Here is a 132,773-nt window from a genome sequence, read left to right as displayed (position 1 = left end):
TATAATGTTAACAGCTGTTTAGAAGGTGAAGTAGCATCTTGAGTGAAAGAGAAAACCTAGATTTTTTGGAAGCTGAGGATGCAATGGTTGTGATGTGTTTATGCCAGGAGAGGCTTGATGTCAGGATAATTCCAAGAAAAAAAAATCTCATATTGTCTGGGAATTTGAGTGTTAGCAAAAAACAATGCTGGGGAAAATGGTTCTTTTTTATGAGAAATAAGACAGAACTGGGTTTTACTAGCGTTGAAGTTGATGAGGTTATCTGAGCCCCATTGGAGGATGGCTTGGAAGTCGGAATTTAGGGCAGTGGTGGTTGATGTTCTGTGGGCTGAAGTGAGTTGTGTAGAGTAGAGTTTGTCAAATGAAAGGGAGGAGTGTAATGTGCTGTCATCTGCAAACTGTGTATTGGGTTAGAGGTCGACTGAAGTAGATCATTGATATATAGACGGAAGAGGGTCGGTGAGAGAACTGAACTTTGTGGGACCTCAGCATTAGTTTGGATGGTGAGGGGATAGGGAGCCATCTACCATCACACACGGTGTGCATCCAGACAGGAAGCTGCCAGTCCACTGCAGAGGTCCTGAGACAGTCCAAATGATGGGAGTTTGTGCCAGATCCGGTCAAAGGCTTTAGAGATATCAAGTGCAACTACTTGGATTTGCCAAATTTCTTCATGGCATTTGTCCAGCAATGGGTGATGTAAGAGAGTAGATCTCCTGTCGATTGGCTTCGACAGAATTCATACTGGTGGTCGCTTAATAGCTGAGTAGCTTCAAGGTACATTAGGAGTTGAGAGTTTATGGTTTTCTTCATCACTTCAGATAGGACTGAAGTGAGTGAGATAGGGTAGTAGGATGGTGATTTGTCACCCTTTTTAAGAATGGGTTAAATATAGGCCAGTTTCTGGGCTTTGGGATATATACCAGTGGAGTAAGAGAGTGTGTACAAATGGCATAGGATATGAGTCAGTTTTAGTGCACAGACAGACCTTCAGGACAATTGGAGGAATGCCATCCGGGCCAGGAGACTTTTTTTGTGTCTAATTTAGACAAGTTTATAATATCTTTTTGGCAAAATGACACGGGGGGCATTGTATGTTGGGAAGTTGGAATGACTGGAGAGCATTTGCAGTTGTCAGTTATGTGTGCATTGGACGCAAAGGGTGAAGCCAGGAGGTTAGCTTTCTGTGTGGGTGATGTTGCAATTGAGCCATCTGGGTAGGATAGAGGTGGGAATAGTGTAGGGGCAAAAGTTATGACCAATTGCCTTGGCAAGAGACCAAAAGGCATGGCTGCCATTTGGACAGGCCGCAAGCTTCCTGCCCATTCAAATTCTGTTTTAGAAGCATTGATAATTTTCTTGCATCTGTTTCAGGCTTCATTATAGGCATTGAAGGAGGATGTGGTTCTTGATTTGAGCTAGTTGTGGTATACCTGATTTTTCATTTGCACATCTTTTGGAGAACCAGAGTTTAGATAGGGGACGGTAGGTCTGAGTAGTGTGGGGAATGTATGTTTTCATGCCAGTGAGGATTACTTTGGTGATAAGTTCAGTGCATATGTTTGGACTGGAAGGCCGGAAACAATAGTCCAACCATGGGAATGAAGCATAGTAGTCTCGGAGACTCTCCCACTTGGCACTGTTATAATGCCAAATTACTCATGTGTCTCGATGATTGTTTTACCTTTTCAAGATGATTAATATAAAAAAATGCCTTTAGCATCCCAAAACACCGATGCAATGACCTTTTCTGCTGATGGAACTGACCTGGCTGCTGTTTGGATTCTGGTGTGTAATGGTGAATACAAGTCTCATCCATAGTAATAAATCGATGCACAAAGTCTTAGTCTTGTTAAAATGCTCTCCAAGCACTGCTCAGAGATTTTCGTGCGAGTGCATTTTTGATCTGCTGTGAGCAAGCGTGGTGCCGGTCTTGCACAAAGCCTTTTTGTTTGCAATTCTTCATGCAAAATATATTCTACACGTTCTTTTGAAATGCCTATAGTATCAGCAATTTCAGGCACTTTGACTCGCTGGTCATCCAGTACTATATCGTGCACTTGATCAATGATTTCTAGTGCTATTACACTTTTTGGATGTCCTTCACGTGAATCAACTTCAAGGCTGGTACACCCACCTTTAAACTCGGCAGCCCATTTCTTAATTGCCAAAAACGAAGGAGAAGAGTGCCCATAAACTTTTATAAACTTCGAATGAATTTCTTTTAGCATTAAACCTTGTTTTACAAATAATTTTATAACTGTACATCAATTTTATCCATTTCAAGGGATACAGAAAACACTTTTGCTTCAGGCTACTGTATAAAACAAACTACTTGATAGAATGACTTGCAATTATTTCACATGGATGCTTATGACGAATGTACCAACTTAGAAAAAAAAAATCTTGCCGATAGTGTTGCCATCTATGGTTGAAGCCAAGAACTTTTCACACCATCCTTGTATACTAGTCTATTAACTTCAGATCACACAGATTCAAAACTTACACATGTTTTGAACTAGGATATTCATACCATTTTCAGCTTCCACTCTTTGTAGATACAATTCCTCTGTCATTCGTAGTACTGCCCCCCCCCTTCTCTTTTTACCTTTATCCGTCCAGAAAATTGTATATCCTTCCATTTCTATTCCTGATGTCCTCAGACAACGAAGTTTTATTTACAAAAATTATCTTTGGGCAGACTGACTCAATGTAGCAAACTCAGCTTCCTGATTTTGAATACTCCTTATATTAGTATACAAAGATAACAATCCTCCTTTCTTTGAGACCATTCTACCAACACCATCATGCTCTCTTTGGACTGACCACACCAGCTTCCCTGATCATCATTCATGTCTCTCTTTCTCATCTCTACCTTTACACATTCCATCACTTTGCTCTGCCATAATCGCACCTTCCTCCTGTCCTACAGAATGCTTCATTGTACTATACTACTACAGTCTCCCTTTCATGAGCTGCACCAACTTCTGGATTTTATGCCTTCTCAGCAAGCAGTAATTTCTCTAAATATCCAATCCCAGACCCTCACATGTAATCTATCAACCTCAAACCATTCCAACTCCCCTTTAAATTCACAAACACTCTTTGCTTTACTCAACTTGGCTATCTTGCCATTCATTATTTCTGTTCTCCTGATCAATTTTCTATTATCATATCTGAGCAACACGTACTAACCACTTTCCCAATAACAGTATCATCCTTTACTTTCTGGAACAATTCAAGTCCCTATACATATTCTTTTTTTTTCACCATCGAGTCATTCTTTTTTTCTTTTTTTTTTTTTTACTCTTTTTTTCTCTGCAAAGTATCAGTTATTTGTTGGCATTCCAAAAGCAGGAAAGTGTTAATAATTGGTCGATTTTTATATAGAGGATATTCATAGATATTATCATAATATTAATTCCACCTTAGAGATGATCTCTTTTCAACAATTATTTTTAATTTATTTTTGAGTGTACCTATATGTTATTATATGCACAAGGGTTCACTCCAATTGATGCAATGATCTTAACTCTTTCAGAATCCAAATAATCACTTACTCAAGACCAAAATACAAAATAAACACATTTAATAAAACAAAAACAATATATATATACACTTCAAACAACTATTACATAACTAACTACAAAATTAATTGGATCCAAGGCCTTTTAAAAATATACTTACACTTAAGACTAGGCTAAACACCTTTTTTGCGCAATCACAAAATGTTCATAGCCAGTTTCTTTCTCTGTCAAGGCCCTTTTCAGAAGATATGACTCTATTTTTCATTTTTACAGGATCCTTTCTCATCACTTATGTAGCACACATTAATTCTCCCTGACTTATTTCTGTCTCTTTTCTTCAGTAGAAATAATAGTCAGATCCGACATGCTTAATACAGATGAAACTTCCTAATCAGAGTTTTCTCGAACATTCCTTTAGAACGTAAATAGCAAATTCTTCTTTTATTCACTAAATGCTTATTGACAGTCTTAACTCTTCCAATTAAAAAAACTTAGTTCTACGATTCCCTTTTTCGGAATCTACTATAAATCTTTCAATTAGCGTTTCTTCCAATATTCCTTTAAAACGCCTGTAGCAATATTTCCCTTTTAATTATCAATACTTATTCCACTTTAAACTTAATAGTTCCACGATTCCTTTTTCGGAATATACTATTAATTTTCCTCCGAATGTCACACAAAAAACACAATTTACTCCCGAATCTAAATATCTGCTGGCTTGTGTTCTAAATTCCTTCTGAACGCTATCCTTGTTTACTCTCCTGATGCTTCGATACCAAACTTGTCAGCTGTCAATCACACAACAAACTTCTCAGCGAGCATGCACACTCCATGAAACTGGTAAGCAAGAAGTTAGGTATAAATAATGGCTGACACGTTGTCTCCGTTAGCAACAAGAGAGAATGTCTTCATAAAAACATAAAACTTAATATTTTAAATTACAATAAAATTTCCTGTAAGTAATACAAATGTCAAATCCAGTAAGTACATCAATTTTTAACTGCTTTACATTTTTGACAAAACAATTTCAATAACAGGCACATCGCAAGTACTGACAATGCGTGTTATGAAACTAAAACTGATAAATATTCTAACATAACCAATACGTAAAAATATTCAGAATTTTAAATTATGATTATTTTTACGAAAGCATGTGCTGTGTAGTTTGCTATTCATCACACCACTAATGATTGAATCCCCATACAATGTTATATGATTATCCTTTGACTATTTATTCATAATACTAACTTCCTCCTTCTCATCAGCAGTTTCTTGTTATGACAAAATAGAATAAACGACACATATCAATATTGTAATACAGTGTTGCTTTATACTTGCAGCTTATATATGCAGAGATTCTGTATTCCATGTTTTGTACAATTACTTTTGTAGTTTCATGAAACACGTTATTAAAGAAAAGAACACTTTGTTTTGAATGTTGTCCATCCACCAAAGGTTGTAAACCTATACTTATGGATAGGTCAAGGTTTTTTTTTTCCTATAAAATCCTGCTCCAGAGATCAAACATTTCCAAGCCATTTCTGGCCTCCAATGATAGAAATAGTGATCTCCGACCTAAACCACTTCTTCTTCTTGAGTATTCTGCAATTGAGCAAGTTCTTCTTTTAGTAGTCAAAACTTTTCTTCCACTCTCTTCTGTTCTGAGCCTTCTCTTTCAAGGTTGTGTACCTGTCTCCATTCAGCATGTCATCTAGCATTGTTTTCCTTACTCATCCTCTGGGTCTTTTTTCCGTCTAAACCACTTACAAGTAATCAAAAACATATGGTCAGCAGAGGATTTGAACCCACAACCTCTGTTGGAAAGCAAGTATGTTAACCACTCAGTCCAGAAACTTATCTTTATTTATCCAGCTCTGCTATGCTATATTAACATTACAGTTGTTATATCATAGAATCTAGCATTTCTGCACCTACTCTGAAACAATCATTATAGCTCTTAGAAAAAATGATACAAAATCATACCATTTTATGAAGAGGTGAAATTTAAATGACTTGTTTGAAGAAATTTTAACTTACATCTTGCATTTGAAAATCTGAAAAGCAGCACTGTTTGTTCATTTGATAAAGGATCATTTTAGAACTTTAAGTTAGTCAAAGATTAAAAAGTCAGCTCCTCAGAGCAAATTTATAATTTGGTGTTTTAACATTTTGGTGTAAAGGGATACATGGACAGCTTCACTGTTTTCAATTGTACTAATAGAACTAGCACATAAAAGCTCTTGCTTATTAATATGACACTTGTTCTGAGAAATGGGTCCCAATATATACAGAAACTGATGACAGCATTTATTTGATTAGTAAGTTCCATCCTTCATTTCAGCACTATCCTTAAGGATGTTTTAAGATGGTACTGTGCAATGGACTGAGGCTACCAGGATTGTTCATCTTGGACAATTGTTATGTTGGGTGGTAGATTTTTTTTTTTTTTTCTCCTTGCAATCTAGCATTATATGTCATGCATTCAGATTGTGGAAAGGAAGGATCTAAAACATGAAGTGCTTTTAGAGTAATGAATTACTTGATGAAAGAACAGAAATTTTACATAGTGTAATAAGATTTCATTACTACTGGTTTGCTCATGTTTTTGCTCAAGCAAGGAGACATCTAGGGATAATAAATAATTAAATAACATTTATTAAATTGGCAAAATTTTATTACTTTGTTCAACAAGGCAAAATTTTACTGCATTATATGTTTGTGTCTCTTGAGGCACAAGATGTGATTTTAATCACATGCATGTGGTTAAAATCACAGGAAGGCAAAATAGACTCAAAATGGCATAATAATAGTGTCTTAACTGGTATGTTTTATGGGTATGGTGAAGGGGGATATTTATTGTTCAGCTGAGTTTCATGTTGATGGTTCTGTAAGGCAGTCATATTGATTTCAATTAGGTGAGTGTCAATGTCTACCAAACTCAACTTTACTAAATATGTGGGGTACTTGTTGAAAGTAGTTTTTTCACTTGGTTAAACTAAAGATTAAAGATGCCAAATTTACATGCGAACTTTGCTTAAACTTCTAAACAAACTTTCTAAAAGTTAAAAAAAAAAAAAAAAAAGACTTTCTTTTTACTTTCTTAACAAACATTACTTGGATAAAGGATTAATTAAACCAAGAACAATTTTTGACATCTTTATGTTGGGTACTCTCACATTAGTTGAATAATCAAAATTCTCCTCAAGCCTATGAAGGGCACCAGGTAGGATGGTTGAATTATGGTATTTTGAATCCAATTTGCACTTGCCTTCCTGTGATTATGCCTGCCTATACATGATGATATCTTTGTCTTGAAAATGCCTTAGTGACCAAGACAAAGTATTATATTTCTTCCTTGAAGCAAAAATGTAAGTGATAATCAATACGTATACCAAGTTGCTTGTTATAAATAATTTTTATCTACAGTATTTGTTAGGGCTTTAAATATACAATCTGTGCACATCTTTTTTTTTTTTTTTTTTTTTCCTCATGTACCATTTTCACTGATGTTTTGCTAATCATTCAACACTCATTCTCAGACTGGCTGTTTATACATTCTCAAATATTAATGATGCCAAATTAATCAGATACTCTTCTAATTATATTTATGCAATGTAAAATTTTTGTCCTGGTATCAGTGTCATTCTCAGAATTTTATAAGTGGTTAAAATGATGGAACAGGAAGTAAAAAAAAAAAAAAAAATGTAAAAGAATGAACAATAGAATAAATTAAACATATATGTGAACCACAGTCTGTGCTGTTAGTGAAGTCAGACTAGATCAGATATCCAGATGTGCAGGACTTGACAAATGCAATCATTTGTGGCAAATAGCCGCAGGATGGACATAATAGAACATTTCTTTATTTAATAATAATAATAATAATAAAAACTTTCTAAACGAAATCTTTTTAACTTTAAGGAAACTTTTTTTGGCTTTAGAGAGAATGACAAGACCTTAATGATAACAATCTTTGATGGATATTGCATATCACTGTTGCCAGTGCAATGTGTTCTTTTTCAGTCATGATTCCTTATCTGCCATAATGTGGCTGACTCATAGCTTATAAAAAGAGATAACCTCCCTATCTTCACTTGTCAATGTAATCCTCTGTGCTATTATGCCACCTCTTGCAATATGTCCTCTGAATTTCAAATCTAAATTTATCCACTATCACCCTCAGATCCCTACCCTCATCAATTTCCTGTAAACTAGTACCATCATGATACAACGCGTGTAATCTTTTTAGCCCGAAGTGTGTTATCTTGCATTAATTTCCTGCTGATGGAACCGGCTTTGCTTCTTTGGTGCTGAACACAACCGACTTCTGTCCACTATTTTGACTGCTGTTTGGATTTTACTGTCTAATGGTGAATCCATAGTAATAAATCGATGCACAAAATTAATTTTATTCTTGTTAAAACTCTCCAAACACTGTTCAGATTTTCATGTGAGTGCGTTTTTGATCTGCTGTGAGCAAGTGTGGCACCCATCTTGCACAAAGCTTTTTTCATTTGCAATTCTTCATGCAAAATATATTCTACACGTTCTTTTGAAATGCCTATATTCTTAGCAATTTCAAGCACTTTGACTCGCCAGTCATCTAATGCCATATCGTGCACTTGATCAATGATTTCTGGTGTTGTTACACTTTTTGGACGTCCTTCATGTGGATCATCTTCAAGGCTGGTACGGCCACATTTAAACTCGGCAGCCCATTTCTTAATTGTTGAAAACAAAGGGGAAGAGAAAGGGGATTCCATAAACTTTTATGAACTTCGAATGAATTTCTTTTGGCGTTAAACATTTTACAAAGAATTTTATAAACCGCATGATGCTCAATTTTATCCATTTAAAGGGATACAGACAACACTGCTGCTTCAGACAGCTGTATAAAACAATTGATAGAATGACTTGCAATTTCACATGGATGCTTATGACAAATGTACCAGCTCAACTTAAAAAAAAAAAAAAAATGATGATAGTGTTGCCATCTATGGTCAAGGACGAGAACTTTTAAGCCCATCTTTGTATCTTGCTTCCTTTTCACTTCCTGGAACCTTGCCAGAACTAAGACTTAGATTAAACAACTTTGTCAAAGGTGCTGCTAGTTCACTTGCACATTCTCATAGCACACGAGCAGGCACATTTTCCAGGCCCACTGCTGTATTCACACTGATATTTTTCAATATACTAAATACCTCTTGTTCATCTACCTCAAAGCTCATATCAGTCTATATCACCTCAATAATGGCAAAGTAATCACTTAGGAACTGAAGTATTTCTTCTGCCACTTTCCTACCATCGGCATTATCTTACCATAATCATTTTCTCTTACTTGCTACGCAGCGAAAACAACTCTTTTGTATTTACTTTGGCCTGCTTAATTTTCTTTTTCTCTCAAAATCTGATTTTAGTCTTCCTTACCATACCAGTTACCCTTCTTACTTGTTCTTTATATTGCTCATGGGCCAGCTGATCACCCTTTATATTCCTTCCACAATGCTTTTTTTTTTTTTTGCAGCTCCTGCTTTATATTGCTAGTCATCTACTCAATCCCTACTTGATTTATCCTCCTGACCCTGGATATGCACTCTGATACCGCCTTACTGAAACAATCCTTAACCACTTTCCATGCACTGGTGATATTCATTCCATGTAGTTTCTTATGCCATGGCACTGCTCCAAGTTGCCTCTTAAGTTTGTCATAATTACCAGCTTTGTAGTTCTACATAAATGCTTTGTTGATTGAAATTTCCACATGTTGCCCCAGGACAAGACTGCACGGTTACTTTCCCTGATTGGAGGTAGAATTGCTACTGCAGTTACAAATACATCTTCTGATGTTATTACCAAAATCCATTGCTCTCAAACCCCTGGTCCCTTCCATCACATGCTGTTTCAGATAATTATTCCTCCGTAACTGTATAAATTTAGTTTCCATTTTGCCATGTACACTTTTTCCTTCAATCTATATCACCGTAGTTGTAGTATCCCACAATAATTGCTTGGCCTGCACTCATGCTAATCTGCTGATGCATATTGTTCACATTTTCTTCTGGATCCAAGTCTATATTATATTCAGAGAACTGCTGCTGGCAATATGCCAAGAATAGTCAATTCATGCTGAAGGGGAGAAAGAAATAAAGGATACGAATTGATCACCAACACGTGAAATCACATGCTTTATACGTAAATTTTCCAACTGTTTGTAAAGCAAAATAGTTACCACTTTAAGAACTAGAATTTTCATAAAAGAAAAGCTAATTTTCCAACATATAAAAATAAACACTCATCCCAGGAAACACATTGATTACCATAATATCAGAATGGATTCTCCTTCTTCTGACGTGTGTCGAAGGGTCTCACATCTGTGGCCATACAGTAGCAGCGACCAACAATATATTTTATCCTATTAGCCTTTATCTCACACCAGACAGTCTCAAATGAACCATTTCCATCAGATCTGTAATCTTCCTTAACTTCTATTTTTATTGGTTGAAGTTCTTCAGCTATCATTAATATTTCTTCTGTCTTCTCTGAAAATACAATATCCATTACGCTCTATCCCTGTAACTACATAATTCTCTGACAACCAGGACTCGTTGATGCCAATAATTTTTAGCCAAGTTGAGCAGACAATGCTAACAACTCCTCTCCTTTATTTCTGATGCTTTGGGCATTTGTATACATGGAGTTTTGCACTTCCAAACTCTCACTGAACAACACTTTGTCCAAGCACCTAACTCCAAAACTATTTAAGTGCAGTCCATCAGTCATATACAGGTCCTTACGTCCATCAAATTCACACCATTCTTTCTGCACGATCTTTTCAGTGATAATCACGGCACTTCAATTCTGCTCTATCATACCAAGACGGAAGATTCACCATCATTACTTTTTTACTCTTCATTTTTGTTTCTTCTAACAACTCTTTCATATCTTCTCTCATTGCATATTTCTCACCTTGCAAATAATTTGTGCCTGCCAAAACAATTTATTTGTTCACTTCTTCCTTCTGCAAATTTACAGCTTCATTAATATCCTTTACCTTTGCACCTGGAAAACATGCTTTTGTCACTTTTTCATTAAGTATACCCCTTATCATTGAATCCACATACAATACTATCTCTTTGCTGACACTTTTATGCTTTCCTCATTCATTCTCCATTGTCCTGTACTACATGCCAATCATTTCTCTGGTTGCTTGAGCTCATGTTTTGTCCTATGAACAAGTCTATGCTTGCTTGCAATTTCTTTTTGTGCCAGCATCTTATTGTCCATGTTATTAATTACAATCACTTCCTTCAAATGTTGTGCACTATCATTCACCGCTTCTGCTCCATTCTCCACAACACTTTGACAATGCCGGCTTGGTCGACTGAGTGGTTAGCATATCCACTCTCCAGCCAAGGGCATGGATGTCTGTGATTGTCCTACAGACCAATTACCTTATGCACTGCTGTGTCCTGGTGCAGCATAACCTTTGATTTCTTTGCATCATAAAAAAAAAAAAAAAAATCAAAACTTTGACAATCCTGCTTTATATCCATAATTATTATCAATCACTTCATTCTTTCGCTCCTGACACGACTCTCATTTCTTATACTCTCTTATGAAACATTTCTCCATTCTCGATCTCATGCCATAAACTGTTCAACTCTTGGCAACAAATACATTAAACGCATGCTACATCGCACTTAATTCTGATCTTGGTTGCCATATTTCTTGTATGTATCTGTGACATAACAAGAAACATTTCTAAAAGTATATTGCATAATAATAGTTGACTAAACAACACCACTTAACAATGATCAGGGTAGGTAAAGAAAGCATTGCCCCTTACTTCCTGTTCACAAATTAATATACAATACACAACATTTCTATGTAATTCCTTCTGTATTCTTCGGGGCTCTGTTATTTCACTCATTCTCTTCTCTATATTCTCTCACTGACCTACTCATATGAAAAACCATGCAGTGCTTTTATTGCTTCTAAAGCTTTGTCTTTATTTTTTCCCAATAAAGAAAGATTTTAGTTCTTCTTTCCTTACTTTTGATTATGCTTAACGACTGTTAAACCTTTCCTGTCAAAATCACACCACTTCTATAGCATCCTCAATCTTACTTTGTACAAATCCCATGTTTGCCCAACCTTGGAATACAACATTTGGAGTAGTGTGCCTAAAACTTCTCTAAAATATTCTTGATGCTATTCAGCCAGCGTCTTATGAGATAGTGAATTTCAGCATTGCATCTCTTCTAGATATTTCTATGGGTGGCAGAAATAATATTCTCTAGAAATGGCATCAACTATGCTCCCCCATTTCTGTTAAACTTTCAAGAAACAGCTGTCCAGCATCCTTTTGCAGTTGAATTGCTGACTCACTGAACCTACTACTCTCATGCATTTCCGTTTCATCTTATGCTTCTGTGGAACAGCTTACCTTAATGTATGCAGTTTTTAATAATCCAATATATCAAGAAATGTTCTCATTTCTTTATTGCTTTGGAAGAACAAAATATAAAAGCAGAGGGTACTGTAATGGGGTCTCCCTTCTCATCATCCTGCCAATTTTTACATGGGGAGTTTTTAAAGCATGCTCTTGACGAAGCCCCACTTATAAGAGCATTGTAGCTGGCTAAATATATTTATGTGCTCTCAACTTTGATCTCCTGGCTTAGACACATTCTTTTATCAACATCCATGAATCCATTAATTACTATGGAAAAAGAGTAACAACAGTATAGCCTTTCTAGACACCTGTCATAACACACCTACCTCAATAACACATCTTTCAAATGGTAACTCTTATAGAGAAAAGCTACTCACAAAGGCAGATATATTCACAGATCCCCCTCCCACACACAATATGATATTATTGAAACTCTAATACACCTGGAGTATCAAACTCAATTGGTACTGCAGGCCATTCGCTATAACAGTGTATCTCAAGTGGGCCGCTAAAAATGATATTATTGAAACTCTAATACAGGAGTATCAAACTCAATTGGTACTGCAGGCCATTCGCTATAAAAGTGTATCTCAAGTGGGCCGCTAAAAAGTTTAGACTAAAAAAACTTTTACTAACTAGAATCGAAGGGAAGTGAAAGAATGAGTATAAATAAATTGGAAAATTAATAACAAAAATTTTATTTATTCTAAGTTATTACAAGACATATAATGATTATGAGAACTAAAAAAAAATAAAGAATATTTTTATTACGGGAATAAAAGGCATTAGCGAATTTTTTTTTAATGAATATTTACAATAGATGGCATTTAAACCAAATTAAACTGAAATTAATTTTATTGTTGCTCTGCGTTTAAGTTGGTGGGCACACTCACACACATCTTACTGAAAACAATAGTTTTTAGTTAAATATTGTGTTTGCCGGTGCAACCATATGTTGCACCGGCAAAAGGCCCCTTGAGACTAAACAGCATGATTAATGTGGGAGGAGACATGTGATTCATCAGTTAGTGCCTTGTTTATCCCAGTTGTCTCTAACTGCACTAAAGAAATATATTACACAGACACCAAATGCCTCTGTACTTTATTCAATGGTACAATAAAACTACTTGTTTTCCTTACATCTGCAATATACTGGCAGTTGGGAGAGGGCATGTTGTTTACCGCAGGGAGCGAGTTATCGCCCCGACTTGAAAGTGGTTAAACTTTATTTTCGTATGCGATGTATATGCAAAACTTTTAAATTTATTTTTTCGTAAAGTAAAATCAGGGGTGCGTGTAATATGCAAGGGTGAGTTATATTCGAGTAAATACGGTATTTCTGTTTTATTATAAAAAGCAACATCCTTTTTTTCATCTTTCCTTGAGGCGTCGTGGGCCGCATGTGGCCCACGAGCTGCCAGTTTGACACCCCTGCTCTAATAGAACCATCAATTTCTATTCCAACGAAGCATCTCTCTCTGACAGCTAAAATTAAGCATATATGGCATACCTTATCTACATTTTAAATAGGAGTATATAAAGTGCCTTCAAACGACAGACTGGAAGATCTGTTAACATGTTCAAGGAATTTAAGAAATGCATGTCATCATCATTATGCCATGTGAGGACTATTAACATTCCTTATATGGAAGAAACATGCTACAGAGAAGCTTGTAAAGTCAGCAATGAAGCATTCTCTAAACTTGACAAGTATGGCTACATTAATTTCCAAAAGTTTGAGAGATTTTAAGACCACCTTTAGCCTAATTTAAATTTAGTCTTATAGGATAGGATGTACCATGCTAGGAAGTTAGTTTTGTCCTTTTGAAGACAAAATTGGTGTTCTCCAAACACCAAGTTTGTGCTCTACGTCAGCACTTCCTATAAACTGCAGGCCACGGCCCCCTTGGGAGCTGTTAGTTTTTGTTGAGGGGGGTCGTGCAATAATGAAAACAAACGTAAAATGTTTTAAGACTAAGTAGATGTTTTTATCTTAAAAGAAACATTTAATTTTTATTTTTTGTAAGATGCTAAAAATGTAATATTTGCATTTGATTTTTGCAATATTCACTGTGCATGTTTTGTATTGAATATAAATACAATAAATATTATGTCTGTATTAAGATTTTTTTTTTTTTTTTTTCCAATGGGGGCCATGAAATATTTTAATTTTTCCAAAGGGGCCTTTACATCTATAAGTTTGGGAAGCACTGCTCTGTGTTGTGACAGGTGTTTTTGTGCTCTGATGTTTGAAATTCAGCAAAATAGCAACAGCTTTTGGTTTGGTTGAGTCAGTACTCTTAAATATTTGGTTGAGTCAGTACTCTTAAATAATATTAATAAAGGCAATAATAATAATAAATATAAAGTCTTAATAATAAAAATAAAGTCAAAGATGAACAAAAATAGAACAATTCCAGTTCTTTTTTGGACTTAATTTGCAAAATTCTTTTTTTTTTCTGAGCAGCAACACTCATTTCACCATTATAAAATTCGTCCAACTTTGTCTGAAGTGCAGTCATGCTGTTTCTCTGTTACACAATAGATTACGATGCTGATGGCATTTTACAACAATACCTGCGAAAGAGAGAGATAATACCTTCACGTTTCATGGACAGCTGTGACAAATTGTAGAAACGTTCCAATCACTATTAACATTAACATTTCTAGAATTCTCCAGCATAATCCCTCTGTAAAGCAATCTTATTTAACAACACTACCAAAATATCAAGGCAAAAATTGTTAGTTCTTTCTGCAGTTACTGAAGCCACTAGTGTAAAGAATGTCTTCCATAAATAAATCTATATAGGAAAAACCAAAGGTTTTATTATTGTGATTATTTTGTTCTATCTTTATTTTTTATAAACTGGAGACTGAAGGATAGCAGAGCTTGGGTTATCAAGACTCTAATACCCGATATAATACTTCTAAAAGCACGATAATACAGATACCTACTGTTTAAAGTATGTTTATTAATACGAAAAATATTTCTGAATATCAACAGATCAGGGAAAAAAAAAATTCATGGCAAGGTAATAAATCTTAGTCCATATTTTCTCTCTCTTTGAATTCTTTCTTGATGCGTCTAAGTTTTTCAGCACGATTCCAGTTCTTTTTGGACTTAATTTGCAAAATTCTTTTTTTCTGAGCAGCAACACTCATTTCACCATTATAAAATTCGTCCAACCGTGTCTGCAAGAGCAGTCGTGCTGTTTCTCTGTTACGCAAGAGATTACGATGCTGATGGCATTTTACAACAATACCTATATTAAAATAAAGTATCAATATTTAAATAATAGAATACTGTTATCTCTTTCTCTCTAATATGTGTGTATATATAAATATATAACTTTTTTAATTAATTTTTTTTTTTTACTCAAAGTGCTAACTACTATTGGATCTGTTATCAGACAACAATCCTGTTCTTGTCTGTTATCAGACAAGAACAGGATTTCAGATTTATAGTTTAGCATGATATTTGTAGTATGGAAATAATCTCATCTCATCTTCCTTATACCCTCTTTTACCTTGCGGTGTCGAGAGTCCACTGATCATCGGACCTCACTCCGTTTACAGGATAAGGTGGTCAGCCTTATGCCCCGGTGTATCCTATGGCTATAGTGTTGAGTTCTCAAGGCCAGTTTGCCTGCTTTGTGGGATGAAAAACCCCAGAATAAACTGGGGAAAAAACCCTGCTGTCCACGCCCAAGACTGGCTAACTTGGCTATGGCTGAGGAAGATCCTTCACGGAAATTATATATATATATTTTTTTCCTTAGTAATTATCTCTGCACAGAGTAGTGTTTAATTATATCTCATTTGAAGTCTAGATTACAAGTAATGAAATTTCAGCAATGGAACAAATTGCACATACATTCTCTCTAATAATACTGCTTGCACACTAGAATGTCTGAAAGATATCAGTTTCTTCAAGGATGATGAACAAATCCATGTCCATAACAAAGGTGACCATATTGCCTCCAATTGGTGAAAGTGACCATGTAATCTTGACTTGGGAGATTATACATGAGGAATATTCTGTCAAGAATGGAAGAATATGTGGAACTACAAGGCAGCTAATTATGAAAACTGTAGGAAGAAGCTTAAATATATGCCATGGCATAAAATACTACAAGGTAAGTAGTACATTAGATATAGTTAAGGGTCATCTAGAGGAAGCAGTATTAAATTGTATACCTAGGGTAAGGAGGGTTAATTGGGTAGGAGTTAGAAGAAGAAAATGCTGTGGAAGGTATACAAAGAGAAAGGTGACAGCAAACTCATGAACACTACAAGAGGCAAGAAAGGTGACCAGCATGGCAAAATCAGATTATGAGAAGAATCTAGCCAAGCAGGTCAAAGGAAATCCCAAAGAGTTCTTTCATTATGTGACAAGTAAGAGGAAGAATGACTATAGAATATTAACCTTAATGAGTGATGATGGTCAGGAGGAGACAGAAGCAGGTGAAATAGTTGAGTTACTGAGTGACCACTATGTAAGGGTACATCATCCTAGCGAGGTTACTGCTTTAACCTTTGTGACAGTAACTAATGTAGGAACAGAGGTGGATGAATCTGGAGGTTCATAGGATGTAGAATCTCAACATCAGTACAGTTGTGGAATTAGATGGGATATCAGCTAGGGTTTTGCAAGAATGTGCAAGGGAACTGGCAATGCCTTTGACTATCATCATCATCAAATTCCTGATGTGTACAGGATATGATAGTACTACATGAAAAATTTACATAATTACTAAAGCTCTGGTAGAAATCCAAGGGAGTGGAAAGAGGCCAGGCAAAATAATTCTCTTGCATAACGGAGGTTATAAGACTGCAGTAACAAATTATAGACCAGTATCTCAGGTGTGGTGGTAAAGTAATAGAAAAATTGGTCAAAAAGAGAATTCAAGAATAGGTAGATAAAAGCGATACTGTATGAGGGTCAACATGACTTTGTGAAGGGTCAGTCATGCCTTAGTCATTTACTACCTTTTTTTTTTTTATAATAGAGTAACAGCTGAGTTGGATAAAGGAAAAGGCTATACAATGATTTTGCAAAGGCATTTGACAGAATACCACATGGTGCTCTGTTATACAAATTAGAATAAATGGGGATGGATATGACACTGACAAAGTGGATAAGAGGGTGTCTGCTGGATAGAATTCAAAAAAATGGTATCTGGAGGGGTAGAATTGAAGCGAAAACAGGTGACTAGTGGTGTGCCACAAGGTTCAGTCCTAGGACCATTGCTGTTTAATCTGTACATAAATGATATAAGAAATAACCTGAAAGAAAATAGTCAGTTGTTTGCTGATGATGCAAAATTAGGTAGAGTAGTAATTAAGGAGATGTAGAGAGTTTTCAGGATTATGTGGAATAAATAGATTACAAGCTGTGTATCACATTGATGGCAATGACTTTTTGCTAAGGTAGCCCATAAGATTACTTGGCTATTGAAGAATACATTAACAAGTAAAGATAAGGAATTTGTTATTCTTCTTTATAAGGCTTTGATATGCTCACATCTTCATTATTGTGCTCAAGTCTGGTTTCTTGGGGATGAGGAAGCGGTGGAGAGGATTGAGAGACGAGTGACCTGTGAAATGTTCCCTATGGGGATAGATTGAGGATGGATTGCAGAAGTTGGTTGATAGGAGAAAATCAAGGAATATGATAGAAACATTTAAGTTACATAAAGGGTTTTATAGGGTAGATGCAGGGGAAATGTTTCAGCACTTGACTAAAGGGAACCAGAACAAGGGATCATCCCTGGAAGTTGAATAAAGGTGTGGTTAGTAGTCAAGACTAGATTTTTATTCTGGGAGAGTTGTGAATGAGTGGAATGGGTTGCCAGAGTCAGTTGTGAGTACTTTGTCTGTTAATGGGTTCAAGGAGAGGTTGATAGATTGTGTTGTCCACAATGAGTTTTCAGCCTCCATGGAGGTGTCCACATAATAATAAATCTCAAAATGTTCTTGGATATTTCATGAACCAAATTTCAAATGTTACTAGAATTTGGACTTGCTCATGTGCCATAGATTGCTAAATGAGAAACTTGTTTCAGGAAAGGGAGGAAATTTCTGAATGACTTTAATGCAACAATGAAAACTTTTCGCATCTAAAAACGAAATAAATTCTCTTGGTGTATTTTTATTTCTCTCAAGGAAGTGGGCAAGCTCTCCAAGAGAAGGGCAGAAAACTGCAATCTTTATATGGCCCAGACACTCACATCAATGTCAGTAATAGTATGAGTTCTACTTGTTTTTTTTTTATGAGATGTGGAATTAAACACCTTAATTGTCAGAGATCAAGTAACTTGAGAAGTGATTGAAGAAAGCCTTCAAAAAAGTTGCTCTAGTTGTGGACTAGAATTTAATGTATAATAGCCTTTCTCTGGGCTACCTGGTGCAAAAACCATTTCCACATGGCTATACCTTTATAACTTGATATATTCTAGAAAGCATAAAGTAAACATTTTTTCATTCTGTTAAAACATAAAATATAAGGATGTCAAAATGGAAGAATAGGAAGTTTAGATTTATGTAACTTAACATTTTATAGGTATTTTAAAAATCAAAACAAAAATTCATTAAATGTATTTTTAAGTCCACGTTGAAAACTTGGCATTAATATTTCCTATTACAAATATTACATGGGGAGGGGGGGAATCCAGCAATGCATTTTTCTGCGATCATGGGATGAACATAATCTGCTTAATACCATTATCAAAATTATATGTTTAAAAATATTAAAAAAATATATATATATATATATTTTTATCCCAAAACAGTAGGGTTTTTTAAAGTGAATCCTGCCCATGAAAAGTCTGTTTAGCATCAAGTACACTGGTATTAGTTGTGTGGGTGTGCCAAAGCTAGACAATCCAGAAATCCTTCTCTGCCAGAGATCAAGTAACTTGAGAAGTGAATGAAGAAAGCCAAACATTGAACAGTTTTTTTCAGGACTCCAATGCTTTTTTTTTTTTTTTGCACTAAGCACTTAAAAAAAAATCTAGGAATGCCAAAATTAAAAATGGAAAAGCTTGGTCTCACACCAAATACTGAAATTCATCCACCACCACCGTAAGATTTGAGCCCACTGCCTGTTGAGTTGAGGGGCAAATACAAGGATGGTCTGAAAAGTTCTCAGCCTAACAAGGAAATAAACTAATTTATATTATTTTTATTTTTCAACATAATCCCCCCTTAAGACTAATACATTTATTCCAGCGATGCTCCAGCGCCATTATCCTATCCCTGTAGTGGTTCTCAATAAGATCTCAAACTACCCCCCACCCTCTACAGCTGCAATCACCTCTTGATTTGAAGAAAAATGCTGCCCAGCGAGGAAGAGTAAGAGGGAACCAAATCTGGCGAATAGGGTGGATGTTCCAACAATTCATAGTGCAGATCCCTTAATTTTCCCATTGCCAAAACACTTTTGTGGGCAGGTACATTGTCCTGATGAAAGATGATTTTTTTTTCTTCTGCAAACTGGGTCTTTTCTCATGAATTTTTTTGTCTAGTCTGGTTAAAAGATGGAATAATATTCCCCGGTTATTGTTTTACCCTTTTCAAGATAATTAATGAACAGAATGCCTTTAGCATCCCAAAACACTAAAGCCATGACCTTTCCTGCTGATGAAACTGGCTTCTGTCCACTGTTTTGACTGCTGTTTGGATTCTGGTGTGGAATAGTGAATCCAAATCTCATCCATAGTAATAAATCGACACACAAAATCAGTTTTATTCTTGTTAAAATGCTCCAAGCACTGTTCAGAGATTTTCATGCAAGTGCGTTTTTGATCTGCTGTGAGCAAGCGTGGCACCCGTCTTTCACAAAGCCTTTTTGTTTGCAATTCTTCATGCAAAATATATTCTACACGTTCTTTTGAAATGCCTATATAGTCTCAGCAATTTCATGCACTTTGACTCGTCGGTCATCCAATATCTTATCATGCACTTTCTGGCATTGTTACACTTTTTGGACATCACGTGGATCATCTTCAAGGCTGGTATGGCCTCGTTTAAACTTCGCAGCCCATTTCTTAATTGTCAGAAACGAAGGAGAAGAGTACCCATAAACTTCGAATGAATTTCTTTTGCGTTAAACCTTCTTTTAAAAAGAATTTTATAACTGCATGATACTCAATTTTATCCATTTCAAGGGATACAGAACACTTTTGCTTCAGACAACTGTATAAAACAAACTATTTGATAGAATGACTTGCAATTACACATGGATGCTTACGACAGATCTACCAACGAGAAAAAAAAAATCTTGCCAATAGTGTTGCTATCTATGGTCGAGGCCGAGAACTTTTCAGATCACTCATATAAACTGAACACTTGAGCCAACCAAGCAGCAATTAAGTTACTATTGTTGCTACATGTCAGTCCATGCATCTATCAAAACTCTAGACTTATTCTGCTTTCAGATATATTACTTCTTGATTTATGCCTCATAGCAAATCTTTACAAATTTTAGTCCTGTTAACTTAAAAGTCCTTGACTAACAGGACTAAAATTTGACCTCTGAACCTTATAACTGTTAAATATTCTTGCATGGGCTTCTCCAAGCTACCTAGCCATAATTTTAAGATGGAATTTAAAATTTGTGCTGATCGAAATTGAGAATAAATATTACTTCAAGTGACAAAAACTCATCTATAATTATATATAAATTAAAGATGCTAAGAAATTATATTCTTGGTTTCATGCTTTATTCAAGTATAAGCAAACAAAGTTTGCTCGTGAAGTCACTTCATGACTGGAATACTTTTATATAGAGCCTAATGTCTTCACATCAATTGCCTTAGTATCACATAATGCAACACACATATATAATGTTATGCATTATGAGAAGGGCCACTACCCAGACTGGTTTCGACCTTTATTAAAGTCTCATCAGTGGGAACCAGACCCATCTGCATTACTTCTACCTTGGTAGAAGTAATGCAGAAGTCATTCTATATACAAGTAGCCAAAAGGTGTCACATCTTATTACTGAAATACTCTGATTAGAGATAGATGTTGAAAGATCTGTTTCACTTGTTTATACTATAAATTAAAAGATGCCAAGAAATTATATTATTGGTTTCATCCTTTATCCATGTAAGCAAACAAAGTTTGTGCATGAAGTCACTTCAATAAGGCTAATAATGTGAAGTCATTAGATTCTATATAAAAGTATACCAGTCGTGAAGTGACTTCACGCCCAAACTTTGTTTGCTTACACTTGGATAAAGGATGAAACCAAGAATATAATTTCTTGGCATTTTAATTTCTAGTATAACCAAGTGAAAAAATCTTTCAACATAATTATATATGTAAGGACAGAGTAGCTGAATATCAAAACCTCCATTAGTTCATTTATGTGAAAACTTACCTCATCAGGAAAAATTAAAAGCTTAAGTTCTTGTAGAAAATTGAAATAATTAAGTACTCATAATTTCATTTTTATCTTTTGTATTTCTGTTAAAGAGTTAACAGAATAACTTCAATTTTAGCCAATGCCCTTTATTGTTGATGGCATTACGATCATGTCATACCTGCATGAGTCACTGAGAGACAAGCCACGATTATCTCACCACTGGCTTCATGTTTTCACTAGAAAAAAATCTTTATTCAGAATTAAGGTGGGACAAACTGATGCCTCAGATATAACAGAAACCAGATTACTGGAGCTCATTTTTGACAGCATCCATTTCTTGCATGTATTTGTCAATATAGAATAAATATAAGAGAGAGCAGTGAACCTTATCTTCCATATCCTATTGTCTACAACATGGATGTACATTGATATTCCTTTTTTCATCTATATATTTATTCACTTAAAGCTTCGTATGTCACAGGTATATGCTTCAGCAAGGGAAAACATCCTTCAATGGGCATATACCAACCATCATTGGAATAAAAATTACAACTAATTCATTTATATATTGCTATCTCAGTCTACATCAAACCAAATGAACCTACTCACTTGCTTCAGTCAACATTTCTAATTTAATTAGGTTCTATAATAAAATTCTTGCATAACTGCTATGTGAACCAGCATCTTTCCCCCATGTTTGGGAAATATGATGCAATACATATACAATTTGATACAATGTCAGACTGCCATTTGGTATGCATGTCAAAGACAATCTCTTCTACAAGCTCCTGAACATGTAATAACCTTGGCAAGTTTATATTTTTGTACTACACTATCTCTAGCTGTATATTATTTAGGCAGCTGCTTTTAAAGAGCTTCTAGAAGACTTATTCTCTAAGAAGTTCTTCAGCAAAGACATCCAGGGAAGAGTTCTCCAATTTCTATACAGATGATTTGAGATTAGAGTAATCTAAAAAATTATTAGACAAAAGTTTGCACATGATAAAATATCTTGGTGATGAGGCAAACTGCCTCTGTATACAAACATACTAATCATGAAAATATCATGTGCAGACTTTTGTTTGCTCACACTTAGAATACAATTTACTTGTTTTTTCCCAACAAAAACACTGGAAATGGAAATATAACTTCTGCCACTGAATTAACTCAGCATCTCAAGTCAAACTCTTAATGATGAGGTCAGAGACTGGGTTGCAATCCTTCCAATAATGTATGACATTACATTATACATACTTGAAAAAGAATATTACAGTAACTTGATGTGAGGCATACTTCTTTATATATACTCTTTTTATATATATACAGTGTAGCTGTGACGATGTTTCATGTGTAAACACACACGTGCTTAGGTATAATAAGAACTAAAGAGCACATAAATTTTTTTCCTTCTCAGCAAGAAAAAAAATTGTTACAGAATCATTTGTTGAATGTGCAGCCTTATCTGATGTTTCCAGTCAACTCCTTTTGGAACAATAACTGTGGTGACTATGGTATTCTGTAAGCATTCTGAATACATAAAAGATGTATCATTAAGACAGACACACTTTGAACTTTTCATAGACTGTATATTCTCTTCATCAGTTTTGTCAGTCTCCTATACTGACTGTAGACGGTCAGTATCAGGGAAAATAGGGCAATCATCATTAGGAAGAGATTACAAATGAGTTACATAAAAATCAGGTCTGAAATAAACACTGGCAATCTCATTTGCATTGGAACTAAACAGAGGGATTGTTCTTTCTCAGCTTTGCATAAGGTTTTTTACTGTACATCATATTCTGGAACAGAATTTATCATTTACCAGTCTTACTTTGTGCTGAGTCATATGTCCTACCAAAGTCACAAATACTTAAGCAAGATGGATGAACTTTTGTAAGTTATTTTTTATTGCTTTACAGAGAATTAAGTGTATAGATAGAAAAATAAATTTCTAACTAAACAAACACCAAACTCATGGACCCAATTTCACCTACTTCATTCCATCCACCTCTGTTCTTTGAAACAGCCTTTATCACGCTATTTTCCCCAGTGAATACAACCCCGGCTCTTCAAAAAAAAAAGATTTTTTTTCTCTAAAGTAATTCCGCATATATGGATTTAAACTATAAAATGATTGATTCAAGATAAATTAAAAGTATATGTTTAATGAAACAACTAAAATTACTTGTTTTAAGTTTATAGTTAAATGTTTTGGCTAATTTCTCTCTCATCATCATCAAATTCCTGCCATGTACCCTCAAGGGGTGTACAGGATATGACAGTACTACATGAATATATTATATCATTACTAACTTCCTATCTACAATTTTCTTCCAAATCAGTCTGTTACTTGTCAAGACTCCAACACTATCAGATCTTATATTTCTATCATCTAAGGAACTTTGTACCATATCAATCCACATATATCTTGGTCTTCCTCTGGGTCGTTTTCCTGCCACCCTGGCAGAGAACACTTGTTTTGCTAATCTTTCCACTCTTTAAGTGACCATACCACCTAAGATTAGCTCTGCTAACACATTCCTGGATGCTGACAATGTCAAGTTCTTTCCTAATATCCTCATTTTTAATATGATATTGCCATTGATGCCATCTGTTCACGCCTCTAATCTTTCTCAGAACTCTCATATCTGCGGTCTCTAGTCTTTGGTCAAGTGTTTTACTTCTGACCCAGCTCTCAGATCCATAAGTTAAAACTGGTTTGAACACTGTCTTGTATACAGCTAATTTAGTGTTCACTAATTTCTCTCTTATTCCATATGAATTTATTCTATTGACTTCGCACCATACCAGCTTTGCCAATTCTGTTGTCTATTTCTATATTTAATTTACCATCTTCAGTAAAAATCGTGCCTAAGTAGCTGAAATGTTTTACTTGTTCCACAGGTTCTCCATTCACAACACAGTTGACATTTTCAATGTCTTTGTCTTTTTATTGCTGACCTTCATACCATATCTATTACAACAGCTATTCAAATTAGTCGGAGAATCTTGCAGACTTGTAGCGGATTTATTTAGAAGTATAACATCATCCGCATAAAGCAAAGAGCTGACATTAACATCTCCAATTTTGATATCAGGTTTAATACCACTTTCCTTCATAATGTGATCCAAATAGATAATGAATAACAGAGGGGATAATGTACATCCTTGTCTCACACCAGATTTAACATTAAACCATCTTCCTGTACTTCCTTCAATTCTAACTGCTGACTTACAACTCAAATAAAGACTAAGTATTGCTTGATATAATGCCCCATTGACACCATATAACTGCAGCGTATTGAATAGCTTCTCTCTTGGCACCTTGTCATATGCCTTTTCCAAATCAACAAAACTTAAATACAGATCTTTGTTATATTCCCATGCTTTCTCGACTATTTGTCGTAAAGTGAAGATCTGATCCTGACAGCCTCTATTTGGCCTGAATCCAGCTTGTTCTTCACCAAGCTTTTCTTCCACAATTCTTCTCAACCTTTTCTAAAGTATACTTGCATAGATCTTGCCAGGAACACTCAGTAGGGAAATATCTCTGTAATTTTCACATTCAGTTTTATTTCCCTTTTTATATATGGGTACTATGAGAGCTCTACTCCAATCATCAGGAATTCGTCCCTTTGTCCAGGCTTTCTGAACTAAACAGTGTAGCCACTGTAAGACTCTTATACCACCATACTTCAGCATTTTTGGTCGAATATCATCTACTCCTGCTGCCTTTCCACATTTCAAGACTTTGATGGCTTTTTCTACTTCAAGTATGGATATGTATTCCTGACTGCATGGCTGGTCGGTGTTTTTTTTATCACTGCTTGTTTCATTTAGCAGTTTTTCAAAGTAATTACTCCATACTTCAAGGATATCTTTTTCTCCTGTTTTCATGTCACCTTTATCATCTCTAACTCCTTTTACAGCACTCTTTCCTCCATTCCTAAGCTTCTTCAACAACTTCCAGAATATTTTGCCACCTCCTTGATATTTATTTTCTATATTCTTACCAAAGTCCTCCCATGACTTTTGTTTAGCTAGTTTTACACACTGTTTAGCATTCTTACATTTGTCTCTGTATTCTGTAAGAGTAAAAGCTGACTTATTTGCCAGAAACTTTTGATATGCTTTCTTCTTTTCCTTCACTGCCTCTTTAACTTCCTGTGTCCACCAGGGAGTTCTGATTTTTTTATCCTTGCACACAACCTCACCACATGTCTCTTTGGCAGAATCAGTCAATGTTTTCTTCAGAGTCTGCCACTGAATCTCCAAGGTTTGATTCCTGTTCTCAATCTCTTTCATTTTCTTTTCAATAATCATTCTGTATTTTAATCTACAGTTCACATCTGAGAGCTGCTCAACTTTTATTCGCTTTAAAACTTTCTTACATGTCATTCTTTTCAATATGAAATTCAATTTTATCCTGCTCAAGACTAAATAGTGATCACTTCCAATTTCAAATCCTCTGTACACTCTGGTGTCCTGCACCAGGGAGAAAACATCGCTATCAACAATAACATAGTCAATGAGACTTTTCTTATTCCTAGCCTCTTCTCTCCATGTGAATTTGTGTGCATTTTTATGTTGGAACATGGTATTAGTAATAACCAGTCCATGTCCTGAGCAGAAATCCAACAGATATTTGCCATTATTATTAGCTTTGCTCTTTTCTCTAAATTTTCCCAAAATATTTCTGTATGTCTCACAATCATTTCCTACTCTGCTATTTAGATCCCCAACAAGGACCAACTTTTCCTTTTTCATTGTGTCAGTTGCTTTTTCTAAAGCGTCAAAAAATTCCTCCACTTCTACCTTAGTAGAACCTTCTATGGGACCATAGGCATAAATAAGTCTCATTGTCCAGTTCCCCATTCTCATATTTGCCCACATTACTCTGCTTGAGACTGACTGCCATTCAAGAAGATTAGCCTCGTATTTTGTGTTGAATACTATGGCTACTCCTTTTCCTTGATTATCATTGCCTGAAAATAACATTTTGTATTTATTGCTCAGAAAGATCTCACCAGTTTTGGTCTTTTTTGTTTCAGTCACCCCTATTATGTCGATCTGGTACTTATCTAATTCCTCAGTTAGCTCAATTTCCTTGCCATTCAGGCTTCTTACGTTGATAGTACCGATCTTTAACTCTGGTGATGTTGAAGTGGGGTTTGTTTTCAGATTTGTTCCAGTAGCTGACTTTTCACTGTTCACCCTGGTTCCCTGGCAAAAACAACGGGGGTCTTGTTTAACCGGGCGACGCCCCAGCCGGCATGAAATTTTGTCATGTTGTACCATCATTTTTTTATTTTGGTTTAACCAATAAGAATACAATTTGGTCGGCTAAATCCCAAATTGCCAGCCCATCCTCGTTCGTTCAGTATCAAAGTAGATACGCAACAGGGTGCACCACGAGAAGGTGAGGATTGGACATTAGGTCAAAAGTCCTGGTCGGTTCTCCGCATTCCTTTAAAGGCTATGTGGAGGTCTCCTCTCAGTTATACAGCTTTGACCCTTAAGCACCCCATTATAAATTTATTCAGTTCATTCCCCTGCCATACTACCTGCTTTGCTATTTACATATATTAATTTCCATCTTCAATAGAAATTGTGTATGTGGCTCCTACCCATGAAAGATTTTTGTAACCTATAGCATATGGAATCAGTCCTGCTAATGGGTGACTTCAATGCACATGCTGGAACAGATGACCAGACATGGAGGGGTGTGGTTGGGAGGAATGGTGCCCCTGACCTTAACGCGAATGGGCTGAAATTATTGGACTTCTGCTGTACTAATAGCTTGTCCATAATGAATACCTTCTTCCAGCACCGAGAAGTCCATAAGTATACCTGTTACAGGGATACACTAGAACAAAGGTCTCTGGTTGACTTCTTTATAGTCTCAGCAGACCTATTTTCCTCAGTGTTGGACGTTCGTGGGAGAAGATGGGCAGAATTGTCAACTGACCACCACCTTGTTGTGTGCACTCTACGGCTTCAGAAATCAGATGCTACCATCAATGCTGGTAGGCCTGAGCAGCTATACCGCGTGAAATGGGAGACATTGGAAAATGAGGCTGTGAGGAAGAATTTTGCAGACATTTCCTCCAGGTTCAAAGAGATTCCCAAGCATACTGCAGATGTTGAGGAGGAATGGAAGCTGTTCAGAACAGCTGTCACTGCCTCTGCACTCTCATGGTGTGGCAGAAAAGCGGCTCGGCGTGGCAATGGGCAGTGAGAAAAGAATACCTTGGTGGAACCAAGAAGTCCGAAAAACTGTCCAGGCAAAAAAGGAGTCCTACCTAACATAGCTTAGAGTCAGGTCACCTGAGATGCGTTTGCAGTATGCTGAGGTACGAAAAGCTGCTGCTATGGCAGTAAAAACAGCAAAGCAGAAGGCTTGGGAATCCTTTGGAGAAAGATTAGACTCATCCTATGCAAATGCAAACAAAGTATTCTGGCAGACCATCCGCCGCCTTCGAGGGAGGAAATCGTGCACAGCAAGGGCAATTAAGGCCTCTGATGGTGCACTTTTAACAACCGAGAAGAATATCCTCCACAGATGGAGGGAATACTTTGAGAGCCTTCTTAACCTGGGTGGCCCAGCAGTTGTGGATCCAACAGGTGCAGATCAGGGCAATAACTAGTCTCACAGCAGTAGGTCCATTTAGCAATAAAATCGGGCAAAGCTGCTGGCGATGATGAAATTTGGCCCGAAATGCTAAAAGCCTTAAATCGAGATGGTGTTCTCTGGCTGACTCGAGTGTGTCAGGCTGCTTGGATATCTGGGCGAGCACCAAAGCAATGGCAGACAGGCATAATAATACCAGTCTTTAAGAAGGGAGACTAGAAGGATTGCAGTAACTAACATGGCATCTCTCTCTCTCTGCTCAGCCTGCCTGGGAAAGGTATGCTAAGTGCTTGGAAAGACTGTGCAGGAGCATAGTTGAGTCAAAGTTCCAGGAAGAACAATGTGGCTTTCGTCCTGGTAGAAGCACAACTGACCAAATCTTCACTTTAAGGCAAGTCTTTGAGAAATCTTGGGAATATGCCAAGAATGTCTACACATGTTTTGTGGACAGGAGTATGGAGTGGATGGTCAACTATTAGCTGCCATCAAGTCCCTGTATGAATGCCCAGAGTTTTGTGTCAGGGTAAACAGCACAAAGTCTGAACCTTTCACAGTCTCCGTTGGCCTCCGCCAAGGGTGTGTTCTGTCATCCCTCCTTTTCATGCTATTTATGGACTGGATTGATAGGCACAGCCGAGGCAGTGAGTGTGTCAGAATTGGAAAATGTAGCATTGGACGTCTGCTTTTTGCAGATGACCTAGTTCTGCTTAGCTCTTCCACAGATGACCTCCAGCAGACCCTGGATAGGTTTGTAGCTGTTTGTGCAGACGCCAGAATGAAGATCAGTGTGGCCAAAACTAACAACATTTGTGGTCTCAAGACAACCATCCCAGTGCACTCTAAATGTAAGTGGAGTCCCAATGAGACAGGTGGAGAAGTTTAAATACCTTGGGTCCATATTCACGAATGATGGAAAATGGGACGTAGAGCTAGATACTCTAATTGGCTTAGCAAGCTCAATATTGCGGGAGCTTGGCCGTTCAGTAGTATTGAAGCAGGAGTTAAGCCAGAAGGCAAAGCTGGCTGTCTTCAATACAGTCTATGTCCCCATCCTCGCCTATGGTCATGAGAGTTGAGTAATGACGGGAAGAATGCGGACACGAATCCAAGCGGCTGAAATGAGGTTCCTTCGAGGGGTTGCGGGGCTGACAAAACTCGACAGAGTCAGAAGCTCTGCAATTCGGGAAACCCTCAATAATCAACCACTGCTTCTCTATGTTGAGAGATCACAGTTACGCTGGTACGGGCACCTGGTCAGAATACCACAAGAGAGGCTCCCTCAGCAGGCCCTCTTTGCCAAGCCAGAGGGTGGGAGGCCACATGGAAGGCCAAGGACTCGCTGGATAGATTATATCCAAAACCTTGGGTGGACACGTTTGGGAATCCCACCAGAACACCTGAGCTTGGTGGCAGAACATCGTGACCATTGGAAATTCCTCTTGCAGCTGTTGCCCCCACAACCCAATTAGGAAGAGTGGGCCTTGAAGATGTATGTATAGATTTTTGGATTATTTTACATAGTTCAAAAACCTCTCCAGAGACCAAACATGGAACTTTTTCAAGTTCCTTCAGGTCTCAAATAAGCACTTTAGTCGTCTCACAACTGGTCAATAAAATTCATCTCCCACCTAACGAAAATCACAAACCACAATGGGATTCGAACCGACAGCCTATTGAGTGGAGAGCAGGTATGTTAACTATTCAGCCAATCAGGCTAGTGATGATAACTGAAACATATTACTTGTTCTATAGGTTTTAAAAGAGGTAAATCGTGAGTAGACATATTGGTACACAATAAATAACGGAAAAAACTCACATAGAAAGATTATTTATTAGTATAATTTTCGCCTGTGTGTCACAGGCATCTTCAGTACATTAAGCTCAAAATCAAAATTAAACACTAACTGACAATTCCAAAAAGCGCCACCTAAGTAGCTGGTGTAAGATAACTAAAAAGGTCAATAACTTTCCTAAAAAAAAAAAAAAAAAAAAAAAAAAATTAATACAATAAAAAGTTAGGAAAGATTAGCTGATTTGTAAAGTACTATCTCCCATAAAGGGGATAGATGTAAGCCATCAGATCTGTTTAAGTTAGGAGAATGAAGTAGAGGTTCACATGTTTCTTTATAAAGGCGTTCCATGAGAAACTGACTTTTGTGAAGAACTCTCGTCTTTCTCCAATGAACTCTGTGTCTAGTGAAGATGGCATGTTCAGAAAGTCCAGACTTTTCAGGTTTAAAGTATTCGATATAAGATTGGTGTTCTTCTAGCCAAATAGAGGCGGATCTTCCTGTTTGTCCGAAATAAGATAATCCACAACAGCACGGAATCTGGTAGACACCTGGATGATTAAGATGTGGAAGCTTGTCCTTAGGAGAAGTGAGAAAGGTGGAGATTTTTCTAAACGGTAGAAAGGCAACAAAAATATTCAGTGGTTTTAAAACTTTTGCTATACGTTCACTGATGCCTTGTACATAAGGGATAGTAATGCGCGTTATTTCCTCTGTGTTTGAAGAGGAAGACATATTAAAACTACTCAAAGTTCTTTTAATGAAGCAATTCTTATAACCATTAGATAGAAAGGAACTACAATACATAACTTCTTTCTATCTAGACATTTAGTGAAGCTACTACCACTCTCACAAACAATTCTCCCTCCTTCGTCAAAAATTCAGCACACCTAAAAAGCATCTTACAACATCTTACCCTAAAAAGCTCAGACTTAATAGTAAGCTTTGACATCACTTCACTATTCACAAATGTACCACTAATAGAAACCCTCAATCTACTGAAGTCACACTTCCCCCTGATATATTTGAACTATTCAAATTCACAATACATGCAGGATATTTCACATGGAAAGGGAAAATATACAAACAAATAGATGGGACAGCCATGGGCTCCCCCCTTTCCCCCTCCAGCCAACTTTTACATAGAACACCTGGAAAAACAAGCAATCAATACAGCCACTCTCAAACCAACACTTTGGCTACGCTATGTTGACGATGTGCTTGCTATTTGGCCACATGGCCCAGAGACATTGAAAACATTCTTAGCACATTTAAATAGCCAACATCCAAAAATCCACTTTACTATGGAACTGGAAGCCAACAACTGTCTGCCCTTCCTGGATACACTCATCACACATCTCCCAGATGGTTCCTTATCATTTTCAGTTTTTAGAAAACCCACACATACAGGTAGATACTTACACAATCACACCATCATCCTTCTCAACAATATGGCATATTAAAAACGCTAACTCATAGAGCGAGAGCAATCTGTTCCAATGACAAGGCTCTTACTGCTGAACTGACTCACGCCACACCTTCTTGGCCAACGGCTACAATCCACATAAAATAAACAAAATACTAAATACTCCTAAGAAACCCCTCCCACCATCCACCACAGAGAATTACAACAAAACAGTCACCATCCCTTACATTAAAGGCACATCCGAAAAGATCTCAAGAATTCTCAATAAACATAAACTATGCACTACATTCAGACCATGTAGCAAATTAGCTACTCTCATCCGCTCACCCAAGGACAGCATTCCTCCTTTATCACATCCAGGAGTCTACCAAGTACCCTGCTCATGTAATCAATCCTACTACGGTCAAACAGGAAGAACTGTGAACATCCGCATCAGCGAACATAAAAGATACGTCCGGAATTATCATTATGGGAAGTCGGGCCTAGCAGACCATGCTCTGGATACCCCTGCACACAGGATCAACTGGAAAAACAAAAGTACTACGCAGAAACCCATATAAATCAGAGAGACTGTTCTTAGAGGTGACAGAAGCCCTAAAACACACTCCAAATCTCAACAAATATGGCTGTAGCCGAAGATCTGGGAGACAGTCATATTAAGAAAAAACTAGCACTTTTCTAGGACTCTAGTAATATATGATTTTTTTTTTTTTTTTTTCAGATAGAGGGCACCAAAATCAGGACTCTAGTCTTTGTGTTGCTGCTACAATTTTGTTTAAGTACACCATGTTGTTATAGTCTCGCGTATTGTGACAAACAGTGTTTTTGTGCTCTGAAGATGCTGGTTATAACACCAGCGAAATATCAGCATCAAGTTAATAAATTAATTATTTACTTAGTTTCTGTGTTCTATTATACCGTTAAAATAATAAACATGTTCGACGAACACATAAGTCTGTCCACACCATAGTTCTATCATTGCTCAGTTGTTTATTTTCCAAGTAATTATTCCAAACATCTAGAATATACCTTTATCAGTACTCTTTCCTTCATTTTAAAGCTTTTGAATACCTCCAGAACATTTTCCCACATCCTTCTAAAGGACTGCTAAATGTCAATGCTAGATAACCGGAAGGGGAACTTCACATTATTTTTAAGGAATGTGGAGAACTAAATGAAGTTTTTGATCGAAGGTCCAATCTTCACCTACATGCAACGCACTCTATTAGTATGTCTAAATAAACAAACACATGTAACCACAGTAATAAGTTTTAATAAGTAAATATTTCATCCTAAGCATCATAGAACATCGTCAGTACAGTTAATTCAAACAATACTAGGAATAACATAGAGTTAGGGTAGGGTGCATGATTACAAGGGATTCCACTGTAATCATACACCCTGACTGTATGTTATTCCTAGTATTGTTTGAATTAACTGTACCGATGATGTTCTATGATACTTAGGATGAAATATTTACTTATTAAAACTTATTACTGTGGTTACATGTGTTTGTTTAGTCATGAATTCTCCACAGGTTTCAATGTACAATTAACTATTAGTATGTATCTACCTCGAAACTGGAAGGAACAAGGATTACAATTCAGAATTTAGCCAACCAATTTTTATTCTTAATGGCTTAAAACGATACCATTTTATGCTCAAATGGGGCTTTGCAGAAGAACTTATTTGCTCCACTTTCTGTACATTTATTTTAACATCTAGCTTGGCTTAAGTTCTTCTCTAGCGATTACAGCAATTTTTATTTTCTTTATATATAATAATTATTTGACCAAAGAACTATTTTATGATAGTAAAGTAACATTATAGACTAACAAAAAAAAAAAAAAAATCCTATTTTGAGCAAATATACATACCAGTAGGAATATGTTTAAGTACTACACAATTTTCAGTTTTGTTCACATTTTGTCCTCCTGGACCAGAGCCCTTCACAAACTGCTCATCCAATTCTTCTTCAATTATCTCTGGCACATGAGAATGGTCTATCACATGTTTATATCTCACCAACATCAAAACATTCATCTGTAAGCCACAAAATTTCTTACTTGGATATAAGATGCCTGTCTTATATTTATGAATGTCAGCAATACAAACCACTGAATGTTTCAAGCATGTTTTGTATGCAAAATTTAGTAAGTTAATTAATAACATGTTTTATAATCCTCAGATCAGCCTTCTTTTCTCAAGAAATATCAATCCCTTCTGAAATAAAAAGTAAAAACAATATTATCCAGTGGTTAATACAAAAACAATACAAAGACACAAAATTAAAGTTACAGTCAGGTAAACTGATAAGAATAACAGAAAGAAATTATTCAAGGATAATAGGGGTGAATCTCGTGGAAAGGCTTAGACGTTGGTTATGCATTTTTTACTAAGTAATTTAAGGAAATTACGTCAACTAGGATATACATTAAAATAAATTTTAATATACTTCAATATTTCGGCAACATCACGTTGCCATTTTCAAGAAACTTAAGGAGAAGACACGTGCACGCAGGCACAACAAACAGTAAATGAGGAAGAAGCAGGAAGCTATTATTTCTCCTAAAGTCCTGATGGTGCCCCCTAGCGGGCAATGTGGTATTCTTGGGTGATTGGGCTGAAGGTCTTTGATGTAGGTTTCCCAAATTTGAGGCAGTCTCATGCAGCCAAATTCTTCAAATAACAAAAATATTAACCGAACTTATTTTAAAATGTGAAATATTGAGAATAATTATAGACTTAATAATCAAAATGAATTCACAATAAATCATGATGTAGGAAAATGAATTTTTTGGAATAGCATACATTTAGTTTCTTCATAAATATTTCTGACATCTGAATAAAACTTCTTCAAGGAATATGCTGGTAGCCAGTGCCGAAAGAAATATTATTATTGTTATTATTCGTGACACCTCCAAGGAGTCCATAGACTCATCGCGGGAGGACATTCACTGTACATCTCTCTATCTTCACCACTACAATCATACACTGTACTACATCAACGCCATCTACTGCCCACTACTACCGCAAATGATATTTTTTGTCTATAAATTGCGTGTGTTCTGAAGGGTCAATTTGTCTGTATGCAGGATGAAAAACCCGAGTTTCCGGGAGAAAAAACCCTGCCATGTCCGTTTGAGATCGGCTAACTCACCTTCGATTGAAAAAGTCCATATAAAGATTCTTCCCATCACGACGAGGATCGAACTTAGGCCTTTTCCAATCGAAGGGCACAATGTTCTGCTATTCTTCCAATTGTGCTATGGAGACGCTTATTATTCTAAATATTCTGAGAAATTGTAGGGAATAAGTTTACTCCTTAGCTGCTGAAACCCTTCTATATGAATAGTCGTGCAAGATAAGGGGAGGCTTTTCCCCAATTGGTTGCGTTTGTTTTGAACCATTTAATAGGAATTTTTCTGGTTTGGCTGGCCAAATACCGAATCTTTCTACTGATTCAGTTGCAACCAAATATCTGAAAAACGTACCGTTTTGGTTTGGTATTTGGTATGTAATATTTGCCCCATCCCTACCTTTAAAGCCACAGCATCTGCTCGATTCCTCATCATTTTTCCAGATTTGCATCATCTGCAAACAGCTGCATATATCATCTTTGATAAACAGTGGCCCTAAAACAGACTTCAGTAGCATACTATTCATTAGTGACTTTCCTCTTAAAAGAACCCTGCACACCCATACACAACTTTCCGATACTTATTGACATCTAGTCAGCTATTCAAACTCACTAGTCTTATCTAATCACAAGAGTGGGATTAGATAAGACTAGTGAGTTTGAATTAATTTTAACCATACTGCTGCAGAACTTTAACAGATGATCCCTGATTCTCTCTTTGTCATATATTGAAAAATTTCCTTTGCATCAATTTTATAAAACTACTTTATCTTCTAAGTTTCTATCATGTCAACTAAATTTTTTTGTAACCAAATACCTTCAACCTATCCTCATAGGAAGCATCCCACAGACCTATCACAGGCTTGGTCACTCACCTCTGAATCCTTTCTATTACCTTCTGATCCCCCAAGAAACCCAGGTGGCCAAATCTATGCACAGTAGTGAAGATGCAGTTCAAGAACCTTATCAAGAGGGATATTAACTTCCCTATCTTTCCTTGTTAGCATGTTTTTCAACATCCAAGTAATCCTTTGAGCAATATGCTGGACAGACAGTTGAAATCTCTGGATTTCAACTGTCTGTCCACCATTATCCTCAAGTCTCATCAATGTGATACACAGTATGTAACCTTTTCAACCTACAGCCATTTTGCGACATTATATTGATAATCATCATCCTTTGCCCATAATGCCAATTTATTTAAAACATTTTGCAGAATATCTGCACCACCTTTATCAACTATTGCCCTCCCTAATTTAACATCAGCAAACAACTGAATATCCCCCCCCCCTTTAAATCTTTCCCTATATCATTGATATACAAATCAAAGAGTAGTGGCCCTAGTACAGAACCTGAAGTAGTCCACCATCACCCTCATTCTCCCAGATTCCACTCCACAACATATTACTCTCTGGTGTTTGTCAATCACCTCCTTATCCATGCCACTAGCTTCATATCCATTCTCATTGCTCCAATTTTTGTAATAGTTTTCTATGTAGTATTCTGTCAAATGCCTTTGCAAAGTACAGCAGTATCATTGTGTAGTTATTTCCTTTATTATAAAATGTGAATAAATTACTAAGACAGGACCTAGATTTATAAAGCCATGCTGCCCACTATAAAGTATCGTATCCTTATCCACCTACTGTTCGATTTTGTCTTTAACCAACCTTTCTAATACTTTAACAACACTACTAAAAATTTATTGGTCTGTAGCTTGCTACTTGTGTCATGGAGCCAAGCTGAGACTAAGGTTGAACAACTTTATCACAAGCACTGCAAGTTCTCTTGTACCTTCAATGTAGGGCTGACATGCCATCCAGTCCCCATTCAGATCAATACTTTTCATATGCTTGACATGTATCTCTGTCACATCAGCAACTGCAAAATCTCCACCTGTGTAATAAACTTTAGCAAAATGATCACTCAGCAACTCAAACTATTTCTTTTGCCTCTGTCATCTTTCTACAATTAGCATTGATTCAATTATTCCTACCATAGTCATTTTTCCTCTTACTTGCTACATCACAAAAAAAAAAACTCTTTTAGGTTTACTTTGGACTGCCTAGCTAATTTTCTCTCGTGATCTGATTTGGCCTTTCTTACCAGCTTGTACGTTGTACTGCTCATGCTCTGCTCATCCATTTAATCCCCATGTAGTTTATCTTCCTGAATTTGTGTGTGCAGTCCCATACTGCTTCTCTCAAACGATCCATGACCACTTCCCATTCTGAAGCCATAATTACCAGCTTTATAGTTCAACATAAACCCTTTCTTGATAGAGAATTCCACATGTTTAGTAACTTACCAGCACAAGACTGCATGGTTACTCTACCCAGTTGGAGGCAGTGTGTCTATGTTGGTTATGGATATCTTCTGATGCTATTATTATCAGATAAAGCACTCTGAAACTCTGGTCTCCTCTATAACATGTTTCAGGTAATTACCCCTTAACTGTATAAATTCCACTTTCATCTTATCATGCTCCCTTTTATCCCTCCATTCTGTGGGCCCATAGTTGAAAATCTTCCATAATAATTGCTCATCCTGCAATCATTATGCTAATCTGCTGATATATGGTATTTTCCTTTGGATCCCCCTTCCCCAGTCTATAGCATCAACCAACAATATATTTTGTCCTATTGACCTCTCATACCAGAAGCCTCAAATGAATCATCTCTCTCGGTCCTAAAATCCTCTAACTTCTAGTTTTGTTGGTTGTGGTTCTTCAGCTATCATCGACAATATCCCACCTCCTGTCCTGTTACCTCTATTCTTCCTGAAAATGCAATACCCTTTACATTCTATCCTTGTAAGTATATGATTTTCTGTCAAACATGTCTCACTGATGCCTGTAATTTTTCACCACATTGTGCTGACCAATGCCCAAAACTCCTCTTCCTTATTTCTGATACTTCTGGCATTCATGTGCATGCATTTCAACATCTCCCTTGGACTCGCAATTACCCTTGTGTAATGGTCATCACCAACCCATTTGAATATGAAATCCATGAAATCACATTCAGCATTGAGTAATAATTTTTGTGACCACACAGACACGTGCTCTTTTTTTTTTTATGTTGGGCCCATATACGAGTACAGCAATAGCAGGGATGAAGGAGGAGGAAAAGAAACTTGTTCTGTGGGCTTCAAGGTATACTGTGAAGGGATGTTGGGAGGTGGCTGTACATGTTCCAATGGGTTTAGTACAGAGTGGGGGAATTATCGATGCTGTTTCAGATGCGCATTTTCCATGAAAATATTTGTAGAATATATAGATTGCAGAGACTAAACATCTATTGAAAGTGGGAGAGTGAATTGGTAAGAGATGAATCATTTATCAATAATTGCTCTCCTCTATATTGAGTCAAGCATTTTGAGGGAGCTTTTAGGAGCCCCACTCCAAATGTGAGAACAGTATTCGATAGCTAGGCAGATTTGCGATTTGTATAAGGTTAACAGCTGTTTTGAAGTGAAGTAATGTCTTGAGCGAAAGAGAAAGCCTAGATTTTTGGAAGCTGAGGATACAATGGTTGTGATGTGTTTATGCCAGGAGAGGCCTGATGTCATGGTAATTCCGAGAAGAGAAATTTCATCTTGTCTGGGGATTTGAGTGTTATTGAAAATAAGGGAGAAAATGGTTCTTTTTTTGTGGGAAATAAGACAAACTCATTTATCCCAGGGATGGCCAGACATGTGTTTGATTGCATTCCCCCTGATATTTCTCTCATTTTGCACTTCCAAACTCTCACTAAACAACAGTTTCTTAGCTGCACACATTTCTCCTGCACAAGTTTCTCATTGACTCATTAGCAATTATGGCCCCTTTTTTTTTTTTTTTTTTCAACACTGTCCTATCATACTGAAGCAGTAGACTCACAATCTTTACTTCCTTGCTGTTCATTTTCATTTCTTTCAACTAGTATCATTTCTCATTTCATATTTCTCTCCTGTCAAGTCACTTGTTCTTGCTAGAACAATCCACTTTCACTCCTCCTTTCTGCAGACTACGAAATTCACTAACATCCTCGATCTTTCCACTTGGAAAACATGCTTTCAGCACTTTCTCGTTAAGTATACCTCTTATCATGTAATCTCAATACAATACCTTCTTCTTATTTCATTTCTCACGCTTTCATACTTTCTTCATTCAATTTTTCTTTCATTCTCTTACCTGTTGTACCACATGACAACTGTTTTTCCAGTCAGTGTAGCTCCTGATTTGTCCTGTGAAAGATGCCGTGTAAGCATGCTATTTCGCTCCTTACCGTCACCTCATCATCCACATTACTTTATGTCCCTTCTTTCGTGCTCTCATGCATATTTCGTGCACTATTATTCACTACTTCCACATTCTCCAGGATACTTTTGTTACTTTCCTTACACAGTTAATAGTCACTTCAAACACAAAATCGCACTTTCCACATGACCCCCATTTCTTGCACTCGCACATGAAACATTTACGACTCTCTCTCTCTTTCTTCCCACCATGATCCAATTCACTCTTGGCGATGAATACATAAAACATATACTTTTGTACAAAATCCCTCGTGTTAAACTCAGTGAACAAGGAAGCCTTGGCTGCATTTTCCTTATGCGAATCAATGACATGAAAAAATGCTTTTTAAATGATTTCACAAACAAACACACACAATCAACTTTACATTCTCAAGTAAGTAGGATATAGTCAAAAATAATTACTAAAGTTACTAATATTCACTAAAATAAAAGACATACCTATAGGACATGTGCAATACCACTTGTAATAAGCATCCTCTTATTATTATTATTATTATTATTATTATTCAGAGAGACCTCCAGGGAGTCAGGGACTCATCAAGAGAGGCCACATACTACATGCACCAGCTGTCATGGACACGACCTCCAAATGCAATCCATTCCAATCATGCACCACTCTGGGAGAGAAAAATCTAGCTCTCACCCATTTCTTGATAGCATTTATTCTTAGCTTCTAAGGATAGACTCTCATCCTTTCCCCACATTCTGTAAAATGAAAAATTCCATCAACTGAAATCCTGTATGACCTTTTCAGAAGTTTGTCTCAATCACATTACCTCTTTCTCCTGCTTGCTAGTGTCTGAAATCTACAAATTCTCAATCTGTGTTCATAATCAGTATTCCACAATCTCTGCACTGTATCAAAATTATCAACACACACAGTAGTCCAACTGAGGTCTTATCAAGGCCTTGTAAGAGGCAAAATGACCTCCTTATCTTTACATGTGAAAGTTCGTTTCAGCATTGCAGTTATCCTCGGAGTTGTATCTGCAATCTTTGTTATAGGGCCCTTGAACTTTTACTTCCTATCTACTAAAATTTGCAAGATCCTTAGCCCAATCCCACCAATATAATATGACATTAGATATCTAATCTGACTGAAGTGCACAAATTTATTCACTAATATTGAACTGATAGCCATTTTGTCATGCCCACAATTCTAGTCTTTTCAAATCATTCCACAAGTACTGCATATCAGCTGCATTCCTGCTTTCCCTGCCTATCTTTGCATCATCAGCAAAAAGCTGTATGTCATTAATGTACAAATAACAGTGGATCAAGGACTGATCCTTATGGTACACCACTGGTTACCTTAAATCCTGGGAAATCACACCCCCCATATACCACTTTTTGATATATTTGTTGGAAGTTTTTGCACTTGATTATACCATAAATTAAAGATGCCAAGAAATTATATTCTTGGTTTAATCCTTTATCGAAGTGTAAGCAACAAAGTTTGTGCATCTTTAATTTATAGTATAACCAAGCAGAAAAACTTCCAACAAATATCTCTAATCCAGAGTATTTTAATAATAAAGACAATTGACTACTTATATATGAAAATATGACTTCTGCATTACTTCAACCTTGGTATCACTTCTGGGTCTGGCTCCCACTGATGAGACCTCAGTAAGGGTCGAAACCAATCTGGATAGTGACCCTTCCCATAATGCATAGCATTATACATGCCTGTAAAGATATGTGCTTTGCATTATGGGATAATAAGTCAAGTGATGTGAAGTCATTAGCTTCTGTATATGAGTTGCCCAGTCCTGAAATTACTTCAGCTGCAAACCTTGCTTGCTTACACTTGGATAAAGGATTAAACCAAGAATATACTTTCTTGATATCTTTAATTTATACTTTTTGATATATGTCAGTCAGACATCCTCTTATCCATGCTAATATTTTATAATCCAAACTCATATTCTCCAATTTATGCAAGTCTTCCATGCTGTATCTGTCAAAAATCTTAGCAAAATCCAAAAGTGCCAGTGTATCCGTTCCCCTTGTCTAACACAGTGCTAACATTATTATAGAATCTGAGCCAGATGATAAAACATGATCTTCCTTTAGTAAATAAACCCATGCTGTTCTTTGCAAATTATATTTTCTGTCAACATTTCTGAATGTGAACAATGACCAAATTTACAAAATCTTCACCACCACTCCAGAGATACTAATAAGTCGACAGTTGGATATTATCGACTTATTAGTTGGATTCTTGCACCACTCTTGTGCAACGGGATTACCATACCTACTTTTAGCCTTGATCACTGACTACTGTTCAGATATCCTGAGGAATCTTCCATGTTCTGAAACTCAAATTATATAGCCTGGTCAAAGGAATTGCCACTTCAAAGGATATCAGCATCTGTGCCGACATCTCTCTGATACTTTTGATCAGATAGTGTGTGTGTGTGTGCAATATAGACATTTGGAGAGTTTTGAATAAGGAAGAGCAAATTTATGAGAATACATTCCTTGGCAGCAGAATTGCCTTAGCTCGCACTACGAAAAACTTTCAAAGTTTCTTAAGAAATTCATGAAATACGGATTGATCTCTTTATTTTGCAATGCTGAAATGAATATATTTAGGCTCTCTTCTTTGATAATTACTCTTGACCACTGACTACTGTTCACTTATGAAAAATACAATGCTCTGAAACAGGATTGCTTTGGTATTGAATGTGGATTATTATTTTAAGGTTTTTGCCTGATCTCTGATTCACGCTAACAGTTTGAAACAGCTGTTAAGCTAGTGAAACCTTAATCCAAAGAACTAATAAAAGGTGAATAGATGGATGCCTCGGCAGTATGTATCTTTTTAGTAGTGCAAGCTAAGGCAACTCTGATGCTGAAGATTCTATTCTCATAAGCTCTCTGGTCAGTTTTCAAAACTTTAGAAGTTTCTATCTATGTATATATTTATTTTCATGCAGTTACACGATTAGGTGAAGTATTATTACACCTTTTTTTTTAATCTTTCTTCATTCTGCAATTTGGTTGGAGTGCTGAATATTTGGCTGAAGCATAATTAAATTATAAATAAGCAAAACATTTATAAAATTAAATTTTATAAATGTTTTGAACAAAAATATACACTCATGAAGAAATGTTATAAATTTTTAATGAGGTTTTTTTTTTTTAATGTTTGTTTATAAAATTTAATTCAGTATGTTTTGGACAATATTCAATCTTTTGGCCAAATTCCAAACAAAATATTCAGTGCATCCCCACTTACAGGAGGCCTTGAATAAATGGAGGGAACAGGTAAATCGAACTGTCATTTCAGTGTTGTAAATATAAGTTTCTGAAATTTGATAAGCATTTGACAGGATGCAAAGTATACACTTGATGGAAAAATTTTGAAGGAGGTAGAGGAGATGAGAGATCTGGGAGTGGTGGTGGTGGACAAGGATGCAAAGTTCAGGAGTCACAATGCAAAGTTGTGAACAGGAGGAGAGGGGGGATATGACTGAGTCATATAAGTTGCTTGGGGATTGTTACCAAGTTAATGTGAAAGAAAGTTTTCATAGAACACTGATGGAGAGTGTTTGATTAATTGGAATACATTATCTAAGACTGTGGTGAATGCAGACAGACTGAAAATGAGTTGAAAGATGTGTGTGACAGCATGTACTTCCAACTCCATAGAAGTTGGGCAATAATATGACAGGAAGGTAGAGAACAAGGGGTCACCTCTGAAAATTGCATTAAGAGTGTGGTTAGTGTGCTAGGATGAATTTTTTGCTTGGAAGGTGACAAATGGGTGAGAGTGCCAGAGGTGGTTGCAAGTGTTTTGTCAGTGAATGAATCCAAGCAGCAGTACGACAGATATTATGTGAATAATGGTCAGAGAATATCTCTGATGATGAGCCTTGGACTCCATGGAGATGCCCAAGAAATAATAATAGTAATAAATCTTGAAAATATTATTTTTTTTTATTTCTGAAACTTTTTTTTTTTAATTTCTAAAGAGAAACTTAATTTGTTTTTTTTTGTAGGATAGTCAGAAATTCTACTTCTTATATTATTTTAATTAAATTATATATCTTCTATTAATTAAAGAAATATGTATTTTTTTTGTATTTAAACTTGTCTTATTTTTGAGACTAAGATAAGTGAATACAGTGAATGAAATTTGATTAAAACTTAGAACTCATTTTTTAAAACGACATCCAGCAAAGAGAGGCAGACAAGTGCTGCCATCCTGCAGTCCCTAACACTATATTATTGTTTGAAATAGTGTGTTCTATGGTCAATTTTGAGTTTTTGGAAACAAAAAAAAAACTGCATTTGTGGTAAAAAAATAAATAAATAATAAAAATAAACTTGCCCATGCCAGAGATCAGTGAACTTAGGAACCGGTCAAAGAGAAGCTATTTTTCATTTGAAAATTGCAGGGGTTAAGATGTTTTTTTATGTGAAAGTTGTGCAGTAATATTAAGATAACTAAATAGTTTATCTTAATGAAAGTGATGCTATCATTTATAATTTTCATACAAGTAAATAGTAATTCTTATTTAATGTAGGGATGTTTTCCAGTTATATTCTTAAAGTAACTCGGAACAAAAAAATAGAGATATTACATTTGGTTCCTGTAATACACGTTTTCATTTAACTTCTGAAACATATCTAGTTATAAATATCTTATACATAGTTAATCTCTCCTATTTTCTTTCTAAAATAAGACAGAATACACACTGCTTATATTTATATTAGTCTAAACTCACTATAGCAAACACTGCTATAACTACTGAGAAGGCCTAACCAAAGCACTACAGGTAAATACTATACTAAATAAAATTGCTATAGCAAACAATCCATGTGATACTGTTTCTGTGGTTCCTATGAGATCACTATAGTGAGAATCTGTCATCTTACTTTTTAATGATCACTAGTTCCTTATTTTTATTTCTTTCTTCTCATTTAATTATGTGCCATTGCTTACTGGAATAGGAAAATTAACTTTGATTTGGAAGCTTAATCAGAGATAACAATGTCTATTTTGTACTCATATAAGTGTTAGAAGTAATGGGAAGACCATTGGGTAGCAGCTCAAGTAATATTAACATTATTTTTGTAATAATTGGAAATATTGTTTTGCATTTCAGTAAAATTTCAGAACTTTCAATACTATGTGGATTGTTGGCTATGTGTTTTGCATAAATCATAGTTTGTACCGAATAAAACCAAAATAATGATCAGAACAAAGTCATTATGTAACATGATGTGAAAATCAAATATAGTTCATGGCAGCTTTTGTGAAGGCGGTTTGTTGTAATGACTTTAGTATGTACAAGGGGAAAAGTGGAGGTCATGTCATGTTTGTGGAGGGTCTGAACAAGAGACGTGAGAAAGTATAGACCTGTAGAAAGTGCAATATTTTGATGGATTGCAAGGTATCAGTAAATGAAAGTAGGGAATGAGAAGTGTAATGTTATCAGCAGCATTAACCAAATGGGTGAGTAAGATAATCACTGATATCGAGAATGTGATTGTGAAAGAAACTAATGGAACCAAAGAAGGCATAACTGTGGGGATAGTAAAGAGACAGAGCAATTGCTGGAATACAAGATTTGAAAAATGAGTCCATCAGGAAATTTGCCATTTGGTAGATATAAATGAAAGGAATCAGAAAAAGGTAGAGACAAAGATGTGACAAATGACTCAAGGATGCAATGGAATGGAGAAGACATTATTAAAGGTATGACAAATGAGAGGTAGCACAGGGTCCGTTTTCCAGGAAGGAAGATTAAAAAAGGGTGATTGATGTTTTGATTATAAGAAGTAGATGAGCAAGAAAGTTAGTGGTGGTTGGGAACAAATGATTTGAACAGAAGGAGCATGGGAGAATGAATATTAAGGGACTATTGAGAGTCAAAGACAATAGCATGGTAGGAAAAGCTGTCAAGGTATAACAATGATGAAATGAGATGGCAAGCAAGAATCATGAATAGTATGTTGGCAGAGGTGTGTGAGGAGAAAAAGGTGAAGTTTATTAATGTATGGGATGCATTTGAAGTGATGGATTACATTTAAATGGATTTGGTATGAATCAGACTATTAGAGAAACTGTTGTATGCTTTTTGTTTACATATCAGGGCCACATCATGAACTGCTGCTTATCTTTTCTGTTGAATCCAAAGTTATGCAAAGGAAAAGGGATCTATTGGTTTCAAGATAATTAACCAACAATTAAGAGAATTTCTACATTTGGATAATATATTAAAGCTATAAGGATCATATAAACATCAGTTGCAAGTTTATAGCAGAGAAGTTATAAAGAGAGATTTGATAGAGAAAAATAAAGACACAATCTGCATTCACTCCATTTCATAGCATATGCTTCTGGAATTGTATTATTTGTAATACAGCATCAATACTTTTATAATGCTATATTAATATATATTAAAATGACAGCTTTCTACAAAAGTCCACAGAGATGGTTCAAACATAATTTCACTCTCATGATGCAAACACCTGCATTGAACTAGTAACCGAAATAATCCTCACTGGAATGAGAACATTCAAACACACTCCACCGCAAACCCCAACCTGTATCAAAGCCCTGGTTCTCAAAAACGTGCCTCTTCCACCCATGATAAAAATGCAGCTCATGTTCAGTGGCTTAAATTAAAAACTCCAGCTTCTTATTCAGCTTACACAATGGCCAGATATGTGTAAAAAAGTTATCAACGATCCCAAAAGACTTAAGAATGAAATGCAATAAACTTACCTCTTGCTCAACTGGCAGTAGCCTTCTGGTCCCTTGTTAAGGTGTTGGGCATAACTTCTGTCCCTTCCATGTTGCCACCTCTCTTGCAACCCAGTGGTAACCTCACCTAAGGAAAAGGTGGACCTCTTGTCATCAGCTTTTACCTTCAACTCCTGCCTGGATGACCAAAGCAAATCACCTTCCGTACCTCCATACACTGCTCACTTCATACCTCCTCTGAACTTTTGCCAGAAGGACATCAGAAAGCCCTTATTAACCAGAATTGACAGCATAGAAGAGCCCACATCCAACCTGTACCCAAAAAGGAAGACAAAAGTCAACCATTTAACTATTGTTCCATTGCTCTCACCTTGGTACTTTCGAAAGTGATGGAGAAGGTTATCAACAACCAGCTTCTTCATAACCTGGAGACTCATGAGTTAATTAGCAATCACCAATATAGATTCTGCCATTCTTGTTCTACAGCTGACCTACTAGCCAATCTCACCCACGTTTGGACTCAGGCCATGGAAAGATTTGGAGAAACTCATGTTATCATTCTCGATATTTCTAAGGCATTTGATTGTGTCTAGCACCAAGGCCTCCTGAACAATATGCCATCTTATGGCCTCCCTTCTACACTCTGTGATTGGATTGCCAACTTCCTCACTGGTCGTTCATTGTGTATCATGATGAATGGCTTCCTCTCGTCAGATTTCCCGATCAATGCTGGAGTGCCTCAGGGTTCTGTGTTCTCACCCACATTCCTCCTCCTTTACTCTATGCTGTACCAATGACAGTACTCTTCACCATTCGATAAGCCCTGCAGTACCTTAATGTAAGAAGCCCCAAGATCTTCCATAACCAGTGACTTGAACACTGACCTCAACATCCTGAAATGGAGTGAAGACAACCTTAAATTTCAATGCTAAAAAAAAAACTCAAGCTTGCCTTATTACCCACAAGAAAAATCCTACTGTAAAATCTTGCACAATAAGTGATTCTATAACTTATCATGCTTGGTTTTACAAGGGTCTTCAATCTTTTTATAAACTAATATCAATTTTATATTAAAATGTAATATAAAATTGATATTAGTTTATAATACAGAATATATGTAAGGTTTTGATATTGCTTATAAAGGATTGTGCTCAGAAGAAAGGAAAGAGAACTTTCTTTGTTAAATAATGAGTCAAAAAAGGGTTGTCTGGATTAAGAAAAAACAAAAGGAAGTTCCTGAAGGGAAAAGTTGCAGTGACTTGCAAAGGTCAGAGAGCACCAAGAACAAAAGACTTCTGAAAAGGCGAGCAAAAGTGATGTCGACAAACCTGAGGGTGAGCGCATAACATGTGAAAGACAAAGATATCGAAATATATTTAAACGACTCATGAGTAGGAAAAGGGATTCCCAGTGTGTACTTTTCCCTGCGACCACTGGCATCTGTAGCTGTGATCCAAAAGAGAGAGGCCTCGTAGATGTAGTCCCAGAACTCCTCTGGCATTATCCCAATTGATGACTTTTAGTCATTAACGACCGAGGAAAGAAAAGGAGAACATCACTCACAGTCCGCATCAAACCATCACAAAGAATGAAGCTCATTGCCGCAACATCCTGAAGAATAGGAGCAACGTTATAAACAAGACATCCTAACAGAACTTTCACTGAATATAAAGAACTATTTGTGAAGGAAGATCTGTAAGTCACTGTGATAAGTTAGTACTCTTGTGGCATGGAATAAATAGCTTTGTTAACATATATGTAATGAACTATTATTTTAGTAGTGTAGAATATGTTAGAAGTTTAGCCTCAAACTGTCCAAGAACATCCTTCAATTTACATTAGTGCAATGTTTAAGTCCAATAAAAGCCTAGAATCAAGATTTAAAGAAACTAGGAAAGTGTAGCTATATCTAATTGATGTTTAGACTGTATATGCATTTCTCGGTTATAATAAATGACTTGTAAACAAATGATGATCTGATATCTGTCAATGCACTATCTCCAAAAAAATTGCGAACCCCTGTACTAGTAGTAAGTTGTCACAATTGATATAATGATGCAACAAGATAAAGAGATAGCTCCGACTAAGGTTTCAAATCCCTGCATTGTCATTAATCTATACTCCAATCCCTCACTCTTGAAAGTGCAGGCTGGCTAGCGCAGTTGAAAAAAAAAATTTGCTAGACTAGAGTGCGAGAGATTGGATAAATCGTAAACATAGTTGGCGGCGATCAAAAATAAAGCCAACCATATGTGCCATAGAGATTAAAGCAAGGCAGGAGGTAGAAGAAAGGGAATGTTAATAGAACACAAGTGAGCAAAGAAATAAAGGTAAAAACTTTAGTTAATTTTACAAATACATAGTGCACACACATATATAATAGAAAAAAGTGAAACTTTACACTACCTCATCCCCTCTCATTTTGATAATGTTCCACTTTCCTTCTTGGATTTGCTTATCACATCCAGTTTAACCTGGAACAAACATATTATAGGATGATCGAAATTAAAGTATCCCTTTTTAAGGCCTTGTGGAGTGCAACCCAGTGAATGATGCAAAACTTTGCAAGAATACATTGTGGTGCAGAAGTGATATCTGAGAAAAAAAAAGGTAGTTTCAAAATTCACCACCAGGGGAAGTGCATGATGTACTGAATGTAAATGTAATTTTTCTGTGTGTGTAAGGAGAAAAGCAGCAAAAACATAACACATTTTTATTCACTTCTATTATGCATTCAGAGGCTGTACTGTTCGATGTGCTGCTCTTCCCAGTATGCCATAAAATGCAGCTACTGCACAGTGTGTTCAACGGCAATAAGCGGCTGATGTTGCACACATGCTGTGTTATGTTGTCTTTCAGAACCGACAAGTTACCAGAATGATCCCCAGAGCCAGAAGTCATATGGGGTCAGATCAGGTGAACAAGGTGGCCATGCAGTGAGAAATGCATGGCTGATCACTCTGGCTTCTGCAAAATGTTCTCAAACAACCAACCTCCTGTATGGATCAACCAACGAATGTAGGGATCCCATCCTGCATGAAAATGTTTGAATCTATGCAAAGGCGCTGCTATAGCTGTGGCATAACAAAATTGTTTATCATATCACGATACTTTTCGGCAGTAATTGAGTAGGTCGCAGGACCCGACTGACTAATGTCTTCTTTGAGGATAATGATAAACTTCTGTGGTCCAATGATAAACGAAGCTGTAAACCCAAACTAGACAGTAACTTTAGATGAATATAAAGGAATTTGTTGGATTGCGTGTGGATCTTGCATAGCCTATATACCCAGCAATTGTGAGTATTCACAGTTCCATTCAGGTGAAAGTGAGCCTTATCTCCCCACAAAATCATCCATGGCCATACAGCATCCAACTCCAATGGAGCAAGGAATATTTTAGATCTACTTTTAACATCCAGCAGGTGTAAATCCTGTGTCAGGGTTATGTTGAATGGGTAGAAATGCAGAATCTTTCGTAGAATTTTCCAGACAGTTGTGTAAGGCTGTATCAAGACATCCATGTGTCTTGATACAGCATGTGCACTTCAGGAACTAATGCTGTTATTCATGGACTGCTCCACAACAGCAATAGTAACTTTATTCACTTGTGAAGTGATTAGTTTGCAACTTCTGCCAGATCTAACTCTGAATGATCCCGTTTCTTAAAAATGACTAATCATTCATAGCTGTGCTATGATCGACTAATTAGTGGAGATAGTGGACCTCGTCGACATTTGTTCAGGTGATGAAATTCACGGAGTATAGCAAAAGCATAGCAGTTGTTTAGATAGTACAGCTTCATGAGCAAAGCATGTTGAGGCAAGGTTAGTGTCATCACTGTCAATGGTATTAACCAGAATGAAGGGAAAAATCCCTTGTCCTTGAGTTGCACGATATGCAAATTCCATGCATTTGGTGTATGCAATGCTCCTGGTGGTGAATTTTGGAACTTTTTTCTCAGATCTCTCTTCCACATGACGCAATGTATTCCTGCAAAGTTCTGCAGCATTTAGATCAGCGGATGGTGTTCCACGAGGCCGTAAACAGGGATACTTTAATTTTGATCATCTTGTACTTCAGGGGTGTTCAACCGTCGATCGCGGAGCGATTTTTGGTCGATCTCTTGTGTATTCCTCCTTACTTACAAATTTAATTAAAACTAAAAACATAATATTTTATTTATCATTATTTTGTATTATTTTTAATTCGCTTTAAGTGTATTGCTATTGTTTATTTATTTTTCACTAAAATTGTCGAATCAGTAATTTTCTTATAAGTCTGGGTAAATGAATTAATTTGGATCAGTGGAAGTCAAACAGCGAGCCGAACGAATACGATTATAAGCAAAGTGTAAAAACTCGATTGTAGCTTATTTTTTACTTAGGTTAAGTCACATGTGAATATTGATATTGTAAAAAAATAAACTTTGTTTGTCTCGGTATAGTTTGTATTAGATGTTTTTGTAAATAACTCTTTTGAAGCTAACTGTATATACAGCTTTAATAAGAATATGTTAGAGTGTTAAAATCAAAGGCAATGTTTTTTCACCGAAGCTGTACATGGCGGCATTAGAAAGATTGTTATTAAAACTTGTATGCATGAGAAAGGCTTGCAGGCTCTAAGTGTAAACATCTCCGAAGTCAGTCAGAAAGAGTTCAAACAACTTTCCCATGGCCGGCAACTTACAATCAAAAGAAAGCGGAGGAGAACAAAAGGTGTGCTGAACTTGAAACTTAAGATGAAAGACTCATACCGATTCTTTGGGGGTTGCCAAACTCCATGCAAGGTCTCAGAGAAGGCCTAATAAAAAGAGACTGAAGCAAGCAGAAGGGGTCCCGGTTCCAGAATTGCTGTCGAGAGGAAGCCGCCCGGTCCAGAGTCGCCGTCAGAGAGACTGCCCGGATCCACGTTGCTTGAGAGAGGAGTTTCCCACTTCCAGGAACTTCTTGGTTTGAGACGTCGCTAGAGAGAGCCTACTTCTAGGTCGCAGACAAGATTTCAAATTGCCGAAAGAAAGGAAGAGTTCCAATTGCTCGAGAAAAGTTTTCAGGCCAGGTTAGTGTGAGACATTCACCAGTGGGTTGCATTTTCATTACAATTTGATGTCCGCATGGTTAGCCTAGTGGCTGTGTGCTTTGCAACCATATGACTGGGGAAGGAGTGTCCCAGATTCGATTCCCGTCGAAGATGTGAGGAATTTGAGGATCTTCCTCAGCCATAGCCAAGTTAGCCGGTCTTGGGCGCAGGCAGTAAGGTTTTTTCCACCAGTTTATCTGGCATTTTTCATCCCGCAAGCAGGCAAACCGGCCCCATGAACACACACGGATCTACAGCCATAAATAGTTAATCCCCCCCAATAGGGGCAGGGGGGGCAAGAAATTCCATACGAATAAATAAATTACTATAAATTCTTAGTACCTCACAGAAATTTATACCATGGCTTTCAAAAAAGCTGATTACCTTCATGGGAAATAATCCCAAAAGTTCTGATATGCGCATGGTATTTCAAGATTATTCAAGTAAAGAAGAACTTGTGAAAATTATACCATTATTGGGAAGGACTAGAGGAGAAGACATTTTTTCAGCATTTGATGAATTTGTGAAACAACACAAACTTCTGCTTTTTAAACTTGTCTATTACTACTGATGGTGCTCCTGTAATGAGAGGTAATAAATCAGACTTCATTTCATTATGTAAAAACGATGACAAATATACAGATTTTTTAACGTACTACTGTATTATTCACCAACAAGTACTGTGTAGTAAAAGATTAAACACAGAAGATGTTTTGGATATTACATTTAAAATTGTAAATTCTGTACGAGGAAAAGACCTGCAACGGCGGTTATTTAAATTACAGGCAGATGATGATAGGGAACTTCTGTTGTACAATAATATTCGCAGGCTCAGCAGAAGTCAATTTTTAGAAAGATTTCTTGTGTTAATTAACGATATAAAAATTTTCTTGATGAAAAAGGAGATATTTATCCACAATTGAGTGATAAAAGATGGTTGTTACACTTATAATTTTTAGTAGATTTCTGTATGAAATTAAGCAATTTAAATTTAGAGTTACAAGGTAGAGATAAAAATTTAATTGACATGTTAAGTTAAATAAAAACTTTAAAACAATACTTACTTTTATTAAAGAAAAATATAAATGGCTGTGAATTTAGACATATCCCATATTTATTAAAATTTTTTGAACAAAATCAAGAAATGCTTCGCTATGTTTAAAAGAATTTATTCGTGAAATAGAATTAGTTCAAGAAGAAATAAATTCAAGATTTAAAGATTTTAATAAAACTGAAATGATTGTATATTTTATCGATAATCCATTTCAAGAAAACTTGAACACCACAGAAATTCAAATAAAATTAGTGGGCTGTTTGATATAAACCAAGCTGAAGTAGAACTTGAGATAATAAACATTCAGAATAGTTTACGTTTAAAATCAATAAATAATGAAGTCATTTGGAAGTATGCACATGAAAAATTCCCAATATTAACTGATATTGCGCAAAAAATTCTGTTGTGTTTCGTATCGAGATACTTGTCAGAATCTGCTTTGTCAAATATGACCACCATAAAAAATCAATTAAGAAACCAAATTACAAATGATCATTTCGATGATTGTCTGCAATTGGCCACTTCTTCATATCAATTTGATTATGAAAATATTGCGAGGTCCAAGCAATGCCAAATTTCACATTAACTTTTTTTTTTTTTTTTTAATCAACCAGCATTTCCTGTAACTTGTGAGTTTGTAATCAATCTGTTGTTTTTTCTAACTTTGGTTTTCCAAAATAGACAAATATTTTATTTCATTTTTTTTTTTTTTTTTGTTGTATTAAAATAATTAAAAGTGATAAATAAAGTTTTAAATACACAAACAGTTTTCAGTTGTGTATTTTTTTTAGTTGTTTATTTGTGCATAATCAGATATCAGGTTGGGGGAACGCGATTTATATAAGAGAGTAGATCGGCAAATAACTTTTTATAGAAAAGTAGCTCGCGTAGTAAAATAGGTTGAATACTACTGCTGTACTTACATAGCCTCGTTAGCTTCTAAAAAAGCTTGGCTCTGTTCTAAACATTACTTCTCTTCCTCCCAACTCCTAACACTTTATAAGTCTCAGATCCATCCAACTTTGGAGCATCCACGATCTTTCTAATACTTGATATTCAGAAGAGGGCAATCTGTTTAATAGATGACCCTTCCCTCACAGATTCTCTTAAGTCATTTTATCATGAGTACTCTGTTTCAATTTGGGTAATGTTCCTCTGAGTTGGCTGCTACTATTCCTCCACTTTATTCTGACCACAGAAGAACTAGAGCAGCCACTGGCCAATACCCATACACTGTCCAGCTTCAATTATATGCAGTGGAGGTCCACTGCGTACAATTGAACCTCTTCATTCTAAGAAACATATCAACAGGCTACATTTTTCTCCTTAATCATTTGCCCACACTCTCTAGTGTTATTGCACTCTAGTGTTATGGATATTGTGACCTTTCACATGTGTGGTCAACAGAAAAAAAAAAAAAAAAAAAAAAGAACTGACATGGTGTAAATGTTGATGGATTTCCAAACATCAGCTTGCCCAATACATAAAAAGGATATGACATGAAGTCATATGATATACAGTCTGGCATAAACATATAAAGAAATGTGGTGGAATAGATGCTTTACATGACTTTGGCCAGTTGTGAAGTGACTTCGCAACTGGCCAAAAGATGAAGGATGACACCAAGAATACAATTCCTTTCATCTTTAATTTATAGTATAACCAAGTGAAAAAACTTCCAACAATTAAACTAGCTATATACAAGACGGTATTCAAACCAATATTAACTTATGGATCTGAGTGCTGGGTTAGAAATAAAACACTGGATCAGAGACTGGAGATCACAGATAAGAGTTCAAAGAAAGATTAGGGGAGTGAACAGATGGCATCAATGGCAGTATTATATTAAAAGTTAGGATAGTTGAAAGAACTAACTTGACATTGTTAGCATTCAGGAAAGTGTTAGCAGAGTTAATCTCAGGTGGTATGATCACTTAAACAGAATGAGAAAGAAAGGTTAGCAAAATAAGTGTTCTTTGCCAGATGACAGGAAAAAGACCCAGAGGAAGAATAAGGTGTAAGTGGATTGATACAGTAAAAAATACCTTAGAAGACAGAAATATAGGATCTGATAATATTGAAATCTTGACAGATAACAGATTAATTTGAAGGAAAATTGTCAATTAGAATTTAATAAAGAAATAATTTTTTTCATGTAGTACTGTCATAATATCCTGTACATCCTGTAAGGGTACATGATGGGAATTTATGATGACTAAGCTTCAGATGAAGAGGGTCATAAAAGGAAGTCGGTTCCAAGACTGCTGTTGTAAATTACCGACCGATTAGCATAACGGGAATCGTTGTCAGGGTCTTGGAGAAATTAGTCAAGAGAAGAATACAGGACTGGATAGATGAAAATGGGATACTGTATGGGGGACAACATGGTTTCGTGAAGGGTAGATCATGCCTCAGTAACTTGCTTATGTTTTATAACACAGTGACAGCTGAACTGGATAAGGGTAATGGGTTTACAGTATTTCTACTGGACCTTGCCAAGGCCTTTGACAGGATACCACATATTACTCTAATCAGTAAACTGGAGCACATGGGGATGGATATAGGGTTAGTGAGATGGATAGGAGGGTGGTTGATTGAGAGATACCAGAGAGCGGTTTATTCAGGAGTGGAGTCCAAAAGTCCGTGTGTGACTAGTGGTGTACCACAGAGTTCTGTTCATGGACCATTACTTTTCAATTTGTTCATTAACGATATAGGAAAGGATCTGAGAGGAAGTGTTCACTTGTTTGCTGATGATGTAAAGTTGAGTAGAGCAATTGTGAGTGCACAGGATGTCAAAATTTTGCAGGGTGATTTGGATAGTTTGGAGAACTGGGCTAGGGAAAATGGATGTCAATTTAATGTGGCAAAGTGTAAGGTTATGCATTTTGGAGTGAAAAGATTAGCAGCAGTATATCACATTGGTGGAACCATACTCCAGGAGATTGATGACCAGGGTGTGTTGGTGGATAGGGAGTTGAAGTTTAGGGGGGCACATTGCAAAAGTGGCCAAAACAGCTAATCAAATCACTTAGTTGCTGAAAAATACTTTAACAAGCAGGGACAAACAAGTTATTGTTCCTCTATATCGAGCCTTGATAAGACCCCATCTAGACTACTGTGCCCAGATATGTGCACTAGGGTTTCTTCTTGATGGGGAGAAGGTGGAGAGGATCCAGAGACGAGTGACCAAGATGACAGCAGGTCTGTGGAATAAACCTTATGAGATCAGGTTGAAGATTTGTGGGTTGCAAAAATTGGTTGATAGGCAGAAAAGGGGTGATATGACTGAGACATTCAAATTACTGAAGGGTTTCTACAGGACTAATCCAGAAGATATTTTTGAGAATAGGATTGGTGGTGGGAGGACTAGGGGTCATACATGGAAGCAAGGCAAGAGTGTGGTTAGCAGGGGTGTTAGAACTAGGTTTTTTACTTGGAGAGTGGTGAATGAGTGGAATAAGCTGTCAGAGTCTGTTGTGGGTGCTATGACCGTGAATGAGATCAAGGTGAGGTATGATAGATACTGTGTGAATGTCGAATAGTTGCTCTTGACATGATGTTAGGGCCTCCCTCGATGAGTCTGTCGACTCCTTGGAGTTGCCCGAGACGATAATAATAATAATAATAAAAAACGAAATGTTCTTTGATTCTGTACTTGCAGTACAGATAGTGCACACCACATCAATAATGAAACCAGAGTGCTTGTAGCTGGCCAGAAATATCAACCTTGAATTTCTCATCTTCTTGTTGCTGGAAGTAAAATACCAAGTTTCTTTTCAAACATGTGGCTCAAAGTTGAACAAACTATTTCTGACATGCTTAGGATGTAATCCAAATTTTCCAACTTTTTCTTGAATAAATTTAGTTTAATCCTTTATCCAAGTGTGAGCAAATAAAGTTTGTGCCTGAAAGTATATTCAGGACTGGAGTGAGATAGTACAACACCGGGCAACTCGTTGCAAAGGTGGAGCAAGCTAACATCACCACTATCTCAGTATCTCCCATAATGCAAAACACATCTCCTTACGGATATGTATAATGTTATGCATTAAGGGGAGGGCCACTACCCAGACTAGTTTGATTGAGGTCTCTTTAGTGGGAGCCAGGCCGAGACGTGGAGATACCAGGCAGAAGCAATAGCAAGGTCATCTCTACCGATACGAGTTGCCAAAAGGTGTGCCACCTTTTTATTAAATTACTCTGGATTTAGAGAAAGATGTTGAAAGGTTATTTTTCACTTGGTTAGACTATAATAAACTTAGTTTAATCCTCTTATCCAAGTGTGAGCAAACAAAGTTTACACCTGAAAGTATCTTAAGGACTGGGGTAAGGTGGTACAACACTGGGCAACTCGTTGCAAAGGTGGAACAAGCTGACATCACTCCTATCTCAGTATCTCCCATAAAGCAAAACACATCTCCTTGTAGATATGTATAATGTTATGCCTGAAAGTTTTTCAGGTGCAAACTTTGTTTGCTCACACTTGGATAAAGGATTAAACTAAATTTATTATAGTCTAACCAAGTGAAAAATAAACTTTCACCATCTTTCTCTAAATCCAGAGTAATTTAATAAAAAGATGGCACACCTTTTGGCAACTCGTATAGGTAGAGATGACCTTGCAATTGCTTCTGCCTGGTATCTCCACGTCTCGGCCTGGCTCCCACTGAAGAGACCTCAATAAAGGTCGAAACTAGTCTGGGTAGTGGCCCTCCCCTTAAATGCATAACATTATACATATCTGCAAGGAGATGTGTTTTGCATTATGGGAGATACTGAGATAGGAGTGATGTCAGCTTGCTCTACCTTTGCAACGAGTTTCCCGGTGTTGTACTACCTTACCCCAGTCCTGAAGATACTTTCAGGCGCAAACTGTGTTTGCTCACACTTGGATAAAGGATTAAACTAAATTTATTATAGTCTAACCAAGTGAAAAATAAACTTTTAACATATTTCTTGAATGTGTTAACTCTATAGCAGCACTAGATTGTGATATCAGTTATTGTTTTTATTTTGTTTGCATAAGGGAATCATTCTAAATCGCTGATGTACCAAGAATTTCTTTCATCTGTTTAACACCTATCCAGTCCTCAAGTTGCCTGAGTACTAATTTCCACATACAATGAAATGTTTATTCCTGCTAGTAAGCTGTTACTAGCAGGAATAAACATGGAAGTAGTCAGCACTAATTAACTAATCCACTTGGAGTTCAGAAATTTTTAAATGATATTTGCTTGTGTGTGTATCTGTGCGCGCGCGCGCATAGCTGGGAAGTGTGAGGTCCAGATTCTTTCATAGCAAGCAGAGCATATGTAAAATAAGCTATATTAGATCCTGTGAGCATCTTTAATGAGTGTCAAGGAGAATTTAAAGAGAAAGCTGATGAACAAGTAAATGAGAGTAAAAAGCAGAGCTCAGAAATTGATCAATATGGTAAAAAAGTAAAATCAGATTACAAGAAGAAAATTACCTGTGCAAACTAAAGGATTCTGTTGGTAAGTCCATACTAAGAGAACCCTTTGGCTTACACAGGCAAGTTTGGTGTGGTAGTTTGTGATATACCAGAATTCTGTTGGTACATCACAAGTAAAGGAATTTTTACAAGAAGGAAGAATGATTACAGTAAAACAGTTTTGAATAAACGCTGATGGTAGAGAGGTGACTGTAGCAGATTAAGTAAATATCACTTGGATATAATGTACATTCCAGGAGGAGATATTGCAGTAAAAAGTGTGGCAGGGGCCGATGTGGAAAAAGAAGTGGATGAACTGAGCAGATTATTTAAGTCTCAGTTCTGAGTGGATTCAGAGAATAGAAAGAGAGGGAGATAACACACATATCAGAGACTGAATTGGAAACTTTTATTTAATACAGTGTTGGACTTCCTTTTACAGCACATATGTGGTTTGGCATAGATTGAACAAAGTGTTGAATTGCATCTACGTTTTACAACATACTAGGCATTCATCAGAGACAGTACTTTAACTGGTGCAGATGTGATGGAAGATGATTTTGCTCATGGATCTGTTTTTCTAAAATGTCCCATACATTCTCAATAGGTTCAAATTTGGGCTTTGTGGTTGCCAGGGAAGATGAAAGTCACACTCGCTGAAACACGACTGAAGAATTCTTATGTGATGGACAGTAGTATTGCTGTACATGAAACAACCATCACCTGCTGGATGAAAAGTCAACATTGCAGGCCTTGAATGGCAGCAATGTTCAAATATTCCTTGGAGGATATATGACTTTCCAGCAATATCAGGGGAACTGTTACATATAGTGGAACATGCCCCAGAGCATGATGCTTCCAGGAGAACCTTGAGTTGTGTTTACAAGAAAAGATGGGTTCACTGCTTCTTGGGGCTCTTGTCAAATGCTCTGCTTATGGTTGGTACAGAACAAGGTGTACCGTGACTCTTGGCCACATGACTTTTATCTCATCTTCCAGTCATGATGTTCCTGACACCACTGTAGATGAACTTCCCAGTTCTGCACAGAAATCAGTAGTTTCTGTATAGACACGTGACTGCCAATATTGATCCACTTCAATTTCATTAATAGTAGGATATTATTATTATTTGTCACCTCCAAGGAGTCCAAAGACTCATCAAGGGAGGGCACCCACTCTACAACTCTGCTTCCACCACTCACAATCCACCAACTGACCGCAACTACACCAACGCCATCTACCGCTGACCAACACCACCATGTATTTCCACAAACAATCACAAACATCTATGCCCACGGCAGGATTCGAACCCGCAGCCTCTTGACTGGTTAGTGGGAAAAAACAAAAGATATTTTGTAGTTCATTTAAGGGCTTATTGTGGGTGCTTGTCAGGCTGGAGCCACAATTTTGAATTAGCGTGTCATATGGGTTGGGAACAGCCTTCGTTAAATGCAGTAGGGAACTGCTGTAGAAAGGAAGTTCTGTTTGTCCATACAAGCCTTCTCAGATGATGGCAATCTCGTTCCTGACAGACTGTCTTAACACCATAATTATGCTTCTTAGACAAGCAAGTGGGTTATTTTCCACTTTAAGGGCTTATTGTGGGTGCTTGTCAGGCTGGAGCCACAATTTTGAATTAGCGTGTCATATGGGTTGGGAACAGCCTTCGTTAAATGCAGTAGGCAACTGCTGTAGAAAGGAAGTTCTGTTTCTCCATACAAGCCTTCTCAGATGATGGCAATCTCGTTCCTGACAGACTGTCTTAACACCATAATTATGCTTCTTAGACAAGCAAGTGGGTTATTTTCCACTGATTAAACACCTGAGATATTTCACCTTTTGAGAAACCAGTCAGCTCTGCTGTTTTCAAAATTGTGGCTCCAGCCTGACAAGCACCCACAATAAGCCCTTAAATGAACTACAAAATATCTTTTGTTTTTTCCCACTGTGATTGACACTATTGATGATTACTGACCAGCAGCATTCTTAAATAGCTACCTAGAAAACATGGTGATGCACACATGACCAAGTATCTTGCATATACTCTGCATAAGTGACATCTATGTCCATCTACATAAAGGTTTCTAATTCGGTGTAGTTCCATTGCATAAAGGAGTCTCCAAGACTAAGGAAGCAAATTATCAACCAATCAGCACCTGAGGAGTGGTCATCTAGTTACTGGAGAATGGTTAAGGGAAAAAATACAGGAATGGGTGGACAGAAATGGAATACTATATAGGAAGGCACCAAGATTCTTGTGAGATCATGCCTCTGTAACCTACTCAATGTGATAGCTGAGTTGGCTACATGGCGATGCTGTTGGACTTTGAAAAAGCATTTGACATGATTTCATCACATGGAATTCTGTTCCTTATATTGCAGCAAATGACAATGAAATTAGGGATGTGGATAATTGAGCATCTGATGGAGAGAGAGAGATATTAGACAGTAGGTTAATGTTTTTGGTGATATGTTTAGTGCCTCCCTCAATGAATCTGCAGACTCCATGGAGATGCATGTCACTGATGGATATATAATATAGTGTCATAATAATAACAAATTTACACTGCCAAAAGCATCAGGAACAAAGGGGAAGGCGAATCTATGATCCCAGCACCCCTTATATGTGCTCCCATTAACATTGCTGACTCCGTTTGCAGTGGTGCCAGGTGAGAGCGACATGGAACGCCACAGACTGGCGACATGTGGTCTTCAGCGATTAGTGCCGCTTTGTCTTGGGGACAGATGATCATTGTGTCCAGATGTGGAGGACCCCTGGTCAAGGACACAATCCCGACCTTGCTATCGAGCACCACACCTCCCGGCACTGCAGGCATTATGGTCTGGGGAGCCATAGCCTATGATAGCTGATCACCCCTCGTAGTGGTACATCGCACATTGATGGGGCAGCAGTGTGTGGACGACATCCTACGGCCCCACGTTCTCCCATTCCTGGCCGGGATACCAGGAGCACTATACCAGCAGGATAATGCCCGTCCGCACACAGCTCGGGTTGCCCAGGTGTGCCTACGTCATGTTACAGATAATACTTCCATGGCCTGCCTGCTCCCCGGACTTGTCCCCTATTGAGGATGTTTTGGAGCAGCTGAAATGGCAGCTCCCACTGTGCCGCAATATCCAGGATTTGGAGCACAGTGTCCAACACGTGTGGGCCAGTCTACCGCAGGACAACATCAGGCGTCTGTTCGCCACCATGCCGGACCGTATTGCACCATGTAACGCGTTATTGATGATGACTGGATTGCGTACTACAGATCCCTTTGTAATTGTCCTTCAGCTCTGTTTTTGCCATCATGTGCATCACTCACCTGCATCATGACACCAATAAAATTTCAGTTGAATCCTATGCTTCCTTCTTGGTGCGCTAATTTCTTTGTCCGTGTGTATATAAGAAAAGAGGATTTATATAATTACCACAGGATAACAACCTTGGTGTAAGAATTTGTCTATAAATGAGATGAATGTTCATGCAGTTTTGACAGGAGGTGATAATGCAAATGAGAGCTCTGACTAAGAAGGTACATATAACTAAGGCAGGTGATTATAATAAACTGAGAAAAAGCTTGAAACAATGCTTTGTCAAAAGAAACTGCAAGGTGCAATAAATAATGCATGTAGTTAATATGTGGTCAAAGGGTATCTGAAAAAAGCTTTATCTGATTATCCAGTGATTGCCTAAGAGAGGCAACCACTGGAAAATTTCACATGTGAAATTCTTATATATGAAGTGAACTATATGTTCTTAATCTTGCTTGTATCTGTACTGGAAGATCAGTTTTCTAGCATCATTTTGTAGCTTACGCAGGTAGGATGAGAACATGGGTTCATTCCAAGAAGTGGACTAAGCATGTGAGGTCCAGACTATTCTCATGGCGTGTGCATGAGTGGAATGGGCTGTTGTTAAATGTTATACACTTCAGTTAATATATTCAAAGAGAGATATGAATATTTAGGCATGAGCGACTAAAAATCTTCTCAATAATTTTCTCTGCTGAAACCTTGGACACTCTGGAGGTATTATGCCCTTCAATATTATTATTATTATTCAGGCCTCTATGGAATCAAGAGACTCATCATGGGAGGATGCTCCTAGGAAACACAAAGTCTATCATACCACTCCTTGAACTCATTGATCATTCTTGCTCTCACCGCTCTATCAGGCAATGCATTCCACGGTTCAACCACCCTCCATGCAAACAAACCACTCCTTGCCCTCTTGCTCACAGCTTCCTTTCATAACTTTCAGGGATGGCCCCCTTGTTATCACTCCTTCCTGCTGTTCTACCAAGTGAAGGAACTCCTCAGTGTCAACCCTGTAACTGCCTCTCACCAGTTTAAAAGTCTCGACCATATCACCTCTCCCCAAATTCTGCAGTTCCACATTCCCTCAGCCGATCCTAATAACTAATATTGTGCAGTCCTGAAACCATCTTCGTTATCTTCCTCTGTACCCTTTCCACAGTTAATTTATCCCATTCAAATCCTGGAGACCAAATTTGAGAACAATAGTCTAAGTGTGGTCTGATCAGAGTCTTATACAACGGAATGAAAACTATTTTATCTCTGCAGGTCAGCATCCTTCTCAGTATTGCAGCAATCCTCTGGATTACCTGCACCACCTTTGCAATATGCTCCCTGAATGTCAGTTTTCTCTCAATCATCACCTCCACATCTCGTCTCCCCTACTTCCTCCAGTACAGCTCCTCCAATCAAGTATGCAGCCTCCCATCGATGTATCCCAAACTTCAAGACATTATATTTTGCTGCATTAAACTGACACCCCTATTCATTTGCTCATCTATCTAATTTATATAAATCCTCTTCCAGGGCCATTACATCATTATTACTAATAACCCTTCCCAGGTTCACATCATCTGCAAACAACTGAATAACCCCTTGCAATCCATTGACAATGTCATTGATATAAAGGTTAAACAATACAGGTCCCAGCACTGAGCCCTGTGAAACCCCACTTGTAACCTTCTGCTTCCTTGATATTGCCCCACTATACATAACTCTCTGATACCTATCAGACAGCCAGTTCTGAATTCAGTTGACTAACCCGACACCTAGACTCATGTGCTGCAACTTAAGTATCAACTTATCATGTTGTACCCTATCAAATACCTTTGCAAAATCCAAAAAAGGCATATACTGCCTTTTTTGGATTTATATAAATTTCCCTCTATTATAAAAGGCAATTATAAAAGGGGGTGCTTAAGAGTCAAAGCTGTATAACTGAGAGGAGACCTCCACATAGCCTTTAAAGGAATGGGGAGAACCGACCAGGGCTTCTGACCTAATGTCCAATCCTCACCTTCTCGTGGTGCACCCTGTTGGGTATCTACTTTGATACTGAATGAACGAGGATGGGCTGGCAATTTGGGATTTAGCCGACCAAATTGTATTCTTATTGGTTAAACCAAAATAAAAAATGATGGTACAACATGACAAAATTTCATGGCGGCTGGGGCGTCGCCCGGTTAAACAAGGCCCCCATTGTTTTCGCCAGGGAACCAGGGCGAACAGCGAAAAGTCAGCTACTGGAACAAATCTGAAAACAAACCCCAACTCAACATCACCAGACTTAAAGATCGGTACTATCAACGTAAGAAGCCTGAATGGCAAAGAAATGGAGCTAGCTGAGGAATTAGATAAGTACCAGATCGACATAATAGGGGTGACTGAAACAAAAAAGACCAAAACTGGTGAGATCTTTCTGAGCAATAAATACAAAATGTTATATTCAGGCAATGACAATCAAGGAAAAGAAGGAATAGCCATAGTATTCAACACAAAATACGAGGCTAATCTTCTTGAATGGCAGTCAGTCTCAAGTAGAGTAATGTAGGCAAATATGAGAATGGGGAACTAGACAATGAGACTTATTTGTGCCTATGGTCCCACAGAAGGTTCTACTAAGGTAGAAGTGGAGGAATTTTTTGAGGCTTTAGAAAAAGCAACTGACACAATGAAAAAGGAAAAGTTGGTCCTTGTTGGGGATCTAAATAGTAGAGTAGGAAATGATTGTGAGACATACAAAAATATTTTGGGAAAATTTGGAGAAAAGAGCAAAGCTAATAATAATGGCAAATATCTGTTGGATTTCTGCTCAGGACATGGACTGGTTATTACTAACACCATGTTCCAACATAAAAATGTGCACAAATTCACATGGAGAGAAGAGGCTAGGAATAAGAAAAGTCTCATTGACTATGTTATTGTTGATAGTGATGTTTTCTCACTGGTGCAGGACACCAGAGTGTACAGAGGATTTGAAATTGGAAGTGATCACTATTTAGTCTTGAGCAGGATAAAATTGAATTTCATATTGAAAAGAATAACATGTAAGAAAGTTTTAAAGCGAATAAAAGTTGAGCAGCTCTCAGATGTGAACTGTAGACTAAAATACAGAAATATTATTGAAAAGAAAATGAAAGAGTTTGAGAACAGGAATCAAACCTTGGAGATTCAGTGGCAAACTCTGAGGGAAACATTGATTGATTCTGCCAAGAGAGGCATGTGGTGAGGTTGTGTGCAAGGATAAAAAAAATCAGAACTCCCTGGTGGACACAGGAAGTTAAAGAGGCAATGAAGGAAAAGAAGAAAGCATATCAAAAGTTCCTGGCAAATAAGTCAGCTTTTACTCTTACAGAATACAGAGACAAATGTAAGAAAGCTAAACAGTGTGCAAAACTAGCTAAACAAAAGTCATGGGAGGACTTTGGCAAGAATATAGAAAATAAATATCAAGAAGGTGGCAAAATATTCTGGAGGTTGTTGAAGAAGCTTGGGAATGGAGGAAAGAGTGCTGTAAAAGGAATTAGAGATGATAAAGGTGACATGAAAACAGGAGAAAAACATATCCTTGAAGTATGGAGTAATTACTTTGAAAAACTGCTAAATGAAACAAGCAGTGATGACAGCACAGTGATAAAAAACACTGACCAGGCATGCAGTCAGGAATGCATATCCATACTTGAAGTAGAAAAAGCCATCAAAGGCTTGAAATGTGGAAAGGCAGCAGGAGTAGATGATATTCGACCAGAAATGCTGAAGTATGGTTGTATAAGAGTCTTACAGTGGCTGCACTGCATAGTTCAAAAAGCCTGGACAGAGGGACGAATTCCCGATGATTGGAGTAGAGCTCTCATAGTACCCATATATAAAAAAGGGAAATAAAACTGAATGTGAGAATTACAGAGGTATTTCCCTACTGAGTGTTCCTGGCAAGATCTATGCAAGTATACTTCAGAAACGGTTGAGAAGAATTGTGGAAGAAAAGCTTGGTGAAGAACAAGCTGGATTCAGGCCAAATAGAGGCTGTCAGGATCAGATCTTCACTTTACGACAAATAGTCGAGAAAGCATGGGAATATAACAAAGATCTGTATTTAAGTTTTGTCGATTTGGAAAAGGCATATGACAAGGTGCCAAGAGAGAAGCTATTCAATACGCTGCAGTTATATGGTGTCAATGGGGCATTATATCAAGCAATACTTAGTCTTTATTTGAGTTGTGAGTCAGCAGTTAGAATTGAAGGAAGTACAGGAAGATGGTTTAATGTTAAATCTGGTGTGAGACAAGGATGTACATTATCCCCTCTGTTATTCATTATCTATATGGATCACATTATGAAGGAATGTGGTATTAAACCTGATATCAAAATTGGAGATGTTAATGTCAGCTCTTTGCTTTATGCGGATGATGTTATACTTCTAAATAAATCCGCTACAAGTCTGCAAGATTCTCTGACTAAATTGAATAGCTGTTGTAATAGATATGGTATGAAGGTCAGCAATAAAAAGACAAATACAATGAAAATAGGCAGAATCATTGAAAATGTCAACTGTGTTGTGAATGGAGAACCTGTGGAACAAGTAAAACATTTCAGCTACTTAGGCACAATTTTTACTGAAGATGGTAAACTAAATATAGAAATAGACAACAGAATCAGCAAAGCTGGTATCGTGGGAAGTCAATTGAATAAATTCATATGGAATAAGAAAGGAATTAGTCGGAACACTAAATTAGCTGTATACAAGACTGTGTTCAAACCGATTTTAACTTATGGATCTGAGAGCTGGGTCAGAAGTAAAACACTTGACCAAAGACTAGAGACCGCAGATATGAGAGTTCTGAGAAAGATTAGAGGCGTGAACAGATGGCATCAATGGCAATATCATATTAAAAATGAGGATATTAGGAAAGAACTTGACATTGTCAGCATCCAGGAATGCATTAGCAGAGCTAATCTCAGATGGTATGGTCACTTAAATAGAATGGGAGAGGAAAGATTAGCAAAACAAGTGTTCTCTGCAAGGTTGGCAGGAAAACTACCCAGATATAGGTGGATTGATACGGTACAAAGTGCCTTAGACGATAGAAATATAAGATCTGATAATGTTGGAGTCTTGACAAGTAACAGACTGATTTGGAGGAAAATTGTAGATAGGAAGTTAGTAATGATGTAATTTTTTCATGTAGTACTGTCATATCCTGTACACCCCTTGAGGGTACATGACAGGAATTTGATGATGATGATGATAAAAGGCAATCATATTACTAAAGCAAGAGCACCCCTTAACAAATCCATGTTGATTCTCACAGATAACATTACCCTCATCTGTCCAATGCTGTAATGGTCTCTCACTAATTTCTCCAAGACCTTAACAACTACTGACGACACACAAACTACCTTACAATTAGACACTTCCAGTCTGCTACTGCCCTTATACAATGACACTATCCTACTTTCCTTCCATTCCCTGGGTACCTTTCCTGTAGACAGACTTTCATTGAAAAGTCAGGTCAACGGAGCTGTCAGTTCTTTAGCACATTCTCTCAAAACCCGTGGTGAAATACCATCCAGTTCCCCAGCTTTACTGAAATCCAAAATACTCAGTATTTGGAACACACACTCTCTCCTCTTGTACCTCTAAACCTCGAACCTACCCTATTCCTCTAGTATTAAAACCTATTTCTCCAGGTTTTAATACTAGAAATATTCCAATAAAGTGTTCATTGAACAACTCCACTATGTCCCCTGCATCAGTCACTCTATTTCCATTTTTATCCCACAATGTCATTTTTCCAGACTCATTTCTCCTACTGACCACATAGCTAAAAAATTCCATAGGATTTTCTTTGGATCTTAATGCTAATCTCTTCTCATATTCCAGTTTTGCCTTCCACACCATACTAGTCACTCTCCTAGCCTGAGTCTTATATTCCTCATGCATCTACTCTCCACCCCTCTCCTTATATCTCTTCCATAATCTCTTTTTCACCTACAGTTCTTATTTGATATTGTTTGTCATCCACTTTACACCAAATTGTGTTCTCTTCTATACTCGTGGAATACAGATTACTATTGCTGCTAACAAATATTCCTTCACAATTTCCCAAACACTAATGATATCTCGCCCTTCCAATTCCTCCCTCCATGGAACTGTCCCAAGTTGATTTCTAACACTATTATAATCACCTGCCTTATAATTCCACATACATTCCCTTTTCTTTGATACTCCTGCATGTCTATTCATCTTCCAAGTCAAAACCACATGGTTACTCTCTCCAACTGGAGGGGGGGGGGGGTAGAAATGTCATCTCAATTATTATCAGCTCTTGTGATGCTGTGACCAAATCCAAAACTCTAGAATCTCTTGTTCCCTCTATTACACGTTGCCTAAGACATTTGTCCATCCAGAATTCTAGAAATTCTGTTCCCTTATTACTACATGATAACTAATATTTAAGGAATTGACAGCGTATACTAGAAATATAAATTAAATGAACTTTAATATATACTTTCCGATATTTCGGCAAATGTCATGTTGCCATCTTCTTGGGAACTTAATACAAAGACACGTGCACACAAGTACTATATAACAGCAAATGAGAACTGAAGCTAGGAAGCTAACGTTTTCCTAAAGTCCTGATGGTGCCCTCTGGCAGGCTATATTGGTGGTTCTTGGCCTTTGGGCTGAAGTTCTTCTGATAAATGTTTCCCAAATTTGGGGCATTCTCATGCATCCAAATTTGTTGAGGTTTGGCATGTTCCTAAGGGCTGAGGCTGATTCCATGAATAGTCTTTCATACTTGAACTTGCTGCGGTGTATGACTGTGGCTTTCTTTCATCTTATTCTGTGGTGAGTATCCAAAGCGTGGTCTGCAAGCCCGGAGTGGATGTACTGGTGAAATCGGATGTAATCCTTGTGCTCTGAGATTCTGATATCTGCTGTCCTGCCTGTTTGGCCAAAGTAAGACAATTTACAGCTGCAAGGGACCCGGTATACACCAGGTAGGTCTAGGGGAAGTGGTTGGTGTTTAGTGGAGCGGGCAAGGGATTGCCCGCTCCACTAAAGACCAACCACTTCCCCTAGACCTAAAATCCAGAAAAAACTGGGATCAGTATTTTCTGGATTTTTTTTTTTTTGGTGGAGGGGGGGGGTATAAAAAAAATCCAGAAAATACTGAACCCAGTTATCCACAACCCACCACCCCCTCCCCTTCACAAAGAGGATTGCTCTGGGTCCATCGCCATTCCTTGCATCTGAAGCACCTCGGAGAAAATCAACAAAATCTTAAGAAAACAGGACTTAACCACTTGTTACAGACCACATAGAAAACTGGCATTCCTTGTCCGGAACATGCCAAACCTCAACAAATTTGGATACATGAGACTGCCCCAAATTTGGGAAACATTTATCAGAAGAACTTCAGCCCAAAGGCCAAGAACCACCAATATAGCCCGCCAGAGGGCACCATCAGGACTTTAGGAAAACGTTAGCTTCCTAGCTTCAGTTCTCATTTGCTGTTATGTAGTACTTGTGTGCACGTGTCTTTGTATTAAGTTCCCAAGAAGATGGCAAGTGACATTTGCCGAAATATCGGAAAGTATATATTAAAGTTTATTTAATTTATATTTCTAGTGTACGCTGTTAATTCCTTAAATATTAGTTATCATGTTTAACCAGCTTATTACTACATGCATTTTCCTCTTCCCAGCATATACTACTGTACTTAAAATCTCCCATAACAATCATTCTTCTTGCACTTGCCAAGCTCAACTGCCTAAACATATCCTGCTCCCCACCAAACATCCTGTCTTGTCAACCTCTACCTCACACCATATGCTTTCAAAACCATTAGTGTCACTGCCTTTCAAAACCTCTACTCTTACAGGATGTAAGTGATGACTTACGTCCTGTAAGAGATGAAGTCATCATTTACGTCCTGTAAGAGATGACTTGCGTCCTGTAAGAGTAGAGGATGTAAGTCATCACTTATCATAAGCAGTACTCCACCACTGCGTTTTTCCTTCCCATCTTGACGAAAAATGCTGTACCCTGCTACTTCTATTCCTGTTATTATATCATCTTCCATCAACCACGTCTCAGAGATCGCAGTAATCTATGGCCAGGCTGATGCTATCAGTGCTATCAATTCATCACCTTTATTCTGGATACTCCTGGCATTAGTATAAAGCATAAAAATATCACTGCTTCTATACCCCTATCATTATCTCCTCCAGAACCCACTGGACTCAGTGTTACCTAACGTCATCCCCCTTTCCCCAAGCACCCATTTCCACAAGAGGCCGCCGCTGCTACCATCCACCCTGAGAATTCTAGTTTCCCTGCTTTGACACACCAACTCATTCAGAAAACAGTAATCTCTCCAGATGCCTACATTCTTCCTTATTCAAATGCAAGCTCTCACATACAGTTCTTTTCTGTCCTCAAATGCTTGCCAAGCATCCACATATTCCAATCTTCTCTTCTAACACATTCTGGCTATTATGCAATTCATTATTACTGCTCTTCTGCTCTGCTCAGCTCATCACTATCATACCTGGACAACACACACACAATCTTTCCTCTCTGCATTTTCTTTCGTACAACCTCAAGCAAGAATCTCAGATCTCTTGCCACCCGATTTACATTGCCACTCAAGTCATTTGTGCCTACTATCACAACCATTTCACCACCCTTTCACCCTGCTTAATTGCCATAGCCACACTCTATCGTTCTTCCAAGCAAATACTCCTCTGGGATCCTATCTTGCACTCCGTGGATCATCGCGTCTCCATACATCACAGCTCTTACCACCCTGTTCCTTTATTGCTCACCTACATCCCTAACACTCTCTCTCCTCTAACTCTTTCACTCTATGTTCCTGTATTTACCTGCTGTCCTGGCATCACTATCCCTGGTTCCAACACTTCCTCACATTCTTCTCATTCTCTCTCTCTGTCTGTTTCCATTCTCTCCTCTCCTATCGTTCCCATAACTCTCTCATCCCCTCCCTTCCACTGCTTCTATTCTCTCCTCTTCGATCATTCCCATACCTCTCTCTCTCTCTCATTCTCTCCCTTCTATTCTCTCCTCTTCTATCATTCCCATAACTCTCTCACACTCCTACTCTGATTCGAATTGCATTCATCTCTTCCATTCACCTTATCTCATCTTTCATACTTTTCATCTCATTCTCGAGACATTCCACCATCTCTTTCAGCAAGTTATCCACTCTTACTCACCATTCATCCTCCTAATCATGACCATCTCCGAAAACTTCACAACTGTTCAAACCCTCCACATTTCCCACTCTTATTTCTTCATTCATATTTCGCTGCTTGCTATTCCCACCTCTCACACTACTCGTCTCTCAAGATCTCCCACTCCTGACATAACATGGTCAGATATCGTAGCATCTAACTCACTGAATTCTTCCCACTGCCTACATTTTAAGCATATACACCCCCCCTTCTCTCACATGCCACGTACCCATCTGATTGGATACATACATGCCACAAGTCCCGCACGCCACAAAATCCTTTATTATGTTATGCAAAATAGAGTTCTTGAATGGGGGAGGACTTGGTGATACGCCATTTATAACTCGATCAGCGGCAGCCGCCATCATTTATATTGTGCTGAGGAACTACTACAACTAAACCTAAACGCTAAATACTATGTTATATGCTCTACTGTAAGCCAATTTAATTACTTGATACTATAAGCATAAACTATATTTAACTATACTAAATAGCGGATAACATAAACTTATCTTTTCTTCCACCGCAGATGTCTGACTCTGACCTCGTATTCTATATATTATCAATGGTAGTAGAAACAATCTATGAATTAAGACTTTGAATTCACACATGCACATCTCTTACTTGCTTTTCTGTGAATCTCTATCTTCTCTTTCATATATTTCCATATTTAAGCAAACAGCTGTTCAATACTTTTAGCTGCTGTGCATGCTCATCGCCATACAAAAACAAAACTTAACTCATGATTCTAGTAGCAAGACTTATACGTTGGTTAGACATAACTGGTAATTAGTTTACGGAATTAACAACGCATATAAAGTATATTAATTAAAGGTAACTTTAATGAATAACTTCTATATTTCGGCAACGTCACATTGCCATCTTCAGGAACATAAAGATATGGTATGGGAACTCAGGAACTAACACAAAGCAAATGAGGAAGAAAGCAAGAAACTAATATTGTTCCTAAAGTCCTGATGGTGCCCTCTTGCGGACTAATTTGGTAGTCTTGGCAGTTGGGCTGAAGTTCTCATAATGAAAGTCTCCCAAATTTGGGGCAGTTTCATGCACCCAAATTTGTTGAGGTTAGGAACGTTTTTTAGAGCTGCTGAAGATTCTTTGAATAATCTTTCGTATTTAAACTTGCTGCGATGCATTATTTTTGTTTTCTTCCAACGAATTTTATGGTGGGTATCTAAGGCATGGTCTGCCAGCCCAGAGCGGCTGTACTGGTGAAACCGGATGTAGTCTTGGTGTTCTGAAATCCTGATATTTGTTGTTCTGCCTGTTTGGCCAAAGTAGGACAATTTGCAGCTGCAAGGGACCTGGTATACACCAGGTAGGTCTAGGGGAAGTGGTTGGTCTTTGGTAGAGTGGATAAGGGATGCCAACTTTTTATATGGTCTGTAACAGGAAGTAAGGTCATATTTTTTGAGGATATTGGTTATTTTCTCAGAGGTGCCCTGGATGTAGGGGATGGTGATAGACTTGGTGTAATCTTTATCGTGGAAGGGGGGGGAGGGGGGTTGTGGTTTACAGGTTTTAGTATTTTTTGGATTTTTTTGGGGTTATAGCCATTGGCTAATAATGTGGTTTAGTTCAATAGTCAGGGCCTTGTCATCTGAGCAGATTAATTTTGCCCTGTTATATAGTGTTTTTATCACCCCATATTGTTGTAAGGGGGGGGGGATTGCTGGTGAATGTATCTGCCAGTGTGGGTGGGTTTTCTGTAAACAGAGAAAACCAAAGATCCATCAAGCTGGCAGGTGATTAAAGTGTCTAGGAAGGGGAGGGTGTTGTTTTCCTCTTTTTCTAAGGTGAACTGGACTCTGGGGTGTTGGTTGTTTAAGTGTGCTAGGAAGGAGTGGAGTGTGTCTGAGCCATGTGGCCAAATAGCAAATACATCATCCACATAACGAAGCCAAATAGTGGGTTTTTGTGGGGCGGAGTTTAAGGCTTTCTCTTCGAATGTCTCCATAAAGAAATTGGCCAAGGGTGGGGAAAGTGGTGAACCCATGGCTGTCCCCTCTATCTGTTTGTAGAACTTTCCTTGCCAAACGAATGAGTTCATTGTAAACTGAAATAGAGCTGAAATATCGGGAGGAAACTTGGCTTGGATGAGCTCAAGGGTTTCTTTGAGTGGGACATTAGTGAATAGGGAGGAGACGTCAAAACTGACCATTATGTTAGTGTGTTGGAGTGTGAGGTTTTCTATACTGGCTTTAAAGTGGGCTGAGTTTTTTTATGTGTGATGGTGTGTTGCCAGTGTAGTGTGTGAGCGTTTTGGCTAAATGTTTGGCTAATTTATATGTGGGGGAATCAATGCCATCCACTATGGGATGTAATGGCACATTTTGTTTATGTATTTTTGGGAGTCCATATAATCGGGGGGGTCTAGAGTTATAAGGTTTAAGTTTGTTGGTGACTTCCACAGGTCAAGAAGTGACTTTCTTAAGGAGTCTGTGGATAGTTCTAATCTGAGAGCTGGTTGGATTATATTCAATGGGGAGGTAAGTAGTAGTTGTTGTTTTTCAATTCTTGTAGGGCTGTATATTCGTTTTTGGATAAGTTGGATTTTGGAGGTTTGGCTTTAGTGTGAATACCGACTACATCCAGTCTGACGTTGTTGGCGATAACTCAACCTGGCCGCTGTCAGTTCACAATAAATACATGATATAGATATATGCAACAAAAAATACTACTATAATAAGATCACATACCATTTCAGCATGTTGACACAGTTCTTAAGGATCATGTTATCAAGGAAAGTAGTTTAGAATAAACTACTTTCCTTGATGATTAAAATATAACTTTAAACACAGTAAGTTCAATAATAACAATGGTTATATCTATGTACTGAGAAATGCAAACAAATAAAATCTAGCATACTTTAGTTTATATAAACAAAATTTAAATTCGGAGCAAGATTTGCAAATTAACATATAAGATTAGAGATTGTAACAATGTTACATAAAAAGTATATATATATTGCTAATGCTATATATGTAATTTATAGCTACATTACTGTTATTTTTTATTTTATTATTTTCTCATTATTATATTATCATTATGATAATATAACAAATATAACTAACACAAAGCAAATGAGCATTTGCTTTGTGTTAGTGCCTGCGTGCACATACCATATCTTTATGTTCCTGAAGATGGCAATGTGACGTTGCCGAAATATAGAAGTTATTCATTAAAGTTACCTTTAATTAATATACTTTATATGCGTTGTTAATTCCGTAAACTAATTACCAGTTATGTCTGACCAATGTATAAGTCTTGCCACTAGAATTGCATATTAATAATAGTGGGATGGGTTTAACTGATGATATACAGCTGTTTGCAGAAGATGTAAAATTGGGGGAGAGCAATGTAGAGTTAAAGTGATGGCCTTACAGGAACTCTTGAATAGATTGCATGAATGGGCAGGTAAGTGGAACTATCAGTTCAATGTTGCAAAGCATTAGATTTTAAAATTTGGTAAGCAATGATGGATGCAAATAAACACTTGTTGGGGAAACTTTAAAGAAGGTAGAGGAAATGAGAGATCTGGGAGTGGTGGTGGTGGTGGTGGTGGTGGTTGAAACAAGGACCTGAAATTCAGGGGACACACTGCATAAGTTGTGAAGATGTCACATCGGATAATGGCAATGATGCAGATGTCCCCGATGTGCAGAAATAAAGAGGTTATGATGCCACTGTATAAGGCCTTGATCAGGCCTTATATGAATTATGCACAAATTAGGTCACTGGGTTTTTATGGTGATGAGGATATGTTACAAAGAGTCCAGAGAAGATTCAAAAATGTGACCACCTTTTTGAATCTTCTCTGGAGTATGACAGATTGAGAGAGTGTAAATCGCAAAGCTTTGTGAATAGGAGGAGGAATATGATTGAGTCATATAAGTTAGTCAGAGGTTGTTATCAGGTTGACATGGAAGAGATTTTTCATAGAATGGGAAGGGGAGGGGTAGAACATGAGGCCATCCCAGGAAACTATAAGGAGGGTGTGAGCAGAGGAATGAGGATCAGATTCTTTACATCGAGAGTGGCTGGTGAGGGGAATGCACTGCCTGAGTTGTTGTAAATGTAGACACAATGAATCATTTTAAGGCACAGTTGGATGAGCTTTGTGTTAGTGTATACTGCAAGGATGAGTGTCTGACTCCATGGAGGTCAAATGTTAATAATAGTATATTTAATTTTATGTGTATTATTAACTCACAGCAAAACTGGAAGTTTGTCCTGTATTTAAATCAAGCATTTAATTCTGACCTGATAGTGAAACAGAAGCTCCTTTTCATCCTTAAGATTTTTATTTTTACGAAATTCCTCACGAATCCATGTTAAATAAAAATCTTTTTCTGTGTACCTCAGACTTGCTGAATATCTCAATAAATCTTTATAAAGTTGAAGGACTGCCTGTTTGCATATTACCTGGATACACATTGCTAATTAAAGAACAAATTATATATAAATCAAATTCATCTTTTAAAATAGTCAAAAAACAATCAAAATCATTTGATATAATACAATTTTAAAACGTAGCCTTACATACAAATACAACTTCTAAATTATTCAAATGGCACACTAAAAATGCCACTATGCTTTTGGAAATTCATGAATAATTTCTTGTTGTTGTTCACCACATAACATGGTGCCATCTGAATTCTGAAATCCTTATAACTGTACATGAATGTTATTTTACCTACCCAGTATGCCAGTGAATTTTTATTTTTATATCACAGGACTATAAATTCTGTGTGTGTGTCTGTATACACCCAATTCTCCATTTACATGGTATATTGGTTCCAGAAAAAAAATGTGTAAATGAAAACCATGTAAAAAAGAATACAGTGCATATGAAAAAAATAGAAGAATGGTTCCAGATGTGAAAACCCGATACGAACATAATAAGTTATTTTCAAACAAAACATATATAAATCATTGAATAAAACTCTATTTAATTTTAATGGAATTTTTTTTAATTTTAAATACAGGTAACCCTCGTATAATGCAGCTGTTAGGTTCCATAGAAATGGCGCGTTATATAAATTGTGTTGTGCGAGACTCAGATCACATAAAAAAAGTAGGGTTATGTTCAGAAATCATTTTATTTTTAATTATATAAACAACAATGACATCCCCAACAAAAAAATATTTTTATTTAATTCAGGTAATTCATGTAACTTAAGAAAACATATACACTATGTTTATATGTTATATAATATGTTTATATGTTTATACATAAACAAACTATGAAGCAAATACATAGTATAAATTGTACGTAAACTTCATTGCACATAATGCATAAATGTTAGGCAAAATAAAATAAAGTGCATATTTTAATCGTCATCACTGTCTTCAAAAATAACATTTCGTAGATGTTCTTTATTTATGAGTGGTGGACCTCGTCATCATTGAAATCTCTTAGACATCATTTCTATAATTCTCATTGCATATTTCGGCTGGTTTAGTTATCAAGAAGTCAGTAATAAGGCCTTGCTTACCACTATGCTGCAATTTTTTTTTTATTAAGTTCATAATACGGAGCTAAATAAATATCCAATTGTCTCGTGAATTTTCCAGAGCATTCCATTGAGGGATTATTATCCGTAAAATAACTTCCTATCTTTCTTGCCAAGTCCAATCCTTCTGCTAATTTCTTTAAACTGATTTCTTTAACGGATTCATCACGATCAAAATCTTTGGCAGAACTTTCCGTGCCATTTAGTTTGACGTCATCTATTAATTGTACCAGTTCCTCCTCATTTAAATTTATTTCCCCATCAATTTACTAATTTCATTTTCAACCATATCGCAAAATCCCTCGAAGTGGCCATTACTATAAAAATAAATTTTCTACATAAAAAACGCATTACATATTAATTATGTATGTAACTCACCAGAAAATAAAATGCTCAGCTTGAGATTAATGCACTTATGATTTTTAATGCACTTTCCTGGCAGAAAACGAAGACAATTTTCAACAATAAGCACTTTATACGATACATACATGCGTGTTAAATATAAATTCACTGCTTTTAACTACATGCACGATATGAGCAGATGCAAATTTAACGAAATATGAAAAGATAAAGGGTTGCTACAATTTGTAGACCACGTTATATCAAAACCGCGTTGTATGAGTACCACGTTATATGAGGATTACCTGTACTTATTTAAAGTATATACATATGCATCTTTCTTAAAGAACATAGTGTGTCGCTAATAAAACAGAAATTCGTAAAGACCCAAATACACCCACTCATATGGTTATTAGTTAAATGTTATTCGCTATCACTTTATGACAGTAGAAAATTTCTTCCACACATCAATAAATGTCAGTAAATTATCTTATCTAGTTTATTCAGAATGTATTGGAATGTTATTCTTATGTAATCAGTTCTGAAGGTAGCGATCACACCCTGGTCTAGTGGTTGTATGTTGTATTAGGTGGCAGAAAACAAAATTCCACATTCGGGTGTTCTAAAATAGGATGGCCAGGCATCTGTAATCAATAAAACTTTAGTAAAGTCCATATTTTTTGCACCAAATAGCATTTAACTTCTGAAACAAAACATTGATGGAACCATTCATTAAATATTTCTTTTGTAACACAACCTTTCTTGTTTGCCTTCTAGTGCACTGGTAACATGCTAAAATCCATACCTTTCGTTGCCTGTGGTCTTTGGAATCAATTAATGAGTAATGGTTTTAATATACGATCTCCCAAAGTACTGCTGCAAAATAATAGTCACAAAATACTTAGCTGCTTTAAAGCCACCAAAGCTTTCACTATATAAGTTCAATTTTGCATTTATTTCCAAAAATGGCCGGTCTCATCTGCTTTCCGAACTTCATCAGGAGTGTAGCTACCATTTTCAATAATTTTGGACAGTTCTGAACGAAATTCCCTAGCTGCCGGATCATCTGCAGATATGGCTTCTCCTTTTATTTTTACATTATGAAGCGCATATCTTTCGAGAAATTTTGTAAGTCAACCTGTGCTTGAAGAAAAATCACAATTATTGTTTGATATTATTGGCTCCTTTTCCTGAATTGTACAACCGTAATGCTTTCTGTGTGATGACATTTCTAAACCGTGTTATTTCGAAATCATGTAAAAAAAGCCCATGTAAAAAAAAAGAGAATTGCTGTGTATGTATGTGTATATATATATACTAGGAGGTGCTTCCCCCCGATGCCTACGCAGCCCCCCCCCCCCCGAGTTCCATACTGGTGGATCGGTTCTCCTTGAATTCTGATGGCTCGAATTTTGAAGACTCGAAAGGGGTCTTCCCCCCCACACACACACACCTGGCACCCAACCCCCTGAGTTCTGGACTGATAAGCCGGTTCTCCTTGAATTCTGATGACTCGAAAGGGGATTCTGGCACCTATGGCGCCCAACCCCCACGAGTTCCAGACTGGTAGGCTGGCTCTCCTTGAATTCTGATGACTTGAAAGGGGGTTCCCCCCCGGTGCCTACGGCGCCCCCCCCCCCCCCCCCGAGTTCCAGACTGGTAGGCCAGCTCTCCTTGAATTCTGTTGACTCGAATTTTGAAAACTCAAAAGGTGGTCCCCCCCCCCCCCAGGTGCCTACGCTGCCCAACCCACCGAGTTCCGGACTGGTGGGACAGTTCTCCTTGAATTCTGATGGCTCAAATTTTGAAGACTCGAAAGGGGGTCTCCCCCCCCCCCGAGTTCTGGACTGATAAGCCAGTTCTTGAATTCTGATGACTCGAAAGGGGATTCTGGCACCTACTCCCCCCCCCAAGTTCCAGACTGGTAGCTGGTACCTATGACGACCAATCCTCACGTTCTGGACTGGTAAGCCAGTTCTCCTTGAATTCTGATGACGCGAAAGGGGGCTCTGGCGGCTACGACGCCCAATCCTCCGAGTTCCAGACTGGTAGGCCGGCTCTCCTTGAATTCTCATGACTTGAATTTTGAAAACTCAAAAGGGGTCCCCCCCCCAGCGCCTACGTCACCCAACCCACCGAGTTCCGGACTGGTGGGACAGTTCTCCTTGAATTCTGATGATAACTCGAATTTTGAAGACTCAACACTCAGGGTAGCCCCTGAGTTTCAAATAACTTGACAAATAACTCTACCCTATAAGGTCAAGTTTCAAATAACTTGACTTTATAGGGTAGATATATACAGGAAAACTTCGCTTAACACGATTAATTAATCCATCAATTAATGTGGGCTAAGTGAAATCGCATTAAGCAAATACAATAAACAATAGGAATGATTATAATTCATGTGTCGTCTCCTATTTAGGAGGCTGACTAGAATGATGTGACTCATGGTTAACTACTTGTGTAACGACATGTTGTGAGGACCCTATCTCTTCCGCATATTGTCGTAAGTATTCATGACTGTAATCTGTGTGTTCACGAGGTCAGTCTGCCTGTTCTGAGGGATGAAAAACCCGAGTTTCTGGGTGAAAAAACCCTCTACCTCACCTTTAGTCGAAAGACCAGATAAAGGTCCTCACATCATAGACAGGAAGCAAATCCAGGTCTTTCTGACCAAAGGGCTTCATCTATACTGACTGAGCTATGGAGGCTCATCAGTTAGCATAAAGTTGAAAAAAAAATTATAAGCTCTATTAGAGGATAAAATTAAAGTTAGTAGAAATTAATTGCTCAGGATCAGCATCAAAAAAACTTCCTTAGTATGCTCAATGTGATTGAAAAATAGCTCAAGTTCATTTGCAGTTAGCTTCTTATTTGTAACCATCTCTTCTTCTTTGCACTCCTTATCTTCTTATGTAAACTATTCTTCTACTCTACTTGATGGAGATCATTCTCACTTAATTGTTCTGAATGGGAATCTAGCAAGTTTTTCAGCTTTTCCTCTAAAGGAAAAGCTGAAAAACTTGCTAGATTCCCTTAAAGCCTTACAGGTATCTAAATTAAAGCAAAAATGAAAGAAAAGAGATTGAGCAAGAGAACAGAGTTTGCACGTGCGTTGCAATGATAACTTTGAGTCAACTGACGAGTGTCGTCGGCCACCCCCCGCATCACTGCCTGCTATATTGACAAGTGCTGCTGCTCGCTGCAGATTGGCAGAAAAAAAAGAGGGATCCATATCTCGTAACATAAAATTTTTCATAATGTAAAAAAATCATGTTAACTGATTAATCACTCATTTAAAGCAGGAAATAGCATCATTTCACTCATATGGAATCCGCCTTATGCAAGGTTTCCTGTATATATATATATATATATATATATATATATATTTTTTTTTTTTTTTTTTTCTCACAACTATACACTCTATTCTGCCTTCTCCTACAACAAGCCTAGTGATGATTAAACAAAATGCTTCAAAAACTCCCAGTTGTGCCATAGGTTATAATCAGTTGCTGCTATAGGCTGCTGGCCTACAGCAGCCACTGTATTCGAGTGTCCAGATGTCCTCTATCTTCATCAAGTATCTTGAAATATGCAGTCAAGATCCTGTTCCAGCTTTTCTACTGAGCTTATACTTTTGTTGGCTATAATTCTTTTGCTATTATCAACATATCCCATCCTCTAACCCATATCTTTTATCTACAAAAATACAGCAGATTTTCAGCTTTAGACAAATAGTTGAGAATTCATGGAAAAATAACAAGGATGTTTTGTAGAGCTGGAAAGGCTAAGATAATTATATGGGGTAAACAAACATTATACAGAGCAATCTCTGTATAATGTCTGCTGTGAGTCTGTAGTAGGTTGGCCTCCTTGGTTGAGTGGTTAGCACATCTGCTCTAATAAACAAACTCTGGGTTTGAATGGGCATGGATGTTTTGTGAATGTTTTGAGGTCACAGATGAATTTCAATGCCAAGTGCAAGGACCATCTCTTGTTGGAAGCCTGAAAGTGTTTGCAATAGTTTCATATTTGGTCTCTAGAACAGGGGTCTCTGACAAATACAGGCTAGTTTGGAAGAATAATGTTGATAGAAAGTTAGCAATAACATAAACTTAATCTTTTAAATGTGCTGTCTGGATGGTTCAGTTAAATTAAACAAAACACTTCAAAAATAAATCATTAATGTTTTAACCTAAGGGTCAAGGATTCCAGTCCCTGTTTGGGATTAAGCTGTTTTTTTTTTTTTTTCTTTGATTGCAGATGAGATTTCATGCCTGTTGGGGCATCTCCTGGTTAAACAAGGTCCTCATGTTTAAATTAAACATGGCAAGAAATTATGTTCTTGTTAATCCTTTATCCAAGGTTTATATATATATATATATCCCACACACGAGAGATCGAGGGATCCATAAGCACTTCATCGGTGCTATGTGTGTGGGATGCAGATGAGGACTCAGATGTTTGCAGTTGCACAGTAAAGAGATGCTAGGCAACTGCAGCTCTCGTATTAGGAGGTGCAATAATAAGTGGAAGAATGATGGTTGCTAATTCACTAGAGTGACCATGGAAGTACCTGTAGAATAGACACAGTGCTGAAATATAGTATCTGTGAGATAGAGATCATCTATGAGCCTAACTGCATACCTCTGGATAGCATCAAGGATTTTAAGGGAAGTTTCAGGTGTACCACCCCAAACATATGAGCAGTATTCTTAACACAGACGGATTCGTATATAGCGAGTTGGTTGGGTTTAAAATAGGCTCTTGAATGAAATAAAATGCCAAGTTCATGGATGCTGGGAAGATATTGATGTGATTTGTTTATGCCAAGAAAGACTAGAGGTAAATGTCAGTTCAAGCAAAGAGATCTTGTCTAGTGATTTGTGTATTACTGAGGGTAAGAGTAGATGAGCTAGGATCTCTTTTTTATCAGAAAAGGCAAAAACTGTTTTGATAGCATTGAACATAACAAGGTTGTACTCATCCCATTGTAGGATAATATGTAGATCAATGTTTAAGGAACTAGTTGTAGATGATCTTGTAACCTAGGATGTCAGTAGTACTGCATCACTTGTCAAATGAGTACAATGAGTGGAGGGTACTATTGTCTGCAAAACTGTGAATGGGATTAGTGGTTACTACGAGTAGGTCATTTATGTACAGGAGAAAGAGAGTAGGTGATAGGACAGAACCTTGAGGCACTCTAGCATTGATGGTGAGGCTTGAAGAGAACGACTAGAGAGAAAGCTGGCTATCCAATTATAGAGGGTGGCAGGGAGACCAAAGGCAGTTTGTTAAACAGGCAACATTTGGCAATCATGATGAAGGCTTTGTAAATATCAAGGGCGACAGCACAAGTTTCTCCAAACCGTTCCATGGCACGAGTCCAGTGGCAGGTAATGTAAACTACAAGGTCAGCTGTGGATCTTGAATGGTGGAATATGTACTGGTGGTTGCTGATTAAATCATGTGCAGCTAAGAAGTGGAGGGGTTGGCTCGATGATTTTTTCCATTATTCTGGAGAGGACAGAGATGATGGTAATTGGTCGATAGACTTCTATCATCCTTTTTTGGAATAGCATGGATATGAGATTTCCTCCATGCATTCAGATAAGTACCAGATATGTATAATAAATTATATAGATCAGCATTTCCAAACTGTGTTCTGTGGAACACTGATGTTCGGCAGAAAGTGAATAGGTGTTCCTTGAAAAATAATCAAAATCAATATGAGAGTGGAATGGTTTTAAATGCTGTGACAAGTTCAAACATGTTTGTAAATCAGGCACTCCTCACTTTGTGTGTGGATTGTGCTATTAAGGCCAGTGCGAAGTGACCTTGACTCAGCCGCCCACGGTTGTCGACACCTCCGAGCATGAGTGAAGTACAGGGGTATCTATTCTAGGAAACATGCAGTCATAAGCAAGGTCAATGCGATGCGCTGCAGACTGGCATGCCTGTAGTGTGCACTGTTGCATTTTTGCAATGTGATACAGCCTGCTGCAGCAATAGTGTGCGCTTAGCTTTACATTCAATACGACTGATGATGCTCGACTTTAACCAAGATATTCCGTTAAAATTTCAGGATTTGTGAAGTGTTCTGTCGTAGGAAAAGTTTGAGAAACCCATTTCCCAAGGACTACAAAGAGGATCTGGAAAGTTCTGATAAACACCTAGACAAAACTGATATTAAAGCAACTGATATAACCACAAGAAAGAACATACTAGTAACAGAGTTATGAAGGTAACTGATGTTTTTATATTATATCCTTGTATGTTCTTCTTGTGGTTATATCAGTTGCTTTAATATCATTTTTGTCTAGGTGTTTATCAGAACTTTCTAGATCCTCCTTGGGAAATACTTCATGGGGAAGGGTGTTTCACAGAACGAGGTAGATGGAATAAAAGATGAGTAACAGTTTCAGTGAGTCAGCAGTTCAACTAAGAAAGAATGTTGAGAAGCTGCTGCTCATTCCTATAAGTTTAGTAAAATTTTGGGGCATAATGGATGCAGCTGTGCTGAAAAGTGACCCTGTTCAGCACAATTAGCCAAACAGTTATATCTGTGGAAGAGACATACAATATGGAAATTGACAGTTTATGAGACAGAGGATGAAGAAAGTCTTTAAGTGTGTTTATTTTTGGTCGGTGGACTTAAGTGTGTTTAAGTGTTTATTTTTGGTCTTCAAAATTTTTGTGATAACGTCTATGAATAATTCATTTAGTTATATATGTATAACTACTTATACATATATAACTAAATGAATGACTTCCCAAATGTACAAGACATATTTGATATTGCTTGTGAACCATCAGCTACATATAAACTGTGACCACAAAAGCATATAAGCTTTTTGTTAGTTGCAACCAACAAGTCTATGTCTATAAAATAATAGTGGTATTTAAGCCACTACATAAAGACTCACCAGAGATACCCATCACTGAACAAGTTTTGGAAATGTTTGGAGAAACATGCTGTCACTCTTGACATTTCCAAAGCTTTTGATCACGTTTTTTGGCACTGAGGCCTGCTAAACAAATTACCTTCCTTCAATCAACCTGCTATCTTCTGTAATTAGCCAAAATTTTCTCTGGTCATTCACTGTATGTCATGGTGGATGGGATACCCTCTGTAAGCATTGCTATTGATGCAGGAGAAACTCAGGGCTGTGTTTAACTTTTAACTTCTTTCTCATATACTTAAATGACCTATTTTCAATTACCACTAATCCTATCCACATCTTTTCCGATGACAGCACACTCCATTCAGCCTACTCTTTTAAGAAACCATTGGTTGTATATGGTCTTGAAACTCAAAGTTTCAAGACCATATACAACCAATACCTTAAACACTGATCTCCAAAGCATCCTTCATTAGGATAAGAATAACCTGTCGCCTTTAATGCCACCAAAACACAGTATTGCTTCCTCCCCTCAGTTTACATTCCCTTACTCTCAGCAATACACAAATCACCCAGACAGGATCAGATCTCTCTCGTTTCTTGAGCAGACTTGCAGCATCTGCATAGAGATAAGATCTCAATAAAGTTTGAAATCTAAGTAGTGACTCTTCCTACAAGGCATGACAATGTGTGTCCAAAACAGAGTGCACTGTGTCATGGGATATAATACAATAGTTTTTAAAATTTACAATAATTACTTGACGTGCATTCATGCTAATTTGCCAATGCATGCTTCCTACTAATCTGGTATGGATGCTTGGACATTAGTTATTCATTTTATTCAATGTTTACTAGGATTAGTGATGGGTTGTTTCGATCTTGTTAACTACTTGATATTGTCATTAATATGTACAATGAAACACTGAGTGCAATGTAACTTATTTTATTATTATTATACAGGTATCTCCATAGAATAAGGAGACTCATCATGGTTAACCCATTACTATCCCTCTTGCCTGTGTGCTTTTACTGGTAATGAGCATGATGATCACATTTCTCTGTATATTCCTTCCACAACTTTTTCTTTGCTATTCATCCATTAACTCCTTGAGTTATCCTCCTGAATCTAGGTATACAGTATGATACTGATTTCTTCAAACACCCTTGACCATCTCCATGCACTGCCAACATCTCTCCTCTCCAAATTCTTATCCCATTGTACTACTGCAAGTTGACTCCTCAGCTTGTCATAACCACCTGCTTTATAATTTACATATTCCCCTTCTTAAAGAAAACTGCATGTCTGGTAATCTCCCAGGCCACGATCACTGCTAAGTTCTCAGATGCTATGACCAGATTTAGTGCTCTTGAAACTCGTGTCCCCTCCATTACATGCTGTCTGAAGTAATTATCTCTTAGTCACAGGGAAGGAAATAAATTTCATTTCCTTCCCTGTGACCCTCCCTTCTTCATCTGTCTCTTCATAGTTGAAATTCCTTATAATAATTACTCAACATGCACTCACGCTAATTTGTCAATGCATGATTCCTACTAATCTGGTATGGTTGCTTGGACATCAGTTATTCATTTTAATGTTTAGTGGAATAAAACAGACATCTAAAGCTGGTAACTAACTAAATAATTTATTTATCTAAATATATATATTGAGCACAAGCATACACACACACTAGTAGGAACACTAGCTTCCCCACAGAAATCAATTACATCCAGGAGGCATTTTAAATCAATGGCTTTCTTCTTAACAATATCAACAGAGCTCTCTACCCCCCCCCCCTCCCCCAAAGAAATCCAGAATGCAAAAACTCCATTTTCATTCTCAACATCTGGGGCACCTAAAAAAATTGCATGCATTCATAAAAAGTGCAATATAGATACACCCTTCAAGCCTTACAAAAAACTAGCTATCATTATCTGCTCAACTAAAGATCCTCTTAACCATCTGGACCATCCTGGGATCAACAGTATCCCTTGCTCCTACAAGCTTAAATACTCCAGTAAAACAGGAAGAACTGTCAAAGTCCACCATGAAGAACACAGAAAATGCATCATCTGAACTACAGTCATTCCAGGATGGTAGACACATGGATCTGGATCACTGGATCCAATTGAAGAAAACCTTCTTCCTATACAGAAACATGCGTTCTATCTGAACTGCTTTCTGTATTGCTGTACTCCTGATGTGTACTTCTTTTGCCTTCATTTCTTTCACTATCATTAGCAAAACCTCTCCTTCCATTCTGTTCCCTCTGCCCTTTCTTAAAATACTGTATCCCTTGAATTTTAACCTTATGACCATATCATCCTCAGTCAATCAAATCTCACTAATGACTATAACTAGGGCTCCAGAAATCCATCGCCATAGATCAGCATTCAGAGAAAAGTTACAAGTGAATTTTCAGCCTCAATCTTAAATGCATTCAAAATGTATTGCCTTATTTTCTTTGCATAACTTACACATTTTTCTTTTTTCATTTTAAAACAGCATCTCATTCTTTATCAAGTTATTTGATCATGAGAGGCCTCCAATGAATGTAATAAAGTCTGTAAATGTAAATAAAGTTGAAAATGTAATAAAGTCATTTTCAACCAGGAGACAGCCTCCCATGTAATTAATTTAATAAGTTAATTCCTTCGTAAACTATTATTTTTCCAGAAATAACAACATATTATTATTATTATCAACACCTGATCTCTACGGAGTCAGAGACTCATCGTGGGAGGTACTCACTATTGCATACAATGCTCATCCAACCACGTCTTAAACTGATTCAATATGTTCACATCCACAACACACTCAGGCAATGCATTCCACTCACCAAACACCTTCCATGCAAAGAACCTGCTTCTCACTCCTTTGGAGAGCGGAGTAGAACAAGAGGCAATGGCCTCTTGTTCTACTCCGCTCTCCCATTCTATGAAAAATCTCTTCCATGTCTACCTGATAACAACCCCTGACCAGTTTATATGTCTCAATCATATTCCCTCCCCTCTTCCTCCTATTCACGAGGCTCTGCAATTTACATTCTTTCAATCTGTCCTCGTACTCCACATTCCAAGACCACTGACTACCTTTGTGAATCTTCTCTGTACCCTTTCCAACATATCCTCATCACCATGAAAACCCGGCGACCAAATCTGTATACAATAATACATATGAGGCCTGATGAAGGCCTTATACAATGGAATCATAACCTCTCTATTTCTGCATGTCAGGGTGTTCTGCATCATTGCCATTATTAGATGTGATGTCTTCACAACTTGTGCAATGTCGCCCCTGAATTTTAGGTCTATGTTCACCATTACTCCTAGATCTCTCATCTCCTCTACTTCTGTTCAAGTTTCCCCACCAAGTGTTTACTTTCTATCCCACCGTTGTTTGCAAATCTCAAAACCTTACACTTGGCAACATTGAACTGATAGTTCCACTTACCTGCCCATTCATGCAATCTATTCAAGTCCTCTTGTAAGGCATTAACATCAGCCTGACTGCACATTGCTTTCCCCAGTTTTGCATCATCTGCAAACAGCTGGATATCACTAGATAAACCCAACCCAGTATCTTACAAATTTGAATTAACCTACAAATTGAATAACAGCGGCCCCAAAACTGACCACTGTGGCACACCACTGGTGACCTTCACGATACTCCCCCCCCCCCCATATACAACTTTCTGATACCTATCTGACAGCAAGTCACTGATCCAACACAGAAATCTGTTATCCAATCCCATCTGTTTCAATTTATTTAAGAGCTTGTCATGTTGCAGTCTATCAAAAGCCTTTGCAAAATCCAAGTACACCACTGTATATGCATCTCCTCTGTCCAAGGTATTTGTCACCTTGTTATAGCACACGATCCTGTATACTTTCCTTCTCTATTTCCAAACACAATAATCTAATATATTCTTATTTCACACTGCAGTCGTGACTATCCCCAATAGTTTTACACATAGGTTCTCTTTATGAGTGGTGCATTGAAATTAGTGATCAGGCAAGATATTTGGCTGACAAGAAAAATTTATTCATTACTAATAAAGCAAGTTACAATTTTTTTTTATAGACACTAACTTAATTAATGTTGGTATGAAAGGTAAATAAGGTAACTCAAAGTAACATGGGCAGTCTAGTTTCCTTACAACATGAAATATTATCTAATACTATTAAAATGGGATGTCCTTCTAATTACTTAACACTCCTAGATTATTTTTACACAATTAATGGTTGAAGAATTACCTGACAATGACAAACAAAAATATTTTCACACTGCACCTTTCCAAGTTTTTCTAACTCAGATCAATCATTTTCTATTCATGGTTCAACTCCTAAAGTCCTACAACACTTCATAAATCACAATTCTAATTAGTCCCTTTTACCGTCACAATCTAACTTTCTTTGTATATAAAATTTTGAAAAATTCTTACTTTACCAAAGTGTCGGGATCACACTGTTATCAACCCATTTCTGTATCCCACTTCTCGCCAATCTCTCCAGGACCTTCACCACAACTCCAGACCAGACTATAATCGAAGCTACAGCCTTATCACTGCCTTTATGCAGTGAAACAATTTTATCCTCCTTTCACTCCCATGGAACCTGTTCTGTTGCAAAACTCTTGTTAAACAGGTCTGCCAATGCTACAGCCAGTTCCTTGGAACATTCTCTTAAGATGTGTGGTGATATTTCATCAAATCCTATCGCATTATTAACATCAAGGTTATTTATTTCCTCAAATAGCTCCTGCTCATTCACAATTAAGCTATCCTCTCCTATGTCCTCTACACTTAAGTTCCTCAGGATGAAATACACTTATAAATTCATTACTGAATACCTCAACAACGTCTTCTGCAGCAGTTACCATTCTACCACTTTCATCCTTTAACTTCATCTTTAAATGATCATTCTTCCTTCTACTTGCCACATATCTAAAAAACTCTGTAGGGTTTTTTTAGCCTGATTTCCCAATTTCTGCTCATACTCTACTTTTGTTTTCCTTACTAACTGAGTCACTCTCCTGGCTTGTTCTTTATATTCTTCATGTGACTGATTACCATTATTCATCTTGTACTTCCTCCAAAGGACTTTCTTATTCCAGATTTCATGCTTAAGCTCCACATTCATCCATTTTACACCAACCTTATTCAGCCTTTTGGCCTTGGGGATACATTCACACATTGATGCTGTTATGTATTTCTTTATAAGTTCCCATGCAGCATTTATTTCCTTACCGCTAACTCCTCATTCCATGTTATAGCTCGAAGTTGTCTCCTAAGCTTATCATAATCACCAGCCTTATAATTTCACATATATCCTTTCCTCGCAAAAGCCTGCATATGACTAGCCAACACAGGTGATTACTTCATGATTACTTTCACCAACTGGAGGAAAATGTGAAACCCCCTCTAATAATGACATCCTCTGATGAAATGATGAGATCTAGAACTCATGATCCTCACATGCCTTTCTTTACATGCTGCTTGAGATAGTTATCTCTCAACAACATATACTCAAATATTAATTATAAAAACTTTATTTAAAACTTTCCTATATTTCGGCAATGTTACGTTGCCATCATCAGGGATCACAAAAACAATGACATGCATGCAGGCACTAACACTGGGCAAATGAGGTTGAAGAAAGGTAGCCAAAGTTGAGACTAAAGTCCTAAATGGCACCCCCTAGTGGGCTGAATTGGGTAGTCTTAGCCACTGGGCTGAAGATCTTAGGATGTATGCTTTCCAAATTTGGGGCAGTCTCATGCACCCAAATTTGTTGAGGTTTGGAAAGTTTTTTCAGGGCTGAGGCAGATTCGAGGAATAGCCTTTTAGACTTGTATTTGCTGCAGTGTAATAGAGTGACATTCTTCCAGCATATCCTGTGGTTGGTGTCCAAAGCATGGTCAGCAAGTCCTGAAGTGGAACTGGATGTAGTCCTTGTGTTCAGAAATTCTGATATTGGCTGTCCCGCCTGTTTGGCCATAGAAGAAGAGTTTGCACCTACAAAGTAACTGGTAGGTCTGGGGAATGCAGTTGCTCTTTGGTGCAGCAGATAATGCCAATTCCTTATGTGGTGAGTAAGTTGTAAGGTTAATAATAAATTTAGTTTAATCCTTTATCCAAATGTGAGCAAACACAGTTTGCGCCTGAAAGTATCTTCATGACTGGGGTAAGGGGGTACAACACCAGGTCGACTCCTTGCAAAGGTGGAGCAAGAAGGTGTTGTACCACCTTACCCCAGTCCTGAAGATACTTTCAGGTGCAAACTGTGTTTGCTCACACTTGGATAAAGGATTAAACTTAATTTATTATATTCTAACCAAGTGAAAAATAAACTTTCAACTTCAAGTTGTAAGGTTGTATTTCCTTAGGATTTTTGTCAACTTTTCAGATGTGCCCAGGATATATGGAATGATGATAGATCTTGAGTAATCTTTGCTCTGAAGGGGGAGGGGAGGGGGATTGCGGTTATAGGGTTTTTAATATTTTTTTGGGAGTTATAGCCATTGGCTAAGAAAGTGTTGAGGATATGGTCAAGTTCAGTAGAGGTAGGGTACTGAAATTTATCATACCTGATTAATATTGCCCTGTTATGTAGGATTTTTATAATCTCATATTGTTGGGAGGGAGTGTGTGATTGCTGGTGAATGTATCTATCTGTATGTAGGTTTTCTGTAAATGGAGAATGCCAGGGATACATCAGGCTGGAGTGTAACCAGAGTGTCTAGGAATGGGAGACTGTTGTTGTCCTTTTCTTAGGTAAACTGGATCCTGGTATGTTGATTGTTCAAATGTGTTAAGAAATTGTGAAGTGTATCGAGGCCATGTGGCCAGACAGTGGAGCAGAGTTTAAGACTTTTTCTTGAAAGACTATTTAAGACTTCTCCTTGGCTGCTATAAGTGTATTGCCCACGTGTGCAATACTCGATAGACAAAGGAAATGCCTCTGGCTAGAGCCAATTTCTTTGTTAGAATACTAGTGTTAACCCTGTTTCAAATTTCGGAAAATTTATTTGTTTACGCTGTGCCACCAAAATTCTATAGATAAGAGAAATTTCTTTATCTAAGAGCAAACACCTAGTATGGCACACGATCCTGTATACTTTCCTTCTCTATTTCCAAACACAATAAGCTAACGTATTCTTATTTTGCACTGCAGTCGTGACTATCCCCAATAGTTTTACGCATAGGTTCTCTTTATGAATGGTGCATTGAAATTAGTGATCAGGCAAGTTATTTGGTTGACAAGAAAAATTTATTCATTACTAATAAAGCAAGTTATAATTATTTTTATAGACACTAACTTAATTAATGTTAGTATGAAAGGTAAATAAAGTAACTCGAAGTAACATGGACATTCTAGTTTCCTTACAACATGAAATATTATCTAATACTATTAAAATAGGATGTCCTTCTAATTACTTAACACTCCTATATTATTTTCACACAATTAATGGTTCAAGAACTACACGGCAATGACAAACTAAAATATTTTCACTCTGCACCTTTCCAAGTTTTCTGACTCAGATCAATCATTCCCTATGCATGGTTCAACTCCTAAAGTCCTACAACACTTCATAAATCACAATTCTAATTAGTTGCTTTTACCGTCACAATCTAACTTTCTTTGTATACAAAATTTTGAAAAGTTCTTACTTTACCGAGGTGTTGGGATCTCACTGGCTTATACTTGCGATCATCAATTAGAATTACACGGCTTGCATTTTCTTCATCTTGTCCCTTTTCGATGAGGTTACCTGGCTGATACATTCCTTAGATTCTTGATTCTGAAAGGTAGATATGCGAATACAATCTTGATTTGTTGCTTATGATGTTCACGAAGCACTGCTGCCAATGTTGGTCCACGAGGTTCCGAATTTCCTTCTGCTATACAGAGACGTATTGGCATTCCATTTTGATGCACGTTGGCATTCTACTTGGCTGCATAGCCGCTCTCATTCATCTCACCCCGACCTCACTGGAACTTCCTTTCTCCGGGAACGACTGGAACAGATCTCAGGCAAAAACCAAAAGCCTCGTTTTTGTGTCGCCAAAAACTATATACTCCCTCGATGACCTTCACACGCACCTCAATTCCTCTGCACTCCATTCCGATGCTTCTTGTCCACAGGAGACCCCCCCCCCTCGCAACGTAGACCTTTGTGTATGTGATGGCCTCAAGTCATGATTTAATCTTCTTATCTTGTCTGGGATTTTAGCCTAATGTTTGCATACTAACATACTTCACCCATTTCTAAATTGCTTCCCCTTTTTTTTTTTCCATAAGACATTTGACAATACAATATTCAGCAAATTTCAAATCAACGATGTTATTATCATTTCATTTACATTCAATTTTTTTTTACTAATATACAAGTATTATATCGAGAATTTAGATACTTGTTAAATCTGAATGAAAGGTAATACATTATAAATTTGCTTTCATTAAAGATTTAACACTAAGGAGGGTTATTAGTAATGGTGCAGATGTGGCAGCCTTGCAAGAGGATAAACTGAACAGATGGGCAAATGAATGGGGTATTAGTTTAATGCAGCAAAATGTAAAGTCTTGATAGACGTGAAATTCAGGGAACATATTGCAAAGGTGGTGAAGGTAACCGAGAGGATTGCTGCAATACTGAGAAGGACGCTGACCTGCAGAGATAAAAGCATTGTCATTCCATTGTATAAAAGCCCTGATCAGACCACACTTGGACTATTGTTCTCAAACCTTGCTGCTGTTTTCAAAGTGTAAAGTAATTCCTAGATGATTTTAGGACTATACAATGTTGGTTATGAGGATTGGCTGAGGGAATGTGGACTGCAGAGTTTGGTAGATAGAAGGAGAGGTGATATGATTAAGACTTTTAAACTGTTGAGAGATAGTTACAGGGTTGACACTGGGGAGAGTTCTTTCACTTGGTGAAACAGCAGGAAGGAACGATAACAAGGGGGGCCATCCCTTGGGTTATGAAAGGAAGCTGTGAGCAAGAGGGTGAGGAGGGGTTTCTTTGCATAGAGGGTGGTTGAACCGTGGAATGCATTGACTGATAGGGTGGCGAGTGCACGAACGGTCAACGAGTTCAAGGAGTGGTATGATAGACTGTGTTTTCTAGGAAGGACCTCCCACGATGAGTGACTCCATGGAGACTTGAATCATAATAATAATAAAATATTCAAAACACTGGAGAAAAGAAAAAGAGTGCTATTGTGTCATCAACTAAATACAATCACAATGTACTTTCAAGACAAATGGCTCAATGAATACAAGTAGTTATGCTACAACAACAAAGTTACATTCTTTAATGTATAAAAAATATCCTAGGACTGCTGACAGAAATTCTAGATTACTACAAGGTTTTAAAGGCCTTTGAAAACTGAGACATTTAGATTTCATAAGACATTCAATTTTCATAAAAAATGCTATGCAAACTTGGCAAGAAACTGCCTGGGAGAAAAATACAAGTGTAACTGCTTTCCAAAGAAAGATATATTCTAAAATGTTTGAACACCTGAAGTGCCTTTTAATACAGTCTATTATAAAGTTATTCTTTCTTTTAGGGTTACAGGGTGGTCAGCATTCATAGTGAAGAATTTATGGAGACACAACACACGTGTTAGAATAATAACTTTACTTAACATTAATAAAGTAACATTCGACATTTCGACCTCTGTACTGAGGTCATCATCAGGAAAACATACATATGTACATGATATAAGCTACATGATGCTGCACTATACAAAAGTAAGATGATATTATAAAGCTAAATTCAATAAACCATTTACTGTCTTCAAAAACTTATTGGCCCAGTAGTAGAACAGTATCAAAATGACATGTAATGTAAACAAAGCATTTGTTACTGCTGATGTCATTAAACACAAATGACTTAAGGAAATCAAAGACTCCAGTAGCAAGTCTTCTTCAGGATGCTTCTTCATATAGTTCAAATGAGGAGAAACTCATTCATTATATGGGATGCATAGATAAAATTCGAAAGCAGCATTTGTTTACATAATCCTTTCCAAGAGTATGATAGATAAGAGAGTGAAATGAACAAGTTCTTGTCATTGAATTCAATTACTTGTCAATTCAACTAGTGACTGAATTGACAAGTTTAAAATCTTTGTAACATATTTACAAATTATTGCACAGGATTTAAATTTAGCTGTTGATATATATATCATCTATATCTCCTCCAGAGATTCTTATTAAAAATAAAAACACCTTGCAGCAACTTCTATAGGTAAAGTTGATAAGGCTCTGTATTACTAAAACCTTGATATTTAGGGTCTAGCTACTCACTGAGGAGACCTCAAAAAAGGTTGAAACCGGTCTGGGTAGTGACCCCACCCATAATGTATTGCAGTATACATCTTTTAGTGAGATGTACTTTATATTATGGGAAAATACTAGAAATAGTGATCAGAGTTTTACCCACCTTTACAATGAGTTGCCCTGGTGTTGTACCATCTTTAGACTTGAACTATGTTTCAGGCGCAAACTTAATTGTTTGCATACTTGGGGTTAGGAGTTAAATAACCAAGCTTATAAAATTACTTGGTAACCCTAATACACACACACACTTTTACATATACTTTTTTTTTTTTCATTTGATGAGTGAATATTTTTATTTATTTATTTTTTGTGACCAGTAGAAACAAGTGGTATTTCTGGAGACCTAACTTTTAGCCAACTTGAACTAACCAATGCCAACAATTAATCCTTCTTATTTCAAATACTTCTAACATTAGTACATGAACTACAACACCTCTTTCATCTCTCAGAATATATCTTGTGCTGATTATCCCACTAAAGCTAAGTGGAGAGCTACATTTAACATCATGTGATTACTCTGCCACTTATTCGTCTCAAAGTTGCCTGGATCCACATTTCCCTGACTCTGCACTTTTGGACTCTCATTGAACAATACTTGCATCTAATGTTGACATTCCTTACACTAAATTCACTCTTCATTATTCACAACTTGCTATTTAATCATTACTCTAACACAACCTGCACTCTGACTCGTTCTCAAATAACTTTTACTTTCTCAATCTTCTCATTCGCAGTACTCTACCATACCACACTTGTCACCTTCTAGATAACTAGCAGCAGCCAAAATAATCAACTCTTTCACCTCCTCTCTCTCTCTCTCTCTCCCTCCACATAGTTACAGTACCACTAATATCCTTAATCTAAAATCATATCTGTATCAAACCTCTCTTAATTTATTAAAGTGATACCTGTGCTCCTAAGCGTTTGTAATCTTTAAATACGAGAATGGAGGTAGGTGTCTCTTGCTTCACAACAGGTAGACTAACCAAAGAACAATTATAGAATAGCTATGTTAGCCACCCATAATAAGTACCCGGATTCCATGGAGATGCAATATAATAATAAAATATTAATTCAAAATTGCTTACTTTTTATAAGTAATATTCATGCAATACTATCTTTCCTTTCTCTTAACCCCCCTTCTTCCATCTTTGGAAATAGCGCCCCCTGCTTTGTTTTTTAACACTTGACAGCGCAGAGAGAGACGCTGCATTGCGGAAATGCCAAAATAGGTGGAGCTGGCTGTACACTCCAGAAACTGCTGTTCTTCAGCTGTTTCTGTGATTTATTTTATTACCGTTTATCAAAGAATACATTGGACAGGATTTTCAAGAATATCAATGAGCAGCTTGATATTAAATTTTCAAAATGTATAGTGGCACGGTGTGACTATATAGTGCTATTTAGTAGTATAATTTCTGACTAGTTAATGATAAACATGAGAACTGTTTACAGTGATGCTAGGACGAAATAAAGATGCTGCAAGGAGTAAAATATTTGTCACTTCAAGTGCAGGCTGGAGGCGTTTGGTTGTGCAGTTGTCATTTGAAAGCAATGTCGTGATATTTAAGAGGTAAACATCCGTAGCAGAGGATGTCAGGCTGAGTTAACTCTCCGGGATTTGAATGAATATAAATGATATCAGCTTTCGAATTTTATTACAAGGAGAATGGACGAACTCTGTACGAAAAGCGAGAGTGACAAAGTAAGTTCGATGTGTGATGTTAAAAACGAGTTTTTTTTTTTTTTTATTTCTGTGTTTTGTTTTCTGCCTTGCTCATTTGAATTAATGACATATGCATAATATGTGTATAACATATTTTAGTAACTTCAAGCCAAAAATATAAAAATAAATAATATTAATAAACTTCTGATATCAATTTATAAATGCTTCTCGTAAATCAGTGTTTAGTAATTCTTGGATGACGAGTAACATTTTTTTTTCCATGGTCAGTCAGAATCGAGCGTAATAGATCACAACATGACATGCATAATTCCCTCAACATCATCTTCTCTCCTCAACCTATTGGTTGGTGGGTAGCATGGACTGTTGATAGTGGTCTTCTGTTTCTGTGCTGTTAGTTTGACTGTTTGGTGCCTTCCTCCATTTTTTTATGTTACTCACATATTGAGTCTTGGTCTTGACTCATTCAGATTTGTAGTCCAGTCTGAGTGTCTTGATAGTTATCCTGTGATGTTATTTCTCCTTTGTTTCTAGTATATGTGAGACAGTAGTATGTCTCTTTTTTCTTTTGCTTTTCTTAATATTTCTTCATTTGTAACTCTTTTTGGCCATGCAATCTTTAGCAGTCATGATTTGTCCCGTTTTTGGAGAGCCCATGTCTATGATTCGTATAAGGCAACAATCCTTACCGAGCTTTTAACAAAGTGCTTCTTTGCTCTCAACAACAACATACCCTTTGATGTTAATAGTGTTCTTTTCTTGTTAAATGCCTTTTTTTTGCTTGTGCTATTCTTGCCTTCGCATCTCTTCCACTTCTCCCATCTGATGTTATTAGGCTTCCCAGGTAGGTAAATTCTTTTACTTGCAGTAACCTTTTCCGATGTATTGTGACATTTATGATTTGCTCTCCATCCCTGGTACATTTCATTACTTTTGTTTTTTCTCTTTGATTTTCATCTTGCATCTTTCATTTAGAAGTTTATTCGTCTCTGCGAGTGATTCTTGTAGCTCTTTTTCATTTTCTGCTGTTAAGCCTATGTCATCTACAAATCGTAATGCCTTATAAAGCCTTTCGTTGATTTTTATTTGACTGTTGATTTTTTCTTGGAATTCCTTCAGAGCCTCTTCAATGTAATTATTAAAAAATGGTGAGATTCCACACCCTCGTCTAACACCCTTTCTTATTTTAGCTTCTTTCCCTTGTTTTTCTGTGACTGCAGTTTGATTTTTATCTTCTTCTTCTTTCCTTCAGGTATTAGGCCTAGTGGCCTGTTACGGAGCTAAAGATAGCTCTGTAACAGGCCACTAGGTCCCCTTCTAAGCCGTACCTGTCCCAAGGATAAGGTGGCTAGCCCTGTGCCTCCCAGTGTGTCCTATGTCTTTAGCCACATGTGTTCACAGGGCCGGTTTGCTTGCTTGTGGGAGGACACCAAAAAACCCCAGATAAAGTGGGGAGAAAACCCTGCAGTCCACACCCAACACCGGCTAACTTGGCTATGTCTATAGTTGATAAATTAGTCTTCTGTCATTGTAATATATCTTCAAATTTTTGAGGACTTTGAACATTATATTACAGTCAGTGTTGTCAAAAGCTTTCTCTATATCAGTGAATGCTATGAGTATGGGTATGTTTATTCTAAGTGTATTTTCTTTGATCATTCTGAAAGTTAGTATAGCTTCTCTTGTCCCTCTATTCTTTCTGAAGCCAAATTGGTCATCAGGTAACTGTTCTTCAGTTTTTCTTTAAATACAGCAATAGATAATTCTAGTTAGGATTTTAAGACTGGAGTAATAGGGGTTGACATTCAATGATCTTCGCATACTTCTGCTCAGGCTTTTTTTGGAATTGCTAACGTAATGCTTTTCTCGAAATCTGATGGGATTTTTCCAGTTGTATACATTTGAGTTCATATTTTGTTTTGTCACCTAGTGCATGTAAAATTTCTCTTGAGATTTGGTCTATTCCTGATGCTTTAGACTGTTCCAGTTCTTTAAGGGCCTTATCAGATATTCTGACTTTTTAGCGGCCCTTTCTCATCTTCCTCTACTTTCACAGTACAGGTATCCTTTGCTTAACATGGTTTTGCTTAGCGCTGGATTTGATTAACGTGCCGAAATTAATTGCGGCCATCCCTTGATATACGCAGCAAGAGTTTTGATTAACATGACTTTAACCCTGCTGAGCTCGCAGCTGATCTGACAGATACATGCAAAATGTTTAATATAAATATTCCTACACAATTCAGTGTATAGCTGGGAGGTCATGAATAGTTGTGCATTCATATGTTAACGAGTGATATTCTGCACTGTTTTTTTGCTGTCAGTTTGGTTTAACACATGTTATGTAAAGGTTTGTGATATTTGACAGTAAATTGTATCTGAGATACCACGATCTCCGATGTCAGTATAGTATGGTATAGTTTTTTTTTTTTTTTATTCTTTGTTCAATAATTTCTAGATTGTAGCTGAAAATAAATAAACCATTATGTATTACTGAAATAGAGAACCAAAGGCTTATTTATCATACATGTCCTCTAGGAGATGTGCTTTACATTATGGAAAATACTAAGGAAAGTGATCTGCAGCTTACTCCACCTTTATTACTACGAGTTGCCCATGAGGTTGCTTATGCTTGCATCTGTGAAACTTTTAGTTTCTATATATTCGGCTATGAAATAATGTTGGATTCAATATCCACTTAATTTGTACCATCATATATTATATTTGCAGTGTTTATTCTTTGTTTTATTGCTTGTTTGCCGAGGTGTGGAGAGTCATTTTGCTTGTTATCGTAGAATTTATGCCGTTTAAGAAAAAAACTAAAACTGTTCAAATGACTCTTGATAACTTCATTTGATAAAAAAAAAATTGCAATAGATAATGTAGGTACAAGTATTTATTGAACATTTACTTTGCATTCATTTTTTATCTTTCCTAAAAGAGTACCACATAAAATGAATTATTAATACAGTAATCGATCATGGACGAATTGTAATTTTTATCATTGATTATTAGATTTGATTAATGTGATTTTGATATACGCGGTAGCATCGAGGGATTAATTAACCGTGTTAATCAAGGGATACCTATATTTTGTTTCTCTTTTGGTTATTACATTTCTTATTGCTTAAATGTTCTAAGATTGGTATGTTACAGTCACAGAAACATTCCTGTAGTCTTTCCCATAAAGATCTAATCATGTAACCTGTATAGGTGGCTTTTTATAGTTGTGTTGGCAAGGAAATTTGTATCCTGCCTTGTGGTGTTCTAATATTTCTTTGTATATGTGAGATTTAGTAGGTTTTAGGAGTGTTGCCAAATTTTGGTTTGTGGTGAACACTAATTTATAGTCGGTGTGTTTAAAAATTATTTATAGGCTTTGTCTGTGTGTTCTGGATATGTGAGTTTAGTGATTTTTTGTGTTGGGAAGTTGGCTTTGGTTATTGTGTTTTGACAGGTTTTTGCTGTTTGGTTGGCATAATTTATTAGCTGTGTTGGGTAACTTTGGTTTCTAAAAATCTGTTAATTCCTTAATTTGCAACACTCCTAAAACCTACTAAATCTCACACATTCAAAGAAATGTTAATATTACAACACAACATAGCTTACAAATTTCCTTGCCAACACAACTGTAATGTCACCACACCGGTTCCATAATCAGATCTTTATGGGCAAGACTACGAGAACACTTCCATGACTGCAATATACCAATCCCAGAACATTTAAGCAATAAGAAATGTAATAACCAAAAGAGAAACAAAATACCAGGAAAATAAAAATAGCAGCCCACGCTCTTGAACAGAAACATACCCCACAAATCGACAAAGCTATAATAGTACACAGACAGGAAAATGAAACAATGCTAAGAATATCGGAAACAGTAGTCAAGATGTGTGACAAAAACTCCATAAATGTTCACTGCCCGTATATAATCTCTGAGAGTTGGAAGCTCCGCAACATGAAAATTAGGTCAAGATTCCGACCAATGGAAAACAACACAAATAAATCCAAGACAAAAACACTAAGTCAACATGACATAGCCTCTTTTCCCACGATCTCCGAAGACAACTGTCATTCGAAACGGCTCATAGCCCAATACTCCCACCTCTAATCTTGATTCATCATATTCTATCCTTCTTCTTTCCCCTAAAAATATTTTATCTTTCTCCTTTTTTCCCAAAGAATTTATAGTCCATCTTTGGAAACCTGGCTTTAATTCACATACCTTTTTTGTTTTGTCTGCAATTCTAGCTCCCACATTTCTGCCCCCCCCCCCCCTCCTTTTGATACTTCTGCAGTGTTATATGAATGTTTATAGTTATACACCTGATGCTGTTCCAAAGAAGACACTCTCGAACATCCTACAAAGATATGCCTCTAAAATATCAATAATGCCTTAAATAAATTGAGTAAAAAGCCATTGACATTATACAAGGGATACTCCTAAAGAAAAATAGGCAAAATATCTATAAAAATTAATACTAATTTGGAGGAGTAGCATCGAAAATTTCCAGAAATAATATTTACACACTTAGCATATTATTACTGATTTAAAGAGACACACTGGAATCTTGGATCTCTTTATCTTCCTTGGCTGTTATCACGAGCTATGTTGCGACAGTGTGAGTTTGGAGTCCAGTAATTTAAAAATAAATTTATTAATTAAAAAAAATTATTAATCCCCTAAATCGCATTTGTACACCCTCGCTAACTTCAAGTGTTATATTACCTCTTTTGTGACTCCACCAGTATGGATCCCCATAATCAACATTCCAGAGTGGTGCCTTAGTTACTTTCTAATTCCCCCCCCGTCCCTCCAGAGTTTCAATCACAGTAGAAACAAGGTGATCAAACTAGGTGTCTGTGCCACTTTATACATTGGCAAGTAGGGATAAGAAATTAGTTTTGTGAACTTTAGGCCACTGTTGAATATCATCCCTTACATCCCAAATCTTGTACTACATCTGAAACACAGTTCTACTAGTACGGTGCATGGCCATATACTTCTGCATTTCTAAGTGCACACCTTGCATTTATTAACATTGAAACTGCAACTGTTTGCTTGACCAACCCAAAAATCTTTATCTTCCTGAAGAGCATTACTATCAGCATTTCTCCATTACAGAATCCTGTGTTCTTTTTTTTAGGTTACTGCTCTTACCATACACAACTTGCTTTTGTTCAGAAGGCCAGTCTCAGTTTCTCGTCCATATAACCAGTCTGTTATCCTTTACCAATTTGTACATTAAGCTGTCATGTAGAGATCTATTAAATGATTTTGCAAAGTCCAAGAAAATCATTGTATACGAAATTCTCATATACAATCATAGAAAATCCCATATTTATCAACCAGTCTTGCATTCTCTTCTTGACCAACTTTGCCAATACCTTAATTCAGGACTGTCCAACCTTTCCAAAGGCTGCATTAAAAAAAAAAAAAATTATCCAAGGGCCACATCCAGAATAATAAATTACTTGGAGTTAGTTAGGTTTAGTGTAAAATTTTTGATGCTATTTCATAATGACAAAGCATTTTTACATAAATTTTTACAGAGGTCAAGCCCAGTAAGATTGTAAACTGTATGTCTATGTATAGTTAAAACTGTTAATGTAAATAATCCCTATGGGAATTGTCCGTACTTGCTGCCCTAAAACGAAAATTCTAGAATACGTTGAACTAAGGCAATAGTTCACCTTGCCACCAGAAAACCATATATGTTAGCTCCTTATAAGGACATAAAATTTGTTTGTGAAGTCCACCTGTAAATGCTCAAGGTCAGTGTTAAACGGACCGACAAACTTTAGATGAATGTCTGCTGCCTGAAACAAATAGGATTAAAGGAGTACACGAGACGAACAAAGAAAGGGTCAGCATCAGTGGAAGAACAAGGGACCGCACCGATTTGTTCGGGGTCGCATATCTTCGTGCAGAGATACGAAAGAAGGCGAATAAAAGGTGTTGGCCGGAAGATCTAGTATCGGTTCCAGGAGTTCCTCGTCGGTTGTCTAGAGGTCGTTATCGAGAAGTCGCCAGCGGTTGTCCGTGAGATGTAAACCATCGAGGATGCGACTTCAGGAGAAGTCAAGCCAGAGGCCTGAAAGAAAAGATGATAGGAGTCAATCTGCCAGGCAACGCATAAACCTGATGACAACTCTTCGCCAGGAGCTATTGTCTGAGAAGAAGGAATTTTCAAGTGGGAAAGAATTGCTCCGTTACTTTCAACGCACATGCAAATACTCCTCAAGCCGAGAATCTTCGCGCATGCACCAGGAGGACACCGTCTCAGAAAGTCACCAACAAGTCTAACGTCGGCATAAGCAGGGGAGAAAACCTGACGTTGGAGAAAAGGATCAGGACTCCATTTCGAAGCCAAGTACACAGTGGGTAGCAGCCATAAAGTGAGTTGATCCATTTGTTCAATTTACTTGAATTATAGGATTACTTTATTAGTGGACTGTTAAGTTGAGGCCGATGAAATTGAACAGAGTTAATGGTTGAAAATTTGATGTTTAATAATTAATAGAAATTTATATGAGTAACAGTCAGAGAGTGACTGTTTGTCAATGGTGCATTTTACCTATAGAATTATGTTAGTATTGGAAGGAAAGAGCTTTTGTGTGTAATGATATTTTTTTATGTGCATAACAGTTAAGAAGTTACAGTTTATTAATAGGTACCATTGCTTAGGATAGTAACTTGTATTTGGAAGAGTGGTTATTTATGTGACATAATTTTCATGAATTGAAAGGGCATTTTAAGCAAATTGTTTTATGTAGAGCTGAACCAAGCAAATTTTTCTTTATTGCAATAATATTGTAAATTGTTTTATGGTAAATAAATGTGTTGTTTAAATGTTAATAGAGTGTTGCCTGATATTTAATTCTTTGATGCAATGTTCTGAAAAAAAAAATATTAATGCCTGTTAGCGGGAACCCAGGAGAAAGGATAGATAGTAGACCATGACTGCAGATATTAATTAATCGGGGATAATTTGAATGTAATGGGAAAACTACTGGATGCACTTAACACTTCTTGTTACTAGAAAACAGACATCAGTGGTGCAGTTTTCAAATAAATTTTCTGGTGTTCAAAGAATAAGAAGGCAAGTGCGGAAGGCAGTATAGCTTAAAGAAATATTGAAGAGATAAATAGAGATATAAAGAAGGGGGCATACAAATATAAAAAAGGATAAATATAGAGATAAGATATATAAAAAATAAATAAATAAAATAGACCCCCCCCTACCCTGTTTGCAAATGGCACAGCAGCTGATAGGATCAAAATCCACAGTAATTAAAATAATAGCGGATTGGAACAGTTTCGAAAATTAAGATCAGGCAACTAAACAGAAAGTTTTTATTTATATTTATACAGAGCATACATATAGTGTTAAAAGAAAAATTTTTAACCATTAATGTAAACAATGCTGATACGGGAGTCACTAATACTGAAAAATTGGGGGATAGAGAATTTTTCAGAACGGTGAATCCTAACCTCTTAATCCCTCAATTCTCTGGAGAGGACCATGATGATGTGATGTCCTTCTTCAAATTTGTAGAGGAGCTAAGGAACGTCGGAAACTGGTTGGACTTCCAGCTTCTGGTAATATTAAGGAACAAACTGGTTGGCAATGCTAAAAACTTTTTGTACTCCTCTCCAATACTGGAGTACAATAAGTTTATAAAAATACCCTAATGTCTCAGTTTTCCAAGACTAGAAGCATGGGTGCGAACCTGTGGAGGCTGCAAAAGTGCTAGCAGGAAAATAAAGAGACTACCATAGACTTTTACAATAGGCTGCTCACCTTAGCAAATAGCTCGAGTGTGCCGGATGATGAAAAGAGCCATTTTGATTGGGCGGTCCTTAACCAATTCAGGCTAGGAGTGAGCGAGGCGTATAAAGAAACAGCATATAATAGGAAGATAAATAATTTAGAGGACTGCTATCAGGCGATAAAGGGAAGAAAGGTTAGGCAATCTACATCCAGCATCTAGTGCCAGTCAAATACGCAATATTACAGAGGTGTCTGAACCAAAGAGTGAGACTAAGAAAGAGAAAATTGCTAATCCTAAAGAAAAGAGAATAAACAAACAGAAGGCAGAAAAAGAGGGAGATATGATTAAAGAAATATATGAAGTAGACCACAACATACAGACAACCTCTTATTCGTTTAACAGAGAAGAACTACAAGCCTTTATCAAAAGTGAAGTAGAAAAGCTGCAGCAGCCCTTAGAGAAGCCTCCATTCTCGATCAGTTAGGGAAGATCAAAGCAAAACCCTCATTGGAGAACTTAGACTCTGAGTGAACACACAGCGAAAAGGAAAATAGAAGAGAAGCACCCCAGTGCTGCAGATGCAGAAAATTTAGGCATATTGCCAGATACTGCTCTCACAGCAGAGGGAACTATGACAGAAATAAAAGATTTGAGGCCAATATGGTAATGACTTACCACCATCCCACACGGAGGACTAAGAGATGGCCAAGAAGTGTTAGAAGTCAGCAGGAAAGCTCCATGACAGTAATTAGGGGAAAAATGAGAGGGGTAAAATGCAGAGTTTTGCTAGACACTAGTTCCCAAGCTTCAATGATAATCGGAGTATAGTTGCAATCCCGAGTATCCAACGGTATTACTAAACTTAAGTCACCTGTCATGTTAAAGGGAATAACAGACCCCACCGTCTATGCATCGAAGAAATTAAAAGTGAACATGTGGTTGCCAGACTTTAATTTAAATGTTTCACCAGAGTTATTAATTCTCCCGGAATCCTCTCATACTACTCTAAAGGTAGTACTTGGGACTGACTTTCTAAAGAAACACAACTTCACATGTGATTTCTCAAAAGGGGAGATTTCTATATTGGGATACAACCAGGGTGCCCGGATTAGGAGGTAATCAGAGGCGTTGCACTGGCAAAAATATTGATGAGGTCAACACAGAAAACGATCATTCCCAGCAAGAAAAAGGGGGAGCAGAGAAAAATTAGAATTGATCAAGTAGACAAGGTGAATTCTTTGCCTGAAACCCCAGCTATTAAAGATACTAGACAGGTAAAAGGGGGAGAGACCTTACGCATCTCAAGTGTCAAGGTGGTGGCAGATAAAAAGGAGGATACAGAGGCCACATTGAAAAATGTAAGGAATGTAATAGAAGTAAACATTACAGAGATATGCAAGAGTGGAAGCCACTAACCAGGCAACAGAAAATCTAGAAGGAGAACAAGGTATCATGAAAGAAAAGAATGCCCGAAGGATAATATTAAGTCACAGCGCCAGTTGCGAAAAAAGGAGCCCACAGGACAGGCTGACGGTGTTTCCTTCTAAGTTAGATGACAAACATAAGTATAGTCTGAAGTGTTTCTGTGTCATGGGTCAGACTATATGACCCATGACACAGAAACATGGTATTTAAAAAATTTCATCCATTTTTCATGGTTTAAAATTTTTTTATGAAAGAGTGGGCCTATTTAAAAATTTTGATGTTATTTCATAATGACAAAGCATTTTTACATAAATTTTTACAGAGGTCAAGCCCAGTAAGATTGTAACCTGTATGTCTATGTATAGTTAAAACTGTTAATGTAAATAATCCCTATGGGAATTGTCCATACTTGCTGCCCTAAAACGAAAATTCTAGAATACGTTGAACTAAGGCAATACCTTGCCACCAGAAAACCATATATGTTAGCTCCTTATAAGGACATAAAATTTGTTTGTGAAGTCCACCTGTAAATGCTCAAGGTCAGTGTTAAACGGACCGACAAACTTTAGATGAATGTCTGCTGCCTGAAACAAATAGGATTAAAGGAGTACACGAGAAGAACAAAGAAAGGGTCAGCATCAGTGGAAGAACAAGGGACCGCACCGATTTGTTCGGGGTCGCATATCTTCGTGCAGAGATACGAAAGAAGGCGAATAAAAGGTGTTGGCCGGAAGATCTAGTATCGGTTCCAGGAGTTCCTCATCGGTTGTCCAGAGGTCGTTATCGAGAAGTCCCCAGCGGTTGTCCGTGAGATGTAAACCATCGAGGATGCGACTTCAGGAGAAGTCCAGCCAGAGGCCTGAAAGAAAAGATGATAGGAGTCAATCTGCCAGGCAACTCATAGACCTGATGACAACTCTTCGCCGGGAGCTGTTGTCCGAGGAGAAGGAATTTTCAAGTGGGAAAGAATTGCTCCGTTACTTTCAACGTGCATGCAAATACTCTTCAAGCTGAGAATCTTCCCCTGTGCACCAGGAGGACACTGTCTCAGAAAGTCGTCAACAAGTCTAACGCCAGCGTAAGCAGGGGGGAGAAAACCTGACGTTGGAGAAAAGGATCAGGACTCCATTTCGAAGCCAAGTACACAGTGGGTAGCAGCCATAAAGTGAGTTGATCCATTTGTTCAATTTTCTTGAATTATAGGATTACTTTATTAGTGGACTGTTAAGTTGAGGCCAATGAAATTGAACAGAGTTAATGGTTGAAAATTTGATGTTTAATAATTAATAGAAATTTATATGAGTAACAGTCAGAGAGTGACTGTTTGTCAATGGTGCATTTTATCTATAGAATTATGTTAGTATTGGAAGGAAAGAGCTTTTGTGTGTAATGATATTTTTTTATGTGCATAACAGTTAAGAAGTTACAGTTTATTAATAGGTACCATTGCTTAGGATAGTAACTTGTATTTGGAAGAGTGGTTATTTATGTGACATAATTTTCATGAATTGAAAGAGCATTTTAGAGTTATGCTACTTTTTCTTTCCACTCCTTAGGAGCCTTTCCCACTGCAAGACTGATAAAACAACCAGGTCCAGGTGATGGCTAATCTTCTTGCACCTTTCCTAAAAATATACATGATGCTGTATCATCCATTCCCACAGCCTTATTAATATTTAGACCAATCAACTCAATACAGCTGATTCTTTCACCTCTAATCTCTATATCATAATGACTCCTTTCTAGATGTTGCACAGAATTGTTTAGTTATGATATACACTGAGAGAATGCTCATTAAATAATTCGACTACATCCTTTGTATAATCCCCTGCTAATAACTATCCTCCATTGTCACCCTTCTGTATATAGAAGAAAATATATTAAAATCAAACTTAAAATCTTCTTATTAATATCGTTATTCATCTTTTGCCATCACCTTTTATCCTTCCAAATTTAGGAATAGTCTAACATTTGCCATCTGTAACTGATCTTAAACAAAGTCCCAGGCACTGCTGATTTTCCTCTCCTTCAAACTGATCATGCCATGGAAGGTCAGCAGTGTTTCCTTGTTTGTCATAATTTTATGCCTGCCTGGTTTTTCCCAAGTCCAAACCACATAATTATTTTTACCAGTTAGTAGCAGCATCATGATCATTTTTGTTAGATAGGTAAAGAATGATCAGAAAGGAAACCAACCAGTCATCCACAAATGATGGATGATTTGGCATAAAGATTAACTTTGCAATTTGAATGTCTTGGAAATGTCTAATGAGTGCATAAGTGGCCATCTCCAAACCTTTCAATCTTATGAACAAAAGTGAATGATGTGTGCTAGCATATTTCCTGCAAATCAAGAATAGTGGAATCCATACTGGTAGTTTCTGATTAATTGGCAGGTTTCATGGAAAAACAGTCTATTTCTTTTTTCAACAGTCTAATCTTTTTTCAGTAGTGAATGGAACAATAGTTTGATAGTGGAGTATTACCTTCTTTTTATTCAGAATGGGCTGAATATGCTTGCATTCCTGTTCTGCTGTAAATACCAGATGAGTATAAAAATTCTGGAGATAATAATGAATGGATGTTAGTTTCAGAACACAATTGGACAAATTCTATAAGGACCAGAAGACTTGTTAGTATCTGATGTCTTTCTGGAGAAAGAGCAAAATAGGCCCAGAATGCTGTTCTTGGTTCAGTAGGTGATTTCTTTACATCTCCAGTGTGGTAGAATGAAATGAATAATGATAATGACAGGAGTTTTGTCATTGGGTGATGTTACATTGGTACTTTCTGGATATGAAAAAGTCCCTTCTACGCTTACAAAAGCCATTGAGTGCTGTGGCTTTTGTAAGGTAGTAGAAGACATGGCTGCTATTTTGAACAGGAGGTGTTTTTGCATCCTGTTTCTTCAATGTGTGATTTAGATTTGTTGATGATTTTTGCAGCTGTTGTGAATTTTATTGTAGGCTGGGAGTTAAGCTGGAGTTTTTGTTTCAAACCATTTACAATATGCTGATTTTTTTACAACAGAAATTACTCCAAGAATAGAAATTACTGAGGTCAAACCAATTATTTCTGTAGAAATAAAAGCAGCATTTGGCTAAGGGATAGTTACCATGAAAAAGGAGAATTGAGTGACCTCATGATAGTTACCAGAAGACTTGGCAGTGTGGCCTGGTTCATCAAATGGGTATCGTCACCATTCTCATCCTGCAGACTGCAAGTTCATATCCTGCTGTGACACAAATGTTTGTGAATTACCATAGCTGGCAGATGATTTTCATTGCCCAAAGTGGGACAACAGCCTGTTTATTAGAGATCTTCAGTGGTTTAAAAAAAATGATATTTTGGAACTCTTTCATAGAATTCTGTAGAGCAGTGTTCATGGATTAATGTAACCCTTAGCCCATCTATGGTGCTAAACATGGTATATGTTTAAAACTATTTATGGATGGAATTGACCTAAAAAAAAAAAAAAACATTGTTATTTGACACCTCCAGGGAGTCCAGAGACTCATCAAGGGAGGACACCTGCTCTACAACTCCATCTTCACCATTCAATCACCAACAGACCACATCTACACCAATGCCATCTACCGTCGACCACCACTGGTATTTCCACAGACAATCACAAACATCTATGCCCACGGCAGGATTCTAATTCACAGCCTTTTGACTGGAGAGTGGATACGCAAACCACTCGGCCAACCAGGCTGGCAAAAAAAAAAAAAAAAAAAAAACATCTGCACTGTACTTTGAAAACTGGTTAAGAAAAGGTCAGGAGTGTTGGATGGGGAGAATTATTCTAGGGAATAGGCAGACATATTAAATTTGAGAATTTCTATATAGAACTGAGTGACCAAAAATAAATAAATTAATAAACTAATATTAAATAAATAACCCATTGTTTTGAGTAGTACAACTACAGAAAATCAAGCCTCTGGGATAAAAATTTTAATACACTGGGGTGATTATAATATGGAAGTGATAGAGATGGTAGATAATCTACCATCTCTATGATCCACCAAACTCAAAAAAAGAGTTTGGTGGATAGAAGAAGGAGAGGTGATATGATTGAGACTTTTAAACTGTTGAGAGGCAGTTACAGGGTTGACACTGGGGAGTTCTTTCGCTTGGTTGAACAGCAGGAAGGAGTGATGACAAGGAGCCATCCCTGGAAGTAAGGCGTGGTTTCTTTGCATGGAGGGTGGTTGAACCATAGAATGTATTGCCTGATAGAGTGGTGAGAGCGAGAATGGTCAATGAGTTTAAGGAGTGGTATGATAGACTTTGTGTTTCCTAGGAACGACCTCCCACGATGAGTCTTTTGACTCCTCGGAGGCCTAAATAATAATAATGCAACAGAATTTGAGTAAGGAAATTTTGATATTGAAAGAGGTATTGTAGAAATAATCACACAATAAACAATGACCGTTTTTGTTTATTTACTCTGCTGGTTTTGCATTTCTTATGGCATATTTTTTTTAAGAAAAAAAATATACTACTGATAAATCAGAGAAAACTAACAAGATTCACCAACAGAAACAGTGATATCAGACCATAATGGTTAGATAAGAAAACGGTTATCTGCATGTAAGCTATTTCATTTGCATGAAGTATTGTTTAGAAGGAATATAGAAAACCATAAATGCATAATTCATCCTTTAATATTTCCATAAATTAAAGATACCATCTATATACTTGTTTTAATCCTTTATCCAAGTATAAACAAACAAATTTCAGGACTTTTGCAACTCGTATATAGAAGCTAATGACTTCACATCACTTGCTTTAATAACTCATAATGCAAAGCACATCTCCTTGCAGACATGTATAATACTATGCATGAAAAGGGCCATTACCCAGATTGGTTTTGACCTTTATTGAGGTGAAAAAAGTAAAGCGTCGTTGTTCATCATAGGCCTATAGTAGTTAGTATAGGGGTGCAAGAGAGCATGATAGTATAAGGAGAAAGAAAAGACAGATAGATAGCATGAGAAAAAAAAGGCCTATCATCATATAGCCAAAGGCTATCAGTTTTCCTTTTTCATCAATCTCATATAGATAAACAACCAAAAGACCAATGGAAACTAAAGTGCAAAGATGACTGATACCCAGGTGGTTAGCCCCATCTGGGTTTAAGTGCTTTGAGTTGGACTTCTTTGCCTGGGATTGCTCTTCAGTCATCCCTGCAATTGATTATAAGACCACATTGAATTTAGAGGATGGAACCATTTAAAAATCCTCTCATAGCAAGAATAGACAGAATTTTATCTCCCCCCCTGGTGAATATTGCATAATGTGGTTGGTTGACACCATCTAGTCAAAAATTTGATATCTCCTAGAATGCTTCTTTCTAATTACAAAAATCGTCTGACTGAACAATATAATTTCCACAATACAACATTATAAACCATTTGGATGTCATATTGCTGGTTTTCAAATCCATCTTTCTTTTGATCTTTATTGAGGTCTCATCAGTGGAGCAAGACCCAGAGGTGATATTAAGATTGATGTAATGCAGAACTCATATTTTCATATAAGAGTAACCAAAAGGTGTTACACCTTATTATTAAAATATTTGGAATTAGAGATAGTTGTTGGAAGTTTTTCCTCTTGGTTATATTATAACTTAAAGATACAAGAAATTATATACTTGATTTAATCCCTTATCCAAGTGTAAGCAAACAAAGTTTGCACTTGAAGTATTTTCAGGACTGGAGCAACTCGTATAAAGAAGCTAATGGCTTCGCATCACCTGCCTTACTTCCATATTTCTATATTTTTAGTTTCATTAGCATCCAGCTGACTAAATCGGTTTAACAAATCTCATAAACTCAGGTTCATGCTGTATGTTGGCATGGACTTTTATCCCCATAAAACACTGATCTGCTATGAGTTTTGCAACTTTTGTGTATGTGTGATAAAAAAAAAAATAACGAATTACTTCATATTAAGACTGTAATTACTGAAAGTGTAACTGAATTTTGTTAGCATTCAACAAATTCTTTTTAAAATTTGTAAACTGAGTTCAGAAGCTATTCTTATAATTCCACATCTTCCAAGAAAATCTCATTTATTCTAAATTAAATCCCTTTGTTTTCCTAGCATTGGTACACTGACAAACATTTCTAAAAAGTCCATGAGTCATTTATGGATTTAACTACAAAGATAAATGAATTTACATGGCAGAGTAATTCAACTATGTGCTTTCTGTTTGACAAAACTAAGTTTCATTCCTAAGAATAGGGGATTATGCAGTTTACAATAAATGAATAATTCTCTTTTATTAAAAATAAAATAATATTAAACAAATGGTTAGTACAACCTCTAACAGATGGTCTTTCAAATATTTCATGAATATTAATATCCATGCAGTGTATGGATATTAATTTTCCTAATAATGATACACATTACCAAAAAAATAATGTATTTTTAACTATAATGTGTAATAAATATCTCAGATATGTTATTGTTTAAAATAGAAGACTAAAGATATAACTGTGAATAACAGTCCAGTTTTGATATAGCTTTATATATTACATCTGAAATTAGAGAATACTCTGTGTTTATAACAGTGGTGGCATGTAAGAATTTATAGTGGTGTAGCTGCAATGCTACCAGCCCAAACTGCACGTAAGTGACACATTACCCCTGCTGGTGCAGTCTTCATTGAATGCAGCTCCAGCGTTGAGTATACTAGCCCTAGCCCGCACAGCACGTTGACTATTGCAAAATACAACTATTGCTACAAAATGAATTATATAAAACATTATTGAGCGATATTGTATTGTATTGTTATTGTAAACACAAGAAAATAATGGTTTTTAGATCTGTTTCAACGACATTAATTTGTGTCGTTTGTGCTCATGTAGTAGCAACGTATCTTGGACTACAATGCTACCAGTGAAAATTACACGTCAATCAAGTGTTATCCCCACTAGGTAGTGGTTTGGCATAGTCTGCATTGAATGTAGCTGCAGTGTTGAGTATACTTGCCAGTACTGATACTAGCCCATACAGCACATTGACTATTGCAAAATACAACTATTGCTACAAAATGAATTATATAAAACACTATTGAGTGCTATTGTATTACAAACAAGAAAATAATGGTTTTTAGATCCATTTTAACAGCATTCATTTGTGTTGTTTGTGCTCATGTAGTAGCAACGTATCTTGGGCTACAATGCTACAAGCAAAAATTGCACGTAAATCACGTGTTATCCCCACTAGGTAGTGGTTTGGCTTAGTCTGCATTGAATGCAGCTCCAGTGTTGAGTATACTTGCCAGTACTGATACTAGCCCACACAGTACATTTGACTATTGCAAAATACAACTATTGCTACAAAATGAATTATATAAAATACTATCGAGTGATATTGTATTACAAACCAGAAAATAATGGTTTTAGATAAATATATAAAAATTGAAGAAAGGCGATAATAAAACAGGAACTTTCATTTTATACTCCAGGGGCTGCAGCCCTTATGGACGAGCTGCCACTGGTTTATAACTAACTGTAGCTATTTAATATGAATTAAAGACTGTTAACTTATCATTTAATTCTGTTAGTTTATTTCAGATAAAAGTTTAATGTTCATTCATAAATAACTTTGAATGAATACTAGTCTAAAGTTGATCTCTTCTCCCATAATGTCCAGTAATGATGATGATGATGAGAAAGATAAATCACCGCTTCAAGAGCTGAACTTAAATTTAAACTTATACAATTATGACAGTCCTGATGCTCAGAATTGTCCTTATGTCTTAACTAGTCCTCGCTCTTTAGAAGCCTGTGCAAGAGTAGGAATTAAAGTGAGTTACTTTTGTTTCTTTTTAATATAATTTATCAATAAATATTGGTGGAATTGTATACAATTAGTATATTTAAATCTACTATAATAAGAATAAAAACCCAAAAGTACTGCCGGAGCTTATGTAGTGTGAACCCAAAATGACATGAAATCTTCAGCAGTTTACTGATGATGCAAAGTTGACAGTATCTATATAAGGAGAAATGCTGATATTAACTCCCTTCATTGGTCACTTTGTTTAGAAAGAGACAAAGTGACCAATGAAGGGAGTTAATTGATCAATGACATGTTATTGCCACATGAATGTGAACACACAAAAATACTGTTTTTAATTTAATTAATACCCCAATAAGAATACTTTATTGGGGTACTTCATCCTGGAGAAGTTGATTTTAATACTACAGGGATAGGGCAGGTTCGAGGTTTTGAAGTGCAAGATGAGAGGATGTTTCAAATACTGAATACTCTGGATGTCAATAAAACAATGGGACCTGGATGCGATTTTGCCACAGGGGCTTGAGAGAATGTGCTAAAGAACTGTGACAGTTCCATTGACTTGCTTTTCAGTGAAAGTTTGGGTATGGGAAAGGTGCCCAAGGAGGGTAAGGATGGTAGCAGACTAGAAGTATCAAACTATAGACCGATTTGTATTTCATTGGTAGTTAAGATTTTGGAGTGAGGGATCATTTACAACATTGGGCAGATGAGAATAATGTCATCTGTGAGAGTCAGCATGGATTTGTTAGGGGCACTGTTGTTTTAGTAATATCATTGCCTTTTATAATAAAGTGACAAGAGCAGTTGATGGGGGAAAGGCATATTCTGCGATTTTTTTTTTTTTTACAAAGGCATTTGTCAAGGTACTACATGATAAGTTGATATTTAAATTGCAGCACATAGGTTTAGAAGTCAGGTTAGTGAACTGGATTTGGGATTGGCTATCTGATAGGTATCAGAGAGTTGTCTATTGGGGAGCAGCATCAAGGAAGCAGATTACAAGTGGGGTCCCACAAGGCTCAATACTGGGACCTGTCTTATTTAACCTTTATATCAATGACATTGTCAATGGATTGCAAGGGATGTTTAGTTGTTTGCAGATGATGTGAAGCTTCGAAAGTGATTAGTAATAGTGCAGATGTGGTAGCCCTGCAGGGTGATTTGAATAAACTGGACAGATGGGAAAATGAATGGGAGTATCAGTTTAATTCAGCTAAATGTAAAGTCTTGAAGTTTGGGATACATCAATGAGAGGCTGTATGCTCTTTTGAAGGAAGTGGGAGAGGCAAGGGATCTGAGGTGATAATTGATAGAAACCTGAAATTCAGGGAACATATTGCATTCTGGTGGTGTGCGGGGGGGGGTGAAGCACATCGGGAGTATATACTATTGGTGGGGCCATCCTAGGCAAAGTCATTCCACTGAGCCCATGCCAACAAAAAAAAAAAAAAAAGAGGCAGCAGTCTGGTTATTAGTTACAAAATGGTTGCAAAACTGTGCTGAAGGAAGCAAGGGAAAACTATTGCATTATTTTCCCAAGCACATTACTATGGAGAAGAAACCCAAAACCATGGCCCCAAGTTTCTGGCATCTCTTTAATGGGACAGGAGTGTTAAGAATCCCTGGGCAAAATACAGTGAATCTACATAATGAAGAAATGAGAAGAAATACAGTAAATTACAGATGTATTTAGCCTTAGGTGGAGTTTACCACCCACTTAGGGCTGCACTCCCAAGCAACCCGACTTCAAGGAGATCATACCTGATTCAGAGAGCATCATTCGAGGGTCCACCCATTTGCCTCTGAGCAGTTTCATGTACTCTTGAACTCTCTCTTCAAAGTTCTTTGAAGTCCTGGTTGGCCAAGTGGTAGTGTATCTGCTCTCCAGCCAAAAGGCTGTGGGTTCGAACTACTGGCATGGATGTTTGTAATTGTCTGTGAAAATACTAATGATGTTGGAGGGCAATAGATGGTGTTTAGTTGTGGTTCATTGTAGTTGGTGGATTGAGTGGTGGAGACAGAGTTGTAGAGAAGGTGCCCTCCCTCGATGAGTCTTTGGACTCCCTGGAGGTGTCATGTAATAATAATAATACAGTAAATTATCTAGAGATTGTAACTTGGAATGTGTAAACAATGTTGAAAGTAGGAAAATTAGAACTGAAAGAACAAGCAAGGAAAAAAGATCCTCAAATTCTAGGAGTTAGTGAAACCAAATGGATGGACAGTGGTAGTTACTGGAGTTGAAGGTACAGAATCATCTATAGTGTAAGAGAGAAAGGACAAAATGATGTGGGTACTAAGAAAAGATTGTGGAAAGAAGATAAAACATCAACTGAATGACAAAATGCTTATGACTGCCTTAACAACAACCCCAGTCTATCTTTCCATAATTCAATTATATGTGCTAACAACTAATTAGGAAGATCGTGAGATAGAAGAGGCATATGAACAACTGAAGGAACTAATGACATCAGCTAAAGATAATTTAATTATATGCGATGACTTTAATGCAGGATTAGAGAAGACAGCGATTGTTAAGAAACTAGACAGTTTGGACTAGGCAGGAAAAATGCAAAAGGAGATATTACGTTTCTTTCTTTTAAGGTTACATGGTGGTCAGCATTCATAGTGAAGAATTTATGGAGACATAATACATGTGTTAGAATAATTACTTAACATTAAGAAAATAACATTTGATGTTTCGACTTTCTTAATGTTAAGTAAGGTAATTATTCTAACACGTGTATTATGTCTTCATAAATTCTTCGCTATGAATGCTGACCACCATAACATTAATTAATCAGCTAGACTTTCTAAAACGATGTAGCGACAGCAACTTGTAGCAATGAATACTGAACTCCATTAAGTCAAAAAAAAAAGAGGTTTACTTCTGCCAAACCACTTCGCATTTGTGCCTGTTTGCATTTTTATGATTTTACAACAAAAATTAGACCTATCAAGCTATGTAAATCCCAATATTTGGGATATTCTAGATAGGATTACAGACAACTCGGCTAAGCACATGTTACTTAAGAACAAAGCAACAGACAATCTGGACGCTGTATCCAGAGGAACAGCCAATTACAAACCAACGATACAAGGAGCAGCCAGTCACCTACGAGCAAAGTTAGGAGCAACCAACCACCAATAGACCACGGCTGAGTTATCAACAAATCCAGCTACAACCTTAATGTAGGGGAATTTTCACTTCTGGAGAAAGGCCTGAACTACATCATTGCACTAAAGTCAGTTAACAAATTAATTTCATTTATCACATTGAAAGATACCAGATTGATTACATACTAGTCAAGAAGATACAAAAACCCAGGAGCTGAAATAGAGAGTGACCACTCATTTGTTATTGCAAAATGGAATATTGAACTGGTGAAGACCTCAGATATAAAAAAAAAAAAAAAAAATGAATTTAAAAATGAACAGTGAAAAAGACTGGGTGGCCATAAAGGAAATAACTGAAAGATCGACAGACAAAGTGTTGGGATTTACAAAATTACAACTGCAGAAGCCTTGGATTACAAATGAGATACAAATAATAGAAGAACAAAATAAAACAAGGAAAAGCAGACTGTAGAGAAGATAAAGAACAGTATTGAAGATTAAGGAAGTAGAACTGCATAGAAGAAATATGCGAATAAGTTGAATATAAATTAAAAACAGAAGAAGCTGACAAGGCATATCGAATCATTGCTGTGCACACCTGCAATCCCAAAACAAAAAGAAAAGTAGTATCAGAAAAGGAAAATGACTTAATCGTAATAAAGAGATTAGTGGAGAGATGTTAGGGATATCTTGAATACTTATATTGCAGAGTAAATATGAATAGTGAAATTATTGAACCAGAATATGAAGCAGAAGAAAGTCTTGGACTAGAGGTGCTGGTTGAAGAAATTAAGAGTGATTAACAAATTATTTAACCGGAAAACGGTTTGAACAGATAAAATAATGGATGAAATTTTAAAAAATCTGGGAGTCACAACACAAGTTGTCTCCCAAATTAGAAGCCTTATTTAAAGTGATTAGGTTAATCAAGCAAGAGGGACAGGAAGTACTATAGCCCTTCCCTTTATCTGAGGGTGCACTTTCTGTGGTTTCAGTTATCTGCAGTCAATCCCACTCAAAAAATATTAAATGGAAAATTCCAGAAATAAACAATTTATATGTTTTAAATTGTGTGGCATTCTGAGTAATGTGATGAAATCTAACGCCATCTTGCCCAGAACATGAATCATCCCTTTGTTAAGCATATCCACACCTTACTATATACGCTACCTGCCTGTTAGTCACTTAGTAGCCATCCAAAAATATTAAATGGAATTTTCAAATTCCAGAAATCAACATTTCATGAGTTTGCATGCCGTTCTGAGTAGTTCTTGGTTATCAGATTGACTGTCGAAGTATCGCAATGCTTGTGCTCAAGTAATTCTTATTTTACTTAATAATGGTCCCCAAAGCACAAGAGTAGTGATGCTGGCAATTTGGATATGGCAAAGAGAAGCCATAAAGTGATTCCTTTAATTGAAAAGGTGAAAATAATAAATAAATAACTTTAAAATAATAAATATAAAAAAAATTATGCTGAGGTTGCTAAAATTTTATTGCAGTATATTGTTATGATTGTTTTATTTTATTATTGTATCAGGTCATCCCAAAAGAAATGTCTTTTTTTATAGTGTACTTGTTCGAACGTGTCTCAGCTTGTCTAAACATGAATTCATAAAGCTTTATAAGTACCGCTAAGCTGAGGCAGCCTCATTTTAAGGAATTTCACCTTGCAAGAACATCATACATAAGTTATTGTTTAAATTACCCATTATTACTCTGGAGGTGACTGAAGAGCATATCATGCTTTATTGAGTTCAAAAAGAGCAACAATGCTGCTAACACTGTAAATATGTGCATGGCAATAATGTTTTGAATGTGTGAAAGTGTCAGTAATAGTTCCATAAGTTTCAACAAGGGAACTTTAGCTTGAAAGACTCCCCTTGCTCTGGGCATCCCTGTCTCTCTCTTGACAAGGATAAAAGAAATGCCAAAGCAACTGTTGAAGATTTAGCAAAAGATCTTAATTCATCATCATCTACCATCCATCGCCATTTGCAAGAACTTGGAATAGTGTCTAAGATCAGCAAGTGGGTTCCTCATAAACTGATGAACAACAATCGAAGAGTGTGTGTGTCAACATCTGTGCTGTTCTTTATTCTCGAGAGGTTTAATCTCTGTTTTTGAGTCATGTAGTGACCAGTGATGAAAAGTGGATATTTTACAAGAATGTTAAGTGCCAAAGGCAGTGGGTTCATTCAAAAGGGAACAGGCTAAACCTCAGCCAAAACAAGACCTTCACCCTCAGAAGGTTTTGTTAAGCATTTGATGGGATATGGCTGGTATTATACACTTAGAACTGTTGTCACAAAGTCAAACAATCACAGGTGAAGTATACTGTGAACAACTTGGTCGATTGAATGAAAAGCTGAAAAAGAGGCATTCTCTGGTCATTCGAAAGGGTGTTGTTTTTCACCATGGTAACGCACATCCTCATAGTACAAGAATCACCTGCACCAAGATGCACCAAGAATCATCTTGGTACAGGTGATTCTTGCACTATGAGGAAATTGACTGGGAAAGCTTTCCACATCCTCCTTATTCTCCTGATCTTGCACCTTCAGATTGCCACTTATTTCAAAGTTTGCAACATTTCATTAATATTACATAATTGAGCCTATTCATCTTCTTTGCTTCCAAACCTCCTGAATTCTATAGAAATGGCATTATGAAGCTTTCACAACATTGGAAGAGTGTTATTGATTCAAATGGAAATATATACTTTATTAAATTAGCAAGAGATTTATCTTTTATATCCTTTCAAAACTTAATGCACAAAACAAACATTACTTTTGGGATGACCTGATAGTTATTGTTGTTAATCTCTTACTGTGCCTAATTTATAAATTAAACTTTATCATAAGTATGTATGTATAGGAAAAAACATAAGTATATATAGGGTTTGGTACTATTCCACGGTTTCATGTAAAGATAAGGAGGTACTACTATATGTGATTTCTATGAAAGTTTGATGGTTTACAGTACTCAAGAAAAGGTATGCAATAGACTGTAAAAATTATTGAACATTAAGTTTACTCAATCATGCCTCAAAGATGCAAATGATACTAAATATAGTGAAGCATAGAATAAAATCAAAAATTGAATGTTATTTAGATGGTCGGTTTGGATTCTAGAATAGTAAAGGAACTAGAAAAGATATACTAGCCTTAAGAACAGTAACAGACCAAAGAATTGAAGTAAATAAAGCTACATACATTGCTTTTATAGATGATTTAGAAACAGCATTTGATAATGTACCATGGAACCAGCCTTTTTCAAGTAATAAAAGAAATTGGAATAGACTGGAGAGAGAGACTAATTAAAACATTTTATACAGCCAGAAAATAAATATTCAAATACAGGAAAATGAAGCATGCGCATTCTTTACTTCATCTTCTGCAGTTGAAGTATAGAAAGGGTAATAAGGTCCTGCATTATCATCTTTACTTTTCTGACTGTATATGCAGAAATGCAGTGAAATTAATAACAAAAGGAATGAATGGATAACTGCAGGTAAAGTGCTGATGAAATAGCTGTAATAGCTGATTAAGAACAAGATTTAAAAAGCTATTTTTAAGGTGGATAGAAGGAGGGTATGTGTGTGGACTTGATGGGGGGTTATGTATTGATAACTGAAGGTGATAGTAGTGAGAATGCAACAAGAAAGATGATTGCTCATCTGATAGCAAAAAGAGAGATACTGTAAAAGAGCTGCAAAAAAAAGTTCTTTGAAAAACTGAACAAAATAATCCATGGTAGTAAAAAGTGACAAAAGCTGTACGAATGTGTTAGAAGTTGAAAAACAGTGCAATTAATGGTAAGGTGGTGAGCAAGGTTGATGGCAAACAAGCTTGTGTGACCTTGGTGATAAAATAGCAAGAGTGAATAATAGTGAAAAAATGATGCAAGATTTGAAAGCTAAGTTGGTGAAGATGAGGTGGATACAGAGTGGAATGAAGAAAAGTCTAGATATATATATAGAATAGTGAAGAAGGCAAAAACGAATGATGTCATTATGAAAGAGGTAATTAAAAACTTGTGAGTTATGTTGTATGAGATTCGATTATTAGAAGTGTGGTAAATGAAAAGATGCACGAGGTTTGTTTTCCTGGTGGCAAAATGAAGAGAGTGATTGAGGCATTGGACATGAGGAGTAAGTGAGCAAAAGAGCAATTTATCCCTACTGGTAGTAGGGATAAATGACTGGACTGGGAACAAGGAGAACATAAGATTGGATATCAGGAGTTTGGTGAGAAGGATAAAAGATAATAGTGCGATATGAAGGTAGTCAGTGTGTGTTGCCCAGCTATGATAGCGATGAGCTAAGGCAGAAAGCAAGGATTACGAATGATATGCTAGCAGAAATGTGTGAAGAGAAAGGAGTGCAGTTTGTTAATGTGTGGAAAGAGTTTGAAGGATGAATTGAATTCTTATACAGAGTGATCTGCTGTATTTGAATGGTTTTGGTGTGAGTAATTTGAAGAGACTGCTGCTAGAAGGGAGAGCAATGATGCATAGAATGAAATCTGAGCAAGTAAGAAGCAATGCAAAAGAAGGAGAGATTAGAGAATGAGAGAACAAGTGTGCAAAACAAACAGGGTAATGGGGAGAAAGGTGGATGCTCAAAGAGGAAGTTAATGTGTGTGTGTGTGTGTGTGTGTGTGTGTGTGTGTGTGTGTGTGTGTGTGTGTGTGTAGACAAGAAGGCAGTGGGATGGCCTGCAATGTAGGGAGAACAGGTGGATTTGAAGAAGGTTCTGAAATGGGTAAGGAGCAAAAGAAATGGCTTGAGGAAGATATGGAGAAGTCACAGCAAGTAAGTGGTATTCATGAAACTTGTTATAGATCCAGGAATGAGTTGGATCTATAACAAGTTTGTATACAAATGCTAGAAGTATAAGAAACAAAGCAAATGAAATGGTTGCACTGATTGAGTTTGTTCACCCAAAAATTGTCAGAATAAGTGAGACATGGTTGGATGAGAATGACATGACAGGAATAGAGATGGAAGGGTATGATGTATTTTGTGAAGATAGAAACAGTAAAAAGGGATGTGCAGGCCTACTGATGACAAGAAAAAGCGTTATGTCCATACAAGATAGAGATGCAAGAGGGAAATAGTGGCATCGGTTTTGAGTTGTGTGAGATAGAGGTAAATAGAATGAAATACTTAGTTCAGATGCTAATATAGATAGACCTGATAATGTGGATGGCAATGACCATGAAATGTATAAGCAGATTGGTTAAGGAAATAAGAAAAGCGTGATCATTATGGTTGATTTTAATTATGGCAATATAGACTGTTGATGAAATAGAATCTGGAGGTAAAGAAACAGTTTCTTGAGTTTTTGAGGGACAACTACCTCAGGCAATTTGTAATAGAGGACACACGAGGATTGAGGATCTTGGATTTGATCATCTCATCAGAGGATGTTATTATAATGAGGTGTCAAATCTCCCTCCAGTTGGTGAGCATGATCATGAAGTGCTTACTTGGGTGGTTGTCAACCATGTGAGGACTGCCATGAGGAAACCATATATGTCGAACTACAAGGCTGGTGAATATGAGAAGCTCAGGAAACAGCTTACAGGTGTAGAATGGAAGGAAAGGAGATCAGTGCTGCTTGGGTGATATTCACGAACTATTTAGTAGAAGCAATGTCTAAATATATCCCAAGGATCAGAAGGTTAAATATGCTAGGTGTGAAATGGATAGCTGAAGAAATTAAGAAGCATGCAGTACAGAAAAAGAAGAAGTAAATTCCATGAGGAGTACAAAGAGCAGGCAAGGAGGGTGACTCGGTTGGTAAGGCTAGCAAAAGTTCAATATGACCTGCAGTTAGCTAATGAAACCCAAAAAAATCCTATTAAGATCTATCGATATATGGCCCCCCCCCCCCAAAAAAAAGAATCACTATGGTAGGATTACTGTGATTGGAGGAAATGGAATAAGGACAACTGCTGCAGAGGATATAGTTGAGATATTTAATGAGTAGTTTCATAAAGGCCTTTCATCCTTGTGAATGTGACATGCAACATTTGAGAGCAGTTGATGATGATGAGAGACTGACTGTGAGCGAGCAGGAGGTATATTGGGATTGAGCAAACTTGATGTTAGTGAGGCTGTGTGACTGGATGATATATCACCATGTATTTTAAAGGAATATGCCAGGGAATTGACATCTTACATATTTGCCTTGACATATTTGTTTAATATGAATTGTACATTTGGTCAAGTTCCAAAGGAGTGGAAGGAGGGCAAGATTGTACTGCTTCATAAGGAAGGTGGTGATGGAACTCAAGCATTAAATTATAGGTCAATCTTCATGTCAGGTGATGTGGTTCAAGTATTGGAGCAGCTAGTGAGAACAAGGATCCAGATCACATAAATCTAGTATTATCTTTGATAGACAGCACAGATTTACTAAAGGGTGGTCATGTTCTAATAATCTACATATTTATTATGATTAGGTGACAGCTTCATTGAGGGAGGTGGATACACAGTATAATTATAATATGGATTGGAGATTTGCTATCTGATATGTATCAGCAAGTTATGTATGAGAGAGCAATATCCTGAAAGAGGAAAGTCATTTGTGGTGTAAATCAGGGATCTGTTTTATTATTATTATTACTACCCAAAGACCTAATGGAGTCAAAGCCTCATCTGGGAAGTCCTTTTATTACACACAACTCATCATACTATGTCTTAAACACACTCGAACTCCTTCTTGCAGACACCACACTCTCAGGCAAGGCATTCCAATCATTTACAATTCTACATGAAAAAAACCTGCATCTCACTCCCTTACTCGCACCCTCTTTACATAGTTTCCAGGGATGACCTGGTTCCTCTTACCAACTTGCAGGTCTCTATCATATCTCCCATCTTCCTCATGTCCACCAGACTTTGCAAATTGCATCTTCTAAATCTTTCCTCATACTCGACATTTCAGAGGTCAGAAACTACCTTTGTCAGTCGCCTTTTGAACCCTCTCCAACATCTTTTCATCCTTCTGAAAACCAGGTGACCAAATCTGGCACAATAGTCCATGTGTGGCCTAATCAAAGCCTTATACAACGGAACAAGAATCTCCCTACTTCTACATGTCAGTGTCCTCTGCATCATTCCCAGAAGCCTTTGTGTTGTTTTCACAGTTTTGGCTATGTGTCCCCTAAATTTCAGATTCTTATCCACTATCACCCCCAGATCTCTTATTTCCTCCACCTCCAACAATATATCCTCACCAAGCATAAATTCTGCATTCCCATCTTTGTTTTCCAAATTTTAAAACCTTACATTTTGTAACATTGAACTCACATCCCCATTTGCTTGCCCAATCACTCAATTTATTCAAGTTTCTTGTAAGGCCACAAGATCTTCACTACTCTTCATGGTTCATCCCAACTTTGCATCATCTGCAAACAGCTGAATATCTCCAACCAAATCTTCACTAATATTATTAATATACAAGTTAAACAGTAATGGCCCTAAAACAGATCGCTGAGGCACTAGGCACTCCACTAGTGACTTTCTTTTTCCTGGATATCATTCACCCCCATACACAACTTGTTGATACCTATCAGATAGCCAGTCTCCAATCCAATGCACTAATCTAATATCCAACCCCATCTGCTCTAGTTTGACTGTCGACTTATCATGAGATACTCTATCAAAAGCTGTTGTGAAATCCAGGTATATTACTGTCTTTCCTTCTCCTCTGTCACTTTATTGTAATAAGTAAGTAAATTACTAAAACATAACCTCCCTTTAGCAAATTCATGCTGTCCATCAAAGATAATACCATTGTTGTCAACCCAACTCTGGATCCTAGTTCTCACAAGCTTCTCCAACAACTTAACCACAACACCTGACACACACACAGTTAGGCCTATAGTTTGATGCTTGAGTTTGATCACCTCCTTTATGAAGTGACACAATCTTGCCTTCATTCCACTCCTTAGGAATTTGACCGAATGCAAGACTCATATTAAAAAAATATGTCAAGGCAGGTGTCAACTCCCTGGCACATTCCTTCAGAATACGTGGTGATATGTTATCTAGTTCCACAGCCTTATCGACATCTAGTTTACAACTAATCATACACCTCTTGCTCACTTACAGTCAGTCTCTCCTCCCCATCATCAACTGTTCATAAAATCTCCATGAAGTCACATTCACAAGATTGAAAGACCGTTATGAACTGCTCATTAAGTATCTCCACCACACATTCCGCAACAGTTGTCTTTATACCATTTTCTCTAATCAATGGCATCCTTCCATAATCATTCTTTCTTTTGCTGGCTACATATCAAAAGAACTCCTTAGGATTCTTTTTGGCTTCATTAGCTAACTACTGTTCATACCTCTTTAGCTACTCTCACCAACCAAGTCACCCTCATTGCCTGGTCTTTGTAGTCCTCGCAGAATTGGTTATTTCCACTTCTCCTATGCTACCTCCACAATGCTCTTTTTTTCTGTATCACATGCTTAATCTCTTTATTCGTTCATCTCACACCTATCTTATTTAACCTTCTCACCCTTGGAATACACTTAGACATTGCATCTGCTAGATAGTTTTTGAAAATTCTCCATGCTGCATTGATTTCTTTTCCAGCTAACTCCTCATTCCATGCTACACCTGCAAGCTGTCTCCTGAGCTCTGCATAATCACCCCCTTTGTAGTTCCACAGATACCCTTTTCTCACAGAGATCTGTGAGAAAAGGGTGGTTTTAGGGCCATTGCTGTTTAACCTGTAAGTTAATGATATTGGAGAAGATTTGAATAGGAATATTCGGTTTTTTGCATGTGATGCAAAGCTGGGACAAACAAACTATGAGGAGTAGAGCAGATGGTATGGCCTTACTAGAAGACTTGAATAGACTGAGTGAATAAGCTTGGGAGTAGGGATGACAGTTCGGTGTTGTGAAATGTAAGCTTTTAAAATGTGGAAAACAAAGATGGGATGTAGAGTTTACTCTTAGTAGAGATATATATTGGTGGAGGTGGAGGAAATAATAGAACTTGGTGATGGTGGATATGGATCTAATATTTAGAGGACACGTGTCCAAAATTGTGAGGACAGCATAACAAATTCTGACAATGATGGAGAGGACACTTACATGTAGAAGTAAAGAGAATCTGGTTCCATTGTATAAGGCCTTGATTATGCCACACATGTACTACTGTGCACAGATTTTGACACCTAGTTTTTAAAAGGATGAAGAGATGTTGAAAAGAGTCTAGAGGCGACTGACTAAGGTAGTTTCTGATCTAGGTTGGGAAGATGAAATTTACAGAGTCTAGTGAATAGGAGGAAGTGAAGTGATATGATAGAGACATATAAGTTGATAAGGGGTTGTTATATGATTAATGTTGAAGAGGTTTTTCATAAAATTTTGGAGAACAAGAGATCATCCCTAGAAGTTGAAAAAGAGAATGGGAGCAAGAAACGTTTTTTTTTTTTTTTATTGAGAGTTGTAAATGATTTGAATGCATTGCCTGAGAGTATGGTGGCTTCAGAGAATATTAATAAGCTGAGCATATGAGAAAGGGACCTCCTAGATGAGCTTTTGACTCCATGGGGGTCTTAGGATGATTATTATTATCTAGGATGGGTGTTGTTTTATTTGATTATGAACTTAAATGCAGCAAAAACTAATGGTGGCAGGTTCAAAGAAACAAAATAAGATAGATAAAATAGTGATTAGTAGCAAGAATATTGAACAAGTAAGATTGTTCATATATCTTTCAGGAACTATTCAAGAAGGCGAAAGATGTAAATCAGAAATACAAAGAACAATTGCAATGGCCAATGACAAAAAGAAGTATTAAAGAAATATTGAAGAAATCATATATCACAAATAAGATAAGTAAAGGCATGGAAAAAAGTTATAAAAACATTTGTTTAGAGCATATTCTTCTATGGTTTTGAGACTTGGACTTCTAACAGCAGAAGACCTTAAAAGAATTGAAGCATTTGAAATGTACTGTTGGAAAGTATTGTTAGAAGTAAATTGGAGAGAAAGAAAAATGAATGAATCTTGTGTGAAATAAAAGAGAACTGGGTATTAAAGAAGATGGTCACAGAAATAAAAATGAAATTCCTCGGAATTGATTATAAATGTATTAGAAGGAAAGATAACAGGACAAAGAAGAAGAATATGATTGAAATATACATTGTTTGAGGAGGTGTTGAAGGTTAATCAGAAGAGGTCATAAACTAATAAAGAGGAAATCTGAAAATAGAATGATATAGAAGAGGGAACTCTCCATAATGACAGGAACTGGCCATTAGAAGATGATGCACAACATCTCAAGCTTCAAGATTATCTGCAGCAAGGTTCTTAAACATGTCACCATACTGAAGCTTAGTATCAGGATCATCATTATTACTACTGAAACACAGTCCTGTCTATTTTTCTTGCAAAAAATTATATTCACAACCCTTACCTTAGATAATACCCACTTTACCAGAGAAGACCAGATCTCTTCTTGGACTGACATTTACCTGTAGCCTCTCCTATCGCAAACACATCACATCACAAGTAGCATTTTCATCCTCCAAAAAAACTTGGCATACTTTTCATCTGAAGACATTAATTCTCAAAACTTTGAATACCATTTTGACATTTTGAAATGGCAAAGAACACCTTATAAGTTCCTTTACTAGTTACACCTTGTAACTAGCAAAAGAATGCCATCATATTGGAAGAAAGATGGGATTTTGTATCCTTCAGTTGTAAAAGGCCTAAGTTCAATTTTCGTCGTCACAAGAGGAATCCTTATATGGATTTTTTTTGTAATTTGAATTTGTGGGATTTTATTCAGTGCAGTATGTGTGAAATGTATTTGTCAAGACAATTAAAGAATATGTGGAAAGAAATTGAAATTGGAGAGAGAGAGAGTAAGTATTAAGTGTTTCAAAAGTGAGTGTCTGTTAGGTGACGAGAACGCAACAAATACTGGAGGTAATATGGAAAATGATGTTTTAATGTCAAACATGTGGACATGGAAATAGAGAAGAATGAAATGGATGTTAATAAAGAAATAGCATGCTTAAATGCTATCCTTTATAGAATAAAGGGCAAAATTGAAAAATTGCAGAAGCAGCAAGAAATAAGCAAGGCTGAAAAAATAACGCAGAAAATTAAGGAGAAAATTATGTATGCAGACTCAGTGATCAGGAGAGTACTTAATGAAAGTGTGACAAAATCGTGTTTCCCAGGTACAAAAAGATAAGTCAAAGTCAATTATTGTCTTGGTACAAATGATTTGAGAGGTGAGAAGTATTCTATGAAGGAGGATATAAAGCAGTTGCTAGAAGAGGCAAAACTGAAGAGTGAGAAAGTGAAGATTTTAAGTCTCTTACTATGCTATGCTATGATAGAGGTGAACAGAGGAGGAGGACATTGATAGCCAATGAGTCTATACATAGATTGTGCAAAAGGAATGATGTAGAATTTGTGGATCTCTGTTTGACGAAAAGAAGAATTTGTACAATGCTGATGGACTGCATCTGGATAGTTTGGGTGTTAGGTATCTGGAGAGAGCTTTGTTCTCCAAGCATACCGAAATGTAAATTCAGGGAAACATAAGCAATTAGGGTGAGTTTGTGTGAAGGCACCCATGAAGTGAGTAAGCGTGAGAATGACTAACTGAGGAATCTAGTCTCTCAAGCAAAAATATTGAATAGGGTAGTCAATTCAGAAAGTAAAGACAACCTCCAGGGATGACCTATTGTTCTGGCCCCTCTAGCAAAGTGCTGAAACATTTCCCTTGCATCAATCCTATTAATCTCCCTAGTGGCCGATGTGGATGAAATAGTGAGACCAAATTCCAAATCTTATCCATGTTATTCAATAGATGTTACAGAATCGTATCCAGATTTAGCTGGACGTCTATAGACGTCCTGGCCAGTTGGGGTGTTAAATTAAATTAAATTAAACCCTCTAAGCAACTTAAATATTTCCATCATTTTCCCTCTTTTTCTCCTATAAACTAACTTCTGCAATCCACATGCTCTCAATCTATCTTCATGGGAAACAAGATGGTGAGACCACTCACTGTCTTGATTGCTCTCCTTTCTCCACTGCATCCTCATCCACAAGAAACCCAAGAGACCAGACCTGAGCTTAGTAATCCAAATTTGGATGTATCAGTGCCTTATAAAGAGGTTGACTGACCTGTCAGTCTATATACAGTTTTGCTCATTAATTTCTTGTATTTTTTTTCCCATATGCTAAATAAATGAGAGCCTGTGTAGTTCAGTGGATGTGGCATTTGCACACCACCGCACTTGACTGCATGAAGGAAGACGAAGGAAGATTCGAATCTAGTCTGCGACTAGAGGAAATTTTTCTAAGCCTTTTTTTTGACCTGTTCCTGAGTTAGTCGATCTCTGGCATGGGCAAGTGAGAGAAAAACCCAAGTTTCGCCTGGAAACTCGAGTTTTTCATCCCGTAAACTCAAGAAAATCAACTGTAGAGCCCACACTATTTCAGACATTAAATATATTGTGTTATGGATCACGAGATGGCGGCACTTGTTGAGCCGCCTCTTTACTGCATGCCGCTTAATTACTGATAGCGTTGGGCCAGCTATCTCTGATTGCGTACCAGTGGAGATTGAACTGCCCACTTAGTCTCCAAAAGTTAGATAGGGCTAAAATAACCTCGCCTACTCACTATACAGGAATAAAAAGGTGTTAGTTGATTTTTTTTTTTAACTCAAAACTTAAATCTCTGCCAAAGAACAAATCCCCTGGCCCTAGACAGATTTACTTCTAAGTTCTTTCAAGCATTCTGGGATCACCTGGAACCACTCTTCCTTAAATTGCTACAAGAAGCTTACCTAAATGGGCTTCTACAATCAGTCACATCCTCAGTTTTACGTCACATTCCAAAGAAGGGAGACTACACAGACCCTACACATTCAAAAATCTTTGCAATATCAGGTGGGTAATCATCATATAGAAAATTAACAGTATCAGATCATGGAATGTTGGTAAAGAGGAGATTCAAATACGAGAGTCGCATTTGTTAGTCAGCTTTGACATTGTTTCCCTCTTTACCAACATTCCATGATCTGATACTGTTAATTTTCTATATGATGATTACCCACCTGATATTGCAAAGATTTTTGAATTTGTTATAGAATCAGGATATTTCAGCTGGAAAAAACAAGATCTATAGACAAGTTGAAGGCACTGCCATGGGTGGCCCTCTATCTCCACCTTTATCACACTATTTTTTGAACCATCTGGAAGATACCTTGTTCTCATCCATTCGTTCCCAACCCTCTCATTGGTTTCGTTATGTTGATGATGCCTTTGCTGTTTGTCCTCATTCTGAAAATGAATTTAACACTTTCCTAGAACAGATCAATAGCCTTTATTAGGGTTTATACAAAACCGGCTTTTGAAAAAACCAATTTTCGAATTCCAGTATTTCCAAAAAACCAGTTTTCAAATTTTTACAAAAAAAAAAAAAAAAAAAAAAAAAAATTATATTATTATTATTATTATTATTATTAAACAAGACCTCATGGAGTCAAAGACTCATCTAGGAGGTCCTTTTATCTCACACACATCTCATCATACCGGGTCTTAAACACATTCAAACTCCTTGCAGACACCACACTCTCAGGCAAGGCATTCCAATCATTCACAACTCTGCACGAAAAAAACCTGCCTCTCACTCCCCTACTCACACCCTCTTTATACAGTTTCCAGGGATGACCTCTGGTTCTCCCCTGATCTCCCACTATTCGCTGTAGAACTTCTCCACCATTGATCCTATAGCAACCCCTTACCAACTTGTAGGTCTCTATCATATCTCCCCTCTTCCTTCTCTCCACTAGTCTCTGCAAATTACATCTTTTCAATCTTTCCTCATACTCGACATTCCAGAGGTCAGAAACTACCTTAGTCAGTCGCCTTTGGACCCTTTCCAACATCTCCTCATCCTTCTGAAAACCAGGTGACCAAATCTGGGCACAATAGTCCATGTGTGGCCTAATCAAAGCCTTATACAATGGAACAAGAATCTCCCTACTTCTACACGTCAGTGTCCTCCTCATCATTCCCAGAAGTCTTTGTGTTGTCTTCACAATTTTGGCGATGTGACCCCTAAATTTTAGATCCTTATCCACTATCACTCCCAGATCTCTTATTTCCTCTACTTCCAACAATATAATCTTACCAAGCATAAATTCTGCATCCCATCTTTGTTTTCCAAATTTTAAAACCTTACATTTTGCAACATTGAACTCACACCCCCATTTGCTTGCCCAATCACTCAATTTATTCAAGTCTTCTTGCAAGGCCACAACATCTTCACTACTCTTTATGGTTCTTCCCAACTTTGCATCATCTGCAAACAACTGAATATCTCCATCCAAATCTTCGCCAATATCATTAATATACAAGTTAAATAGTAATGGCCCTAAAACAGATCCCTGAGGCACTCCACTAGTGACTTTCCTTTTCCTGGATATTGCACCCCCATACACAACTTGTTGATACCTATCAGATAGCCAGTCTCCAATCCAATGCACTAATCTAATATCCAACCCCATCTGCTCTAGTTTGACTGTCAACTTATCATGAGGCACTCTATCAAAAGCTTTTGCGAAATCCAAGTATATTACTGTGTATCCTTCTCCTCTGTCCAAGGAAGCAGTCACTTTATTGTAATAAGTAAGTAGATTACTAAAACACGACCTCCCTTTAGCAAATCCATGCTGTCCATCAAAGATTATACCATTGTTGTCAACCCAACTCTGGATTCTAGCTCTCACAAGCTTCTCCAACAACTTAACCACAACACCCGACACACAGATAGGCCTATAGTTTGATACTTGAGTTCGATCACCTCCTTTATGAAGTGGCACAATCTTGCCCTCCTTCCACTCTTTAGGGACTTGACCAAGTGCAAGACTCGTATTAAAAAAATATGTCAAGGCAGGTGTCAACTCTCTGGCACATTCCTTCAGAATACGCGGTGATATATTATCAAGTCCCACAGCCTTATTTACATCTAGTTTACTCAACTCCCCAAACACCTCTTGCTCACTTACAGTCAGTCTCTCCTCCCCATCATCAACTGCTCTTAATCTCTCCATGAAGTCACATTCACAAGATTGAAAGATCTTTATGAACTGCTCATTAAGTATCTCCACCACACATTCTGCAACAGCTGTCTTTATACCATTTCCTCCAATCAATGTCATCCTTCCATAATCATTCTTTCTTTTGCTGGCTACATATCGAAAGAACTCCCTAGGATTCTTTTTAGCTTCATTAGCTAACTGCTGTTCATACCTCTCTTTAGCTACTCTCACCAACCAAGTCACTCTCCTTGCCTGGTCTTTGTAGAACTCATGAAATTGGTTACTTCCACTTCTCTTATGCTGCCTCCACAATGCCCTTTTTCTCTGTATTGCATGCTTAATCTCTTTATTCATCCATCTCACACCTAACTTATTTAACCTTCTCACCCGTGGTATACATTTAGACATTGCATCCACTAAATATTTTTTGAAAATCCCCCAAGCTGCATTGATCTCTTTTCCAGCTAACTCCTCATTCCATGCTACACCTGCAAGCTGTCTCCTGAGCTCTTCATAATCACCCCCCTTGTAGTTCCACATATACCCTTTTTTCACAGGGGTCCTTGCACTGCTGGCAACCACCCAAGTAATCACCTCATGGTCACTTTCACCAATTGGTGGATGATTTGATACCTCATTGATAATTACATCCTCCGATGAGATGACCAAATCCAAGACCCTTAATCCTCTTGTGCCCTCTGTTACATACTGTCTGAGGTAGTTATCCCTCAAAAACTCAAGAAACTCATTTTCTTTACTTCCAGTTGCTATCTCTTCATTCCAGTCTATATTGCCATAATTAAAATCACCCATAATGATCACCCTTTTCTTATTTGCTTGGCTTATTTGACTATACATTTCACTATCACCACCATCCACATTACCAGGTCTATAACAACATCCCACCAAGTATTTGATTCTATTCACCTCTATCTCACACCATACTGCCTCAAAACCACTGGCCCCATTTCCCCCTTGCATCTCTACCTTGTATGGACATAACTCTTTCTCTATCATCAATAGCACTCCCCCTCCCTTTTTACCCCTTCTATCCTCACGAAACACATCATACCTTTCCATCTCTATTCCTGTCAGGATGTCATCCTCATCTAACCATGTCTCACTTATTCCGACAATCTCTGGGTGCACAGACGCAATTAGTGCAACCATTTCATCCGCCTTGTTTCTTATACTTCTAGCATTGGTATACAAACACAACAACTCATTTCTGGATCTACAGCTAGTTCCACTGATACCACTCACTCGATGTGATCTCTCCATGCTGGACTGGGGCCATTTCCCTTTCTGCTTCTTCATTTTAGAACCCTTTGCAATTCCATCTGTTTCCTTTTGATCCCTGATCATCCCATTACTTTCCTGCCTACACATTCTCTCACCTCCTCTTGGAGCATCCACCTTTCTCACGCTGTGTATCCCTGTCCACCCTGAGCCTCCCCGTTTCCCTGCTCCTCTTGCACACCCATTCTCTCATTATCTATACTCATACCACTCACTTCCACATTCATTTCCACTCCTTCAATCTCTCCTGTCTTACTCTCCTGCTCTTCCACATCACTCCCCTCTTGATCTGATTCATTCTCGCTATTCACTTCTCTACCTTCCAGCAGCAGTCTCTCCAAGCGACTCACACCATAACCACTCAAATGCAGTCCATCGCTCCCATACAGCTCACTTCGTCCCTCAAACTCATTCCACACATTAACAAACTGTACTCCCATCTCCTCACACATTTCAGCCAGAATATCATTCATAATCCTTGCTCTCCGCCTCATTTCACCACAATCATACCTAGGCAACACACTGACCACCCTTCCTGTCACACTATTCTCCTTTATCTTTCCAAGCAGTCTCCTGACATTCATTTTGACATGCTCTTTGTTCTCTCTCAAATCATTTGTTCCAATTAATACAATTAACTCTTTTGCTCGTTCCCGCCTCATGTTCAATGCCTCAATCACTCTACTCATTTTACCGCCTGGAAAACATACCTTGTGCATTTTATCCTCTAGCACACCTTTAATAATGGAGTCGCCATACAACGCCACTCGCTCATCTTTTGTTAACTCTTTCATGCCATCATGATTTATTTTAATAGTATTTTAATAATATAATATTTTAATATATATATATATAATTTTTTTAATTTAATTATATATATATATATATATATATATATATATATATATAATTAAAACAGTAAAAAATATATTTATACTTATTTTAAAATTTTTCACTTTATTTAATATTTATGGAACTACAAAAATATAACAAAATAAGACATACTCCATACAAAACCAAATAAAAAAAACTAAATTCCGTACAAAATATAAATTATAAATTTTTATTTCATTTAGCATTTTTCTTCAGGAAATATTTCTTCAAAAAACATAAAATGTCCACTAAACGATTGCTTAATCTTGTTCTTATTCTAGTTACAAAATTGCCTGAAATAGAAAATACTCTCTCACTGGCTACTGAACTTGGTTTTATCATTTTCAGGGCATCAAATAATAAATATAAATTTTTTGTTCTTTCATTGGTTGCCTCAAATACTGAAAATTCAGCCTTCAATGTCTTCGGATTTGATATGATTTCTTCAGGTTCCTCAAGAAACCTATGAATTGATTTTTCCATGGCTTCTTTTAGAGCATTGCCCTGATTAATAGTTTCTCTGTCTCCAATATATTCATCATTGGAATCTGTTTCCATACAAGAATTTGGATATATTCTAGACAATATTTTTCCAGATAACTTAATAATACCGAGTTTTGAAGCTAGTGGAAATGCACTAGATTTCTTTGTTGAAATGTTTTGTGGATTTTGCAAATATAGCAAAACAGTTACCAATCCAATTTGTCTTTTTTTGAATTCGTACTTCTAAAGCATTTAATAATTTGGAACTAATTTCAGTCTTTAAATTTTTTAGTTCATTTAACAGAAATTCAAATATGCCTTCACTTGTTAATAAATTGGCATCTTGCTGCCCTAAGGCCTCAGCTGCTAGACATACTGGTCCCAACACTTCAAGAAGCTCCATGATTTTAGGATATTGAGCTTCATTCCACATATGAGAAACACCAATATCATTCAAAGCTAAAACAACACATTCTTTTAATCATGGCCTCTAAACTATTCCATCTCGTTTGGCACGCAAGAATCAGACTT

General features: G+C 37.0%; 2 protein-coding genes across 4 annotated transcripts; both read right to left on the bottom strand.

The window, feature by feature from the left end:
* Window positions 1-14,934: 14,934 nt before the first annotated feature.
* Window positions 14,935-33,374, bottom strand: LOC150100521 (mitochondrial translation release factor in rescue). The gene is made up of 2 exons (XM_090403032.1): window positions 33,080-33,374; window positions 14,935-15,245 (listed from the first exon to the last, which is right to left on the bottom strand). Exons 1-2 carry the CDS (start codon window positions 33,372-33,374, stop codon window positions 15,025-15,027), a joined length of 516 nt encoding a protein of 171 aa, XP_090259158.1. The 3' UTR covers window positions 14,935-15,024.
* Window positions 33,293-93,864, bottom strand: LOC150100520 (mitochondrial ribosome and complex I assembly factor AltMIEF1). 3 transcript variants are annotated; one of them, XM_090403033.1, is made up of 3 exons: window positions 93,747-93,864; window positions 73,812-73,987; window positions 33,293-33,425 (listed from the first exon to the last, which is right to left on the bottom strand). In XM_090403033.1, exons 2-3 carry the CDS (start codon window positions 73,983-73,985, stop codon window positions 33,387-33,389), a joined length of 213 nt encoding a protein of 70 aa, XP_090259159.1. In that variant the 5' UTR covers window positions 73,986-73,987; window positions 93,747-93,864; the 3' UTR covers window positions 33,293-33,386. The 3 variants fall into 3 exon arrangements, with proteins under 3 accessions (XP_090259159.1, XP_090259160.1, XP_090259161.1); XM_090403034.1 differs by lacking the exon at window positions 93,747-93,864 and adding an exon at window positions 93,567-93,712; XM_090403035.1 differs by having other exon boundaries at window positions 33,295-33,422.
* Between the last annotated feature and the right edge of the window lie 38,909 nt (window positions 93,865-132,773).

The sequence above is a fragment of the Typopeltis vanoorti genome, chromosome 13 (genome assembly GCF_054136105.1).
Source record: "Typopeltis vanoorti isolate ZY-2024b chromosome 13, IOZ_Tvanoo_1.0, whole genome shotgun sequence".
NCBI classification, from domain to species: domain Eukaryota; kingdom Metazoa; phylum Arthropoda; class Arachnida; order Uropygi; family Thelyphonidae; genus Typopeltis; species Typopeltis vanoorti.
Note: the sequence above shows the minus strand (reverse complement) of the source record. Positions and strands in the feature narration are given on the sequence as shown.

Coding starts and splice junctions, on each gene's coding strand:
- LOC150100520 (XM_090403033.1), bottom strand. CDS start 73,985: ATGTGTATCCAGGTAATATGCAAACAGGCAGTCCTTCAACTTTATAAA. Junction 33,426..73,811: donor AGCTTCTGTTTCACTATCAG/GTCAGAATTAAA, acceptor TTTTTATTTCAG/AAGGGATTGATATTTCTTGA.
- LOC150100521 (XM_090403032.1), bottom strand. CDS start 33,374: ATGTTATTAATTAACTTACTAAATTTTGCATACAAAACATGCTTGAAA. Junction 15,246..33,079: donor ACTTAAACATATTCCTACTG/GTATGTATATTT, acceptor ATTTTAATATAG/GTATTGTTGTAAAATGCCAT.